Source organism: Hylobates moloch, unplaced genomic scaffold (assembly GCF_009828535.3).
Source record: "Hylobates moloch isolate HMO894 unplaced genomic scaffold, HMol_V3 SCAFFOLD_15, whole genome shotgun sequence".
Classification (NCBI taxonomy): domain Eukaryota; kingdom Metazoa; phylum Chordata; class Mammalia; order Primates; family Hylobatidae; genus Hylobates; species Hylobates moloch.
Window position 1 is genome coordinate 40,318,545 of NW_026652290.1, and position 144,179 is coordinate 40,462,723.

Sequence of the window (144,179 nt, forward strand, 5' to 3'; positions counted from 1 at the left end):
AAGTGAATTTAGCAAGGCCACAGGATACAAGGTTAATTTGAAATTTAATTGTATCTGCATATACCAGCAACAAATAATTGAAAAATAAAATCAAAATGTAGTAATTTAAAAGTACATAGCATAGCCTAAAAATATTAAAATGCTGAGTGATAAAGTTAGTGAAAGATGTACAAAAAAATCTACATTAAAGAATATAAGACATTAATTACTAAGTTAAATTAAATACCTCAATAATGGGGAAATATACCATGTTCATTAATCGGAAGACTCATGGTTTATAAGATGCAATTTCCCCCCACCCAAATGGGATTTGCCACAGATTCACAACAATACTAATCAAGACTCCAGTGGATATTTTTTATGGAAACTATATGCTTATTTTGAAATTCATATGGAAATGCAAAAGGCCAGAGACAGTCATAATCATCTTAAAAAAAAAAAAGTTGGCCGGGCATGGTGGCTCATGCCTGTAATCCCAGCACTTTGGGAGGCAGAGATGGGCGAATCATGGGGTCAGGAGATCGAGACCATCCTGGCTAACACGGTGAAACCTTGTCTCTACTAAAAAATACAAAAAATTAGCTGGGCATAGTGGCGGCTGCCTGTAGTCCCAGCTACTGGGGAGGCTGAGGCAGGAGAATGGCGTGAACCCAGGAGGCAGAGCTTGCAGTGAGCCGAGATCGCACAACTGCACCCCAGCCTGGGCGACAGAGAGAGACTCCATCTCAAAAAAAAAAAAAAAAAAAAAAGTTTGAGGACTTACATTTCTGGATTTAAAGATTTGCTATAAAGATACAGAAATCAAGACCATGATATTGACAGTAAGGATAGACAATAATTTAATGCAGCAGAAGAGAGGGTTTTGGTATAGACTCATACATATATAGTTAGTGGTTTTTGACATAGTCACCAAGAACTACCTATTCTATGTTGACTACGTCAGTGTGGAATCTGTAATGCTGGACTTAGAAATTCAAAGCTACCGAGCTGTGGCAGCCCCAGCCAAACTGAGAGTACTGGACAATTGGAGGTGTGAAAATATATCTTAGTGGCAAAGAATAATATCTTTACATGGTATGGATAGGGGGTAAGGAGCCAAGAAAATCCTGGGTTTTTAGAGTTGGTTGAACTTAAGGCTCCTACCCACCTCCGTGGACCACATCTTTCATGGGAAGTGGTTCTATAATTCCCCTGGACACAAGAAATTACTTCCATTGCACTTTAGATTGGAGAACACTTTTTAAAAAAATGACAGTGTACCAATGATCAGCATTATTAAAGGCTAAAGGAAGTTTGAAAAACGGTCATATTTTGTTTGGAAATAATTATAGCAAATAACATTTGTTGAGCAATTACTATAGACAAGCATGTCCTACATGCTTTTTAAGCACTATAAATTCCCCAGCAATGATATGACCATCATTACCATTTTAGAGATGAGAAAACGAAGGTCATTTTCCCAATGTCATAAAACTGGTTAATGTAAGAACAATTGGATATAAAAACCCAGGTAGAGTCCGGGCACAGTGGCTCACACCTGTAATCCCAGGACTTTGGGAGGCCGAGGCGGGCGGATCACCTGAGGTCGGGAGTTTGACACCAGACTGACCAACATGGAGCAACCCCGTCTCTACTAAAAATACAAAATTAGCCGGCGTGATGGCTAACGCCTGTTATCCCAGTTACTCAGGAGGCAGAGGCAGGAGAATTGCTTCAACCCGGGAGGCGGAGGCTGCAGTGAGCAAAGATCACGCCATCGCACTCCAGCCTGGGCAACAAGAGTGAAAGTCCGTCTGAAAAAAATAAAAATAAAAATAAAAAAAACCCAGGTAGTCAGACTTCATAGCCCACACTCTTTTTTTTTTTTTTTTATTATACTTTAGGTTTTAGGGTACATGTGCACAATGTGCAGGTTTGTTACATATGTATCCATGTGCCATGTTGATTTCCTGCACCCATTAGCTCGTCATTTAGCATTAGGTATATCTCCTAATGCTGTCCCCGGCCCCCCCACCCCCCACCCCACAACAGTACCCGGAATGTGATGTTCCCCTTCCTGTGTCCATGAGTTCTCATTGTTCAATTCACACTCTTAAAGACTAGTCTATATTTGCCTCTCCAAAAGCAAACACTTTCACACCTCCTCTTGGCATTTATTTCTCCATGTTTGATCTTTGTGATTCTAGTTACATTTCCTTAAGATAAGCTCATGCAGCCTTATGGTATACATGTACTTGAGGAAGCGCTCACAAAATTCTGTTCAAATCCGCTCTGTTAATTTATACTTTGCAGAGGGTGTATGTAATTGGATTATTTGCAATATAATGAGATACAATCTCTCTAAACATCACATTAATATCATTAATATTAAACACCATTCTCACTTTCTTTCCGTCCTCCTTTAACAAACACTTTCCCAGCTTGTACTCAACCTTCATGCTTTCTTTGTTCCCACAGTCTGTGCAGAGATGGATTGCTACATTTTCTGAGTGTAATTTCTGAGTCATATTTATCTTTATCATTTCTCAGTTTCTTTGTCCTCTTTTGTATGATATATTGAAGTTTCAGAGAAACTCTTGCTCATGTCCTTATCTTACACCAAACTAGGCATTCTCTCAGAAAACATAAAAAACTCTTATATTTAGCCAGCATTGGTGGAGTGAGAACTTGAAATGTGTAACTCCTTTAGCTAAGCATATTTAACGTAAAATTGAAAATTATTTTGCTACATACCACATAATGCTAGCGTCTGCTATGTGTTATGTATAATACTAGCCTTTAAAGGAGCAAAGATGAGTACAACTTGGTAATTACTCTCAAGCAGCTAATGATTTGATGGGAGACTTGCTAATGGACCCTTGTATGTTCCATGGATTTAGAGGAATGCTAGAGAAGGAAACTCAGCCAGAGGAAAAATGGCCCTAACTGAGGCCCTGGAAGTGCAGGAACCATGTCTCCATATATGATGGTTTAATGAATTGGCCATTTGTAAAAGCAATAAATAGCAGTGGAATGTCTACCATGTGGCAGACATTGTTTTAGGGTCTCTAAGTATAATTTTTAAAAATCAGGACAATTTATGAAGTGGATATAATTATTATTGTCCCCATTTTATAGATAAGGAGACTGAAGCACTGAGAAGCAGAGTAATTTGCTCAGCATCACCCAGCTGGTAAAAGGTGAAACCATGCTTCAAATACAAACATTACAATGGCAGAATATGCATTTTTAACACCAAAATCACATGTCTCCACTAACTGGGTAGTCTCAGGCAAGTTATCAAAAGTCATGCAACAGTACTTATTTTACTTCAAAATAATGGCTACTTTTGATTAAGTGCTACCATATTTCAAGCACTTTTTTAGACCCTAGAGAAAACAATAGTAAACATTGCAATTGTTGGTGTGCAGAATGGTAAGCCACATATCAAGAAGCTAACTAGATGCTGCTTTTTAATTTTTAATCCATTCAATATATATCTACTAAATATTTTTTATGGTTTAGAAAATGCTTAGGGTAGGGCAGGCAGAAATGGCTGTGAACATGATACTCCTAGTTCTCCTGAAGCTTACTTGTTAACAGAAAAATTAACAAATTATACCTAGATAAATAAATAGACTAAGGTTACCTATCATGGTCCATTCTGCTTTTTTACAACTATCATCATATTGTAATTTTTTCGATATTGCAAAGATGTTATAGATCCCTTTGATAGATAGATAGATAGACAGATAGATAATGATAGATAGATAGATAGATAGATAGATAGATAGATAGATAGATAGATAGATAAATAGATAGATAGATTAGATAGATAGATAGCATCTTTTGAAAAACTTTTTGATATTGGAGCAAATTCCCATGTGATATGGTTTGACTGTGTCCCCACCCAACTCTCATCTTGAATTATAGTTCCCATAATCCCCATGTGTCCTGGGAGGGACCCAGTGGGAGGTAATTGAATCATGAGGTGGTTGCCTTCATGCTGTTCTCATGATAGTGAGTTCTTACAAGATCTGATAGTTTCATAAGGGGCTTTCCCTACCCTTTGCTTATACTTCTCCTTGCTGCCACCATATGAAGAAGGACACGTTTACTTCCCCTTCCACTATGAGTATAAGTCTCCTGAGGCTTCCCCAGTCCTGTGGAACTGTGAGTCAAAAATTAAACCTCTTTTCTTTATAAATTACCCAGTCTCAGGTATGTCTTTATTAGCAGTGTGAGAATGGAGTAATACCCCGTGCTGTTATGTATACCTTACTACATCATAGAGAGAGCTCAATCTGTACCTCTTTCAGCAGTAATACAGGTGGACTTGGTCTCCCCCCATCAGCTACACTAGCATGGGATTTGAGTTCAGAGAGTGCAAGGGGAGGAAGTTGGTTCTGTAGAATTTCTATTTGCTGGTAAGAGTGGTGGTTAGGTGCCTGTCTTTTGGGGGTTGTAAAGTCAAGGCAGTGATATAAAAGTGGCATCAATGCTAAGGGTGGTGAGATTGCAGTAGAGTTCCTGACATCTAGGGCCTGCTGTCTGTGATGGCAGCAGAAAGAACAGCAGCAGTAGTTTCTTTAACAGGCCATCTCTGTGGCAGTTGCAGGCATTTTTTTCTGGACATTTAACCCCAAGCCCGCATTTCTGCTTCTTTCCCAATGATACTATGAGCTACTGGATATCGAATAATAACTTCCCTATAAACTAGATAGTGAATTCTGTTGTTAGCACCCGAGATCCTTATGTTACTCAGTAATTGTTACCAGGGGTGGGTGCAAGCAGCAGGTCCTCATTGAAATAAGAAGGTGATATTACTTATCTGACCTGGTTGAAAACAGAAAAAAAATAGGATTAGAAGAGAGGATTCTGGTAGCCAGTTCATGTAATGCTGAAATAATTTCTTAAGTTATCATCAGTGCTCACCTTGAATTAAGTGTCATTAGAGATAAGGTTTTGAAGGAGATAGTGTATGCTGCCTTAAGACAGTGGGAAGGGCATGAGGAACATAGCACTATGGTGACTGCTCCTAACTGTGCTGACAGTGTCAAGAAAGACAAGTCCCAATACTTCAAATTTTCCTCTGAATGCAATATAGCCACAGGATCAGAGAAGTTTCTATGATTCTCCCAAGAGAATGTTTGGGAACTACAGACCTATAGAACTAATGTGGCTGAAAATCATACTCCTTGATCATATGAGTTGCTTAATTACAATATAGGTTGAATTCCCAGCTCACAAAATCTCTTATGTGCATCCATAGTCACTACCCAGGAAAGAATGAGATGCAGTGCATTTGAGTGGGTACATTAAGGAATATTTGAGTCACTCAAAATACCCCAAATTTTAAAACTCCACTAACCCTCCCAGACAGAAGAAGCGTTCCTTCCACCCTGCATGATGAATGCCTGCCTTATTGAAGACCTTAAAATGACCTCAGTAGGGAAGCTACTTTGCAATGTAAAGTCATCCCTCTCACTACAGGTCCTTATCACATCCTAGCATGCCCAGGGGCCAATTTCAGGAGGAAAAGATTTACTCTTTAAAATAACTGTAAGATATTCTCTAGTTTATATTGATCAAGCAAGGGAAGTATTTGTGGCAATGAATTAACAGGGCTCCAGACCAGGGAGAGATAAATATAATTTTAGATCAAGATAACTTTGATACTTACCAGACATTCCAGATTTAATGTGCATTTTTGGGTGGTAGGAAACACTCTATTTGCTTATTTTGTTGGCTGAAACCTGAACTCAGTGGTAGTCTACACTAAATGAAGTACAGAGGCCAGAAACTCATTGTTAACATATAACAGGATTCCAAAGACATGAAAAATGGTGAATGTATCTGCATTATTTTTTTCTCCATCATAGCTCTGTCCCTCAAAGAAGACTCTGAAGTTCCTCTTTTCACCATGATAAGAGGAACACTGGCATCTGTGACAATGCTGTAGTGGTTTTTCCCCATAGGCCATTGGGTGCATTTGGGAGATACCGCTATTGAGATGGGCTCCCAAATTTCAGTGGAAGATAGACTCTTGATATGGCAGAGACCAAGTAGCAGTACTCAGTAACTGTAGACAAGGTAATTGTTGCTACTGTGATCATCAAGTTGATTCGTGTGATTATGAGAATGGTCTCATCTTCAGGGATCTTCAGCAGGCATTGATTGATCACTAGGTTTCCAGAACTGAAATAGCTAGGAAACTTAATAATATCCTTCTCAATCCCCTGAAACTCTGGGACTGTAGCCAGAGGTCTGACTTAAACCACCACAGTAGATTCATGACCATTCACTATTTCTCAGATTTAAGTCAGTTCACAAATCCTGTGCCTCTTGAATAAAGGGGAGCCCAGGTCCTCTTGAGCATCTTATAATAACATTAAAATGACCTGCATTAAGCTTCCTACCCAATATTTCCCCGATTTACTTGCAGATATTTTACATATAATTGTGTCCAAGGAAAAGAAAAAAATCCAGGTGCTTGGGAAATATTAGACATTGGTTCAAGGTAACTTCATTTCTACAAATCTAACATTTCACTCTGGAGCGTGAGTCTAAATAGGGGCTTATAGATGAAGCAACACCGGGAATTTGTGCCTACCTTTAACTATTGATGACTCACTGGACCTATGAATCCATTTGTGGTTAATGTTTTAGATGCTGAATGTATAATCAAGACCTAGCAATTGGCTCCCTGACTCATCTAATGGGGACCATTATTTCATTAAGACCAAGTAGAACTCTCTGGAGCTTCTCTTACTAAACAAAATAGGAAGCCAAAGGTATTACCACATTCCTAGGGGAATCACACAAATCAGTGCTACTTTCAGAGATTTCAAAGATGCAAGAAGGGTGATTTCTACCACCTCCACACTTGACTGTTTAGGCTGTGCAGAAGACTTCTGGAGGTGGTGAGGGCTGCGGTCCCCCAGTAATACCCCCTTAAGACTGAGACACAGCTATCAGGAATGCTGCCTGCTAAAGGTTTGAGGCCTATTCCCTCCTCAGAAATGCCCTTAGCTGAAGAGAGTGGCCTGGCCTAAAGTTAAGACCCTTCCCCAGGGCAGCCTACATCTAATGATGGGTCCTCATTAGAGTTAAAGGCTTGACTTCTTTGCCTGAGTTCAGGTCATCTCTGAAGGGTCCCCACACCATCAGAGCTCCCTGGGGGTTTGGCAACGAACTTTGTTGCCATTCTATCACAGTTAACTCTCTCCCTCTGCCCAATCCCCATCACACACAGGTGTTCCTGGGCATGCTCCCTGTAAAAATCCCTGCATGCTGCTCAGAGTCTATTTCCCAAGGAACCAGACCCAAGTCAATTGGTGCCCAAATTGGCCATAGGAATCAAATTCAAAATGAGATTTTGCAGCTAGGTCACCTACAAATTGGCCATGAGGACCCCATATCTGATGGTAGGTAGAATATATAGCCTCTGGTATGCTGTTATTGTGTAGTTATTAAATTTTCACTGGTCATATACTGGGATTGAATGCCAGCAGGAGGAGATACACAGGCAGGTGAAATAACTAAGGTGTTTGAGAGGCTTGGGGAAGTACAAATTTTATGGAAAATGGAATTGGATGGCTGCTGCTGAATACCATGAATGCACTAGGAAGAGGTGGTGAAATGCTGATGGTGATTAATTACCAGTTTAATCCTAGATATGAAGCCAGAGGCCTCCTTGAAAGCAGATAAAGAGACTATTTCAAGATATTTGTAGTAGGAAAAGAAACTATATGGAGTTTATGGCAAGCTTGTGTAGAAGACTCACAAAATCAATGTCTAAAATTCTGGAGTAAGGCCATGCCAAAAAGAGTAAAATGTTTTAAAAACAGCTGTTGGCATGCTACTGGGATTCTGTAGCATCTGACATGGGACATCAAGTGATCGTGCTTTCAAATCGCCTCTCATAATCTGAGTCTGTTAGACACCCCCGTCACTGAGCCGTAAGTTTAGTCAGGCCAACCAACAAACAATAATATCAAATTGGCAGTTCTGGGATCAGGCATGAGCAGGGCCAAAGAGCACAAGTGAACTGCACAACCAGGTGGCCTGGACCCTGTTCCACTAGGTCCCTGCTCTACAGTCTAGGGGTAGAAAAGACTTCCCATCTTTGCTAGCCCAAGGGTATTTTGTTATTCCTTGTTGACATTCCTAACTTTGTCTTCATCTTTCTGAATAGATTATTCACTAAATAATTATTAATTATCAATACATAGGGTTGCATGGTTTTATGATAGAACTCTGAAACTATGGGAAAGAATAAATTGCTTTAGATTTGTGACCTACAGAAACCTAACTGGCTAGGACAATCCTTATATTTTCATTGAATGGATCACACTTTCTCTAACACATGTGTGTATTACTAAGGCATCAATATTTCTTGCTATTCCCTTGTAACCTAGGCCTGTCAGCAAGTCATGGAATAGTATGTCCTATGGGATGATAAAATAAAGCCCTTGTAGTCTAATTTACAGAACAGAACTTAAGAGGATACATCCTAAAACAAAATGGTGAAAGTGCAGTTGAGCCTTGAACAACATAGGTTTGAACTGTAGGTATGTGGTAAATTCATTAAATATAGATACTAGTCTATTTCATCATTTTCTACCATAAAATATACATGAATCTATTGTAAAAAGTTAAAGTGTATCAAAACTTATGCATACAAACACAAACTATACATGGTGCCATTTGCAGTTGAGAGAAACACAAACAAACGTAAAGATGCAGTATGAAATCATAACTGCATAAAATCAACTGTAGTACAAAATGCACTATTATTATAATTTCATAGTCACCTCCTGTTGCTATTGCAGTGAGCTCAAATATTGTGAATATCTGCTTAAAATGCAATGTGATGCTGATCATGTCCATGTGAGCAGTTCATTTCTCCAGTAAATTGTGTATCAGGTTCTCTCGTGCTTCTCTTGTATTTTTCATTGTGTTTAGTGCGATATTGTAAACCTTTAATAACACCATGGGACCCATATGAAGTGCCACTAGTGATGCTGGAAGTCCTCCCAAGAAGCAGAGAAAAGTCATGACATTACAAGAAAAAACTGAATTGCTTGATACTTTGCATGAATGAAGGTCTGCATCTGCGGTTGACCGTCATTTCAGGCAGATGGTTCATCTTGCAGACAAATGATGAGATCAATAAATATAGTATAGAACTATAAATGTGCTTTATTTTCCTTATGATCTTTAAACATTTTCTTTAACTTCCTTTATTGTAAGAATATATTATGAAATACATATAACATGCAAAATGTATGTTAACTGACTGTTAATGTTATAGGTAAGGCTTCCAATCAACAGTAAGCCATTAGTGAAGATTTTGGAAGTCAAAAGTTATACACAGATTTTTTCACTCCACAGGGGTTTGGAGGATTCAGTGCCCCTGACCCCCACGTTGTTCAAGAATTAATGGAATTAGTAATACCTCTTCTAAATTAAAGAAAACTACTGTTGGTGTTCCCTGCTTATTGAAATAGAGGGGGAAACACATTTTCTAGTTCAATAGCTGCCTACTAAGTGCCAGGAGTTATATTAATTTATTCTAGTAAATTTACCAAATCTGGAAAAATCTGGTCAGATTCTCCAATGGAAAAAAAAATCTTTAATGCAGAAATTTGTGTGCAGAAAGTTTATTTGAGAATGATATTAGCAACACTTATGAAGCTCTAAGGGAAGGGATTTAGAGCAAAGGAAGACGTTATGCTGTAATGTACTGCAACATAGACTCAACTCATTCCACAGAATATTCTAAATCAGAACCATTCAGAAATGTCCTGAAGTGAGGCAGGAAGAATGGCCCTTTTTCTCTTCATATGGATAAGTTACTGGATCTAGTCTGCTCCCATGAAGGAGGAGAGAACTTCGCAATGCAATTCTCTGCACCTGAGGGCAATCTCTGGGGAAGACTTAGCTGTTGACAGGCAATGCTTTTGGAAGCTGGGAGAGTGGATATCAAAATCCTGAAAGAGAACCTAGGTGGTTCACTACAGGGTCCAGTATACTCCACTCTTTACACCACGTGACTCCACTTGTTTTGTAAAAGTTGACACTATCTGGGAACAGCTCTGAAGGAAACTTACAAGAGGAAGAATAATGGGACAAACTGTGGTCCTCACATCTGCAGCTGGTCTTGGGGTTGCAATGAACCATGCTCATTTCCCTACTGTATTAAGCCTTCTAGATTCCTCTCATCATCATCCATCGCTTCTGGTTATCTAGGTGGTTTTTCTGGTGGGGTAGTTTAGACCCATATCCCTGAGGGCTTTCAGTCACTGCTCACTTTGCCCTTCAAAGGCTGTGGCTGCTGCATGTGATCATTTACCACAAAATTGGCCAAGAAATTGTCCTTTTATTTCAGCCTGAGAGACTCCCATTAACATTTCTTGTATGGCAGGTTTACTAATGATGAATTTTTCCAGTTTTGTTTTACTGAGAATGTCTTATTTTCTCCTTCATTTCTCAAGGATAATTTTGATGGCTATAGAATTCTTGCTTGATAGTCTTTCTTTTGGCATTTTCTTTTTTTAGACGGAGTTTTGCTCTTGTTGCCCAGGCTGGAGTGCAATAGCACAATCTCGGGTCAACTGCAACCTCCCGGGTTCAAGTGATTCTCCTGCCTCAGCCTCCTGAGTAGCTGGAATTACAGGCATGTGCCACCACACCAAGCTAATTTTGTATTTTTAGTAGAGATGGGGTTTCTCCATGTTGGTCAGGCTGGTCTCAAACTCCTGACCTCAGGTGATCCACCTGCCTCGGCCTCCCAAATTGCTGGGATTACAGGCATGAGCCACCATGCCCAGCCTCTTTTGACACTTTTAATATGTCATGTTACTGCCTTCTGGACTCTGGTTTCTAATGGGAAATCATCTGTTAATCTTACCAAGGCTCCCATGTCTACAATGGGTCATTTTTTCCCTGCTGTTTCTAAGATTCTCTGTCTTTGTGTTTTAACAGTTTGACTATGATGTGTCTGGGTGTGGATCTTTTCTAATTTGTCCAACTTTGAGATATGTGAGCTTATTTAAAATGTAGATTAATGTTTTCACCAGGATTTGGAAGTTCTCAGACATTATTTATTTAAATTATTTTTCTCTCTCCTTTCCTTGGTTTCCCATTATGCGTATATTGGTATGTGTCCCACAGGTGTCTGAGGGTTTGTTCATTTTTCTTCATTTTTTCTTACTGTTAATGAGACTGGACAATCTCTGGTGACTTATCTGCATGTTTGTTGTTTCTTCTGAAAGCTCAAATCTGCTACTCGCCCTCTCTAGTGCATTTTTCATTTCATTTATTATACCTTTTAGCTTCAGAATTTCTATTTCATTCTTATTTTAAAATAACCTCTGTTGCTTTATTGACATTTTGTATTCAATGGAATAACATTACCATACTTTATTTAATTCTTTAGGCTTGGTTTTCTTTACTTTTTGAGCATATTTCTAACAGCTGATTTAAAGTCTTTGCCTAATAAGACTTTAGATGAAGTCTTAGTAAGCATTGCTGCTGACATGCTGCTGACAAAGCATTGCTGCCAACAAGAAAACCAATTTTATAGCAAAAGAAGTAATGCAATACACTGAAACTGATAGAATTCACTGATTTTACCATATACCCCACTACTCAGAAGTAAATAGTGTAATAGTCAACTGAAGGCTCAGTTATGAATGAAGCCAGCTGGGAGGAACTGCCTTGTGAATTTGGATTACAATCCTAACAGGATGTGATGTGTAGGCTGAACTAGTCACTAATATGTGATTCCATGTTTATTGTAACCCAAATACATGGGTCCAGGAATCAAGGATAGAAGTGAGATTGGCTCTTGTCACTATTACACCCAATGAAAATATTTTGCATATACTATTAGTATACTTGAAAATATTTTTTTCTTTCTGATCTCATGACTCTGGCTATTTTTGACTCGTTAATCTTTGTTCAAGTTAAGGATGAAACTGGGTCACATGAGAACCAGTGACATTGATAGGAATGATTAGTTGTGGCTCTTTTGTGTTATGGAAGGATTATACAGTGTTGATGTTGAGTGGTTGGGAGAGGGAGGGTTGGCACCATTTTTCATTTTTATGGCAGCTCACTATCCTTTGAATATTTCCATATTTGGGATATATGGTGATTATGGAGGTGCTGTGCTCAGATACCATTTTAAGAAAACTTGCTATGGGGAACATGGATCATTGACTGCCTCCAGCTGCTATACCTTGGGATCTAGCTTGGTGTTCACACCAGGCCGTACTTTCTCTGAACTGCTCTCAGCCAATGAGTGAGCACAGGAAGGCTATTTTAAACAGCCGCTCCTGTTCAATGGTGAATTTCTTTTAGGGGCATCTTAGGCTTAGGAATTTCCCCCAACACACACACACACATACACACACACACACACACAAACACCAGCTTAAACTTTCTCAGAACTGTGCTGCTATCTGAGTTTATCCCAGCCCAAACCTTTCTTTCCTCTCTCCCTTCATAGGTGTGAATCCTGCATTGTGGTCTGGATTTTCTCCCTGTCTACACTCATTACCCATTTATCCCTCAGAATGTTTCTCCCAGTAAATCTCATGCATGCCTAACTTCATCTGGGAATCTTCTCTTGGAGACCCTAGAGTAGCATATGAAAATTCCAGGAGAGCTGTTTTCCCAATAAAATAGTCAAAACACAATTTTGACTACTAGACTGTGGGCATATGACCTAAGTTCCAACAAGCAGGCATAGCTGACTAAGACTGTTTCAGATGGGAGCAGTTTGAGCAAGAGACTCATCAAGGTGATAATAGTAGCAGACTGTCTGGCTTTTTGAGTTTGCAAAATCAACTGTCTGAGTCAGAAGTGGCATGGTAAGTGGAATGGCAAGGAAGAGTAGTAATTGCAGTAAGGTCAGTTTTCTTCCTTTTAATGCTTGGTGACATCAGTAGTGGTAGCAGCAACAGCAATTTCTTCATCAAGTGTTAGTACGTTGCCTGGTTTTATACATTTTTCCTGAAAACTTAATTTCCAGTATAATTTGACAGTTCTCTCAAAAGCCTCCATAAGTTCTTCAACATCTATTAGTAAATTCCTTTTTCTGATTAAACTGAAAAATTGTATTTGTATTTGCAATTAAGAGCCTTGGCTACTAAGACAATCTTCATAATTTTGTCAACGAATGAGTTTAATGGTAAGAAGTTCCTTTCCTGGTGGTAATTTTTACTAACATACTTTTCCATTCCAATAGGGATTGCAAGTCAACAATTTTTGACATACACCCTGGCTTCAAGGATGGATCTTCAACTGTTTGACTACTGGTTATGATTCCTATTACATATTAAAATATTATACTGTTGAAAATATTTTTACTTGATAACCTTGATGAGTTTACCATAAACTAATGTCAGTTTGTAGCCATGTAGCCTCAGAAACCAGAGTTAGCATATTGAGAATGAACCAATATCTTAGAAGCAGATGACACATGAATTGATGGCTTAAAACATAAGGTGTTTGTTTAAAATGAGGACTGTCATGGGCATCCAAATATGCAACATCTCCATGACAGTGGCTCATCTCCCTGTGATAAGGTCCAATATGGTGGGCTATTGGTCAGTCCATTTCCTTTTTTATTCATCCTTATACTAAGGGTAATTTATGGAGTCCCAGTTTTATGGGGGGAAAGATCTGTTAACTCATGATGAAATGAGAGTATAAGGCCATTAAAAATAAGTTAGATTCACCTGACTTATCAAATATCTTTCAGATGACAGCTGCTTTCATTGCTCTTCTTACATCTCTGGATGCACCCTTTTTTTTTTTTGAGACGGAGTCTCGCTCTGTCACCCAGGCTGGAGTGCAGTGGCTCCATCTCGGCTCACTGCAAGCTCTGCCTCCCAGGTTCACGCCATTCTCCTGCCTCAGCCTCCTGAGTAGATGGGACTACAGGAGCCCACCACCATGCCCGGCTAATTTTTTAGATTTTTAATAGAGACGGGGTTTCACCGTGTTAGCCAGGGCGGTCTCGATCTCCTGACCTCGTGATCCGCCCACCTCAGCCTCCCAAAGTGCTGGGATTACAGACGTGAGCCACCGTGCCCGGCCTGGATGCACACTTTTATTTAGGTTGTGGCCCAAGTATTTTGCATTTTTTTAAATCAACAATGCTTTTTAGAAGCTTACAAAATGTGTAATTTCATAGTTTAAGTAATTTTCAATGGGAAAGTACCTCAAATACCATATTTTCATAGTTAAGTATTATAAATGCACCATGAATTGATTTTTATGTATAATGAAATGTGGCAATCCAATTTTTTTCCCAATGGATAGCCAGTTGTCTCATCATTTCTTGATTAATCCCCAGAGATGTGCAGTCTATTCAATTACCAAAAAGTATGTTTCCATATATGTGTGAGTCTATTTATGGAGTCTTTTCTCTATGGTCTTTGTAGCTATCCTTTCCCAATACTATGCTGTCTTAATTACTGTAGATTTATAAAAAGACTTGAGCTCTGATTTAATTAGTCTCCCAAATCTTCTTCTGAAGTGCCTTGTCTATTTTTGAGATTTTTACATAAATTTAAAATTTTATGTAATTTAAAAAATTAAATAAAAATTTTAAGATTTTAAATTTTACATAAATTTAAAACTTATCTTCACAAGTATCATATTAAACCTGTGGATATTTCTATTGAAATTTCATTAAACATGTAATCCCACTTAGGGAAACTAATATGTTATTTATACTAATTAGATATATTAATTAATTCTTTATTATATTGAGTCTTCTTATCCATCTTCTGTCTTGAATTGGGTCTTCATTAATATCTTCCAAAAAAGTTGTATAATTTTCTCTAAAATGACTGGTTACCATTTCTTAGTGGAAAAAAGTTCAATAATACCAAGAAATGGTACAAATGTAATGGAAGGACACTAAAACCCTTTTCCTTTGTTACTTGGCATTATCTTCTGAATTTTACTATTCAGATACTCTATGATTCAGCAATTGTATTTTTAGGAACTTTTCTTAGAGAACATTGGATTTTTAAAATATAGAATAGACAAATTCTAGTATATTCTCACAATGAAATTTTGTGCAACAGTAAAATATGAAGGAACTCTATAGCTAACTGCAACAATAGAGATGAATCTTAGAAACAATATATACTGAAGAATGTCAGTTTCAAAATATTACACGTGGCTTAACGTCATTTTTCTAAAGTCTGAAAATGAACAAAATGGAACAATATGTCCTATAGGAAGGAACACATCTATATAAAACCATAAACATAGAATAATAAATGTGAGATTTAGAATATTGGTGATGCATGAATACATGATAGTTGAGGTATTTTCCCACTGAAAATTACTTAAACTATGAAATTACACATTTTGTTAGCTTCCAAAAGAAAGAAAAATGAGATAGAGAAAGAACATGTTCATTGACATAGGAATTGTTCTAGTCCTTCGACTAGGTTGTAGGCTCATGTGTGTTTATTTTAGTGTCTTGATCAGTAATATACACATGGTTCCATATATTATTCTTATGTATCAAATGTTATATACCACACAAAGAGCAATTCTTTTATTACTTCAGTCTTCAAAATTTTGTTAATTCTCTGGTCAATCTTAGTTAATCTTTATGAAATGTGCTAACAGATTTTTGTTTCAACTTGATCTTCAAAATATTATTATTATTTTTAGTGACAAATATTGAAATATTTACATATAAATTTATGTATTGTCTGAAAATTCGCATCAAAATAATTTGGTGAATGTGGTAGCAAGTATGGGTATAGCTGAAATTAAGATTGGCCATGAGTTAACATTTATTGAAGCTAGGGATGGATATAGAAGTACTCATTATCATCATCTTGTTACTTTTGTATATGTCAAAATTTCCCATATTAGAAAGTGTTTCTTTAATCCCAACAACCACAAAAGAAATAATAACCATAGAAAAAACATAGATCAATTCAAGCTAAGTAATGCAGATGGGAGCTTTTGTGACCATGAGAGGACAACTATACACAGGCAGGCAGATCACCAGCTCCCTGTGCATTGACAGATCACCAGCCCCACATGCTCTTAGGTCACCAACTCTGTATATACTCATGCAGATAGCTGGATCCATGAGTACTCAGATAGGTCACCAGCCTGCGTGCTTTTGTTGAAACTTATAGGAAATACCACCACCCCAGAAAATTCTACTTCTTCTGGCAAAGGGGATAAGCTTCATCCAGACTATTGCCTACTGTTGAATTTTGCATCTCATTCAAATGTTTTCTCCTGTGCATTCAGGCAGCACACCAAGCCAATGGCATTGATTCCATTTAAGTGTCCATTATGGGTTGCCTTATACCAAAGAGCTTAATTATGTTATTTGTGTTTTGTCTTGAAAGATATAAAAGACAACCAGGACAACATTGATTCAGTTTTGTCAATGCTGTCAACAATAGCTCTCTCTCACTAGGAACTGTGGGGGAAATTGTCCATGCCTATCTTCCTTTCCTGTTCCATACCTAATCCCAACAGGGCCATGAGGTACACACAGAACTCTCCTTCAAGGAAGATCTCAGAGTTCTGTGAACAAGTTACACAAAGAAAATATTGTTAGTGCCTTCATTTCTCCCTCCCTCTGCCTCTCTCTCTTTCTCTTTCTCTCTTATACACACACACACACACGCACACACACAGTCACACACACACAGACATCCTAGAGACACAGAGGGAAGGGTAGCAATTTTTAAAAAATTAGTGTTCAATAGATTCCTTGCTTGGGGTTTTACATAAATTTTATTTTTTAACATCAGAGGTAACATTATTGTCACCATTTTATAAATCAATAAAATAAATAAAGGTTCAAAGAGCTATGGTAACTTGTCTAAGGTCCCATAGTCTAATGAGTTCTATTACCAATACATCAAAACAAACAATCTGAACAACAAAAAGGAAAAACTTTTCAGTTGACTTTAGACAGCTTTGCAAAAGTCGGGCATATCTTAGAAGCAAACATAAATACATAATACAATTCATGGAGTAAAAATGGTATTTAAATAGACAACTTAAACGAACTGAATCCCACGGTATTTGTTGATACAGTTAGTAATAACAAAATGAAGGCCACTGATGATCTTATTCTTAAGAAATGGTTGGATCAGTATATTAAGTGGATTATTTAAGGGTTGAATGTATTGAAAGCACAAAGGAGTCAAGTTTGAATGAGATGCAAAATTGAGCACTAGGCAATAATCCAGATGAGGCTCACCCCTTTGCCAGAGGAACTGGCCCTTTCTGGGTGGTAGCATTTCCCATCAGTTTTTATAAAAGTAAAATTTAAGTTCACAACATTAAGGTATCAAAAGATTTCACTTTCTCTGATTTCTAGATTAACTTTAATCTGCTCCAAACACTGTCATTTTAGTCTTTCATTTTCTATGAATTATTTTGTTGTCTTTCAGCCAATTATAACTCTGAAAATTATAGAAAACTGTTGGCATTGGAAGTAATTCTTGTTCATAGACATGAAAATGGTTCTATCAGGTGGAGAGACAATTTTTTATTTCCCCTCCCATCGTGCAAAAAGCTTGTTTTGCATCTATTTGTAAGTTAATTTTAGCATTCCCGATTGTCTATAAATGGTATTTTGAATTTGCCTTCAAACTGCTTGAAACATCATATTGGTTTTCTCAATTAATGAGTTGAATATGATCTTTGACAAGTCTTCATCTTCTATTTGAGAGTCATGATTTTATCTTTTTTAAAAAATATATTTTCACAGGATCTAGACAGTCTGACTCCATAGCCCACACCTGTCAAAGATTATTTGCTTGACCAAACATTAGGCAGAGGCTGAACCTTCTCCTAGGCCTGTTTGTGTACTTCCTTATAAAATCTGTTTTAGAAAAGAACCCTGCTAAGTCAGTTTAGCAAGAAACACCACCCCAACCCCCACCATGTCTGATTACCCTCAATATCTCACTGGGGTCTTTTCCTTCACCATCCCCCAGGTGATGACTGATTACCCTGGCCTGTCTTCAGCAAGAGTACTATTAGGTTGGTTTGGCCAGAATCCCCCTTACCCTTGATGTTTCCTCTTAGTAATTTCCCATTCAATTACTCCCACTCTGCCAGTGCTATAATCAGAGTGGACCCAATCTCTGTTTCTCACAGCAAAATCTCATTGCAGTGGTCTCTATATCTATCTTGATGCTCCCAAATGAAGTCTTCCTTACTGTGCCTTAACAAGTGTAATTGAATAATTTTTTCTTTAACACACCTTTAACTACAAAACTATCTAAAACCATCAATATGGTAATAGCTAACATGTATTGTGCACTAAACTGTATGTCAAACACTCCGCTAATGCTTGGAAGGGTTAAGCAAATTGTCTAAGTAAGGTTTTACAAAACCGCAAAAAAGCATTCAAATTCAGGTCTGTTTTACTCTTGTACTCCAGCTCTTAACCACTTGTACTTCCTCTTTAAGTTCTTTCATAGGCACAAAAATGTTTCTGGTTGCTCAAAACAGAAAGAGGGCTCCATACTTCAGAGTTTACTAAACTCTTGACCTCATCCAAGTCTCACAACCACTTCATGAGTTAGATGGAGTAGATGTCGTTATCCCCAGTTCAGTGACATGGAACCGACTTCTTTGGTCAATATCACACAACTGCTAAGTAATAGAGCTAATACTCCACCCTGCACCTGCTGATTCAGAAATATTGCCTTGTTGAAGGAAGAGGCTATAGGGTTGTCCCCAGACAGGTGAGGCTAATGCCTATTGGAAAGACATCTACTGCAAGGTAAACTACATTTACTGTAATCCTGGAGATAGTTCAGAAGGCTGGAAGAACTGACCCTGTAGTGCTAAACCAAGGTTTAACCATTGCTCTAAGATATTTAGATCTTAGGACTTAACAGGACTCATTAATGAAGCAACATTTTCCCAGAGCTTTCTTTATGTCTGGCATCCAAAGCATTTATAGTCTTATAGAGAACACTGGACAGGACTCTAAGCCTTGCAAATAATTTATCAAATGTAAAATTATCTTCCTATGTGTGGAAGTTTCCTGAGCCTCCCTTAAATATCAAAAAAAGCTTAGTGTTGTGATTTAATCACGATAGTACCTTTTCTCCTCCAATAAATTCACCCTACTTCCTCAAGTCATTATGAAACTAAACCTCCTGTGAGGTACCCCAAAATGTCTTATTTTCTGTTCATTCTGCCTGGAAGAATTTAATTGTCAAATGCACCATAGATGTAGTTTACTTTTCAAATTTTCATTTTCATTCTTACAATATTTGTCCAAGGTTTTTTTTTTTTTTTTTTACCAGAGAGCTGCCTGAAACTGCATGTGTTGTGGAGTGAAAGTGCAGACATTCCAGCTGTATTGTCTAAAATCAGAACTTGAAATTCAGCTCCAGGGATGTGGGTGGGGTAGGGCAAGCATTGTTTGCTAAACCCTGTGTTGGGCTGGGCTGTACTGCCCGGCTCTGTGTGACTTTCCATGGGCGTGTCCTTGGGTGAGGACCTGTCCTTTTGTCCTCTCCTTTTAAGAATATCCTTTTTTGGAGGACAAAACATTTATCCGCCTTTCTGACTGGTTGTTTTTTTAACTTCATTTAGAAATTTAGTGATATCCACCCACTGCACCTCCCACCCCGACCCCCCATCTACACAACCCCTTTTAAAGATGGCACAGTTAGATAATAGAGCTGCCTCCTGAACCAGATCCAGGACAAGCACGAACTCAAAACAAGGGCCGCCTTCACGGGTGAAATAGTACACCAGTGAAACCCAGGGTCGGAGTTTCACTCACTCTTAGTTACTCAGAAAAATTGCTGTAAGAAAACAAAATAAATGAAACACTATGGGTCCTTCCTTCCTTTTAGACTGGCTCAGGGCCATGGTGCTAGGCGACCCCTTATTTTAAAAGTTTCTAACTGGCCCAATTTCTAGTATTTTCACTAGTTCAAAGATAAAATCCAATGAAAACAAAAATATTGAATAAAAATAATTTAATTCAAGCATAACTCATAGCCTCACTTCACTATATTTATCCAAAGACACAGACTCCTGAATGAATGATTTGGTCACATCCTCTGTGAGCATGAATTAGCACTTCAGCATCAAGTAAAACGGAAAGGATCCTTGGAGCTGTGACAGCAGCAGTTAAACAAGACCTAAATTTTACCTGGTTTGGTAAAGTAACCTTTAAAATTCAAATGATGGTGGCAAAAAGCATATCCTTTTTTTCAGTGTATTCTCTACAACAGTTATGAGGGTAACTACAGCTTAGTGGATAGAGTTAGTGCATTGGAGTCAGACTGCTCTAAATGATAGTGCCACTTACTAGCTGTATGTCCTTTGTGATAACTTAACTGAGCCTCAATTTCCTCTTCTGTACTCAGTTTCCGCTTCTGTAGTGGGGAGGATAAACATAATAACTACTCTATAAGATTGCTATCAGAATTAAATTTTTAAAGTGTGTATATAGAGTATTTAGTAAAATTATGAGCATATAGTATAGGTTCAATTATTGACAAAGTACTTGCCAAGAATATAAGTTCTTTGCAAACATTATATGAATGCTTCAATAGTTGAAGTCAGCCAGGCGTGGTGTATCCCACTTTGGGAGGCCGAGGCGGGTGGATCACGAGGTCAGGAGATCAAGACCATTGTGGCTAACACGGTGAAACCCTGTCCCTACTAAAAATACAAAAAATTGGCCAGGTGTGGTGGTGGGCGCCTGTAGTCCCAGCTACTCAGGAGGCTGAGGCAGGAGAATGGCGTGAACCTGGGAGGTGGAGCTTGCAGTGAGCCGAGATGGAGCCACTGCACTCCAGCCTGGGTGACAGAGCGAGACTCCATTTCACAAAATAAATAAATAAATAAATAAATAAATAATAAAAAAATTGAAGTCATTCTCCTTATCTCCTCCCATTTTCTTCAGTGGAAATGTTGGTTTATGTGTCCATTTTAAGTAAACAACATAGTTCATGTTTCGACGTTGCCAAGAACTGTGGACATTGTCTGGCCAGGGACTCATTTGGGAACCATGAAAAAGTTCTTTGGAAACAACATATAATTGAAATTCAAAAAGAAACTCAATTAAAATCAGACCAGAACATTTTTATAAGTCCTCAAAAACAAAAACATAATGACTCAAGTTAGCAATCTTGCTTATCATCTAATTTTTACATCATTCATTAAGTTTATAAAAACAAATTTGCAAAACAACAACAGTTTTCACTGTATTTACATGTCCACTTTAAAGCAAAGTTCTTTTTTGGCAAGATGGAGCTTCTGTTTTTTCCTATTGGATCTTTCCCAAGCAAGAAAGAATTTTGTGCAGATCTGAGTCGCTTATTAAATTCCCAATTCTGCTCAAAGAGGAAATTTAGGTCAGTGATTATGAGCCAAGACAGACCTGGTGTCTAAGGTCTTCCTTAAAATTAGGGAGAACTTGGACCTGTTACTTAATCTCTCTAAACTCATTTCCCTTCATTTCAGATGTACTGAAACTAGTATGTAAAGCATTTTAATAGTGCCTGGCACATGGTAAGCACGCTAAAAATGCTGGCTATCACTACTCTATTCAAGATTGATTTCTTAGAACACAGAGCAAATACCTTGATTTTAGGACCACCTATTTCAATTTGAGATCTGTATTACTAAAGAAACAGTTTTAGTTCAGTCCACAACATGATTTTTAGTTAATTTGTTGAATAAACCCCAACATGAGGAAAACTAGGCAATGGAAATTGTGTTTCTAGCCTGCCATACTTACTTGGGTACCCCTGGCTTGGAAGCTCATTAGAGCCTCAGAAAGAAAAAGAATTTATTAAATCAATTATTGCTCACAGATGAAAGGGCACATCACTTGCTAATTACAGCAGTGGCTAGCACTGATGCAGGCATCTCTTTTATTCTCCTTAGCTTATGGCCCCATTAGCAATTAACAGTGACTGATGTCCTGAAAGGAAGCGTTCTGTCTGCCCTGCTGGATTTTCTCAGGAGGAATTAGAAATGAGATACTTGACAGAGTTTAGCCAGAAAAAAGAAAAATTTAAAACTGCAAGAAACCACCTGTTTTATTTGTGGGTAAAATATACTTGCAAAAACCTTAAACAACATCAACACGCTCATTGACTTCATTTATTAAGAAAATTTTACTTTGCCTAATTTTGGAACATTATGAAATGTACCCAGAAACTATTTTGTTCCATACTAAAAGTGCTTAAACACTTATCTCTTTAGTTAATATTCACAAGTTAAAAGAATCACTTTTTTGGAGGGAAGGTCTCTTATAGAAATGAAATTCCAAACTGAGGAATTAAACTCCATTGAGTTTTTTCTCAACAAAGAGGTTTCCCTTTTCCTCACTGTGTGCCCATCACAGTATACAGAAGCAATGCCATGGTCTCTCTGGGAGTGAATCAAGATTAGAACTGTACACCAGGGTATCTGTATGAAAAGCAAGCAAACAAACAAATAAAAAAGCAATATTGCTGATATTTGCGGTAATGACCTAAAAACAATCAAGATGAAGTTGTGTTTTGGTTGAAAGATGTGACTCCATATTCAGGCCTCATCTTTGGTCTGCTCTTGACTGATAGATGCTGGGTAGAGATGTGTCCAGGTAGAGCTGGGATCAAGGTGGTGATGTTCTCTATTTCTGTCACATCTTCTCCCTAGCTCCCTCAAATATCCTTTCTTCTGCCAATCTAGCTACCTTTCAGAAGTCTCAGTATCAATTATTTACACCTCGTCACATAATTAAAACAGTGTATGTCCTCTTTCATAAGCATATGTACTTTAGCCTAAATAATTATAGCTAATAGTGATCAAACTCTTCTATTAAAAAAACTAAGCTTAGAATTTTACATGTATTATTTCATTTAATCCTCACAATCATTCTATGAGGTAGATAAAATTATCCCATTTTATCCATTGATAAATTTCAGCTTAAGTATGATAATTAATTTCCCCGAAGTCTCACAGCTACAAGTGGTCTGATTTCATAGCCTGGGCTTTGAAATAACTATATTATTGAAAATCTGAATGATCATAGTGGCAGGCGTCTTGACAGGTGAGGCCGTATTCACAGGGCTTCTCTGCAAGCTGAAATCAACATTCCAGGCTGAAGACTTTAATTCTGCCTTAGTAGTCACCTCTTATACAGGAAAAGTAATCTTATCGTGAAATTCGGGTAGTAATTCCAGCTCTGCCTCCCATGACCCTTCAACTTTTTCAGAGAAGCACAGTATAGAGCCTTTGTGAGAGAAAGAAAAGAATAAAGGAAAGGTAATAGTGTCCAGAATCTCATTCTCTACTTTGTCACAGAGGATTCCCTTATAGGGCAATGTTTCTGTTCTAGCAGGTAGGTTAAAGACAGGAGAGGTACCCATGGCATCATGTCAGACTTGAGGAGGATGAATAAGAACATTTACCATATCCCAAACACCAGAAATGTGTGGAAAATCTTTAAAGTGGAAGGCTACTATGTAGGAAAAATAAAAGGAAATGATACTTTACTCAACTTCAGAAATTCACTGAAACCCAAGACCCGCCAGGCTAATAATATAAGTAGGTTTTGGAAAGTTAAAGACAAATAAAACAAAACAAAAACTCTCAGAGGAAAATTAGGATTGTGTGTGTTGTGCATGATTCTTTTTAGGTTGAAAATAAAAGGACAAATTCTTTGGGCCCATTATCAGAGAATGTTTGACTGCTTAGTGGACCAGAAGCCAGGCTCAAAATAGGAAACTTAATGCAATTTAATTTCCTTTCAGACGGAAGTAGAGAAGAAGCACCAGGTGTCCTTGACACTCAAGAGAATATCCCCTCTGCTGCACTGCTGGATGCCTCTTGGAAAAACTCATCATGTGAAATTCATAACCAGAGCATTCCTGGGCTAGCTGCTGTACACTCAACCAATCTCTAAAGTGCAGTGTCCTTCCAGAGAGTATGTAGGGAAGATCAGATCACACTGCATTTTCAGACAATAGTGGATGATGAAATAGAGAGGCCATTTTTGCTGTGAGCTCTCCATGTCTGACAGAGCCACCAGCATCACAGCATCATGGGGGGCCCTCAACTTGCCACGAGTTTTAAAAAGTAGCTTCAGGGTCTCTTTCCAGGCTTGAACAGCCATGCCTGTCTGTGTAGATGAACAAATGCCCTTGGGGAAAACAACTCCATTATGACCTCTACCAACTAAAGGGTAAAGTTCTACTCTACTAAGTCATACCACGCCTCACCTTAATGGTACCAGCATCTCAGAGTAAAACAGGAGAGTTTAGATAGAGTCCACTGATTCTTAGACCTTGCTGGCTGCTCTGGGAAGGGGACTTTGCAATGGATTTGTGTTGTTGTATGGATAGAGTCTAGTAAGGGATGTGGGGACGCTTCAGGTCTCAAGAGTTCATTTTCTTGATGGCACTGGAAAGGTTAATTCTGATGACTTCTCTCTGCTGCTATATCTCCATCTATAGTCCAAGGATAATGGCTCACTGCCTTTCTTTCATGGGGCACAGTTTTTTTCTGTTGTTGTTGGTTGCTTGTTTCTTTAAACAAAGAGAACAAAATCTGGCTGGGTGAAGTGGCTCATGCCTATAATCCCAGTACTTTGGGAGGCCAAGGTAGGCAGATCACTTGAGGTCAGGAGTTGGAGACAAGCTGCGCCAATATGGTGAAACCTCATCTCTACTAAAAACACCAAAATTAGCCGGGCATGGTGGTATGCACCTGTAGTCCCAGCTACTTGGGAGGCTGAGGCAGAAGAATTGCTGGAACCTGGGAGGCAGGGGTTGCAGTGAGCAGAGATCATGCCACTGCACTCCAGCCTGGGTGACATAAAACAAACAAACAAACAGACAACAAAAACAAAAATAAAACAAAGCAAACAAAAAAAAAAAAACAAGGACAAAACCAAAGATTCCTGAGTTTTATGTGTGCTTCTATCCCTTTAGCCTGATTGCTGTTATTTGATAGTGCATAATTTTTATTAAAATCAAGATATTTAAACAATTTAGAAGCAGCTTTATATTTCAGGTTCAGAAGGAGAAAGACAAATGGGCTTCTTTGATGACATTTCTACCACTGCAGCAGGAAAATGAGTTCAAGTCGTTAAAAAAAGATACATTCAGGAGAAAGCACATGTCTTTAGTCAGTAACTAGCACCCATGGGTTATACTAGAAGACAAGCAAGCATCCTTCAAGGAAAAACAAACTCTGAGTTGGCATCAGAGACCATCTCAAGACCTCATTTTTATCATCTACAAAATAAAAATGCCTGACAACACCTTTTCTAATGTCCATTACAGCTCTAAAATGCTACTGTCAGTTTAACATTTATAACCTACCGTGCATGAGGCACTATGATAACCGATAACAGAAAAAGATGAAAAAAAGCCAAAAAATGCAAAATAGGTAAAGGGGTGAGATACAAAACACAACAGATAAATGGACAAAATTTAAAATGAACAAACTGTCCTCCCTGTCCTTCAGCCCACTGACCACCAGAACAGACCTACGTGTGCATGCATAGACATAATTCACAGAAAACGTACATAGCATATCCGAAGGGATGTGGGGGCACCAAGGGAGAAGGTAAAGGCTGGTCTAGGGAGCAGTATGCCCTTGATCATGGCCTTTAAAGACATATAAGATTAAATCAGCTGAGGATGGTACAGATGCCAAAAACAGTGACGGCAAAAGGGTATTTTGTTAGTTGCATATCGTAGGTTAGTTATTTGGCCCAATAAAAATGCTTGATAAATGTTTGTTAACCTACTAGTGGCCAGAAGAAGAGGGAAGGTGGAAGAGAAGACAAAAAGCAAGGAAAGATGAAGTGATCTAGTAAAATTGAAGAGCTGGAGTTTGAGATTCAAGGTCAAATTCGGAGATAGTGGGGATGGAAAATGAAATTGAAAAATAGTTTTATACCCTAGGGTAAAATGTCACACCCTACAAATGCACCCCTTATAAATACTTGTTGTTAACATCATTGCCATTTAGCTTTGTTTGTGCCTGTTTTGTTTCTAATATTCAATTTTAAAATAAATATTTCAATTATGAAATAGACTGTAAACCCATTGTTCACAGATTAATCCTACAGTATGTATCACATCTATCATTGCTAATGATTAAATAAAGCAAATTCATAACAACATAATTATTGATAAAACATAATTATTGCATATTATGTTTTATCAATAATATGCAATATTAAACATAAAACATAATTATTGCATATTAAATATGAAATCAAAATCAAATTAGTTTCAGTTTGGAGGGAGGACAATCCGACCGTGAACTCACCATGCAACCTTGGACTACATGTCCTTGTCTGTAAACACAAGGGGCTCAGTCAGGTGACTTCAAAGTCTCTTCTAGTTCTAATTTGATTATAAGTTGCATATGCATATCGGCAATGTGAATTACTGACCAATCATACTTGTATTTCAATATATGTCTTGGATCCAATGCTCTTGATGGAAAGTTCTTAGGAATTCTTAGTGACTAATTCTTGGGGTGATTAACTTCTCTCACTCACAGGGAATTCATCTAAAGCTACCCCACACTAAGTACATGGCAGAGCATGCAAGTTTGCTCCTAGTCCTTGGAAAAAATCTTCCTGCTGCTTATAGATCCATGTTTAATAGCTTCAACATGGCAAACTCAATAGCTCTCTTCTGAATTCCAGAAATCCTCCTTTCACAGTTATAGGAAGACAGACTCTTGAGAAACACCAAAACAATCTTGTGGACAATAACACTATTTTTTTTGGAGCAAAGGACTGTGGGACCTGTGATGGTCCCCACCATGTCCACGGTCAGCTGTCCACCTTGACCGAATCTCGACCAAAGAGGCCTTGCCCTCACTCTCCCCTCCAGACTCACCCTCCTCATCCACTGCATGAAACAGAGGTTTGGGTCTTAAGGCCACCCTCCTTACTCCACCCAAGTACTCTTCTTGGCTTATGTTTCTTTGATAACCAAAGCTGAATGCCTTCCTTCCTCTGTGTAGGCTCTTCATCGGGATTATTTCTTGTGCCTCTTGCTTCTGAAGTGACCCTGTCCGAGAGAGTGAGCTGAACATGATGGATGGGGATCCTGGATCACTGCTGTCATCATCTAGGAAAACATCATGGCAAGAAGGGGAAAGAACAAGACTTAAGATCAGAGTTAAGACTTAATATCCACATGGCAGGAACTCAGAGTGAAGTAAAGCTCTTCCTGAGGTTTCAGCTCTACACTGAACTTTCTTATCAGCACAGTTTTTCCTTCTCGAGGACACTGCCCCAAGCAGATGGGAGGACAGAAGCTATAAGTGCAGTGTCATAAATAAATAGAAATGCATGCAAAATGGTGTATCAAGCCAGTCTCCCCAGGTAAATAAGGTAGTGTCTTTTTACAGAATCAGATCAGTTGGCCATAGACGTAACCCATGGGACACAAAGATGCTTGGTCTTGGTCTTGTCCAAAGCCAATGCTACACACAAGATTATGTGGTGCAGCCATCTGAAAGTGGTTGCTTTTATCTTGGTCTGCTTTTTAATCAGTGGTTACCAGAAAGCATTACATCTGAGTTCCAATCCTTTGATACAGAAAAAGTCAATCCTGGAGAAAGGAGGACAGAAGGGAGACACAGCAGAGACCAGGGCGTGACCAGATGCTCTCCTTTCAGATGACTAAGCAGGTGACAGACTGTGACTGGCACTTGATGGGAACTTCCCTTTCCTGATAATTTACTATATGCCTGTCACTGTGCTAATCCTTTTACATATATCATGCCATTGAATCCTCATAGCGGCCCTTTCAGGTGAGTAAAGTTATGAATCTCACAGGTAAAGTGGCTGAGGTTTCACAAGGTTAAGCAATGCTCAATATCATAAGCTGGTGAATATGGGACCAGAGTTTGAGCAGAGCCTACCCAGCTTCAAATCTACTTCTTACCATCAGGTCTCCTTGCTGTGTCCTTGGTGTATCCACGTGTAAGAGGGAGGGCTACCTCCTGAGAGGGGAGCCAGCAGCTGTCTATGCAATGTCCCCTCTTGGATTCTCTTCCAGACCCCTAACCCATGCCTAGGACATTGCCTTGTCCCCACTTCAATGTGCACACATCTTCAAAGGAATATTTCTCACATACTCTCACTTCCTCAAAGTCTTAGCCTTATAAATTTATTTTCCCTTTAAAAATTCTCCTAAAAATTTAGGTATTTTCTAGAAAATATTAGCCAGGCGTGGTGGTGGGCGCCTGTAGTCCCAGCTACTCGGGAGGCTGAGGCAGGAGAATGGCGTGAACCTGGGAGGCAGAGCTTGCAGTGAGCTGAGATGGAGCCACTGCACTCCAGCCTGGGCAACAGAGCAAGACTCCATCTCAAAAAAAAGAAAAAAAAAAGAATTTAGGTATTTTCAGACATTTATATTTAAATCTGAAAGCCCTGTTCTTTCTCTCATTCTCCTTCCTAACAAAACAAAACAAAAACTCCATATCTAGAATGAATATACCCAAAGATTTACACTTGAAAAAATGCATTTAGAATGTGGGATACCTGAAAATCTTAAAATATCCTGCTCAATAATGTTTTTCTAAAATGTGACCAGATTATACTAAGAAGCTAACTTGGAAAATGGGCAAGGGAGACCAACTTCTTTAAATAAAGAAAACATTAATTAATATATCTGCATATCTGTCCATTTTTTTTCCCTGACTCTCCTTTAACATGTGCTCTACAACAGGGCTTGGGACCAGTCCCTCTGGATCCTTGGTGCTTGAAGCACTAGCTAAGGAAACCATAGCCTGGAGGCTTCTGCCCCCAAACCTTGTTCTTTCACTCCAACCTTTCCTGTTGAGTGCTCCATCAGTGGACAGACCCTGGTCACTGTCTCAGTTTCCTGACCACCCTCTGGGTTATTGTACAGTGGACTCCAAGCTCTAGGAAGAGGCATGGGTATGTGACTTGCAAAGTTTCACTCGGCTTAGAGCTGCCCAAAATTGAAGGAAGAAGTTTGCTGGAAAGCAGAAGGCAGAAAAAGGAAGAGTGAGGACTGTGTTTTGTCCTTTTCGCATAACTCTCCTCCACATGGGCACCCAGGCAGTGCAGTTCCAGGCAGAGCAGTGGATATTTTGGCAACAAAATCTGAGTATGTGTTCTTTTACTTCCCACCTGACCAACAGCCTTAACTTCTGGACATGGGCACCCTGGCATGAAAGGAGAAATAAGGAAAGTGCTTCTGCTCAGCACAGGGCGGGCCCCAACACACAGAGAGTGAACTACCTGATGCAGGATACACTGTTCAGACACTCAGACTCGGAGTGCAACCCTCCCTGCCTCCACATTTTTTAAACTTGTGGTAAAATATACATAACAAAAAATTGACCATTTTAACCATTTTTTTCATCTAACTATAAATAAGTGTACAGTTCATTGCATGAAGTGCATTCACATTGTCATGTTACCATCGCCACCATTTATCTGCAGAGCTTTTTCATCTGCCTTGAGGCACATGGATTCTAAGCAGCCTCAGGTCATATAAGAGGTTTCCAGTCAAGACCTCCCTACTTATAACACCAAGTGAGCCCTAAAGGCAAAAGAGCCCTGGAAGAGCATGTGAAGTTCCCCAAACCAGCATGGAGCTCCAAGACATCCAGAACAAGAAAAGTCCTGACCCTGGAGGGCAAGGGGAGAGCTAGGAAGGGAAGCATTCTCCAAGTTTCAGGTGGGTTAGCCAGGGGCTGCTTGCCTGCAGAACATGACTCTCCACTGTCTCCCCTAGATCCCCTCCAGCCATTCTCTTGGTGCAGAAAGACTTTCGGTTTGGAGAGAAGGATTCCAATGATCAATTGTGCTTGGCTACACGTTGAGGACTATGTCAGCCTTATCCTAATCATTATTATAATCCTTTTTCAATGTGTCATGGCTTATTATTTTTCATAAATAATAACCACAGAAATTACAAATTATTCACAGTAGAGTTAATTCCAAGCAAGCCAGAAATGAGTCTGCATAAATAGGCATAAGTTTCCATGACAAATAAGAACAAGTATATAAAATCCTGCAGACATACGACCCATAACATATTGCAGAGCAATGATTTCCCATCTTTAAAACTTATTAAAGAAAACTGCTAACATAAGTGCTATTTCATTACTTTTCCCTCAGATTTCTAGTTTAACCACTGCCTTTGTTCACCTAGATGAAACTTAGAACCAGTCGAGTATATTTGAAAGAAAAGAAATCATTGGGACTAACAGTTCATTCCAAGTCTGAAGTAATTCATGTAGAACTGACATAGTGAAGCGTTGTCTTTCTTTCCAAGGACATCTGTATTTACCCATGTCAAGGCTTCTTTAAGTCCCTAAGTAGTAATAGTAATAGTGACTAATATTTCTTGCACATCTACTTGGTTCCAGACTCTGTTCTAGCATCTTTGTGTACCTGTTCATATGTGTATCCTGCATGTATGAGACTGGCTTCACATCAGGACAATACAATTGCATATGGAGGGAATCAATATCATCCTCTTTATAGACCAGAAATGACAGTGTGAAGAAGTAGAATTTTATTTTTCCTTCATATATATCCTGTCTATTTTTTCCTGGCATTTTATGGCTTTGACTGAAAGTGTGACTGAGATATCCTTTAGTGAGGACATCCATTAAAAGGCTAGGATCCTGTGACCTATTTATTAGTCTAGTGAATAATGTATGTATGTTTCCAAATGTTAAACAACTCTCAAATTCTGGAATAAACCCCACTTTGCAAGGTGTATTGTACTTTTAATGTTCTGCTGTATTTTGTTTATAATGCTTATTTAAGATTTGTTCATTAGTGTTCAAATGAATCTGCTCCATGGTCATCTCCTGCTACCATAGGCATGCAGTATTGATGCTCATCTCTTAAGAAATAGCTGTCCTCCAGGCGTGGTGTCTCACACCTATAATCCTAGCATGTTAGGAGGCGAGGCAGGAGGATCCCTTGTGCCCGGGAGTTACAGATCAGCCTGGGCAACATAGGGAGACCCTGTCCCTTTTTAATATTTTTTCTAAAAAAAATTAAATTAAAAAAAGAAAGAAAGAACCGTGACACTTTCTTGTTTTCTCACTCAAATAACAAAAATAGTGCCAGGTTATTTGTACCAGGAAGATTGTTTAAAAAAATTAAACTATCGGCCAGACTCGGTGGCTCACACCTGTAATCCCAGCACTTTGGGAGGCTGAGGCAGGGGGATCACCTGAGGTCAGGAGTTCAAGACTAGCCTGGCCAACATGGTGAAACCCCGTCTCTACTGAAAATACAAAAATTGGCCAGGTGTGGTGGCACATGCCTGTAATTCCAGCTACTCGGGAGGCTGAGCCAGGAGAATCGCTTGAACTCAAGAGGCAGAGGTTGCAGTGAGCCGAGGTCGCTCCACTGCATTCCAGCCGGGGTGACAGAGAGACTCATCTCAAAAAAATAAAAAAATCATTGGAAACATATAGGAGAGAAAATGGATGATATCCTTGTTATATAGGGTTCTTCAAATTCATCTCAAGAAAATCAACAACCAAATAGAAAAAAAAAAAAAAAAACAAAACAAAAAACGAGCAAAGGAAAGAAGAGAAAACTTCACCCCAAGAAATATCATTGTTTCCAAAATGTGAAAGAAGTTCAACTTCACTAAAAATCAAAGAGATTCATATGAAAATTAAATCTGGCATATAAATTTTATGCTACCATATCACAGATTACTCAGAAGTTTGACAACAGCCCAGTGATATTAGGAAAAGATCATTCTTACAGACTGTTGTTGTGAGGGCAAATTAGTGATATAATCTTTTTAGATGGTGTTTTGACAATATATATAAAAATTTAAATCTATATGAATTTGACCTCAAAATTTTACTTCCAGGAAAATATACTAAGGGAATAATTGCTTATTTGTGAAAATATCAATCACAAGTGGTCCAGAGTCCTTAATATGTATCATTGTTTATATTTATTAAAAGTTGATAATACCTTAAGTATTTACTAATTAGGAATTAGCTTAATAAGCTTTGGTACATGCATATAATTATTATTAACTCATTAAAAATGAGTATTAGATCCACATCTATTGACATGGAAACCTACGTACAACATTTGTTCAGTGAACTAGGCAATTTATAAAGATTGCAAAACGATGACTATACTTTGCTTTTATGTATAATACGATGCAATGTTTTTGTGATTTTTTTGTGGAGGGAGGTGTCAGTACGGGTAGTGTGGGATCAGGCAGGTATAGGAAGAATTCTAGAAGGGTGCTCACCAAAACATTCTATGGTGATTATACCTTGGCATTAGGGTTGCGAATGCTTTTAACTTTCTTTTTTATGCTTTTCTCTACTGAATGATTTTGATTTTGTATCAAGTATGTTTTTAAATCAGAAAAAAAAGTTTCATTTTGAGGTAATTACATATACTCCTTAAAGATTAAATACTAAAATCCTTTATGTTTAGTTTACCCTCATTTCTAACATGATTTTCACACTTAAAAATTAGGAAAATAAAAATAGATAACATGGCATATTACATATATTATGTCACCTTTTGCTAATAGCAAATCATTTTATACACATATAAAAATAATAACTTTGCTTTTATTAGAATAATAAAGTTTCAATAATTCTAAGAATTCCACTTAATAATTAAATATTAAATGGAAAACATCTAATCAGTAAATCTGGTGAAATCATTTTAGTGAAATTAAACCAGCTTTGGAGAACTCTGCTCATATTTAAATAGTGGGTGAATATTAGAACTTCAGTGAAACACCCCTTTCACATTTCTTCAAGATGAGATCAAATTATGACCCTTGGGCTCTATCTGGCCTACTTCCTCTTTGTGTATGGCCTGTCAGCTACAAATGGTTAGTACATTTTTAAGGGGCTGAAAAAAATTAAAAGAAGATAATATTTCATGACAAGTAAAAATTATATGAAATTCAAATTTCAGTGTTCATAAACAAAGTTCCGAGTTTCATCTATAAAAGAAGTCGTTTTCTTCTTTTTCTTATCATATAAGTAACCTACATAATGTTCTTAATGTTGCCTCTTGGCCCACACCCCCAGATATTTACCACCTGACTCTACAGAAAAGCAGTAGAGCAGCCAGGTGTGCAGCTTACCTGAGAACCCAGCAGCCCTTGTGTCTCTTCCCGCAGACTGAGGATTCCCGTAGGGGAAGGAGAGGTAGCGGATATTCTTGGTGCCAGCCTGTGGGTAGCAAGTAGAAAGAAAAAGGAGAATAAGCTGTCTCAATTAGGAGCTGCACATGGCAAATAAAGGGAAGGGCCAGACACTGTGGCTCACACCTGTAATCCCAGCACTTTGGGAGGCAGAAGAGGGCGGACCACCTGAGGTCAGGAGTTCAAGACCAGCCTGGCTAACATGGTGAAACCTTGTCTCTACTAAAAATATGAAAATTAGCAGAGCGTGGTGACAGGTGCCTGTAATCCCAGCTACTCAGGAGGCTGAGGCAGGAGAATCGCATGAACCCAGGAGGCAGAGGTTGTAGTGAGCTGAGATCGCACCACTCACTGCACTCCAGTCTGGGTGACAGAGCGAGACTCCGTCTCAAAACTAATAAAATAAAATAAGGGGAAGAACACAGACCTGCTCTGTGGCATCTTGTTTGGATTACTGGCTTTTAGTTTTTTTGTTTTGAGAAGGCAGAACACGCCAGTCTCCAATATGTATTTCCTTTCCCTCTCATGATAAAATAGACCATTAGCAACCTTTGAAAGTTACTCTCATATCCCCACTGAGGTTAGGTTTGAGATTAGGGTCTGCTTCTCACCCAGCCTCCATCCAAATTGCCAGTAAGACTGGTTTTTTGTGGCCTCCAATGGGAAGATTGCAGAAACACAGTGGCTGATGTGAACGTGAGCCCAGGAGTCTTGGTAACAACCAATCCTTTCCTATACCTTCTTGGGAGAGAAGTAAGCATCCTGGGGTCAGAGGGTCTGGTCCAGACCCAGACCCCATGGTGACCAGGTACTGACCATGAGGACTGAAGGGCATGGTCAGTACCTGGTCACCATAAGGTCTGGATCTGGACTCACAGCACATTAAGTGCGTTGCAGTCCCTGACCCACCGTGGAGGGAAGCACCCTATGGGCAGATGCCTTGGGGCCCTGAACCCAGAGAAAAAGTTTGCTCTGGTGTCCTGCACTCTTGCTTTAGTATCTGTCAGGTAACAAGGTGGGGTTTTGTTTGTTTAAACATCGGTGGTCATGCATGTGAGATCCTGTATAGGAACAGGCTCAGCAGGTGACAAACATTTGCAGCCTGAAGTAATGTCCCCAGTCCCCAGCCCCAATGTACCGGCTTTCCCCAGGGCAGGCTGTGGCCTTTCCTCATGCTCTCCCTTAAGGTGTTCTGGCGGCGGATCAGAATCTCTTTAGCCTGCTTCTCACTTGTTTGGGGTTTGAGGTTGTATTTGTTGTAGGACAGGGTCTGCAGAGAAAATGGAATGTCAAATACGTAAGGACTCCTCCATACAACTTTCAGCCAAGGAAGCTATGGAAACATCAGGAACCTAAGACCAGGAGAACAGGTGAGCACCTTGGAGGTCAACGAACAACAAGCCTCAGCCCCAAGAAGAAAAGTCTATGACTCCAGGTCACTGCTCTCAGGGCGGACCTGTAGCTGGAGCCTCTGCCTCCTGCTCTAATCCTTACAGAGGTCCTTCTCTTAGTTACCCACAGACTTGGCCTGCCCCATACATACACTTTCCTTTCCAGGTCATGTTTTTGATGCCAGACCAGTGAATTTAATAAGAAAGGAAAATATCAAAACTAAACTACTTTGGGAATTTCCATAGAGTTGTTGTTTTTTAATTTTGCCAATTAAGAATACACACACACACACACACACACACACACAATTTCTATCACCATTATCATCAATTCAGAAAGTCTCTTAACCAAAGTCACAGGAAGAACATAATTTGAGATTTGAAAAAATAGTCCTTCAAATTGAATCAATTTAGCTTTATGAGAATTTCTTCCTTGTCCCTTACCTCAGACCAGTGGAACTTGTCATGGACCCTAGGCCAACATTAGTCAGTCCTCAGAGAGATGTTTGCAAAATGCTGAACTGAAATTTCTTCTCCCTCTTGGTGCTCACTAAAGGTCCACCCGCAAATGCTCAGTTTGCCAGGGTTCAGTAGGTGACACACTGCGTGCACTGATAAACCACAAAGTCCTGGTGGATGACAAGATTGGGACAGCAGGGGCTCTCCCTCCCAAGTGATGGTTGCTGTGATAGGGGTAGTCAGTTTCACTTCAATAGAGAAAATGCTCCATGTGCCAGGTGTTGTGGAAGGCACAGGATTAAATAAGTGTGTAAATTAGAATTACAGTCTTCAAAAGGCTTACAGTTTCCTGGAGAAGTCAAACCAATAGGGATAAGATGCTATGCGTGCAGCTAAGTGATAAGATTCTGGGATCATCAGGGGGTCGTACAGTACAGGCAAAAGGCACTTCATCCAGTCTTGGATGGGAAAGGTTCAGTGTACTGAGATAAGTCTTGAAAGATGAGTGAGTGTTATCCTGGGAACAAATTCCAGGAAGAGAAAACACATGAGCTAAGACATCAGCTGGTAACCACCTTGGAGGTGAGAGGTCAGAGGATGTGCTGTAAAGGAGCCAGAAATGAGTCTGTTACCACAAAAGAATGGGGTGCTTCATTCAAAATGCGTGAGAGGTGAGACTGGAGGGGCATGGAGGGGCTGGGGCCAGGCCACAGGCAGCCTGCCAAGGAGTAGAGGCTCCGTTTTTCAGGTCATGTGCTTTTTAGGAGGGTGCACACGCTCCAAAACGTGCCACAAGATGCCCCACAGGGTGAGAAAGAAAATACTGATACTTCTATTTCTATTGATTTTTATCCAAACAAATACAAAACAGATTAAGCTCTATTAGTACTTAATATAATAATTTATAACGGGCCCTCACTCAGTCCATACATGAGACGGTCAAGTCAACAAGGGATTGATAATGGCATCCTCATCGGTTTCACCGGCTTGCAGTTCATTGTTTGTGTTTCAGTATATGTGCATCCAGTTAAGCAGATTTGTGGTTTCCATTAGCTATTAACTAAAGTAACCCTCACAAAATAGATAATTGTATAAAAATAGTGCAGTAAAGAAGGTGTAAACTGGACTGCCAAGGTGGCTCACACCTGTAATCCCAGCACTTCAGGGGGCCAAGACAAGTGGATCACTGAGCCCAGGAGTTTGAGACCAACCTGAGCAATGTGACTAAACCCTATCTCTATAAAAAATACAAAAAAAAAAAAAAAAAATAGCTGGGTGTGGCGGTGTGAACCTGCGGTCCTAGCTACTCAGGAAGCTGAAGTGGGAGAGTCGCTTGAGTCTAGAAGGTCAAAGCCACAGTCAGCCATGATCATGCCACCGCACTCTAGCCTGGGTGACAGAGTGAGAGTGACAACTGTCTCCAAGGGAAAATGAAAAGATTGCATAAACTGAAGGCCAAGGGAACAGTGTGGGAATGGTAAATCCAACTTTCTCCTTCTCCCAATGGGAGCTCTTTAATGTCCACTTTTGGCAAATTAACAGATCTGACAAGAATTTGCCCCAAAAAGTTGAATTTTGAAGACATTCTGAAATATGAATTCTTGTCTATCATTAGTAATGATACACCTCAACCTATGTGCATTTTATACATTGAAATATTAAAAAATGGTAACATGACACTGTCGTGAAAAATAACACAAGAATTAGGAATATAGAGACAAACTTTTACAATTGTTTATCAATTTTAAAATCATGCAAAACTGAATTCAGTGTGTGTGTGTGTGTGTGTGTGTGTGTTTGTCTACATACAATGTATTGCTAGTAGGATTTCCTACACCTAGACTTGGGAGGAGGCTGCACTTTGTAAGGAACACTTGGACATTTGGCTTCCTATTTCACCTCCCATAACCTCCCGTGACCAACATGCTTCTCTATTTTGCCTATCTGCAGGGAGTATAGAAGACTCTATGCATACAATGTCCATGCAAGTGTCTTCCCTCCTCTCCCTCCATTTCTGCGTTATAGAGGAGCTTGCATTTCCCACTGGACCTTGAGCCCTAAAGGAGAATGAACTTTGTCTTATTCAGTGCAGTGTTCCTGATGCCCGGCACATTCTAGATGTGTATTAACTACTTGCTGAAGGAAACTGAAATTGATCTCTTCCTTTGAAAGTATGTAGAAATTCTGAGAGTGATCTGATTATCCAGGCTACTCGGGAATCACCCATCAATCTGTGACCTATTCTGGAGGTCTGGGCTGAAGTCAGTTTCTTCTCTTGTAAGTTTAGTGACAGTGTTTCTCAATCTCCATCCCCACTGTGTTTCAGAGAGCTTCCTCTGTGGTTGTCCTACCGGAAACCTCCAGAGGTGAGTCCCTTAAGTTTTCCAGCCATGAAGATTCTGTCCTGGGTGTACTGAGTCGAAGGACTTCAAATAGAATTGGCTGGAGTCCTCCTAGGAGCAACAGACCCAGCAGGGCCAGCTCAGTTTTGGATCAACTGTGCATTAGGGTCGCCCAGAGTCAAACTCTGCCTTCATCCTGGTCCTGCCCTGAGGTAAATCCTAATGCCCAAGATGGCCTCTTTCAAGATGTGAACAGTGAGAAATGCCCTGGCTACCAGGCCTGCATCTATCACCCAGGCTAGAGAGTGCAGGATAGCTAATGTACACCCTTTGTGACATTCCTCAAAAATGTAGATTGTCTGCTAGAAACAGAGTAAATGTATAATTGTCCTGAGTTGCATTTTCAGGTAGACTTTTCCTTCAAGAGATCAAGAGGACCGTGGTGGAAGAGAGAATTCTTATGACCTTTGTAAAGCTGAGTAAGGAAAGGAAGACGGGAAGGGGTAGGACTGGTGAGTTTGACTTACGGAGTAAGCAAAGTAGAGTCAAAAAGCCACTTCATAGGCTTGTAACTGTCCTATGTTTATCAATTGTGTTCTCCCTATTTGGCTCCCAAGGTCGTCAGCAATAAACTTTTTAAAGGGAAAGAGGGCTTTGTGCTTTAATTTGAGGGCAATGAGGAAGGGAGGTGCTGTATAGCTTAGAAAGTAGAACTCTGGAAAGCAGAATGAGTAGGATACTTATTAAAAGAGACGAAAGGATGCTATCTTGGAAACTGCATCCAAGAAGAAAAGAAAGGATGAGCAGTTGACCTTATTTTAGACTGGATTAGAGTCCTAGGTTCTCCATCTCCGTTTCTAGACCTTTCCCTAAACTTGGCCTTCATCCACATAGGGAAAAGGCTGAGTACCGGGTACCCTATGGGCTCTGGCTCTCACTAAGCTAGCCACATTCTTCAAGCCAGGAAGTTGTTATCTATTATTTATCTAAGGCAGGATGTGATAGTCTTACTGAAACAGTTTCACTTGGAATGATTTGAAAGCTGTGGAATTTACTCTAAGCACACTACCATTAGTGCTGACCTGTATTCCTCCAGCTGGTGCAGAGCCTTTCACTGACACATTCCTCTTAATCATCGACCTTTGAGTTGAAACAGGAGACCAGAAAACATTCACTTTCATTGGATTATATAAGTCCAGAGTCATGAAAAGAGCACTGGGTGGGTGGGTAGAAGACCTGTGTTCTTAACCTGGATTTGTTTTGTAACCTTGAACAAGTCAGATAACCAACTCCACTGACCTCAGCATCTTCTCTTTGAAACTGGGGAGCTTTGCCTAGGTGATTTTGTTTTAGTTTCATTAAGACCATAATCAATGACACAGTCACAAAACCAAAGGCCCTCAAAATGAATTCATTTCTAATCACACCCACGTATTAGGATTAAAATGGACGATCAAATCCTCAAACTTGAAAAAACTTCTCATTATATGACTTCGTTAGATGACTAATTAGATGGAATATTATTTAACTAAGTCAAAGTTTCAGAAAGATTCATCCACTGTCCTCAGAAATCTTCTTAGTATGCACTTTGGACCAGGTCCCAAGGACTGGTAGAGATTTCATACCTAGTTCCAAAATTGAGAAATAAGATGTCTCCTTTTATTCTGGCATTTATTCGTTATAAATTATAGTTTCAATATTGTAACCTAAACTATCTCAACTCTCTCATCTTTACTGTAGTCAATGCAATTGGGACAACTGCACTGTGAACAGCATCCTGGTGCCATCTTTGTTCTGTGGTGTGGTGGATGAGCTTCTCTGCAGAGAGACCTGCTAGTTCTGGAAAGCACCAGGCTGCAGGGCTAGGGCAGCCTGCCCCCTAGAGACGGTAACTAGATTTGCAGTTCTTTTTATGCCACAGGTGCCAATTTTGCAGCAGAAACATGACAATTAACTTTCTATTCTCCAAACTAAGCAGAGAGAAAATATTCAGCAAGAGACCACCTTACAGTGGGTGACGTGAACATCAGGAGACTCCTGAAGGACTGTTTTCAAGGACAGACAATGGGGACAACACAGGTGGCTCATACACACCCTTTGCCGAACTTGGTACATGTTGGATGTCAGAATGTCCCTTATGGACTCCACATCTTCAGGGGAAAGTCTTTTGATTCCTTGTATCCTCTGGGCCCTGGAATCATTATTGGAGAAGAGACAAGCATTATTCTTTTATTTGGCAAGAAGTGACACAAAAATATCAGTGGGCCTTGCTCTGTACTGAGGGGAATCCTAAGTCCCAGAATCCTACATGTAATTTTTCCTATTGTTTTAGTAAGATGATTTGATGTCAGAACATATGTCTTGACTTCAGGTTTTGAAAATACAGTTCCTTTGCCTATAGCTTATATATGGTAATTATTCCAACCCATTTTTTTAAAAAGGTCTAAAGTGGTAACAAGTTATTTTTTTCCTCGAAATCTGTTATGAACTGAAGTGCTTGTACAATACAATAAAAATCAGTTGTTAGAAAATGACACCATACCATGCAATCCAAATATTTTACCATTAAATGCAACAGAAAAAAAATGATTCAGTCAAAGACAAACTCTTTGCTAGTTTTGTACTTACCTATCTCATTGAGGACAGGTGACAAACAATTCACAGATTAATACCATCTATACACCATATTTTGATTAGCATTTATCTAATAAGAGTATTAGTTTCATGAGTACATTTATATTGGAATTGTAGCTGTAGGGATTTTATCTTTGGTTAGGAAATAATTGAAGGAACCAAAATCACATTTTACAAGGGCAATTAGACCATTTATACCCTGAGAGCCAGCCCAGCTCTAAGATATTGTACACTGTGACCCCTTCCCACCTCTGGAAGGGATTAAAAACCGGGTTATGCCTGTGCCCAGGTTAGCAGTCAATGCACAATTGTCCTCTGGGGATTATAAAGTCCTGACATTGCTAGGGGAAGAATTATCATGTGACAAATGTATTTGATTACACTCTAGTGGCAGTAATTTTTAAAAACTTTGTATTACATGAATAATATATATATTCCATGTGGAACATAAGAACAAAAAGGAGAAAACTAAAAATAATTAACTCCCTTTTTAATACTATCACCTTCCTTAACATCTTGATATAAACCTTAGTGGGTTTGTTTGTTCGTCTGTTTGTTTCTAGCCTCAGCTCTTTTGAATTTTGAATGCATAAGGGCACTGAAGCCTTTGATATCTGCTTGCATATGCTCTTAAGATAATTGGCTACAAACATGCGTATTTATTAGTCTTAATACAGGCCACCTTTTAAGTATTTTTCAAAACATTAGTAGCAATACAGCCATAAATAGTGAAGACATTTTAAAAGTAATGTAGTTTTGATAAAAGATATTAAAGGACTTGGATACCGAATATCACAGCAAGCCTGGATTTTGTTTAGCAATGCTATCTGTAGACTGACTAATGTCCTCTCTATAAACTGATTGAAATCTGTTTCCATATCGTAAAGCTGCAAATGCCACCTCTATTGATATACAGTTACCACCCTTGGTGATCTAAACATTATTATCAGGGCATTTAAACCTAACTGTTTAAATGTCCTTTGAATAACATTTATTCTGATTTAGATATGCCCACACACTTTCACAATCTGAACACATTCCTTTAATGTGGTGAATGTGCTGTACTGCTAAGCAGAAACAACAGCTAGTCAAATAGTTCCATTTTTGTGTTCATTATGAAACAACCTAATAGGAAAAACCATTGATAAAGGAAATGGTAAAGTTACACTTGATATAGCAGTAGCTCTAACTTGGCACTCTTCCCAGTTTGTAATTGACCACTTTGGGGAGGACGAACTTAGTTAAAGTCCATTCAAGCTCTGGTTGGAATGGGTGCTCCAGGTATCCCAAAGGCATTTCCCTTCATGGAGCCACACTGAGAAGCCGCAGCTATAGAATTATGCAGCTATCATTCTACAGCTATAGAATTGACTCACTTGGGCAAGCTGATACCTGGAGTTTTCTTCATGCCACTTCATTAGCAAAATCGTCCCTGAAATACTCACAGCACAAGCACAGGAGATACAGCTTTAGAAAAACTGAATGAGTGATCATTTCTATATCAAGTCAACTTATAAACCAAAAGACTCTTGTCACTGGACCATTCATTCATTATCCTTAAAGGAGATCTTCATCACCTTAAATAAAAGTTCTGCAATAATTTCAATCAAACTGGAAAAATCTGAACCTAAGTATACTGAATACAACATTCATCTCTCCCATAACTCTTCTTACTTATCTTTTATATTGATACATAATAGTTGTACATAGTTTTGCGGTATATGTGATAATTTGATACATTCGTATAATCAAATTAAGGTAATTGGGATATCCATCACCTTACATTTTTATCTTTTCTTTATGTTAGAAACATTCAAATCATTCTCTTCTAGCTATTTTGAAATGTACAGTTAGTGTTAACTATAGTTACCCTACAATCCTATTAACCACCAGAGCTTATTTCTTCCCTCTAAGTGTATATTTGTTCTCATCAATCAATCCTCAATCTTTTTCTCTTTTGGTCGGTTGCTATAATAATGTAAAAAGAAGCTTCAATTCTACTATAACATCTAGTAGAATACACATATCATAGTATGAACTTCCAAAATATCAAATATGGTTTGCGAATTTATTTAGAAGAACACATCTTTTTTTAAGCAGCTAAGATGTGAAGTCTGTAGGAAAAGTGGGCTCAGAGGACAGGAAAACTTGCCTGTGGTGCACACAGTGGAACCCACCAGCAGCCCTGTGTGCAGCTGCTTAGCATGTTTTTACAGAGATCACCAAGATGAACAACATTTGGAATGAGTGATGAGTGGCTGAGATTATGCTGCTCCTCAAAATGCAGTGTTCCATTGTGGAAGTGAAAAATGGCATCAGAACCTGCATCTTCACTACAGTGAAGTTACTTTAGGCCTCTTTAAAAGAAATGACACATTAAAATTATCTGGGAGTTTTAAAATACGTTTTGAAGTTGCATGGTTGTTATGTTTGTTATGCCTATAAATATATAAATATTTTATATTTTAATATCACTTTAATCAAAAAATGTTTAAAGCTTCAACACTTTTAATCAGCTTGAGTCTCTATCTCTGATAATTTCTAACAGCTTACTACTCACTGGTGAGATGAGCTGCTTCATATTTGAGATAGTAATCAAAGTGAATATTCTACTTATTCATAGGATTGTTTTGAGTTTCAAATAAGGTAATGTATGTAAAAGCAATGGGATTCCAAAAAATCAACATCATCCAAACTGTGCAAATAGACAACCATAGTGGCAGTGTTCTCCTGAAGGTCATAGAATTTGAAAATCTAAACCTTTTGTAGAACAATTGCTTGAACTTCTAAAGAGAAAAATACCTGTGCATTTTGTTGTTATCATCTCATACAGAATAATAAAAAGCGAGCTGAGTACACACTTCTTTTTCCTATTATTGTATGAAGGTTTGTTTGGTAAGAAATTAGCTGCTTTGATCTCAGGAGAGGAATTCCTTTTTGCTTGACGTCCTACAGATTTCTGATGAGATCAAATAAAGGCAATTTAAATACTAAGTATGTATTAAATATCAACTTTAAAAAATCGCTCCCACCCTAGTTAACTAACTGCTTGGGGTGTACGAGGAAAAAAAATTTATCTCGTACCTATAAGGTTCTCTCACTAATCTTAAATTCATTTCTAAAGAAATAATTGACTTAACCGGCAGGCCCCCACTCCAAATAAAACTGGTTTAAAGATTGCCTTGAGATCCGAAATTAAGGCAAATGCTTATGACTGATGCAATGTAATACAAAAATTCAAAATATGCTTTGCCACCTGGCAGACTGATTCTCATTTGAGATAAGCACCCATACCTTCCTAAACCAAGTGCTCACATAAGTAAGCAAAGCAATTAAGGAAGTTTCTAATGGTCTAAACTGCATTAATCAGCATTCATCCTTCAGTGAGCAGGTCAAAGGCAAGGAGCCCAGGTGAGGTGCACCTCTCATAGACTTGCATAACTCTCTATTCTTTATGATTATGTTTGTGTGGCCTTTTTTGTTAACGTCATGACCCTACCAGATTATGGTGTCCATGAGGGCAAGGCCTGTGTCCACTTCACGATGCCTGGCACATAGGAGGTGTCTTAACAGACAGGATTGGATCAAAGGTGTCAAATGCAAGGGGGTTGCAAAGAACTCAGTTAACTAAGGTAAGTCAGATTTAAATGCAATATTTTTAGAAATAAAGGTCAATGCAAAAAAATTATTGATGAGTATAATATCAACATTTTAAATAATAGAGGATCAATATGCCTGATGTTTCCTTTGCCTGGGGCTCCACTATGATGCAGCAGAGCACTGCCAGTATATATTTGTCAACACTTTTCCATTTTAATATCAGAAGTTTCCTTAAAGCCATGTGATGAGCAGGCATCAAAACAAACCAACAACCCCAACCCACCACCCTCAAAGAAAAGTCACTAAGAAATAAGGCAGAAAGCTTTGTATTATACTGAGATATCCTCAGGGATTATCTCAGTATAATACAAAGCTTTCTGCCTTATTTCTTAGTGACTTTTAGTTAGGATTCTTCCCAGGCCATGTAAGAAATGCAAGGGTGTTTCTGATTTATTAGCAGGCAAGGGATGAAGGTGTTATCTCAGAAATAACACTCAGGCAACAGTGACAATTTTATTGCTACCTATTCTTAGCTCTTCTTCCAACTTCCTTTTTAAATGTGAAGACATAATTGAAGCATATGATCAAGTGTTTTTACCTGCTGAAGACAACAGGATGGAGGGACTCATGTTCCTTATCCTAAATATATGTTGTGATTAATTTTCCCAATAAACCATTTGTTGGAGAAAAACTGGGCATCTTTGGGAAATTAATGAATTCTTTTGACATTGAAGGGGCTCTCATTAAATGTCAGAGTTAAAACAGCTTTAAGAAGTATTTAGCCAGCTCTTGGGAAAAGTGGCTACCAGAGGCTCTACCACGTTGCATAGAAAATCATCTTGTAATGATGGGTTTGTATTCCAGTATCACCCCTCCCTATGTCCTGCTTCCACAACTCCCTGTTCCCCAGGAATCCAGGCAACTCCCTGCTTCTACTCCAAGCTGGTCTCACATAGACTCAAGGCAAATTTCACAATCTCATGTAGACCCTAGCCTTAGATGCAATTACAAACACAACTTTCTCTTTACATAGACCACCAATGACCACACCTCTTGCTATCATCACTCCTTCCCAAATCCAAGTTATCATCTCAGAAAGTTAACTCATCTCTCATGTAAAAGAGGAAGAGAAATGGCTTATGGGAAGAAACACAATGGTAGGAAGGACAGAATCACATGCACAGGGGTCATGTCAGGAGGAAAATGAGACAGTCTTGTAAAATATGCTGCAATTCTACACATTCACTTGCCCTTCCCTCCCAAAGAAAGATGTCATACAACTCTAAGGAAGCAACATTTGCTAGAAAGTAATTTTCAGAAACTAGGTAAAATATGTGAGCTTGGGCCAAGCCATAAAAATGCCAAGACTTAGATTACATATTTTAAAAATAATTTCTTATTTATATTTCTGCCTTTTTACTCCTCGTGTACCTTTAAATGAGGCAATCAGTCAGTGCCCCTTGGAATTCTGACAGCGAAAGTTTAGAACAAAGAACAGATATGACTCACTGATGGGGTATGGAGAAAGCTGTAGAGCTCAGTATCCCAGTCTCCACCATCTCGATGGCTTGTTTCAGTTCCAGCTTCTTGTACAAAGAAACAATGCTTGATTTGGGTAAGTTCTTTCTGATGAGGATTTTCCGTAAGTATCTGTGATCAAACTTCTTAAACCTAAAAATGAAAACCAACATTTTGGAAACCTTGAACGTCTGTATGTGTTACGTAAGTATGCGTTTCTCTTAAAACAAACTACTTATTACTTAACTTTATTCTTAAGAAACATCAGGACAGTGCCTGGAAGTCGCAGCATTTGAACACATTTTTTAAAAAATTCATAGTATTTATGCATTTTTTAAAATAAAAAAAAGAATGGCCTACTGGCCTGAATACATTGAAAATCAGCTAAACAAAAGGAAGGGACAAGCTGCAATCAGGGCAAAAAGTGTGCATAAGTGAAGCGCGGGGGAGGCCCAGCCCAGCTCAGCTCCAATTGTAAGAGAAGAAATGAGGGGGCTGAAGCTTTTGAACAAGTGTTCCATTCTAATAGCGCATAACAGCGGCAGCTGCACTTACAGTAATACTGGCCTATTCAACCAGAACCCAATAACTTTAAATGGCCCGGTAGTTACAGTAGTTTTGCCCCATTATGCTGCAGATCATTTTGAATCCTACCAATTAAGGGGAAGAAAAAAACCCTACATATGTCCCAGTAGCCTGAATGATGGAGATTCTGAATAGGCGAGACCTCTGGCCAGCCCATTCGACTGAGCTGCGCTATGCATATGGTGCCTTCAGAGTCAGCCTTTTGTTTGGAGTTGGAATTTTCAACACTTTCAATCACTTTACATTCAAAGAGTAGTTTGCCCGCCTGCTTTATTTTCCAGAGGGGCACATAGCTTTCCGGGCTGCTGGTTTATTCTCTGGCAATTGGTTTCCTGGTTCGTGAGGTGCGCAGGCTCTGTCAGCTAAGCCCCTCCAGGGTTAGGGGCTGGCTTCCTGAACTTTGTTGTCCGAGCTCGGCTCAGACCAGGCCTCCTCTTATTCCAACTGGGTCGATCTTCTGTCTTCTAGGTTTCTGCCCTCATGAGAAGCCACGGTTCCTGTGTATTCTCAGCCCACGGTAATCACCTCCCCAACCGTAACAACCTCCCTGACTTTCTTCTCACTGAGCTCGCCTTGACCTTGTCCTGTTCAACTCCAGAGGCTGCCCTCATTCTTCCCATACTGGATGCTTTGTGTCTCCTGAGGTGCTGGGTCCTCCCTCTGTGCCCTCCACACCCTGACCCGCTCCTGCTTCCCTGCCAGCCTGCCTGACCACTTCTCAATCTCCTTCCGCACTTTCTTTTCCTTGCCTGCGCCACGAGAGGGAGAGCTTCTCAGAGCCCCATCCTCAGTGAGCTTCCAGCTACTCACTGATAACTCCAGCCGCAACCTCCCTCCTGAACTGGAAACTAAGTCCAGTGAAACAGTACATTCTGAAAGGTGAGATATGGTGGAGAAGAGGGATTTGGGCATTTTAAAAAAGAATTACTATATTTGAGAATCTTAAAGATCTTCCACCATGGCCTCCCCAACAATGGAGTAATCCCTTGCCAGGATTCCTAAGGAGGCACCAAACTCCCTTTCTAAACTCCATTTCCAAGCTGGCCATTCCGTGGTAGAGCTGATCTTATCATTGGGAACCTCGTCCTTGTTTTTAACTTAAATACTACTTTTCTAATTTCTACCCATTAGCTGTACTAGTTCTCTCTGAAACAACCTACACAAGTCTACTGCATCTTCCACCTGAAAATTCTTCGTTTTCCAGGCTTAGCATGCCCTGGAATTTCAACTGCTTCCTGTAGGGGATGGCTCTGGAGCACTTTATCTTCTTGGTCTCCATTCCCTGAATTCTCTCTGGTTTTATGCCCAGCTTCCAATGGAACCTTTAGAAGTTACCCATGCCACACGCATCGTTTGTCAGGGAGTGAAACCCTCAGCCTCCTTACTTGTCTCTCACTTGGTAGTGACTCCAGTGCCCACACACATCTTCGATTCCAGCCTTTAAGTGATCCATCAGCTGCCAAACAAACACAAGAAAATGATTGCTGGAGAAACGCGAACTCTGAAAGACACACAGAACGACTAAGACACTTTAAAAAACAAAGGAGGCTTTAATTTTCTGGAGCCTATCTGACTTTCTATCACTGTGTTCATGTAATAAAATATTTGAAGTCTTTCATAGTAATTTCAACTTTGTTTTGCGGTTTAAAGACTCTGTAGATAAGTTTCTTGATAATTCACATAATACATAAAGAAAACAGGGCACCAGGCATTCGCTTTGGATAATACTTTTCTAGAATGATCTAGGAAATTTCTCATTACTGAAATCATTTGGAGGATAATTAATAATAATAAAATATATCATATTTAAGATACTAAATAATTGTAATAACTTACTTTTAATTTCATTGAAAAAGAAAAGAACACAATGTTATCCAGTCAAATAATTCCTGGAAATATAATTCTATATTCTACTATAACATAGAATAACAAAATACCTATATTCCTCATTTTAACATGCTTGTTTGATCTAAGTACTTACATTTCACCACTCAAGCAAATTATATTGCATTTGTTTTATCCAAAATTGTTTATGGAAATTTAGGAAAAAGTGCAAATCTTCAAAATAATTATGAAATTATTCTCCAAATATTTTAAATTTGAAATTATTGAAGTCTATACTGGCTTCTGAATTTTGTTTTGAAAAACAGATTCAAATATGAAATTAATTATTAAATAATTGATTCACTACCTTCTACCAAAAATTATAACATTTTTGAGGAAAAGAAAAATAAATGAGAGAAGAGTGAAATATCCAAGTTCCATGTACTTAGGTGGATTATGTAATTTGTCAAAATAATAAATCATGGGAGATAAAGATAGATGTTAAGGAGTTACATGTTTTAAAACAGTTACTACTTATCCTTATCTGTTAATTATTTTCAAATGGCCTTCAAAATTTTTCATTAGGATTTCCTGGAATTTAAATAACCAAATTTACTAGGTCACTTTGACCACGAACTTTAGGGTAGATTTTGGAAGACTTCATTATTCATCAGTTTCTCTAGTATTAAATGGTGAACTCTCAGGGATAGAGGAAACCTAAAATTTTTCAGGTTCAACTATCTCCTCAAAGCTTGAATCTCATGTACAGCAACTATGCCACATGTTCCCAATTACTGGTTAGACACATCTACTTCAGCTTCGGGTATGCCAATCAGGAAATTATTGTCAGAATGCTCTTTCATTAACTGAGTTGAAGTCTCCACCTATAACCCTTCAGACATTAGTTCTCATTTCTATTCCTTGGAGCTGTACACAGTGGTATCCCTTCAATGTTGTGCCGAACTTAAACAAACAAGTAGAAACCATGCCCAATGTCATATTCATCTTTGCCTGACTGGGATGTTTTCACTAAAATCTGCCACTCAGCCATGTTTGCAAAAGAAGTAACACCCTTTGCCCCTCCTATATTCAAAAAGGGCAGAGGACCCCATATTTCATTGGAACAGTGATTTTAGAAACAAACAGGACAGTTTTGAACTGTGATAGTATTTTGAGATATCAATTTAGACAGGCAAGTCCCCGGTTATTCAATCAAACAGTACCCTAGATGTTGCTGTAAATGTATTTTATAGATCTGATTAAAGTCCATAATCAGTTGTCTTAAATAAGGGAGATGACCCCAGATAATCTGGGTGGGCCTGATTCAGTTGAAAGGTCTTAAGAACAGGCCCGAGGCTTCCCTGATGAAGAAAAAATCCTACTCGTAGACAGCAGCTTTGGCTCATGCCTGAGGGTTCCAGCCTGCTCTTCTGGATGGCCTGTCCCCTGGATTTTGGGCTTTCCTAGCCAGCCCCAACACTAGTGAAAAACAATTCCTTACAATAAATCTCTTCATATATCTACCTATATCTATATCTATATCTATATCTGTATCTATATCTGTATCTGTATCTGTATCTGTATGTGTATCTATATCTATCTATATCCATCCATCCTACTGGCTTTGCTTCTCTGTTGAACCCTGATGGAAACACCACCAGCTTGGACAAAAAAGGTGGACAAAATCAAAGAAAGATATCAGACCCTCACAATTCTATAAGCAAGGAATAGACTGATAAAATTACTCAGCTGCAAATTTATGCTACCTTTATAAAAAAAAAAAAAAAAGGAAGTATGATTCAGAGGGTGAAATTGAGAATCCAGAGGGTGGAACAAAGAGTTGCAAGAGATTAGGGGATTCCCAGCCCTTGAAACCAAATAGAGCTTGCCCAGGAAACATTGAAGTTTGCTTAGTATCAATGACTCCTTTTTTTTATTCCATTATCTCCATAGTTTTTTGAAAGGCAATGGTTATAACTGTTATTCAATGAGTGTCCTACCATATATTTTAAGAGCAGATAACTTGTTTCTTGAGTTTCACAAATTCGTAGATGAAGAGAAACTGAGCCTCAGAATGGATTATACCCAGAGCCTCACTGAGCCCTGCTCTAGATAATGGAGATATTGAGATTTGCGATTTTTGAACTGATAAGATTCAGATGATATTTTGGATTTTGAATTGATGATGCAGTATATTGAGACTTTTGGGGTGTTGGGATAGAAGGAAGGTATTTTGCATGTGGAACAGATATGAATCTTTGGGAGACAGAGGGCAGACTGTGGTAGGGAGAACAATGACCTTGTAAAGATATCCATGTCTTAATCCCCAGAGCTTGTGAATATGGTAGTTTAGTTTAAAGGAGGATTAAGTGGCAGATGGACTTAGGGTTGCTAATCAGCTGATCTTAAGCTGGAGACAGTCTCCTGAACTATCCATGTGGATGCGGTGAGATCATAAAGCTCCTTCAATGTGGAAGAGGGAGGCAGAAGTATCATTGTTGGAGGGATGCAGCCATTGCGGGCTCTGGAGATGGAAGGGGCCCTGGGCCAAGGAAAGCAGGCAGCCTCTGGAAGCTGCGGGAGGTGAGGAAACAGATTCTCCCCAGGGCCTCCAGAAAGGAGCACAGCCCTGCAACACCTGGATTTTGAACTTCTGACCTCCAGAACTATAAGACAATAGATCTGCATTGTTTTAAGCACTAAGTTTGTGGCAACTTCCTACAGCAGCCATAGGAAACTTATACAGTCACTCTTTGTACAGTGGGGGAGGAAAGAGGAAGTCTAGTGATGTGTGCACACGTCTCATGGTGACAAAGGGGAAACGTCTTATTAATTTATTAATTGTGACTATGAGGTAACTTACACGAATATGAAGCTCTTCATTGATGGATTCTTTTTTATTGGTTTTTTTAACATCCAGGTACCTGACCAGAGGGCCAACTGTGATTCCCTATATCAGAAATAATAAAATAAAGGGTTTTGTTGTAATGAAGACTGTCGCTAGAGAGAGCAAATTTATTAACAAAACTATTAGAATGTCCAATCTATATGTTTTTGTACTAGCTATTACAGAATAAATCCTCCAGTGTTCATTTCAGTTTTTCATTCCTTTAAGTACTGCAATAAAAATAGATATATTGCCTGTATTTTAATATAGGAATTTGGTTTCACCCATTAAAATAATCTTTCATTAGTTCATCAAGAGCTAACTCCAACTAAAACAAAAACTTGTGCTACCTAGTACTAATTAGAATCTCATTTTCAGAAATGTAGAGTAGAGTGACTATTAGTCACCTGTTACTCAGGAATCTTTTGATTAATATGTTGTATTGATTAAAAGGCAATATATTTTAGAAGTTAAAGGATGGTCACAAACATGATCTAGAAATCTCCAGAAATTTAGTTTGGGTATTGAGCACAGATCTGAAAATCAGATAAAATGCCTTTATTTGTATTTTACTAATTTACTATATTGTCCTGAAATAATCTATTTATTTTAAATATAAGGGAAACCTACTTACCTGAATAAATACAGTAAAGTATATAACTACTAGAGTAGCAGTGACAAACATTTTCTTCCTAGGAAAAAGAGACAGAGGAAGCAAAAATGCAAGTGAAAAACTTCCAGCTCCTCGAACACCACTGTAGAAAATGATGCACTGGTCCTTGATGGAGAAGGGGAAAGTCCGAAACTGGTTACTGATATAGAAGAGAGCAAATACGCCTAGAAAGGGGAAAATATGTATTAGAGCAGAGGATCATGAACGAGCAGAGATACAGAGCTAGCGAACTGAGGTTGTGTGCACATGCCCTGCAAACAATGCAGCCTAATTCCATCATACATCCATGATTACCTATCCCAGGTAGAATATCTTTTATGGCTTCTCACTTTGTTAGTTGTGAGACAGTAGCACTTCAAGTGGGAATCTTTGCTACAGTTTATTGGCATGTGTTGTGTGTATGTGTCTGTATTTATGTGTTTAAATTAATAAAATCTTGATTTGTTTAATGTAAGGTATATATTTTCTAATCTATATTCATAATTTTTGTCCCGCTTTCCAAAACTAGTCAAAGCAAAGATATTGTTGAGTGGGTGGGGGGGATAAATGCATTCTTATCATCTCATATTCTCATTGGGTATCCAAAGGAGTTCTGTAATTTAAAAATGAGAGGGGTCCTCTTAGAGACTGTGGTCTCTACAGTCAAATCCCTTATCGTTGGCTTGTCCCTCTTGAGGTTCAATGCAAACAAGGAAGGAAGTTGGCAAGGGTTAGGGGGTGAGTGGGCACTTCTTACTGCCAGTGAGCTTCTTAAACAGCAGGTTTAGGGTGGAAGAGCTTGCTTGAAACATAGAGGAGTTTTCTACCACATTGGTTTTCATCCCCATGCGGTTCACATAACCTAGGTAGCACCAATGCAGTGGTGCCTGCTAGGAAAGGTCCTTTCATTAAAGCTCTGATGAATCAAAGAAGAGTTTCACTTAGTGGAATAAAACTCTTCACATCCTCATGTGCGTCTCATCACACAGACTTGCCAGCAAGCATTCTTTGATAATAGGCACATGGATAGTGCAAAAGATAAGCAAATTTACTTTTTAAAATATTGTTGTGTTTGTCCTGGTTCCTCTCCATGCCAGACATGTGACCTGGAGCGAGGTTCTTAACCATTTCATATCCTCAGACTCCTCATCTGCTTGATGGGGTAGCCATAGTTTTTCTCTCAGAACGTGAACGTAAGGATTAAATAAATTTAACATCCATAAATAACATAAGATGCAGCCTTTTACGTAACAAGTCTTCACGAGTGTGAACTACTATTAGTTATGATGAGTCAGGGTGGGAAGAGAACAGGCTATAAGGGGGAGAACCGTATTCTAACACCTGGCTCTGTCAATTGCTGTGATGTGGCCAATTTTGTCACGTTTTGGTGGTTTTTCCATCAATTTCCTCAACTATAAGAGTATGGGGTTGAGCTGGATCGTGAAGGATTAACAATGACGAGGTTCCTACAATATAAATCCTCTCCTAGGTAGTTTCTTTTCTTGTTGGCTGGGCTAAAGCTCTGTAATTTTACTTCTCTTGGCATTAGCTCTACTCCCCTGTAGACTCCCAAAGTATTAGAACTGAAAGGGAACTAAGAAATTTGTTCAAATCCATCCTTCTGTGGTTGAAGAAGACGATTTTGAGCAGTTAAATGTCTGTCCAAGATCAAACAGCTAGTTCGTAATAAGGCCAGTGATAATGATTTGAGATAACAAACTTGTATCACAGCTTCCTCTATTCTCCCCCAAGGAGCCAGCAAACATATATATTCAGAGTTACCTATAGATATTTTAATATTTCTGTATTCTTGTTAATCTCCTCTAGAGCCTGCAACCCATCCTAAATGAACTCGGAATTAGTATGTTCAAGATAAGTTCTCAACCATTTCGCCTAATTTCTCTTTGAGTAATTGGCTTGAAAATATTGGTCAAAGTCATTTAACATAACGCTTCAAATATTAGTCAAGTCACTTAAAAATAGACTTGCTTTTAATCAAAAGGCAACACATATATTGTAGTTCAGTGATTGATGTTCTTTTCTAGCTCCTGAAACATAAATGTACAAGATAAATCATCAGCCACTAGTTCTCATTTTAAAAGATTAGTTACATTTTACAGGTGTGATGCCAGTTACACTCTAAAGTTGTTCTTACTAATTAATACAAAGCTCTTTTAAAAATATTCACTTCCTGATTTTTTCGTTTGCTATACATCACACATTCATGCACTCAACACTCAAATAAAACCATCTATACTATTTAGGGGGATGTTTTCTATCAGTATTTGTCTTCCGTAGAATACAATTTGTGAGATCTCACTTATCCTATAGTGAAAGTGTAAATAAATGCCCACAGTTTATAATCCGTATCTGATTTAAGGTGCAAGAGGATACAAATCTGCAAAGAAGTGAAGCGCAAGGGATATGTTGGTCTTAGGAACCAAAAACATTGGTGCAACTCCAAATAAAAAGTAACAAACATATATTTTTCCATTGACTGAATTATGTTTAAATAGGTAGATGTGAAAGTTCTTTCTTCAATTAAAAACTATTCCTTGCCCCAGCCTTGCTTCAGTGCAGAACATTATCAACCACTAATTACTTTGAGCTGACTGAGGGAACAAACAGAAAACATTTCTGCTCACGACCAGGTGCCTAGTCTACCCTAACCGGTAAAACCAGTTAACATCTACTCAGTCCTCTAGTTTTAACATTGCGGAAGGGAATAAGAGAACTGAAAATGCAGCAGGACCAGAGACTCTGGAGCCCTGCTCTCTCTTACTGATGGCTCTCCAGATTTGGCAGAAGGCCAGGGTGAAGCAGATGAAGGCCCAGTTCCACTCGTGATTCTTGCCCACAGTGGACACACCCATGAAGATGAAGATCAAGGTCTCGCTGACGCTGCTCAGCATCTTCATGAAGTACTTGATGGTCGTATATGATGTCTGAGACACGTTTTCTTCGACGTACTTTTTCATTGTTACTGCACAGGCTGTGATTCTATAAAAGGAGCAGAGTCTCAGAGAAAATCCATGAGGTTTTCCCCCTCCACAAAATGCCCTCCCCACAGGCAATGCCACAGATGCGTGAAGCCCGTGTTGATGCAGGAATATCTCCCTTATTCCCCTCTGTGGCTGCAGATTTTCCACAGATTTTCTTTCTCCCTCTTTTCCCTCCCTAAGAGATCTTTACAAGGTAAAGCTGAATGTGATGGGAAGGTGGGCGTGGCACGGTGAAATAAAAGGACACGTAATTCCCATGGGCACACCCAATGCAGAATGCTTCTCTCTTGCCCTCTTCATGAAGAGTTTGTCAGTCCCAACTCACACTCTCTACTTTACTCTGCCTTAAACCAGAATAACAGAATAATTCAGCAAGGTTCTCATTTCCTCCAATCCAACCATAAATGATCAAAACTTCTAAGACAATGCAAGGTTCTTTTTTATTGGCTTTATTTCAAATATTTCTGTTCTAGAGTCATTAAGCAAGTATGGGAAAGAGAAAGAAACTTGCCTTGTCTTAGAAGTTTTGAGCATTTTCCAGGTGGGAAAGTGACAGATGCCTAGAGTTTACACTATCACATTTAATTGAAAGAGATATTTCTCTACAATAAAATTAAATGTATCTGCCTGAATAGCTGGAAAGAAAGATAATGCTGTACAGAAAACAACATCATCAGATATAATAAGCCAAGCTGAGAAGCCTCATTCAAAGATAACATCTCAAGGATACAAGGACATAAGGATAAGCATTTCAAAAATATTTTCATTAGAGCAAAGAAATGTAGATTTCTAGTCTTATCCCATCTGCCTAGTTTCATCCCACACTGAAGAGCCATGGCTGCGTGATGTGGTTTGAGGGGCACAGCAGAAGGCAGAGCCCAGGAATGTCTGTCCCTCGTGCATGCCTTTCTTCAACTTTAAAATTAACTTTTCCACTTTGGGAGGCCAAGGCGGGCAGATCACGAGGTCAGGAGATCGAGACCATCCTGGCTAACACGGTGAAAACTCGTCTCCACTAAAAATATGAAAAAATTAGCCAGGCGTGGTGGTGGTCACCTGTAATCCCAGCTACTCAGGAGGCTGAGGCAGGAGAATGCCATGAACCCAGGAGGCGGAGTTTGCAGTGAGCCTAGATTGCACCACTGCACTCCAGCCTGGGCGACAGAATGAGACTCTGTCTCAAAAAAAAAAAAAACATTTCAAGGAAAAAAACACACTACTGAGATGAGAACTCAACGTTGAAGTTTCCCCAGATCTTCTCTGTACCGGCTTTCCTGAGCCTTCTAAATTGACATGATAATTGCTATGCTTTCCTCCTCAGGCAAATCACAAGAAGAAGATGAAGGCAGACATTGGAGAGAACGTTGGTTTGACAAAGAACCTGAATCAGGTTTTATAAAAGTTTAGAAGCTCCTAAATACTGCAACATGTTGGAGGGTTAGCGTCATTAGTCATGTCTTTCCCAGATGCCTGGTTCACATGATGTGGTCCTAAACTTTCTTTCTATTACTATGTGACTTGATCCTTGGTTTGTACTCACGCCAGGATGCCAGAGAGATAGAGGGTTTCAGCAGCTAAGTAAGACAAATAGCTGAACATGAAGACGATGAGTGGCTCAATTGCAGAGATATTCTGAGTGAAACGTGTGATAAACGCAGAAATAAATCCAAAAACGATGCCAAACAATACCCCTCCAAGCCCCACAATGATGAATCGGGCACATCCAGCCAAAATGTCGACAGGTTCTATGTCTTCAAATTTATGCATCTTTGTAAAGGCAATTAACATATTGTATAAGACCTAGGCAAAAAAGAGAGTAAACAAATATGAATTATGAATAGAAACTAGGAATACTTTGCATGCAGATTCTCAGCTTTGTGTCTAGTTAAGTAATACACAAAAATAAATTACACAACAAAATTACTAAGATGACTGCCTTTTAACTGTATTCCCAAAAATTTAGATGTATTCAGTTTCACTGAATAAAAAGTGTAATACTCACAACTTCCAATCACTGAGCACCTACTACTTGCCTGTCTCTTTGCTAAGCTTTCAGTGGCAGTTAATTTATTGCCTCTGAACTCCAAATGTACCCTTCCATTTGTGTTCTATAATAGACAATGGAATTCCTTTAAGCATTTTTTTCTTTAAAGTGAGCACCTAGTTAAGTTCTGTCCGTAAAGGGCCTAGAAGGGACATTCAGGTGCAGGCGGAAGGGCCTTCCTGCAGTTTTTCTGGGGCCTGTGGGGAGAGTCAGCCACGTGGGTGTGAGGAACTCCAGCGGATCCTGCCTGAACCACAGGCCCTGAAAGTGATCCCTCTGCAACCCTGCCGCTTCCGCCTGCTGATAACCTGTCTGCAAAAAGCCCCAGCATGACCCATGTGCCACATGTCTGTGGCCCAGGGCTCCACCCGAGCGGCCTGCCCTCTGAGAGCCTTCTCCCCGTCCTCCCATGCAGCCTGCTCCTCTGAAGATTCTCTCCCATCTCCCAAGTGCAGGTTCCCACTGCAGCCCCGGATTGCTGACTGATGTCTGGCCCTGCCTGCCTTCCGGAGGGTGGTCGATTGTTTGCCCAGCAACTCCAGACCAGCTCCAGTCTGGCTAAAGCAGCCAACTTCTCTGCTACCCAGTGGCCAGTCCACACCTCCTCCAGTAAGAGGTGAACCCTTCCCAAGCGTGTCCTTCCTTGGGGGCCCTCCCTCAGCCCTAGGGTACACAGAGTTTCCTTATATCTTATAGTTATGCCTTTATTATAGTTCATACATTTTATAATGCATTCACATTTTTTATTTAACCTATCATGTGGAGTATCTTACCTGATTGCACCTAGACCGTTATACCCTCCATACACATCATTTCGCCGAATCCCCCAAACGACTCTAGCCTATGTGACACACACTCTGAATTTTCCTATTATTTCTCTATTTATTTCAACATTTATTTTGAAGCTGCGGGGATCTACTTATCACTATTTCATGCCCCTCCACAGCCCAGAACTATGATCTAGCTCCTGAAAAGTGGCAGCAGGTGTGCAGGTAATGAGACATAGAGAAGAGCTGAACAAAGATCTCTGCAGAAAATGAAGACCTTTGGGAATATCAGCCCCTGAAGAGTCCTGCGAAATCACAGTATATGCCTCTTAGCATCTATCTACACCAGGAAAAATGCAAAAAATCAGAGCAGAGGACGGAAGCTAAAACTCAAGGGAATCGTGGCCATGATGGTATTCTGCGTGCTGCAGAAGCACAGATGGACTGCATGGACCTTCTAGAACTGATGATGCCCCCTCACCTTCACAGTTGGCTCTCATTGCCCCTCTGGTTGTGGCCCCTCATGCTGCACCCTGCCGGGCTCGCCCAGGCCTTCTGCTTGACTCTGATCTCTCCAAGATGGGAATCAAATTCCTTATGGAGACACTTAGTGTCTCTACTGAGTAACAATCAGTGTCACCACTGATCTGGGGTGTGGCCTGACAGCCCTTGGGTTCTGGCTTTGGCTTCATCCTCAGGACTCACCAGAACCGCACACTGCATTGTGTGCACACTGACCCCTTGCTGTGGTCTGCAGCCTGCAGGAAGCCATTCCTCCCCCAGCCCCTTTCCTAGCTAGTTCTGGCCCCTCCAGGTCCTCTGTAAGCCCGACCTCTGCTGATTCCCCATAACATCACCTTCTTGATAAAAGATTGTTGTTTTTGGCTGGGCGTGGTGGCTCATGCCTGTAATCCCAGCACTTTGGGAGGCCGAGGTGGGTGGGTCACCTAAAGTCAGAAGTTCGAGACCAGCCTTGCCAACGTGGTGAAACCCCGTCTCTATTAAAAATTCAAAAAATTAGGTTCATGCCTGTAATCCTAGCACTTTTGGAGGCTGAGGTGGGCAGATTGCCTGAGCTCAGGAGTTCGAGACCAGGCTGGGCAGCATGGTGAAACCCTATCTCTACTAAAATACAAAAAATTAGCCAGCAATGGTGGCATGTACCTGTAGTCGCAGCTACTTAGGAGACTGAGGCAGGAGAATTGCTTGAACCCAGGAAGTGGAGGTTGCAGTAAGCTGAGACCTCACCACTGTACTCCAGCCTGGGTGACAGAGTGAGACTCCATCTCTTAAAAAAAAAAAAAAAAAATTAGCCAGGCGTGGTGGCAGATGCCTGTAATCCCAGCTACTCAGGAGACTGAGGCAGGAGAATCACTTGAACCCAGGAGGCGGAGGTTGCAGTGAGCTGAGATTGCACCATTGCACTCCAACCTGTGTGACAAAAGCGAAACTCTATCTTATTTAAAAAAAAAAAAAAAAAAAGAGATTGTTGCTTTTCCACAGAGAGGTTAGCAGTAAATGATTGATCATGTGCAAAGTTGTCCCTAGGCTGCTGTCTTGGTTTGTTCATAATCGCGAACAGTCAGAGTGCATTGATGACAAAGGCCTTCTCCTTGCTCTCCCTTCTAAAGAATGCCTCATGTTTGTTTGAGGGAGGCTGTCCTCTAGGGACAGATAGAAGCAAAAGCAGCAGGAGGTTATGGGATGGACATATGTATGCTGCAGTCACCATGTAACTGTACACTTTTTGCTGCTCCCTTATGTGCAGATATCAAACATCATGCAGAGTGGCTCTGGGCTTGGGAATGTGAGCTGGCAGTGAGGCTCATGCCTCGAAGTAGCTCAGGTGCCATCAATCCTCATCTAGGATGTTTCTTTGCAATGCACTTTGTTGACCGGGGAGGGCACACCAGGAGGTTGCACAGTGGCCCTCTGCTAATGAGTTTTTTGTCCACGAGCACCTCTACAATAAGGCTCTGTCACCTTGACTCTTACATGACTCTCCTAGGGATGCTGTGACAAAGTACCACAAGCTAGGTGGCTCAAATTAACAAAACTGTATCCTCTTACTGTTGTGGAGACTAAAAGTCTGGGCTTGAGATGTCGGCAGTGCTATGCGCCCTCTGAAGGCATTAGGGGAGGGCCTTTCCTTGCCTCTTATGAGCTTCTTCTGGTGACTGCCGGCAGTCCTCACCATTCCTAGGTTTGTGAGGGCATCACTACAGTCCCTGCCTGCATCTTCACCTGGTCTTCTCTGTGTGTCTCCTCTGTGTCATATCACCTTCTTATAAGGACACCAGGCATTGGATTAGGGCCCACTATAGTCCAGTGTGAGCTCACCTTCAATAAGGATAACTGTAAAGACACTGTTTCCAATTAGGATCCTATCCTGAGATTCCAGGTGAGCATGGATTTTTGAGGGGACACTATTCCATCCAGTACAGCTTTTATAAACAAAATGACCCTACCATGAAATTAACTTGTATTACAGACTAGAAGTTTTCATTATAAATCTCTCAGAGCACAGATAATTTTATTTTGAATTTTACAAGGTCTTAAACTCTGGCTTATTCCCCAAATGGTTCGATCATGTTTCTTAAGAGAGCCCAGGATGCAGGTTTTGAGTGTATGAATTAGTGCTCACTGTTCAATGTAATAAGTAACCAGTAGCCAATAAGCATGGTTAGATAAGGGAATGTGGGCAGAAGGTTATAATAGGCTTGGCTTCTTCCCTCAAAGATAAGTTTCTAGTGTATTTTCTGGGAGGAGAGGAAGCTGGGGAAGATGAAGAAGAATCAGAAAGCTTGGTGCCAATGGGTCCAAGCAAGTACACACACAACATACAGATACACGTAATAGACACACACAACAGACACACAACAGACACACAAGCAACAGACACATGCAACAGACACACAGACACACACACACACCATGAACATTGTGAATTTCTCGTATTAGGAAAAGAATTACTTAAAAAGAGAAAGACTTGCAGAAATCTTAAACTGAATTTGGTTAAGAATAAACATGAAAAAGTGTAGAAATTGTCCAGAAGCAAAAGAACAAAGGGAAACCCCCACAAATGTCCCACAATCCCTCCTAGAGAAAACTACTACAGATATGTATTTTCTAATTCTATCTATCTGGCTATCTATCTATCCATCTATATATCATCTATCCATCTGCTGTCTATCATCCATCTCTCTATCTGGGGCAGTCAGAGCCCCTCAGATCTCTAACTGCAGGGATTCCCATCTGCCACTCTCAGCTAAGGCCTGAGCTTGGCAGGGACACTGAGATAGGCCCCTTCCTGGAAGGCAAAGGACTCCTTGGATACGTGTTTTAGCCTGCAGGTTCCTGATGAGCTTAATAAACTCTCTAAGAAATGCAGCAAAGACAGTCCCATCCAGCTTCTGTCCTTCCCTCTCTCCTTCCCCTGGAATCACTCTGCACTGTGACCTGAGGGCTCTCCCATCCCCCTGGGCTTCTTCCTCATTTTGCCTCACAGGAGTTTCTCTAGTAAAACTCTTGTACATTTAATGCACTCTGAGTGTCTGATCCATGAAGGACCTGGACAACATCTATCGATGTGTTTGTGTATCAGTCACACTTTACAAAACTGTTAAAATCCTGGTCTATTTTATTTAAACAAGCTGAAGCCATGCTTTAAGAAAACCTGGGCTGAGTATTTGAAAAAAAAATGTGATGTATGATTTTGAATGAATCCAAAAGAATCTTAGTGGTTGTGTCTTGACTCGGTGAGTTTGTTTAATCCAATTTCACTTTCTGCCACATATGGGTCTGAGAAGGCCTGAGCATTGCACTGTTGGAGTTGAGCTCACACTGAAAGGAGTGAAGCCACAGTGAGGAGTCGCACACTCCCCACAATCCCAGAAAAGGAAAGTCTGAATGAGGTTAAGTGGAACCTGACTGTTTATTTGACTCTCAAATCCAAAGGAAACTCAGAGAATATGACCGAGACTCAAAGATTTGAATATTGTTGCCACAAACTAAAACTCTTTTACATAGCTTGTTAGTTTATTAGTAGCTACCCAGACTGTCCTAATGGCCTGGGAAAGTCAACTGGGCCAGCCTTGTCTCTGGACACCAGTGTGCCCTGCCAGGAAGATGCCATGGCAGTTTCAGAAGCTAAAGTAGTACATATAATTAAGAAGACTGCATTTACAATCACAATCCTTACTACTGCACGAAAAACAGTTCTTATCTTTCAAATTACCAGGCTCTGGGTAACATTATAGTTGCAAAAGATTTTCTTTGGGTTGATTTCAAGTCACAATAATGTGTGTGTACCTTTTATACACTGAAGGGAAAAGTTCAGCCAATGCTAAATCTCAAACATGTCCACAGCCCCATGGAGAAAAAGGTTAGATTTTTCCTCTTCACTCATTGTCTCAGCAAACAGTCCTTCTGCGTTACCTTTAACAGATTCTCCAAGCCTTCCAACATTATAATAATGATGATCCTTTAGCTGATGCCACTGTAAAAGTTTGCAAAGCCCTTTTAACACACAGAGACTCACACAATGACTAAAAACATTAGTCCTTCGACCAGGGCTCAGCAGAGGTGAAGAGTCAATTCCAAATGTGCTGACATTTTTTTTCTTGTTAACTTTATTGAGGAAAGACTTACATATGATAAACTCTATCTAAAGTGAATGAATTCTAGGCATTGTAGATACTCATAAGGCCATCGCCATAGTCAAGATATAGAACAATCCCAAGAACCCTGAAAGGTTCCTCATTCATTTGAAGTCCATCCTTCTCTCCGACCCCGGCCCCAGGAAATCTCTAATTTATTATTGTCACAATAGATTAATTTACATTTTATATAGTTTGAATAATAAATTATGAACTCTTTTTTTCTGGCTTATTTAACTCAGCATGATGTTTTTGAGTTACCCAAGTTGTTGCAGATATTAGCGGTCCTTTCCTTTTTATACCTGAGTAGTATTCCACTATCTGGTTATGGCATATTTTCTTCATTTATTTACCTATTTACCTGTTAATGAGTATTTGTCCACTCCCAACTCCCCAGTTTTTGGCTGTTTGAATGTTGCTGCTGTGTTCAAGTACAAGCCTTTTTTGTAGACCTATGTTGTCATTTCTCTTGCGTATATACCTAGGAGTACAATGGCTAGGTAGTATGGTAGACACGTGAAAGTTTTAAGAAACTGCCAAATTGTTTTTCAAAGTCATCATATTAGGCCAGGCACGGTGGCTCATGCCTGTAATCCCAGCAATTTGGGAGGCCGAGGCAGGTGGATCACTTGAGGCCAGGAGTTGAAGACCAGCCTGGCTAACATGGTGAAACCCTGTCTCTACTAAAAATACAAAAATTAGCTGGGTGTGACAGCATGTGCCTGTAATTCCAGCTACTCAGGAGGCTGAGACGTGACAATCCCTTGAATCTGGGAGATGGAGATTGCGGTGAGCAGGTGAGCAGAGATATGCCACTGCACTCCAGCCTGGGCAACACAGCGAGACTCTCTCTCAAAAATAGAATAAAAACAAAACAAAGTCATCATATCATTTTACATACCCACCTGTGGAGCCTAAAGCAACCTCATCTTGGATGCTAATCCACCATGTTGATTTCTGATTAATCCCAGTTCTGGGAATGCCTCTAAGATTTCTGTTTTATCTACTGTTCTTTTTGTAAAAGCACATACTATAAATTGTGCCCCTGATTTACAGTAAGTAAAGTAAGTAGAGTAAGCTCAAACAACTTTGCCCATAAATTCTGCCCATAGACAGATTTATACAACATTCTTGCCTTTCCCTACAATTGTCCTACACATTCCTTCTCTATGGTATATAAGCCCCGGGTCTGGGAACTAAAGGCACGGTGCTCCACCATATTGTGTCACCACTGCTGAAGACAAAAGCATAGCTTCTGTTCCTGTCTCTGCTAAATGTTTATTTCTAAAAAACTAAGTATATCCATCCCTTTTTTCTGCCTCTCAGCTTCCTTGGACTTTCAGGTAGATTTGGACAAACCCTATCTACTGCAGAACACCACCAAAAATGTATGAGATTCCCAGTTGCTCCATATCCTTGGCAACACTTGATATTGTCAGTTTTTTAAATTCTAGTCATTGAATGGATGGGTGGCATTTCACTGTGATTTAATTTGCATTTCCCTGATTACTATGTTGTGCATATTTTCATGTGCTTACTGGCCATGAATATGTCATCTTTTATTGTGTATCTGTTCAAATCTTTTTTTTATTTTTAATTGAGCTGTTTATAGCCTTATTGAGAACTAAAATTATTTAAAATTATTTCCATATTCTCTATGTCTTTTGTGAAATGCATGTATAGTGAATGTTTTCTTTCATATGTAGCTTGCTTTTTTGATTGTGCATTTTGAAGAGCATTTTTTTCTTTGATAAAATCCAATTCATTGCTTTTTCTTTTTTGTGTGTGTTTTACTTTGTGCTTTTCCTGTCTTTTGACTACTCCAAGGTCAAAAAGTCTTTGTTTCTATAGTCATAAAGATTATACTTCCATGTTTTCTTCCAGGAAATTTATAATTATACCTTTTCCATTTTATCTATGATACATCTTGTGTTAATTTTTAAATATGGCTTGAGGTTAGGGGTGATTTTCATGTTTTCCACATGGATACCAGATTTTTTCAGTACCATTTGTTGAACAGACTTTGCCTTCCATTGAATTGCCTTAGTTCTTTTGCCAAAAATTAATTGACAGTGTATATGTAAGTCTATTTCTAAACTCTCCAGTCTCTTTCATAGTCTATATCTCTATTCTTTAATTAATATTGTCATTTGTGTATAATTATTATAATTATCATGGCATTATAGTAAGTCATCAAATAAGTCTTTTAGCTTTGTTCTTTAGTTTTAAACATTGTTTCATGTAGTCTAGGTCATTCACATTTCCAAACAGATTTTTAGAATCAGCTTTGTCAATTTCTACTAAAATGTTTTCTGGGATTTTGATTGGCTTTTATTGAATCTATAGATCAAATAGGAGAAAACTGATATCTTAAAAATGTTTACTCTTCCATTAATGAATATGACATTATTTAGGTCTTCTAATTCTGGTCAGCAATGTTCTATAATATTCAACGAAAGGATCTAGCATATCTTTGTTAAATTCACTTCAAAGTATTTCTGTTTTGGGAGTACTTTTAAATGTTATTTAAAAGATATCTAAAATGTTATTTTCTTTCCTGAACCATGAAACATCTAGAAGTTTGTTTTTTAATTTCCAAATATTAAGAATTTCCTAGATATTTTAAATATATTTTTAATTCTTTTGTGTACAAAAAATATACTCTGTATGGTATCAAGGCTTCTAAAGTTATTGAGGCTTGTTTAGTTGTCAAATGTATGGCCATTTTTATTAAGCACACCATAAGCACTTGAAAATGATGTTGAGTATCCAGTAGTTGGGCATAATATTCTATGAATAGGAATTAGGGCAAGGTGTTTGATAATATTCAGATTCTCCATGCCTTGCTGATATTTTACTTAATTTTAGTATCATTTCCTAAGAGAAAGGTATCAGAATCTCCTACTAAAATTATGGAATTGTCATTTTCTGCCTTTCAATTTTTCAGTTTTTAATTCATGTATTTTGTTGCACTAATATTAGGTGGATATATATGTACAATTTTTAGGCATTCTTGACTAGTCAGCTTTTTTATTATGATAGATCCTTCTCTATCTTTGTAATATTTTCTATCTTTATATCTTTTAACTGATATTAACGTAGCCAAATCAACATTCTTATGCTTATTGTTTGCTTGGTTTATCTTTTTGCATCCATTTACTTTCACCTTATTTATGTCTTTATAATTAAATTGCATTTCTTATAAATAGAATATATTTGAGCCCTGCTTTATAATCAGTTCTGTTAATCTCTGGCTTTTGATTGGAGCGTTTAGTCCATTAACAGTTAATGTAATATTGTTATGGTTAGATTTAGATCTACCATATTACTATATTTTTTTTCTTTTCCCTTTCACTCCTGGTCTATTGTCTTTTCCTGCATTCATTTTTATTTACTGAATACTTTTTAGAATTCTATTTTAATTTTGTCTATTGACCAAATTTTTTGCATCATGTTTAGTGACGCTCTACAGTAACATCCTTAACTTTGTACAGTATACTTTTGACTAACATTATACCACTTCATATAAAATAAAGAAACCTTATAGCCATGTCAGTTCATTAAATGTACTGACTTTTAACTGTCCTTAAGAACCAAAGTAAGAAGGCTCTTTGTAGTCATAATATTAAATCGTATGGATTCATTTGACACTGATAGCTGAGGCCCTAATCATAATTAATTGCATTTTTTTGTGACCACCAACCCTCATAGTCATGATAGTTATGGTCCCCACCATGCACATGGATCCCTGTAGGACATAGCATCTGAGGAAGGGGTAGTCTTGTTTGACTACATTACTTTTAACAGGGGACTTTCCACTCAAGGGTGAGAGTAGACAGACCCTCAAGAAGTCTATCTATAGACTGGGGTCTGGGAAGTAGTCTGAGGTGAAACCCTCTGCCCAGATTGCAGCTATGGTAACTGTTTTTTTCTGTCACAAACATAACTGATTTGGAATGAATGACTAGAGAAATACAATGAGATAGATTAGGGGACAATGAGGGACCATGAACAACTATGAGTTGTGGGACAGAAAAACTGAAAAATAGAAACTAAGAGAAGGGAAAGGATAATTGAGTGGATGATATGGAAGCTAACTGGAGTGGTGATATGGTTTGACTGTGTCCCCACCCAAATCTCATCTTGAATTGTAGTTCCCATAATCCCTATGTGTTAGGGGAGTGACATGGTGGGAGGTAATTGAATCATGGGGATGGTTACCTCCATGCTGTCTTCATGATAGTGAGTGAGTTCTCACAAGGTCTGGTGGTTTTATAAAGGGCAGTTTCTTGTATGTGCTGTCTTGCCTGCCACCATGTAAGACGTGCCTTTGCTCCTCCTTTGCCTTCTGCCATAATTGTGAGGCCTCCCCAGTCATGTGGAACTGTGAGTCAATTAAACCTCTTTCTCTTTATAAATTACCCAGTCTTGGGTATTTCTTCATAGCAGCATGAAAATGGACTAATACAGTAAATTGGTACAGGTAGAGTGGGGTACTGCTATAAGGATACCCAAAAATGTGAAAGTGACTTTGGAACTGGGTAACAGGCAGAGTTTGGAACAATTTGGAGGGCTCAGAAGAAGACAAGAAAGATTGGAACTTCCAAGAGACTTGGAAGGCTCAGAAGACAGGAAGCTGTGAGAAAGTTTGAAACTTCCTAGAGACTTGTTGAATGGCTTTGGCCAAAATGCTGATAGTGATAAGGACAACAAAGTCCAGGCTGAGGTGGTCTCCGATGGAGATGAAAAACTTATTGGGAACTGTAATAAAGGTAACTCTTTTTATGTTTTAGCAGAAACTGGCAGCATTTTGCCCCTGCTTTAGAAATCTGTGGAACTTTGAACTTCAAAGAGATGATTTACAGTACCTGGCAGAAGAAATTTCTAATAGGCAAAGCATCCAAGAGGAAGCAGAGCATACAAGTTTGGAAAATTTGCAGCCTGACTATGAGGTAAAAAAGAAAAAAACATTTTCTGGGGAGAAATTCAAGCCTGCAGCAGAAATTTGCACAAGTAATGAGGAACCGAATGTTAATCACCAAGACAATAGGGAAAATGTCTCCAGGGTCTCCAGGAAATATCAGAGACCTTCACAGCAGTCCCTCCCATCACATGGCTGGAGGCCTAGGAGGGAAAAAATGGTTTCCTGGACTGAGGCCAGGGCCCCCCTGCTCTATGCAGCCTTAGGACATGGTGCGGTGTGTCTCAGCTGCTTCAGCTCCAGCTGTGGCTAAAAGGGGCCAAAATACTGCTCAGGTCATTGCTTCAGAGGGTGTAAGCTCCAAGCTTTGGCAGCTTACACAGGGTGTTGGGCCTGTGGGCGCACAGAAGTCAAGAATTTGAGGTTTGGGAACCTCTGATTAGATTTCATAGACTGTATGGTAATGCCTGGATGTCCAGGCTGAAGTTTTCTACGGGGCAGGGCCCTTATGGAGAACTTCAGCTAGGACAGTGCAGAAGGAAAATGTGGAGTTGGAACCCCCAGACAGACTCCCCATTTGGGTGCTGCCTAGTGGGGCTGTGAGAAGAAGGCCAGATGCCTCCAGACCCCAGAATGGCAGTCCACTGACAGCTTGTACCTGGAAAAGCCACAGACCCTCAAAACCAGCCCATGAAAGCAGCCGGGGTGGTGGGGGAGGTGGGAGCTGTAACCTGCAAAGCCACAGGGGCAGAGCTGCCCAAGACCATGGGAAGCTACTTGCATTAGCATGACCTGGATGTGAGACATGGAATCAAAGGAAATCATTTTGGAGATTTAAGATTTGACTGTCCTTCTGGATTTTGGACTTGCATGGGGCCTGCAGCCCCTTCATTTTGGCCAATTTCTCCCATTTGGAACAGGTGTATTTACCCAATGCCTTTACCCCCACTGTATCTAGGAAGGAAATAACTTGCTTTTGATTTTACAAGGTCATAGGTGGAAGGGACTTGCCTTGTCTCAGATAAGACTTTGGACTGTGGACTTCTGAGTTAATGCTGAAATGAGTTAAGACGTTGGGGAACTATTGGGAAGGCATGATTGGTTTTGAAATGTGAGGACATGAGATTTGGGAGGGGACAGCAGTAAAACAATATGATTTGGCTGTGTTCCCACCCAAATCTCATCTTGAATTGTAGCTCCCATAATCCCTACTTGTCATGGGAGGGACCCAGTGGGAGGTAATTGAATCATAGGGTGGGTTTTTCTCATGCTGTTCTCGTGATAATGAATAAGTCTCATAAGACCTGATGGTTTTATAAAGGGCAGTTCCCCTGCACATGCTCTCTTGCCTGCTACCATGTAAAATGTGCCTTTGCTCCTGCTTCGCCTTCCGCCATGATTGTGAAGCCTCCTCAACCATGTGATACTTGAGTCCATGAAACCTCTTTTTCTTCATAAATTACCCAGTCTCGGGTATTCATTAATAGAAAAAAAAAAAAAAAAAAAATGCATTAATACAAATGGGAAGAGAAATAAAAAAATTCAATTGAAAAGCAGCAGAGTGTGAGTGAGTGACCAAATGCATCCCTGATGAGGCTCTGAAATGACAATGTAATAGCTATTAGTACTGCTTATCCAATATTTCTTTCCCTTCTAGGAACATTGTAGGGTGTCACTTCTAGTCTCTTTGAGGTTGGTTGTCACCATGTGTTTACGCCTGGCCAACTTTTGAGTTTGAGAGTTTTTGTTTGTTTTTTTCTCAAGAAAGAATGACAAGAGAGAGCTTCAAATAGAAGAGATATATGTCATTTCCAGAATGGAGCATTTGCTTGCTGAGGTGAGACCCTCCAGAAATCTCTCTTTCCTCCAGCACAGTGACCAGCAATGTTCAATATGGTAAACTGCCCTATCAGCTAAAGACCTTGAGTAACCATTAAGAAGGGGGAGACCTGTTGGCTAGCAAAAGGCAAATAGTACAAGCAAGAAATAAATCTTTGTTGTTTTTGGCTATTTAGGTTTGGAGAGATACTTATTACACAGCATAATCAAGTTCATCCTGATGGTAAAAGATCTGTGAACTCTTGCTTCTGAAATTCCTAAAAGCAGCTTGGTTCTAGATGAACCTTTGTGACACTTCATCATAAAGCACTTATTATTCCTGGGTTCCTGAGGGGTCAGCTATGGGTTGAATCATGCCCCCCTCTCCAAATTTGTATGTTGAAGTTTAACTGCCAGTACCTGATAACGTGACTGCATATAGAGACAGCATCTTTCAAGAGGTCATTAAGTTAAAATGAGATCATAAGGGTGGGGCCTTAATCCAATATAATTGGTGTCCTTATAAGAAAATGAAGAGATACTAGGGAGGGTCACACAGAGGAAAGTCCACATAAGGACAAAGCTAAGAAGGTAGCTGCCTGCAAGTCAAGGAATGAGGCCTCAACAGAAACCAACCCTGCCCACATCTTGGTCTTGGACTTCCAACCTCCATAATATGAAAGAATAAAAGTCTGTTGTTTCAGCCCCCCAATCTCCACTATTTTATTACAGCAGCCCTAGCGGGGTCTTCCTCATTGCCTTGCATACCTTTATAATTAATCTTCACTGCTTGAGCTTGCCATAACTCAGTTTCTTAAAACAAAAAGCCTAATTACTGACCCTTTATTTGTTTTACTGTCAAGTTAAAAAAAAGAAAAACATTGGAAGTTAAGAGTCACAACATAATACAATAAAAATGATCTTTCCTGCATGCCAGATAATGGAAAAATGCAAAGAATATCATAAAGACCTGTAGTCAGCAACCTGACTCAAAAAATTAAATGATGAACCCAGTTCATTTTCTAGCTTGTATTAAGGAGCTCTGGCATAGTAAACTCTGTCATGGGCAGTTTTTTGGCAACCACCTACTCTGACTCTCCGACCACAAAAGGAAACCCACTAAGAAGACCAGCAATTAACTAGCAAGCTCGCATAACAATGTAAAAGGCAGAAGAGAGGAAGCTCTTTCACCTTACTCCTAAATGAGGGGAAAAAAAGACCTGAAGCCCAGGATAGGGAAGTAAAACAAGGTGTTCATCCATGTTCATGGGGTTGAGATCTCTGGACATTCGTTCTTTCCAAGTTCAGTGAACGGAGGCCAAGCTGGTGAACTGAATAGATGTCAGAACATGTAATGAGGATGAGAGAAAAGTATGTGTATCAATAAATCCTGTTTATTGACCTAGTGCACAGCAATGACATTTCTTTAAGGAATTCTTTTTCAATTTAAAAAGTTTGAAACTCTTCCGAACTTGAAGAAAGATGGAGGATTGCCATAGTTCATAGCTGCAATTATCACCTACTTGCCAATGACTTCCAAACATGCATCTTGTTTAAGCTCTGGCCCAGGATCTAGATTTTCATTTCTGTAACTGCTGAACAATTTCTTTCAATTGCCTGTAGGTTTCTAAGACTCAACAATTAAAAACCAACCTAATACTATCATCCACCTCCACCAACACCTGTTCCTCACCCATGGTGCCATCCAAGAACCCGCCTGAGTCTACCACCCCTTAGTCTATGCAAATCCCTCTCCTCCTTCACTCCCCACATCAATTTGAAGCAAATGACTTTAGGACTATCTTTCACCATCTAGTGTCAGTTCACCTGCATGATACAAAAGGTAGTTTAAAAGCCACTTAACTTCAAAACTCTTTTAGCCATAAAAGCAAGCGTCAGTTGTAACTGATAGATTTAAACTCACTAAAGACTAGCTCTGTAATTTGCTTTTTCTGAGAGGGAGATTGCTCTGGCTTAGTGGAACAAGCAGTGTCTGACCCTAAGTAATAGCTCAGTAATATTTTTTGATAAATGAATGGATGGATGGACGGAGGATTAGAACTCAGGGGACCTCTGGCTCCACCAGACACGACTGAACTTAATTGTTAACATAAAGGAATTAGATTTCAGGCTGGGCGCAGTGGCTCATGCCTGTAATCCCAGCACTTTGGGAGGCCGAGGTGGGCGGATCACGAGGTCAGGAGATCGAGACCATCCTGATTAACATGGTGAAACCCCGTCTTTACTAAAAATACAAAAAATTAGCTGGGCATGGTGGCGGGCGCCTGTAGTCCCAGCTACTCGGGAGGCTGAGGCAGAAGAATGGTGTGAACCTGGGAGGCGGAGCTTGCTGTGAGCCGAGATTGCGCCACTGCACTCCAGCCTGGGTGACAGAGCGAGACTCCCTCTCAAAAAAAAAAAAAAGGAGTTAGATTTCACGGTCTCTCAGCTCTCTCAGTGGTATTAACCTATTACTCACCAACAACCAAAGCTGGTCCTGGGGGGTAAGGAGGAAAGTATGGATTACCCCAGCCTGGAGGCAGGGTTAATGGCTTCCTCCCTCACCCATCACCTGGATCTAGTGCTCCCATCCAGGCCTGTGTAACAGGTTCTGCTGGATGTCATCCATTTATGCAACCATGGAGGAAGCTATAAGGAAACTATTTGTCAGCCAGCACCTCCCAAACAGCCAACTCATGGGGTTTTACACGTGACACCAGGCATGTTTTTTTTTTCCCACTGGAGCCCAACACATCCACAGACCCTTAAGGATGCATGAACGGGTGTTGTTGGGGGTGGGACAGCTGTTGAAAACCACAGGACTAGGAAAGTCCCCAGGCTGTGCTTGAAGCTCTATGCTTTTCTCTCAAGTCAGGAATTTCTATTAATGTGTTATGCAACCTCCTAGGAATTCTCTGTGGCTAGAAAGCGTTCTAATAAAACACAGAACAAGCAGGTCCATGGTTAAAAGGAATAATTTACAAACAAAAAGAAATAAGTCATGTGTTCATAGCTGCGGCTCCTCAAAGGCAGGAGAGGAAGCTTGTTTGCTTTTGCATCCCAGGCACTCGGCAAGGCTGGCAGGAGAGAACTTCTCCCATGCTCTTTTCTGCACTCTTTCTGATTACTCCCTAAAAAGCTAAAGAGACATTGCTTTTCTCCCTGTTTCTCTTCCAAATCCGTGTCCATAGCTGCTCAACCCCACCTCCTGACAAAGAAAAGACAACTTGATAACCAGAGAGGCTTTTTCTTTTTTCTTGTGCCTGTGACCTGAAGTGAGTTCTAATTACTCCTAGGTAGCTCACAGTGTAGTCTAGTTGAAAGCCAATTTGTACAATTCAAACTTCAACCATTCTGTTTATTTAGCCAGAAGAAAATGAACCAAACAAGTGTTTGATGAATCAAATGGGAGGCATTGCAGTGAAATAATACAGTGCCCGTCCAGCCCTGTCCTGCTTTAGCATGCCTCCCAAGGATTAGCCCACACCCTTCAGGCTGCTCCTTAAAGGGCGAGTCTGCGGCTTAGACTCCACAACTGCAGGAAGTAAAGGGGTTGCCTGTTGTGGAAGGTTAGGAGTCAGATTTGGTGAACCTCTGCCCCCTGCAACACTCTCCTTCATTTACTGAGACCTGCACTGACATGCTCCTCACTTCTCCCAGGTCCTCCCACCTCCCCAGCCAAGTCCAAGCTCTTCATCACAAGCCATAGTGGTTGCTGCATCTCTCTCTCTCTGTTTCTCTCTCGCTCGGTTTACTTCTCCCTGTGCCTGTGACACAAACACACACACACACACACACACCAGCTGTGAGCTGAGAAGTTCACCATGAAAACCTCCAAATATTTTGGCTGAAAGTGCATGCCTGAAGGCAAATGCCTGAATCCTTTGGGACCCATGTCTGGGCTAGGTGGGCACCAGACTCCTGCCCTTCCCAACAGAAGGTCAGAAGCAGCCCCAGGGGAGAGCCTCACAGATAAGGTACTTGCTGAGACTTTGCAGGTTGTGGAATTCACTCCCAGGCACCCAAAGCCAAACAATCAAGGCTGCATGGCCCTTTCTGCCTGAAGTTTAGGCGTAATCTCCATTTTTATGCCTGACAGACACCTGGCAGATGGTTGTTCTTGTGTGGACCCAACTCTGGCACACAGGAAGGGCAAGGGGACATTTGCGTATCACCTGCCCTGAGCCAGGCATCCAGAGTCTCATTTCACAACATCCTCACAATCACCCTTTGGAGTCAGATTAATCATTCTCATCTTACATATGTGGAAACTGAGGCACAAAAGGATTGGGTCCCAAGATCATGCAACTTGTAGGCCCATGTCCCCCATACACAGTGAGCTCCCTATATTCTTGGCCAGAGGAAACTGTCTCCTGGTAAAGCTATCTCCTCTTGGCTCCCATCCTTGGAATCAGAATAAAATGGAAGGAAATATAAAGAAGACAAGGAAAAGATGCCTACTCTCCCCTCAAGATTCTGTTCAAGTGCACATATAGCTCTTCTCTAGGAAAAGCTGAGACTGCAATGTTCAGATAGACAGACACGACGATGTGGCATCATTAGGGTGTCAGGAGAGCTCTGTGGCTCAAACGTACTCATGCAGGTGGACTTGGAGGAATAACACCAATCACAGGGGCTCACTCTGTGCCACGTGCTATTTTAAATGCTTTACGTGTATCAATTCATTTTAACTCTCCATCAACCCTATCTCCATATTACAGAAAGGAAACTGCGGCCCAGAGAGGGTAAGTGATTCACCGAAGTCACTCAGCTTGCAAGGAGTGGAGTCAGGACCTGCAATGAAGCATATAGCTTCCCATCCATGCTTTTGGCTATGCTTTACTACGTCTTGAATAAGAAGTAATAGAGTAAGGGTCCCTTTTGAGGCAGGAAAATATAAAGCAGGAAGAATCATGAAAGAAAATTTGCCCTCAAATGAATAGGCTGGATACGTGGTTCCCCTCATGTGCCCTGTGGCCAGGACAGTGGGGGTGCAGGACACGTGCATGACAAGGTGTGGGGAAGGAGAGATAGGACCCTGGGACTCTTCCCTCTGCCCATGCCTGCCCCTGATTTTATCCCACCCTTAGCGTTTAGGTTCAGGAAGCAACTCTGAAGTTTGGTGGTGACAGTTAATTTGAGGAAAATCACCCCAGTTTGCTCCCTCTTGGGGGCTTGAGGAAAGAGGGCTTCAGTCACTGGAAACAGAGACCTGGGCAGCAGGCCAGCCCCAGGGCCAACACATCCCCTGCCCACCTCTCCTAGTCCCCACTGCTTGCCGCCTCATCATTATTCACTCTTCCCGCTGCATTCCTTCTTCCACCAGAGCCCTTGACTCAGCCCCTCTGCAATGCTCCATTCTAGATGCTGAGTCCTGTGACTGCAGGAGGGAATAGCATGCAGAGAAATTAAGAGAGCCAACAGGCAACTAGCCAGCAAAGTTATGTTGCTACAGGGACAGACAGATGAGAAGAGAAGAGGGCAAAGGAATTCTAGCATGAGGGATCAGGAGATATAGGATCTAATGCTAGCAGCAAGAATCCACAATAAATAGAGGGCAAATGGCAAACTGCATGAAAGGTCAATGGTCTTTGATAGAAACTGTTGCCACTGATTGCCTCACCCAAAGGGAATTGCTGGCTGGGCAAAGCAGTGAGTATGACTTTTTACTCTGTCTCTGGGATACTGAGCTGCATAGAATAAACTCTAGTGAATGAATAGATAAATGACTTCTATGATAATCTGTGTCTTTATAACAAAAATGACAGTGAAGAAACTTAGGCACGTGGTGATCTGCTAAGTCACCCAAGAGGCCTGAAGGACCGAGAAGGGTCAGTACAGAGATGTGGACCTAGACAGTCTGTGTCCAGGGGGTCTCTGTCCTTAACCACTGTGTACTATCGCCACTTCATTAAGGTGCCATGAGGCTTAAATAAGGAAAACAGCATGAAGCACCCATCAAGGTGACTGGCCCAGTGCTCAGAACATTTCGCTCCGCTTCCCCTCCCACTATCCTCCTAGAAAGTGGCATCCAGAGCCAGGAGGATGTCACCAGAGGAGGGGGCAAGAGTAGGAGGGGAGAGAGGGATGAGGAAAAGGGGAAGTACCAGGTGGCAGTCAAGAGCAGAGACACCCTGGAGTCAGGCTGCTTGGGCTTGGGTTCCAGCCTCAGCCCTGGCCTGTCTGGGCCTTTGACCTCTCTGATGAGGTAGAGGAGATAAGGAGCTGGGGGTGATAGAAAGCTTGGTGGCCTCACTTTGTTACTTATCCAGCAAGCTGATCCAAGAAAACGAGGGCAGATTATAAATCTAAGAAAAATCCGCCCTCCCATCTGTGAGGTGGTGCCATATTTAAAATCAGCTGCTTGTTCAGAATGAGCCAACCACTAAACAGTGTCCTGGAGCTGCTTCAGTACAAAGTCATGGCCAGCATTCATTGAGTGTGTACTCCAGGCTGGGCATTCACTCTGCTAAGAGCTGAATATAAATTTTCCAGTGATCCTATGAGCTGAAGAATGTCATTATCCCAATTTTACAGCAAGAGGAGGCACAACAGGATTAGAATGTTGCCTCGAGCCACACTGTTTTGCAGAAAGAACACTGGCTTCACTCACTGGACTTCAGCCCAGTCTCCTCATCGGTAGCAAGTGGGTTCTCTCTTGTCCCTCCCAGTTCCATGAGTGGAAAATTCAAAAGATAAGGAAAAAAGGAAAAAGTTTGGGAGGAGGGAGAGCTGTGCACACCCGTGTCTGCTCTGTCATTGTTCAGGCAGTGTGTCCTTGTGCAGTTTATTTTAACCCCCTTTGCCTTATTGTCTTTTTTTTTTTTTTTTTTTTTTTTTTTTGAGACGGAGTCTCGCTCTGTCGCCCAGGCTGGAGTGCAGTGGCGCAATCTCGGCTCACTGCAAGCTCCGCCTCCCGGGTTCACGCCATTCTCCTGCCTCAGCCTCTCCGAGTAGCTGGGACTACAGGCGCCCGCCACCACGCCCGGCTAAATTTTTTGTATTTTTTAGTAGAGATGGGGTTTCACCGTGGTCTCAATCTCCTGACCTCGTGGTCCGCCCGCCTCGGCCTCCCAAAGTGCTGGGATTACAAGCGTGAGCCACCGCGCCCGGCCGCCTTATTGTCTTCATTCATGAAGTAAGGGCCCTCGGTCATGCCTCTTAGTAAAAGCAAAAGATTTAATAAAACACTAATAAATGCAAAAGTGACATAGTAGATGCACCTGTCTTCCTGCTGTGATTTTGGCCATGAGATTTAATTAGGGATATTGTTTATGCAATTTTAGAAATGTTCTTTTTTTAAAATAAAAAATTGTATATATTTAAGCTGTACAACATGATGTTAATATATATGCTAATATGTTAATATATAAATATATATTAGATATTTTTCTGTATATTATATATGTATATATATGTGTATGTGTGTGTATATTGTGTGTATTATATATATGTATATATGTATGCTGTACATGGTGAGATAGTTACTAAGGTCAAGCTAATTCTTGTATCCATCCTCTCACGTTATAACCATTTGTGTATGGTGGTGGGTGAGGACACTAAAGCTATCTGGGTTTTGTCTCCCTCCTTTTGCCTACCATTAAGCGCATGTGTGTTCTGGTGATTAGTGTCATAACCTAAAATATTCAGCAAGATGGAGAAAAAAGTGGGACAAGAGATCTGGAGAATCAGATTCATCAATATTTCGACTGTTGGGAGCAACCTCTTCTCTTTGGTGGGAAGGCAACTCTTTCGTGGATGAAGATCTGCAGCGTTGTCACATGTAACCCACAATCACAGGCCACCTTCTGGATGACTCAGCCTCCTTGCCGAAAAGGCATGCTTGTGACTGCTTCCCCCAAGAAGGCTTCTTCCTCAATGAAAGGGTGAGGTCGAGGCCCTTAGCTCAAAATACAACTGGACAGCAGCAAGTACCCGTTCCTTTTCAGCAGTGTTCTAAATATGGCCCTGGGGCTTCTCTGGTTTCACTTAGGGACCCAGCAGTGCCAGTGCACACTTAATACTCACTGTGCTGTGGGTGACCACAGAGTGGCCCAAGATTGACGTGTGGACAACTCCACGGAGCCAACACAACAGCAGCTCTGCCCAGCAGAGGTCACAACAGTGTCCTCAGCAGATACTCCGGTCGCTTGAAAATTATAATTTTATCCTGAAATGATCATTCTTATAAATGTCTCCCCCAAGCAATTAAACTTTGGGGAAGTCAAACACATGTTGCTAACAAAGAAACCCCAACCAGAAACCGAGCCGGAGTTGGCTCTCCATGTGAAATCTAGAGACAACTCAGGAGGAAGTCAAATGCTTTCCTTGGTAATTGATAAAGACTCTTCCTTGGCAATAACTTTTGTAGATTATATCTGAGTTTTTGATGAATAAAGAATATGCTGTGAACATTAAAGAGATGGTATTTATCTAGTAGTATCTTGACCTCTGTAATAATTTATGAAGGAGAGGTTGAATAATTACTTCAGAATGGACTTCCAAGGGGTGTCCCTGGTCTTGTCACAGATGAACACGCTCTGGGACATTGTCAGTAGTGTGGGTGAGAGTAACCAAATAACCTCCAAAAAACTTGGATCTGAGTGAAAGAAGGTTATCTCTGGGAGATGAACTAGGAAATGGACATATCATGGGTCAGGGGGGCTACCTTAAGAGATGGAATGGATTCCCAGACAAGGACACTTACTCATTTGTAACAAAACTGAAAGTATGACAGTATTTATAGAAGGAATGGGTTGGGGAAAGGGGATCTCAGAGACTAATCCAGTGTGGTCTGGGGAGATGGATATGGTCCTTGTTCTAGGTGTATCATCACTTTATATCAACATATATCAGCTTCTCTCAACCTAAAGGCAGTAAATCCATAGTTCTCAAACTTCAGCAGTCATCTGAGGTTTTAATAACACAGGTTTCTAGGCTCAACTCCCAGACAGTCTGGGTCAGAGGGTGTGAAATGGGACTGGAGATCTGAAGACTCATCAGTCCCACCAGTGTGATGCTGAAACACACGGCCTGAGGACCAGACACTGCGAAATGAAATCCCTGAATCCTATGACAGTCTGGAGTCCAGGCTCCCCGGGCAGCTTCCTGACAATGTGGCTTTTTGTGAAGCTTGCCCACAAGGGTAGAATGCACCAGCCTGAAGATTCTAGTGCCTTGCCTCAAAAGTTAGGGATTCTCGTTATGAACAAGTGATTTGACATCTGGCTTCATGTATGGGCCTCCTTCACTCAGGAAATCCGTAGGTATAGCTCAGATTACTTATCAAAGGGGACTTTTCCTCTCTGTACTATTTTTGCATAAAGTTTTTTTTAAAAAAAGATCTTGCTTGCCAAATGAATTAGTAAATTGTAAATGGGAAAAAAATTAAAAACAGAATGTTTGCATGTCTTTTGGTTAGACACAATCTCTGGAAGCAAAATATTAAACCAAGGAGCAAAAAAGAGTCATTAGTAGGTTTCACTATATAAAAGTTTAGAACTTCTATAGGGTAAAAGATACCATAATCTAAAAAAATTTAAATAATAGAATGGAAGAAAATATTTGGTCTTTATGGGACATTGAAAAGTTTAAAGGTAAGGTAATTTAATGGATTTCTATAAATCTTTTTTTAAGCAAGTGGTCCCAAAGAAAAATGAGCAAGACGCAACATTTGCATATAAAAATTGGGATATGACATACTAAAAAAAAGTATTCACTGTTGATCTGAAATTTAAATTTAACTTGGTGTCCTGTATTTTTTTAAGTTTGTCAACCCTGAAAGGACATGAGCTTTCAATGTACAGCATGTGACGGAGTCATGATTTGCAGTTGCTGAAAAGTTGCTTAATATTATCATGCAAATTAAAACAAACATGAGAAATCCTTTTTGCTCATGACATTAGAAAACATTAAGGAAACAATGTCCCTTGTCAAAGATATAAGAAAATACGGGTGCAATACACTGTCTAAGGAAGTATAAGCTGATAAAGGCTTTCTGGAAAATCTTGACAGCTGTGGTCCAGGGCCTGGAATTAAGGTTTGATATCAGGTACTGCCTCGATATTTGGCAAAATTATCAGCGCCTCAGCTGGTCTACATGCAAGTTTCCCTCCCCACTCCGATCCCTGGATAAGGTGCCCCCAGCCAAACCACCCTCCTTATCAAGGGTAGCAGGCACAGTTCCTGCTTCTTCCTGAGTAGAAGGTCTTAGGTCCCTGCCAACCTGCAAAATTATTCCAACAACTCGATCACCTCCTCCTGTGAGAACCAGGGAGCACCTCACCCTCTTGTTACTACAAAGCCTGCCTCCCACAGCTCCTGGTTGTTCATTCTGTTCCCAAGTGCAGCCTCTGTGTGGCCCTGCAGGGCATGTGGCATCCTCCTCCCCTTAGGTAAGTACAGGTGACTGATAAACTGTTGTCAGTCTCATCTGCCCAGTGTTGGGTGTCATGTGTTTGGCCATCTATAACCTTAGAGTAAGAATCTCTTATTTACCAAGGAGGCAGATAGGACTGATTAAAACAGCAGCACATTTTAAATTGTTAAATGTACATACTGTTTAAACTGGAAATTTCACTTCTAATAAAATACCGTATAAAACACGAATGCAAAGAGAGAGGCATGCAGAAAAAAGAATATTCAATATGTATTTCAACACTGCTTGTAAGAATGAAATATTGGAAACAACCTGAATGACCCATTCATCAGGAAACTGTTAAATAAGTTACTGTAACTGAATCTATGAAATACTACACAATAGCTGAAAAGACATAGAAAGAGGGCCAGACACGGTTGCAGTGAGCCGAGGTTGCATCATTGCACTCCAGCCTGGGCAACGAGAGTGAAACTCCACCTCAAAAAAAAAAAGAAAAAAAAAAAACAAGACACGGAAAGACTTGTTATATCTAAGCAATACATAAAATCCACCCACTTTATATTAAAAAATACAGATCACACACACATAGATGATAAAAGATTTGCAAAAATGTTATATATGCATATAACAAAGACAGGAGGGAAAAGGCCAAGCTGATAAAAGTGGTTCCCTCTTGCATAGAGGAGGAGGTGAGGGCAAGCAGAAGCTTTTGTGTTTCATGCTGTATAGTTTTGTACTGTCTGATTCTTACAGTGAAAATGTATTCTAGTATTACTTATGTGCTGTGATAGAAATTTAAAAATAAGAGGCCAGGCATGATGGCTCACGCCTGTAATCCCAGCACTTTGGGAGGCCGAGGCGGGCGGATCACGAGGTCAGGAGATCGAGACCACGGTGAAACCCCGTCTCTACTAAAAATACAAAAAATTAGCCGGGCGTGGTGGCGGGCGCCTGTAGTCCCAGCTCCTCGGAGAGGCTGAGGCAGGAGAATGGCGTGAACCCGGGAGGCGGAGCTTGCAGTGAGCCGAGATCGCGCCACTGCACTCCAGCCTGAAAGACAGAGCGAGACTCCGTCTCAAAAAAAAATAATAAGAAGAAGAAAAGTATATAAAAGTATGTATAAAAGTCTTCTTGTCTAACAACTGAAGGTTGTAGTAATTAATGAAACTGAGAAACGGGACTGGCTAGTTCTCAATATTCCAGCACCCCCAGCCTACAGACATCCCCTGAGCCTTAATGCTGGGTGTTGCTCAAGCCTGTACGTCCTTCTCAGTTCCCCACCAGAAAGACTCATAAGCAAAATCGCCTCATACCTTTTTCCATATAAGTCCTGCAACTGAGTGATACAAAAACAAACACATTTTCACAAATCTGTTGTCATCTCTTCCCTGACCCTTATCTTTTATTTAACCTAATCTAATGTGGTATGTTAAAAACAAAACAAAAATGCATATAAAGGGAATGAGAGTGAGGTCTGATGATGGAGAGAGAATAAAAACATCAGTTTCTGCTTTAGCTGTCGTGAAACCCCAGAAGGGCCATTAGCAACGTTTCTGTTTGCTAAGTGAAAAAGTACATTTAATTCAAGAATGATACGTGCGCTCTCCTTTTCCACTCTTTAAAGAAACTAGTTGGTTTGTGAATGAAAAGCAGTGTGAGTGAACCGTTATGTAGGCAATGCAGATCCCAAGGAAATTCACCAGAACTCAGACCACACCGCATGGGCTGAAGCTCATCCCTGTCCTGCTGCCCTGAGCCACACTGGAGCCCTCTCCAAAGCCTCCGGTCCCCAGCCCCACCCCGAACCCTCATCTCCCCCGGCAGCCGGGCGGGCACATGGCATCTCACCACAGTAATGCCATCATTGAGCAGGGCCTCCCCAAAGATCATCATGTAGAGCTGCTCGTTCACACGCGCTTCCTCAAAAACGGCCAGCACGGCCACGGGGTCCACGGCAGAGATCAGGCTGCCGAACAGCAGGTTCTGCAACAGGTTGACGTCTTCCAGGCCAAAGGCCTTCACCTGGCAGATGAAGTAGAGGGAGAGGCCAATGCCCAAGGCGTTGATCAGGGCCCCCAGTACTGCCCACCACAGGATGGAGCCAATGTTCTCAAAGAAGGGCCGGGTGGGCATGAAGTAGCCGCCCTCCAGAACGATGGGCGGCAGGAGATACAGGAAGTAGATGCTGGAGTCCATAACCGGAGGCGATTTGTGGTCGGTGCCGAAGATGATGCCGCCCACCAGCGCCCCCACCAGGATGAGGAGGCAGCTCTCTGGCATCAGGCCCGGCAGCCTGTGGTAGAGGTGGAAGCCTGCGGAACAGCGGAGAGCACAGTTAGGTGTTTGCAAACTAAACGGTCTGGGTGTACCTGAGGTCTTTTAAAGTCAAGCAGACAGGACCATGTACAAGCTGGCTGGCATCTCAGCCTCAGCGTCCCATCTGTAGCAGGAACTGGTAGTGTCATGAGGGTCGCCAATAAGATCAGTAGGTAACATGCCCAGCTCAGTGCAGGTCACAGAATCACTCAGCCAGCTGCCCCCTCTCCCATCCTCATTCCTGCTTTCCAATCTTACAGGGACCTGCGAGGGTGCATGAGGGAAAACGAGAAACGAGGGTGAAACTTTTGCACTCATGCAAGCCCAGCTTTCAAGCTCATGCAGAATCTATCATAGTCACCAAAACCTCAGTTTGTTCCAAACTTATCTGACCTCATTTCCCTCTTCACCAAACACATACACAAAAATTAAAAGTCCTTTATTTTGTCTCCTGTGTTTAACCAATGACATTGCTATCTGGTCAGCCACTGAAGAGGGAAATCAGGTCGCATTCTCATGAGTGACCCTTCATGCAATCCGCTCTGTATTTATTTCTTATGTCATGACTCTCATTTGCTGCACCTAAAATCTATCCCCTCCTCTCCATTTCTTTGGCCACTGCCTTTATTTAGGATCTCCCCATTTCTCATCCTAATGATTGCATTGTCTTCTTGACCTCCAATCTCACCACACTCTACTGCCAGATGATTTTTCTACACCATGGGTCTCTGATTGTCTCAATTCCCACCTAAGATTCTGAAGGCACACAAAGCAACTTCTGGATTGTAAACCAAGGGTATTAGTTGTGCAAAGACTATGTTAAGTACCGCCAGGTGGAAGACCAAAGAGGTAGACAACTGCAATTCTCACTATTGATAAAGTTTTAGAAACAAGACATGAACAAATAAGATGACATGTAAGTATATAATGAAGGGTATATTGAACGTATCAACAAACATGGTGAGAGATCAGAGCTCAGCAGATCACCACGGGGCTCTCTCCAAGTCTGTCTCCCATACACTCTGCACTATCTTTACATAGCCTGCATTCAGCCAAAGGGCCTTGTCACTCTGCAGGCCTCTTTCTTGTCTTCTCATTCTATTGTCACTGCTTGGATTGTCCTTTTCCTTGGTCCCTTTAAGTCCTGCTCATCCTTTGAGGCTTAGCTTTCCCTAGCTTCTTCCTGAGTTCATATCTCCCTCTGAATTATAATAATAAAACATTTTATCTGACTCTGTCTAGTAACAATAATCCCTGTCTACTATTTTTTGTGCATGATTCATGTCTCCTACTAATGTGGAAACTCCCCAGACTAGGGCAGAATGATTTACATCTTCATATCTCCCCAAATGCTTAGCATAGTATCTTGTCCACAACAGCTGGCCTATTTGCTGAAAACATGTGTAAGTGTATAAATGAATGAATAAACAGTTAAATGTTTATCAGAGAAGTTTTTTCATGAGAAGAAATTCAACAAGTTGTTGGAGAATGACGAGGATTTTCATATTTGGGTAACAGATTGGGAAAGATTTTAGGTGGGGAGGACATCAAGACTGAAAGAAGAGAGGAAGAAATGGCCTAGCCAGCTATCTTTGACATTCATTGAGGGGATTCACCTGGCTGGAGCAACCTTTGAATTGGGAAAAGTGTCAGGAGAAGACTTGAAAAATGATTTTCAAACAAATAATGGAAGACCTTGAATTCAAACCTAAGGAAGGCGGTGGACTTCCAGCCACAGGCCATGGGGAGCCAGCAAATGTCTCCTTGGGAATTGTTAGATTCACCCATTCAAAGATGATATGAACTTCCCTGACCATGGCTTTGCACTTCTCCATTCACTATAAGTAAGCAAGTAAACACAACAGGGTATAATTATCACCAAGGAATATCATGCCCACTTTCATTTGGCTTCAGGGTCACTGTAAGCACCTCTTCTGGAGGAATGAACTCATCGTTTTCTAATCACTGCTTATTTCTGCATTTCCTCTTCCCCCTTTTTATTTTACTTCTTTCTTCTTCTCCTCCTATTTCTCCTCCTCCTTCATCTTCTCTTTGTCCAGCTCCTGCTGCTCCTTCTTACTCTCTTCCTCTTTCTCCTTCTTTTTTCCTTCTTCTCCTTCTCCTTATCCACCTCCTCCTTCTTCTCTTTCTCCTTACCCTTTTCCTTCTCCTTCTTCTTCAGTTAGTGCTTATTTTGACCAAACTTAGCTTTTTTTAATATATAAAGGAGGTGGAAGAATCCATAGCGTGATTTTCTCAGGCCCTGTGGCTCCCCAGTTTGGCCCTGCTTCCAGGAATCCAGTTTCCTGAAATGGATCCAACATTTACCTGCCTTAAGCCAAGCTGCTCTCTACACAGTTGCAGCAGGAAGAGGCCACACATCCATAAGTAGGGACCTGTAAAGGGAAATGCTACATGCCTTTCACATTTTAAAACTTCTCCTTTTCATGATGGACAATAGAGTCAATCACTTAAAATTTACAGTTTCAATCCTTAGAGCTTCAATGGACACAAATATTAAAAGTCCTGTCTGAAAGTCAAAGAACTCCCTACAATTATGTTCTTCCCAAAGATTCAAGGAACATTCATCTGTGACGTTCTAAGATGCGGAACTGAAGTAGAAGATAAACCACAAAGTCTGAGGTGGCTTTGTATTATCTTTGTTCTACATTATCTTTGTTTTATAAGTGTGTAGTTGGGTGTTTTTTTAAAAAGGATTGGGGTAGAGTTTTGATGTTTTTCTGTCAGAGTATCTACGGGCAGTAAGTACTAAGTTAACCTATCTTCCCCATTAGGCCAAGTCCCTTGAGGTCAGGGACCATGTCCATTTCCACATATTTCATGAGTGCTCGGAAAATGTACCTTGATAGAATGAAGAATAAAAGGATGAATCATAATAATGATTATTAATTTTATTCTGATTCGTTTTATAATATAATTTTTAAAAACCCATATGAATTTCTTAAGTGTTAAAATTATAAATCATCATCATCATTATTATTTTGGCCCTAGTGAACAAGCCCTTATACATAAAACTACCAGCCCAGTACTTGGCATGTAGTATATATTCAATAAATATGGCCCTTTTATCTCCTCACTCCTCATGTCCATATGGAATATAAAAATAATCTAAATTCTTGAAGACTAGTAAATATGAAATTGTACTTGAATAAGCATGTCCTGATAGCCTACTCTTTTTTTCTAAAGTATGTTAAATTACATCATGAAAATCAAGAACATTTAAACCAACAGTTCTATGAATAATCATATTTTCACAGTGCTCTTCGTTCCTAGACAGAATGAATCTGGGTGCATACAATGCCTCTACAAAACAAGCTAGGTTTTACACAAATATAAAACCAAGACAAAATGCACCCTTTCTGCATTTAGATGTTTATTGATAGACAGAGCAACAACCAGTCAGTGACAGGACGAGTTTCCTGGTACTCAGATCGACTTGAGCCATTTCAGTGAAGAGGAAGCCAGGTTGTGGAGTGGGGAGCAGGGAACACAGAGTCTCTAGCATATTGTCTTAAAAGGAAAACTCAAGTACCAAGTAAGATCACCTTGAACACAATCCGTGTCCATATGATTTCACAAAAGATGTTAGACTGCTCTGAACTGAGAATGTTATCCATTTGGAAAGTCATTTTTACTTGAATACCTCTTAAAAATATAGTCAGACCCTTTGTGTAACTTAATCACTAAGCAAATTTCACAAGACTTCTTCAAACTAACAATTCCTATTTAATATTCACACTTTACTAGCTCAAAATGAATAGCAACTATAAAGGAGAGTCTAAAAGGGACACCTATACCAGTGTCCCCAACACCCATGGGGAGGGAGCTAAGTGAATAGCCAAAGCACACAGAAGGTAACTGCCAGACCTCAAGGCTCAACCCGCATTACACACCCATCCTAGAGAAAATATACACATATACATAAATAAGAATTCAAATGTTTCATTGATTCTATCTCAATAAGGCAATCTACATACTCAAATAATAAGAAATTTACAGCTAAGGCAAAGGAGATGTTGTGCTTAGCATTTGAGATAATTTATTAATTTTCCACTTTAGAATAAGCTGGTTTTAAAGAGACAAGGGGGTGTAGTTAGGGATTAAATAGTCACAGAGTATAGTCACCTCTTTGGTTTTTGACACAAAGATCCCTTGACTGGAATTTAATCTATTAACTTCAATTCACTTTATTTCACAAAGGAAACTAGAGGTGCCTCACTGGTCCCACTTGGCTTAGGTGTAAACTAATATTTTACTGACAGATATAATCTTATATACCCTGACATCCCATCACTGAGTGATAGGAGTTGCCTATGGTTTTCTTGTTTTTTGCTTTCTGTCAATTTGCAAGAAGCACATGCTACTTTTAAAGAATAAACAATGAGGTCATTGATGAAGCCCACAATTACATAGCCAAGAATATTTTACAGAAGAAACATTATGTGCTTCCTGAAAATTCCACCTTGCATCATGCCCAGGTCTATGTGCTTTATTCTCTATATTTTTAAAGCATAGAATTTGAGCGTTTTGCATGTCAACAATGTCACATGGTGGTCACCCTGAAATGAGAAGAAACCAACACAGCCCAGTTCCCAGAAGTATGCTCTCAAATTTCAAAGCGCAATCTCAAAGTATTAAATAGCTTAGTAAAATGCAGTTATAACTTTCCCTTGACTGAAGGGAAGAGAATTTTTAATGTAATAGCAGTAACAGTTAAAAATCCTCTTAGCCCATTATCTATAAGGCATTTTCACATTCACTATCTTATGTAAAAAAATAACTCGCCAAACCAGGTGTTTAAGGACTTACCTATTTTTGCAAGGGATGCTAGAAGTATCCAGAGAGTGACCTCGTAAGGAATTTGCACATAGTCATAATCCAGTTCAAAAACAGATATCCCTTCATCTGGCTCTGAGCTAGCGGCAGCAAACCAAGCGTTAGGTGCATACTGAGCAGTGGAATTTGCAGATTCATTCAAATCAGAAGATGCTTCAGAACACTCAAGAGCCACTAGCAGTAGCAAAGAATTCCAAGGACTGAAAGTCATGAACATCTGCAGAGCCATTCTTGTGGGCTTCTCCTACCTACACCCCTGTGTGGATGTGTGCCACACATCTGAAGTCAGGGAGGCTTCTAGAGAGTGACTGCACCCACCTGGGTCAAAAGTAATATAGGTACAGTCCGTGGGTCCTCCCAAGAAGATTCCGAGTGTGTTATTGAGCTCTGCATGTAGACACTTTCTAATCTTCTTTAAATCATTTTTGTTCAGGCAACTCAGCTTCCAACTCAAACGCAGTTATTCAATAGACTTGTTAAAGTCCATGGAGTTACCTGGAGGACCTCCATCCAATCATGACTTGAGCAATTTGTGAAAGGAAGAAAAATCTCTTCACCTAAAGGCATTTCCTCATTTCACTGCATACTGGCTTTGTCTTGTGGGTGAAAATTTAAAAGGATACTGTAGTGCTCATTCCACAGATCACTGGAGTCCTTCTAATGAGGAAAGGAAACCTTCCCTCTCTATCAGATCCCAAGAAGGAGCTACCCGATCTGCACCTGTTCCTTCTCTCCTCCCCCTGTCCTCTCATTTGTTTTGAATGACCAAGGCTTCAGGTAGCTCTTGAACTGCACTTATTATTTGCTCTGATTTGACTTTTGTAATGAAATCCTTTCTCTGAGTGTGCTCTGGAGGTCACACTGCTGACACCTAGTGGGCACCTGCAATACAACACCCTTGACATGTTCAGCTATGAACATTAAGGTGACCATGAAATTATCTAAACCAGGACACTTTGGGGAATGAATAATAATAATGATTATTATGCAAAGCTATAGGCACAAACCAGAATTGTCCAGCAAACTGTCTCATATGGTCTCTATACATGAGGAAGAAGGAGGATAAGAAGGAGGTGGTAACAACAAGGATGGTAGCAAACACTGAAACTTTTGCATGTTACCAGACTCCATGAGCAGTCATTCATAGAAGGAATGAAGTTCCAGATCTCTATGAACTTTACACTATAATTTTTAAAAAACAGGAAGCCAAAGAACAAGTTCCATAAATACACCTACAGACCTGGATTTGTAAAACTCCATGGCACATCCAGATTTTCCATTTAAAAAACATTTGTTGTTGTTGAAAAGAAGCAGCATCATAAAGTGTTGATGAAAAAATTTTGAGATAATTTTTATGAGCCTACTTCTCGTTCTTCTACTTGTGGCCAGGAGACCTTGGTGAAGTTAATTACCTTTCAGAAATTCCTTATCTGAAACGGGGAGGAAAATCTCTGCCCCATTGAGTAGCTAGGAACATTAAATGAGATAAAGCAAATAAAGAATTTGGCATATAGTTGACAGTTAAATATTAGTTTTCATTTTAAATTACATTTCTTATTCTTTTAGGATAAGATACAACACTTTGGCAATGATTACTGATACTCAGTAAAAAATGAGAATAATACATCATCCATATACTACCCCAACATCTCTTTTACATCAAACTGCAAGATGCTTTGTGTTTTGTTTTTTCTTAGTTCATATTAGTGAGTGCAGGGGATTTCCCCCCAACCAGCACACACATACACACACACACACACTCTCAGCTAACATCACTGGGAAATTGAGAAAGGAATGGTTGAGAAGGGCTAACACCTAGATGCAAATTCATAGTGAGGCAATAGAATTAAAAGTTCACATATGAATATTTTTTCTTTTTCCTTCAGTTTGACTCCAGGATAGACTAGATTCAGTCACTGAAATGAGACTATCAGGTGGACTACAAGAAGGGTACCCATATTGAGTCAATTATTTTTTCTCAAAGAATATATGAATATCCTTTAATAGAAAGCTGCTTTATAATAGGTGTTTTATTTTTATTTACGTTTTATTGTACTTTTTTTTCAAAAAAGAAATGAGGGAGCAAGTCTCACATAGTGCCTTGTGGAAAGACCAAAACTAAGAATCAAGACTTATGTATTCAGACATTAGTTATCTGATTGGCTTTGGAAAATTACCTGTTTAAGCCTTAGTTTTCTCATCTATAAAATAAAGATGCTGTCTATACCTAGTAACCCTTTCCTGCTCTAAAATTCCAAATTTTGTGAGTATATGGCAACCCGTTTAGCCTTATGATCACCTGATGGCTGATAGTCCAGTCCCTCTCAGAGTAAGAATGTCAATCTTTGGAGGATGGTAGGAGAACAACTTGAGCTCTGCAACAGCTACTAACTCGTGGTCCAGGTTAAGATGTAGCAGCCCACTTCATCAACCATTGGCATCACTTCCACTCATGCAATACTTTCATACCGATGTCCAAACATTCTTTCTAAAATGATTTCTTAGTATAAGGTCCCCAGAAAGTGTATGTGAGACAAAGCTTCCATGAGAGGTGCAAACTAAGGGCAGCAAAAGCGAGGGGAAAGGGGGAAGAAGGGAGAAGCTCTTCCAGAACGACAGCATGAGAAGCACCATAGAATTCCTAGTGAAACAACTATAACTGGTGAGATCATTAAAAATCAAAAAGAACCATCCAGTCTCTGGAAATTGTCCTAAGAGCAGACAGAAATCGAAAAAAATCTTCTAAATATTGGTAAGACCTGAAGACATGGCCTGTTTTCTCTACCCAACCCTCAGCTCAATGTGAGAAAAACTCTATTCTGGATGAATGCAGCCAAGAGGATGGGGCTGCCTCTAATCCCAGATCCCAGTTTAGGACTACAGTTTCTACCCAGAAAAGTCAGGTTGTCAGCACACGTAACCAAACTCTGCGCTACCCCAATCCTAGCAATATATTGAACAGACTCTATTGCAGGCGAGTGTAACTGAATCAACCCCATAAACAGCAAATTAGGAATACTGGACCCTGATAACTCTCAACTTATTCATAAAACTGAGTTTTTACAAGAGTGGAAATAAACCAAGATGACCAGTGGCTACTGCCCCAGTCCAGCATCCCACTCACACATCAGGGGTATCACTCCAAGAGAAGTAGATTACTATCTCTGTCCCCATCTCCACAGTAGTGGAACAGAGGTTCTGCCAAGGAGAGGAGACAGGCTATAGAACAGAGAACTCTATAGCTAACTCTAAGTAGACTAACTTTATTTGGAACAAAATATAGAGATGTTCAAGCCTAAGGGCACTGTCAAAAACAATGAAGATTTAGGTTGTGAGCAAGGAAGAAAAGCTAGTAGCTCCATGATTGCAATAAGTTAAAGAGTAGACCAACTAGAAGTTTAACAGAAGAACCAGAAAAAGAGATGGCTGAAAAGAGCTCTCCTGAGGCTATAACATGTCTCAAAGACTGGTCTCAAAGATTACCCTGCAAAGGAGCCTGACTTTAATTGGATCAGACTGTGGAGTAATTTATAAACCAAGGCATTGTTGAAAACAATAGGCCATTTCAGCCAGCAGTTACTGGAGGCTAACAGTTGAGTGTGATGTCAATAGATACAACAGACCAGCTAGAAGCTTAATAGATCAGTGAAAGAAAGTCAGAGAAGCCTGCTAAAACCATTGTTATTCTGGGGGAAGGGAGAAAGGGCTTAGGGGTATTGTAACCATGCCCCAGGCTTCACTGGCTGAGGATGAGTACAAAAAGCTGCACAGGGAAATAGACTTTGCTGATATAGTCCAGCCAAGCCACTAAACAAACAGCAAACAATTAAGCAACAACAAGCCCTGGAGTTGGGGGAGGGGGAGAAAGCAGCATCAAGAATTGCTGCAAGATATCATCTAAAATATCCAGTTTTTAGGCAGAAAAAAATTATGGACTACATACTGTCTATAGAAGTCATATTTTAGTTTCAAAGATACCAGTAGGTTGAAAGTAAAAAAAAAAATGAGAAAAGAGATATTACAGAAACACTATGCTAAGAGAGCTTGAGTGGCTTTACACTGACAAAATAGGCTTTAAAATAATAAATGTTACTAGAGATAAAGATGGACATTTAAGAAAAAGAAAACTGTCACTCTATCAAGAAGATGTAACAATTCAAACTTATGTATACAAAGTGGGATTTATCTAAGGAAGGCAAGGTTGGTTTAATATTTAAAAATTATTTCATGTAACAGGCATATCAATAGAATTAAGGCAAAACCACATGACCACTTCAACAGACTGAGAAAAGCATTTGACAAAATCAACAACCTTTTATTTTAAAAACACTCCACAGGTCAGGAATGGAAGGAAACTTCTTCAACATGACAATGCACACCCAACATCATACTTAAAAGGAAAAGACTAAATACATTTCCCTGAAAGAACAGGAACAAGGCAAGGAGATACACTCTTGCCACTTCCATTCAATATTCTACTAGAGCTGCTTTTAGGCAGGGCATTTAGACATTGAAAAGAAATAAAAGGCATTCAGATTGGAAGGAAAAAAAGTCCAACTATTTCCACTTGCATCATCTTTTAAATAGATTACACTAAAATATTTAAATAAAATATCCTGAATAATTGACTAAAAACTATTAGATACAATAAATGAGTTCAACAAGCTTGTAGGATATGAGATCAATATGCAAAAACAAATTGTGTTTTATAGTGACAATGAATAAAACAAAATGGAATTAAGAAAACAATGCCATTTATAATAGCAACAAAAAATACAATTTTTAGGAATAAGTTTATCAAAAAAGTGTCACACTTGTATTCTAAAATAATTGTTGAGCGTAGTTAAAGAAGATCTAAATAAATGGAAAGATATCTCTGTTCATGCATCAGAAGACTTAATATTGTTATGTAGGTGACAGTCTCAAAAATGAACTATCTACAAAAAACTTAAACTTACAGGACAAAAAACAAACAACCCCATCAAAAAGTGGGCAAAGGATATGAACAAACACTTCTCAAAAGAAGACATTTATGCAGCCAACAGACATAAGAAAAAATGCTCATCATCACTGGTAATTAAAGAAATGCAAACCAAAACCACAACAAGATACATCTCATGCCAGTAAGAATGGCGATCATGAAAAAGTCAGGAAACAGCAGATGCTGGAGAAGATGTGGAGAAATAGGAATGCTTTTACACTGTTGGTGGGAGTGTAAATTAGTTCAACCATTGTGGAAGACAATGTGGCGATTCCTCAAGGCTCTAGAACTAGAAATACCATTTGACCCAGCAATGCCATTACTGGGTATATACCCAAAGGTTTATAAATCATTCTACTATAAAGACACATGCACGTATATGTTTATTGTGGCACTATTGACAACGGCAAAGACTTGGAACCAACCCAAATGTCCACCAATAATAGACTGGATAAAGAAAACGTGGCACATATACACCATGGAATACTATGTAGCCATAAAAAAGGATGAGTTGATATCCTTTGCAGGGACATGGATGAAGCTGGAAACCATCATTCTCAGCAACCTATCACAAGAATAGAAAATCAAACACCACATGTTCTCACTCATACATGGGAGTTGAACAATGAGAACATATGGACATAGGGAGGGGAGCATCACACACCGGGGCCTGTCGGGGGTGGGGGACTAGGGGAGGTATAACATTAGGAGAAATACCTAGTGTAGTTGATGGTTTGATGGGTGCAGCAAACCACCATGGCACGTGTATACCTATGTAACAAACCTGCATGATCTGCACATGTACTCCAGAACTTAAACTACAATCATAATTTAAAAAGAACTACAGATTCAACACTATCTCTACCAAAATGGTGTTTTTTTTCCTTTTTCAGAAATTGACAAGCTCGTCCTGAAATTCATAAGGAATATGTACAAATTTATTAAAAGAAGATCAAATTTAGAAAATTGATACTTCCCAAATTCAAAACTTACTACAAAACTAGAATAATCAAAATAATGAGATTCTGGCATAAGAATGGACATAGAGAGCAATAGAACAGGATAGATAGTCCAGAAATCCTTTTCCCTTATGGTCAATTGATTTCTGACAAGTGTGTCAGAACAATTCTATATATAAAAAATACCCTTTTCAACAAATGGTGCTGGAAAACCTGATGTCCCCTTACAAAAGAATGAAGATCAAATTAATAAAAATTAATATAATTAATTAAATGAGTTATTATCCATAGGGTGCTACAATAGTTTCTGGCACGTAGCAAACACTAAGTAATAAAAAGCAGGGAGAGGATGAAATGGAAATGAGCAGGACTTCCATTCGTTCAGATGATGTGCAGAATGTGCTGTCATCTATCCTGGGAGTAACAGGAGTGAAAAAGATGCCTCAGGAAGAGGATGTGATATTAAAATAACACACTTGTGTTGTGCAGGTTTCTCTGACTAGAAAGAGGATGCAGACATTTATGAAGGGTCAGGGCAATTGATAAGAGGGAGCCTTATAGTTGGAGCCTCATAGTTAATTGAAACCAAATTCATCTTGATATGTCTACATGGTAATATGATCCAAATAATAATTATCAGTTCATTTAATTTCTCAGAAAAGATCCATTCACAGGTACACCAGAGTATCGCAGGGTGCTGTGCACTTTCGTGTTTATACTTGTGATGGTGAAGGGAAAATATAAACAGTTTTCATTTGCAAAGCAGAGAGTTAAAAGTACCATCCTGGAATTTTAGGTCAGCAGCAAGCTATTGGATACCTGACAGTTTTGATCTAATTATTCAGATAACTATATTGGTTGTAGAAACTTGACCTTCTCTGACCTGCCTTCCTGACCCCTTTTTGGTGCCAGTCCCAAGAATCCCTGTGGTTCTTGTCATCTGTTCATAGAAACCCGCTCACACATAGAGCCCAGTGGCAGGGAAGGAACAGCCAGACATCCTCTCCCCAGTGGACGCCTTATAATCTAGGTTGCTATATCCTGTCTTCCTTCATGGGACTAATTGAGGGTGGTATACATGGCAAGAGAATCTCCCATCCCCCAGGGTTTCAGCTGTGCATAGCCAGAAGAGGAGCTTAGGGAACGTTCTTCTCTTTTTACCCTCAGTTTTCTAGAGGCAACTTTTGTTTTAGAGAAGCTCCAAAGGAAAAAAAAAAAAAGCAGAACTGACACCATATTTTACACATGATGAATTAGAAAGTCATCTCTGTCCAGGAATAGTTTTCAACAAAATAATCAGCACACCTTTTCTTCCTTCTCATAATGTGTGGTCATAGTTGACTTTACCAGAAAGTATTTGTGTAGCACTCTGAGACTAAAGTATCTGTTGCTTGCCCCTGAATTCTTGATACTTTGTCATGGCTCAAATTTATATTCTTTTTTAGGAAGAAGAATGAAAAAGAGTAGTGATAGAGAATTGGTCAATGCTGTCCAGAAAGATGATTTGCTTTCCAAGACCATAGCTAGCAATTAAGCTGGATGGCCTGGATCAAGTTCTGGTATATCATACCCCTAAATTGAAAGCCTACATCTTAAGCTGGAGAGAAGTCAAAAGCTATGACCCTGCTTTCAGGACAGAAAGCTGAGCCCTGTCTCTGCTCCCCAAAGTCAAACTTCCACTGCTCAGATTGAAACAGAGGGGGCTGGTAAAGGTAAAATCAAGTCCAGGAGACCCCCCCAATATGGAAGGAGAGGGTAAATACTACAGTGTAGTGTGGGTGGATGGGGTGGGCATGAATGTAAGCTTTGTAATAAGACAGATCTTCACACCAAAGTTAATGTCAGATTCTTACAGTTCTACTATGACAGCTTCCCTAAGGGAATACAAACTTTGCAAGGGGGAAAAATTTGAAGCTATGTGAACTTGGGCACGTCTTAAACCTCTTTCAGTCTCAGCTATTTTATCCACGATGATTATGATGATGATGATGATGATGATGCCTATTCTAAAGATGTTTGAGGATTAGGTGACATGACACATAACAGAAAGAAAAATGCTTAATACAGAATTGATACTAGATTAGTATTAGATTCATTTCATTTCAGAGTGATTATAAACTCCACATAGGTAGAAGTCTAATATCCTTTAGTATCCTATAATACTTCCTAATAAGTTACTTGTCCACAAAACATCCTAAATTTATTGGATGGTGGAAATAAGACAGACAGGTGGTTAAAAATGAAATGTGTCATTCTTCTCTATTTACCCACATTGTCACCAGTCACTACTGTTTAGAGAATGAGCCACAGGGCTAGTTGAACCCAGTCTAAAATGGCTGAGCTAGCAATTATATCTTCCCTAATCTTTGCTCTTCATTCCAAGGGCTGATCCCCTCCCACTTCCACCCCACTCAACCCATCACCCATCACCACAAACACCTATGTTAGGAATACCTAGTAGGTCTGTTTTCCCTCTTTTCTTTCTTTCCTCAACTAAATTCCTATTCCCTTAGGGGGGACCATGACACTGGATTTCGAGGAACACTGATTCTCATTAAGGTAGGTGGATAACATGTACTGACATTGGGAAGACGCTGCTTTTGTTAGCAGAAGGATTGCTGATAGATATTCAGGCAGTTTAGATAAATGGACATGGCAAACATAAGCCAGTGAGATGTGGGCGATACTGTGGACCAGAGGAGACTGCAGTTTTCTCCTTTACTCAGTCTTCGAGTACATGCATGAGTGTGGAGGAAGCCAGCTGAACTTTATTAACAATTAGTCTTTAAAGAACCAACTCGCATGCCAGTGACCACTGCCAACTCCCATTTTCTATGATTAGTCCAGGTAAATCTATTCCTCCTTCAAGGCTTCTGCCTGCTTCATATCATCTCCAGCATCACACACTCAGGTAAGCTTGGGAACTGTATTAATTTGCTCAGGCTGTTATAACAAATTACCACAGACTGGGTGGCTTAAACAACAAAAATTTATTTTCTCATGATTCTGGAAGCTGGGAAGTCCAAGATCAAGGTGGTAGCTGATTAGGTTTCTGGTGAGGCCTCTGTTTCTGACTTGTAGATGGCTGCCTTCTTGCTATGTCCTCATGTGGCCTTTTTTCTGTGCAAGCTAGTTTGAGAAAGAGAGAATCTCTGGTGTTTCTTCCTGCAAGGACAATAATCCTTTGGGTCCAGGGTACTACCCTTGTTACCTCATTAACTTTACCTCCTAAAGACCCTATCACCAAAATCAGTCACACTGGAGGTTAGGGGGTAGGGCTTCAACATGTGCATTTTAGGGGGACACAATTCAGTCCATAGAAGAAATCTTTAGGAGAGCTTTCCATTGCCTGGCTCTGGCTCCCTGTGATGAAACTAGTTGTGACCTGTAAAAGAATTTGTTCTCTTTGTTGTCTCAATTGGCAGAACCTGAGTTTTCTTCAGTACTCTATTAAAACAGAAAAGTGTATCTGCCAATATCCCTGGTACAGGACGCTTCCACAGCTAGCTTTTAACTTCTGAAATCTGTTCTCTGTTACAAGACAGAGTTTATGTCCCCTAAAGATATAAAACTCATGATTATCAGCCTTTAGCAAAGGGAGGGTTTTTGATAAAGCACTAGAGAGACTCTCCAAAGATCCATCTGTATTAAATCATTGAAATGAACTGCTTATCCCAGAAAGCTCTGCTGCAGAACTGATCCTGTAGCTACCAGCTGGGTGGCCACTGAAGCAGAGGCCAGGAAGCATTTTTATACCTAACCAATCTGCCAAGGGTGCCTCAGAAGGAGAGAGCAAGATTCTAAACCTCCGCATTTAGTTTCCCCCAGTGCCTTAAGTTGAGGCCAAGATAAATATCTCCACCTCTTTAACATGGGCTAGCAATACCACGCTGTCCCCAGATACTTCCCTGCCAGTCTGAACTTCCGTAACTGGTAAGACATCCTTCCCTTTGCTTGAATACTTCACTTCTCCATCACCTTCATGACACATAGATGAAAGCACGCTCCTGAACAAAAAAAAAAAAAACAAAAAAACAAACCCTAAGATTGATAAGAGACAATTAGTGAACAGTGGGCAAAGAAGGCCTGGGAAACACATGTGTGGTTCCAGAAATTTATGAGGCTAGAAGTAGGGGGCCGGGTAATAGGCTCTTGTCAACTAGTAGGCAGGAGCTATCCATGGGGTATTTGCCGGGTGCTCAGAAGTAAAGGAAGCTGAAAGTCTCTTGGGTCAGGTGGGAGTGGTGGCTCATGCCTGTAATCTAAGCACTTTGGGAGGCCAAAGTGAGAGGATCCCTTGAGCCCGGGAGTTTGATACCACTGCTAGTAACAAAAACTAACAATAACAATTTTAATAAGCAGGGCATGGTGGTGTACACCTGTAGTCCCAGCTAGTCCCAGCTCCTCGGAGGGGTGCTTGGGGGGATTGCTTGAGCCCAGGAGGTTGGGGCTACAGTGAGCCATGGTTGACCTGCTGCACTCCAACCTGGACAACAGAGTGAGACCCTGTCTTAAAAAAAAAAAAAGTCTTTTACAGAGAGGTCATGTTTTGATAATTGAACCAACTTGTGTGGGATTATGCCATTTTGTAGGCAAATGAATTTGTGCACATGGTTCTTGGCCCAAAGTCATTACTGGAACTACTCAGGTAAGAAGGTTTCTAATCAGAGTCAGGATGTTTTCTGTGTGAGCAACAAAGATGGGCTTCTGAGGCATAGGACAGCAGGGGCAGGGGCAAAATTTAGGAGCCCAGACATTGGCTCTGCCTCCTCCAGACTCAAGGGTGTGGCCTAACCAGTGCTAAGTTTTGTTCAAGAACCAAGAACACCCAGGGTTCGTAAGCCCCTCATACAAAAGTCACAGACTGTTCACAATTTTATGTGAAATAGTGATATAAGCCCTGAGGATCAAGACTGGTAGGGTACCCAGAATGAGGCTATTTTGGCACCTTTGATAGGAATCTCATGGCATGGATAAAGTGATGGATCTGTAGGAGATCAAATGACCAAGAACATCTTTGCAAGCTACACTGCATGTGCTCCTCCCACAGCAGCCAGCCCTATTCTACTGAGTTTAGTGTCTGTGTATGTTGTTGGATGAGGACCAGTGATGTTGGTTGGGTACATGTGATTGTAATTGATCATACCAATTAAACCCACTTGCCATAAGGTACCTACACTTGTGCACTCACAGTGAATCCCATTTTACTGAGAAATATGCTAAATGATGGGATTGCAGTGTATTCTGTTCCCTTTGAGAAATGTCTATATTGTACCTCCCTGGCAAAAGGGAAGAGACATTTAGTTAATTTTAAGAGAGAAAATCAGAAAGACTTGGAAAAGCATTGAAGGTGGCCTGCCGCAGTGGCTCACGCCTGTAATCCCAGCCCTTTGGGAGCTGAGGTGGGTGGATCATGAGGTCAGGAGTTCGAGACCAGCTTGACCAACATGGTGAAACCCCGTCTCTACTAAAAATACAAAAATTAACTGGGCGTGGTGGCGTGCGTCTATAATCCCAGCTACTCAGGAGGCTGAGGCAGGAGAATCGCTTGAACCTGAGAGGCAGAGGTTGCAGTGAGCCAAGATCGCACCACTGCACTTCAGCCTGGGGAACGGAGTGAGACTCTGTCTCAAAAAAAAAACAAAAAAAACTGTTGGTAAGAGCGCCTACTGGAATAAGTTGTCAATACCTGTTGTGCAAGTCTAGGAGTGGGGTGGGAAGGATTCTTCATTAGGATCTTGACTTGTGTGGTGCTACACAAAGAGCTCAGTTCAGTTCAGCAATGATTGCCTGAACTGCCTTGTCACAGGCACATAGCGCAGAATCAAAAGGCAAGAAGGAGGAATTATGTGGGGAAATGAGACAGAACAACACAGAGGGAAATCAGGATGCTGTCCGCCAAAAGAGAACTGTTTCAGTGTGAATTTCTTAACTCTGAAAATCATGACAGTTTCAGATGAGAAAACCCTCAGAACACTCTGAGACATTAAGGAAGAGAACAGAAAAGACTCAACTATTTTTGTCAGTTAGGACACTTTAAACTCCACAGCAATAATAAATCATCTAGAAACTTCAGTGGCTGAACACAGGTAGTTTACTATGTACCCACCTTATAGTTCAATGTGGATAAGGAACACCTTTATCATGTGGCCATGCCAGCTCAAGCATGTAGCCTTCAAGGTCACAATGGGCAAGACAGAGTGTGCAAAAGTTATATCTGCATTGCTGCAGTCTAGAAATCACCCTCTCACATCCACTCTACTTCTAGAAAATATTAGTCACATAACCCAAACCAACTACAAAGAAGGCTGGGAAAAATGGCTGTGTGTTCAGAAAAACAAAACGATTTTGGTGAACACGTAACATTTTCTCTGTCACATCGCTGCAATTAGCTCTAGTTAAAGTACAATTGCATACACGACCATCCATCCATAACTGATCAGTGGAAGCAAATGAGACCTTAAAAAATGTAGTGAGGCAATGGTGGGAGAAGAGCAACACCATTTTCTGTAGATATCTTAGTAAATTCAGCCTGTTCAATTATCCAGCTACAGATGTGGGGCTTATGGAAAACTCCTAGACGTGAAATGAACCAGAGTACAAAGGTAAGAAAAGCCAGTAAGTGATATTTAACTGTGCCAAGTTCTGGTCAGAGACTTTCCTGTATATAGTTGGCTTTTTAAAGGGCACAGAAACTTACCTGGGGGTGGTACAATCAGAGGTTAAATGGGACCTTTTTCAGTTGACCTTGAATTTTGGCAAAGGTGACAAATTTAAGGACTTAGAGTGACAAGTGGCCTCTCGGTTCAAACAGAGATGTTAAACAAAACCCCTGCAGGACTTGCTAAGGACAGCCAAACTGGTCCAGCACTCACATCCCCAGAGACCTATGTAAAAGACCCTACAGCCCCCCAATTAGAGAGTTCCAAGGTCACAACTCATAGGTGTGAGGCTTGTCCGCCAGCGGGGAAGACTGACATTTCACTTCTGCTGAAGGTGTGCAGAGCTGAGTTCTCATCCCCACAGAATCTATGTAATTGGAATGTAGACAAGTAAAAAAATCTTGAAAGAGTTTATAATGTTTTCTTCGGGTTTCAAAAATCAGACTGGTGCGTGATCCTCAGCAGGATATCATTGACAGTGGGAGATCAGCAGGAACAAATGCAGTTGGAGAGCAAGGAAAGAGAGGGAAGCCCGGGAGCAATGGTGGGGAAAGTGGGCATCCAATTCCCCATGAACCAGGTGAATGCTGTGCAGAATAACCAGGTTAGAGTCACATTGGAAGAATGGACCATTAGGGGCTTTACTGCATGGGGCAGAAGACGAGGTGGAGCCAGAGAAGGTATCACCTTCATCAGGTGCACCAGGAGCAGTGGACGTCTTGGTAGGGTTAGGGAGAATGGGTTTACATTTTTATTTTTAAATTAACATACGATAAAATTAGCTTGTTTGATTTACAGTTGTGTGCATTTAAATACAGATGTAAATTCACATAATCATCAAGACAATCAGGTTACATGCTCTTTCTTTGAGACCCACCCTCCTCCATCCCTAACTCCTGAAAACCAGTAATCTGTTCTGTCACTGTTTTGACTTTTTGAAAATGTCGTAGAAATGGAATCATGTAACCTTTAGAGATTAGCTTTTTCTACCCAGCATACTGCATTGAGATTCATCCAAGCTGGTGCATGTCTCAGTGGTGAATTCCTTTGTATTGCTGAGAAGCATTTCATGGTTTGCATGTACAACTATTTGTTAATTAATTCACCTTGTACCATTATCAATTTATCACCAGTTATCAATGTATTACCTCACAACTTTTAACTCACCATTCAGTACCTGCTCTGTGTAATGGATTGAATTTTTGAAGCATTCATCCTATACAGTGAGCACAGTATTCACCTCTTTGGTTCAGGGAGTTGGACAAGCATTACAGGAGGGTCCATCTGGTTCCAGCTGCTGTGTTCTGTGTTTTTTTTTTTTTCTCACTTGTGCTGCACCATCAGGCAGCGTGTGTGTGTGTGTAGACATCTGTTGGTGCTCTGCACTAGCTATATCCTGAGGAAGCTGTCACTCAGCGACCTGGCAGTACTAGCTTAGGCCAGGTGACCACCTCCCAATATCTTCCTGATGTGGATACTGTGTACTCCAAGCCGCATGCCCACAGTGGCGTTCCAAATGCCCTGTGTACCCCCATATCAACTACAGCTCGCCTGCATCCTGAGGCAGTCATGACCTGGCCATGCTGCATGTCCACCCACCAGCCATGGCTTGACTGCACCTGACAGGTTTGCTTCCAGCTTTCCCAGCAACTGTGAAGTAGCTCTGACCCAGGCAAGTAAGAGACCTTCCTTGCCATTCAGTGGGCTACACCACACTTCTTCTAGTGATGTCTGAACCCCAGTCTCGGAGAGGGGACCACCTGCAACTTCGTCTTTCTACTATCTCTCAGCCCTGAGATATTCTTTGGAGTTCTATTCATGTCCTTATAATCAGTCTCTCATCATAGCCAAATAATCATTTATAGCATAATATCCCTTTTTAAATTACTACGTGATTTCTGTCTTTTGATTGGACTTTAGCTGACACATACTGGTTGAAGGTCCTTGAGTTTTTCTAGGTATTAGTGATTATGAGTAGAGCCACAATAAACATTTGTGTATTGGATTTTGTGTGAATGTAAATTTTTATTTCTCTGGGGTAAATATCTGCAAGTAGGATGTTTTGGGCATCTAGTAAGGAAGTCACAGTATAAGGACTTGTTAAATTGTTTTGTATGGTGGCTGCACTATTTTGCACTCTCACCAGTAGTATATGAGAGTTCTAGTTTCCCTACATTGTCACCATTTTGTGTTGTTAGGTTTCTTTTCTTTTTCTCTATGTGCCCCATGGTGTGTGTGTGTGTGTGTGTGTGTGTGTGTGTGTGTGTGTGTGTGTGTTTTCTCCTTGTGGCTTTAATTTCCATTTTCCTAGTGGATGGTGATGTTGCACATCTTTTCGTGTGCCTATTTGCCATCTGTCTAACCTGTTTAGCAAAATGTCTATTCAAGTTTTTGCTCCTTTTTTAATTGGTAGCTACTTGTTATTATTGAGTTTAGAGAGATCTTTATAAATTCTCAGCACAAGTCCTTTGTTGGACTTGTGACTTTGAAATAATTTTTGTCAATTTAAAGCTTGTATTTTTTTTTCATCCTTTTGGCAGTGGTTTTCTCAGAAAAAAGTGGTTTTAATATTGTTAAATTCCAACTTTTTTTTCTCTATGGATCATGCTTTTGGTGTTACATCTAAGAACTCTTTTTCTAATCCCAGGTCATGTTTTCTTCTAATAGTTTTGTAGATGTAGGTTTCACATTGAGATCTATGGCCTATTACTAGTTAATTTTATATAAACTGTGAGCATCATCTTATCGCATATGTATGTCCAATTGATGCAACACCATTTGTTTAAAACTCTATTCTTTATTGAATTGCCTTGGAAAATTTGTCAAAACCAATAGGCCATATTTGTGTGAATCTATTTCTAGACTTTCTGCTCAGTTCCATTGATCTATTACTTTGTTAATATCACATCATTTTGGTGGCTGTAACTTTTTATTGATTCATAAAATTGTGTAGCATGACTCCTCCAACTTTATTTTCTTTTACAAATAGCTTTGGTTTTTCTAGTTTATTCGCTTTCCCATGTATATTTTAGAATTAGTTTGCCTATAATCTACAAAAAATTCTGCTGGAATATTGGTTGGAATTGTGTTAAACCTCTTAATCAATGTAAAGGGGATTGTTGATTTGACAATATGTTGAATCTTTATATCACCAAACATGCTATGCTTCTCTCTTTATTTAATTGTTCTTTAATTTTGCTCATAAGTATTTCATAGTTTTCAGCTGACAGAACATCCACACATTCTGTTGATTTATACCTAAGTCTCCCTCCGTCCCTCCCTCCCTCCCTCCCTCTCTCTCTCTCTTTCTTCTTTCTTTCTTTCTTTCTTTCTTTCTTTCTTTCTTTCTTTCTTTCTTTCTTTCTTTCCTTCCCTATCCTTCTTTCTTTCCTTCCTTCCTTCCTTCCTTCCTTTCCTCTTTCTTTTTTGAACTATTATAAATGATAATGTCTGTAACATCTGCTTTTCAATTGTTTCTTAATAGGGATAGAAATACATTTGATCTTTACATTGTTAATCTTGTATCCTAAGAACTTGCTAAACTCACTTATCTGTTCTAAGAATATTTTTGTAGCTTTCTTGGATATTCTACATAGAAAAATACTTTTCAGAAAAAAAGGAGAGATTGTTTCTTTCTTTCCAAACTGCATGCATGTTATTTCTTTTCCTTGTCTTATTGCACTGGTGAAAACTTTCATACAAAGTTGTATAGGATTCTGCAAGTAAGTATCCTTGCCTTGCTTCCCATCTTATAGAGAAAACATACATACAGTCTTTCACCATTTAGTATGATTTTTTCATCTATAGTTTGTTTATTGTTGTTTTTGGAGCCCTTTATCATGATGGGAAGATTCCCTTCTATGCCTAGTTTGCTGAGAGCTTTTATGATGAGTCCATGGTGAATTTTGTCAAATATATTTTTGGAATTGGTTGATATGATCATGTGTTTGTTCTTCCTTAGACTGTTAATATAAAGAATTACACTGAAATATTTTAAAGTGTTAAGCCAGCCCTGAACACCCAGGATAAGCTCCACTTGGTTATGATGCATTATTCTATTTATATATTGCTAGGTTCAATTTGCTAATATTTTCTTGAATATTTTTGTGTTGATGTTCATGAAGAATGTTGGTCTATAGTTTTCTTATAATTTTTTGTTTGGTTTTGGTATTAGAAAAATTCTAGACTCATAATAACTTGAATAACTTAGGAAATGTTCCTTCTTCTGTTTTCTGAAAAAAATTGTGTAGGATTCACATTTTTTTTTCTTTTAAATGTTTGATAGAATTAGGCAGTGAAACCATCGGGGTCTGAAGATTTTATTTTTGGAAATTTAATAATAGGAATTAATTTTTTTAATAGTTATGACCAATTAGGTTATTTATTTCATGTTGGATGAGTATTTTTAGCTTGTGGTTTTTGAGCATTTATCCATTTCATTTAGGTTGTCAAATACGTATTTATACAGCATCCATAACATTTCCTTATTCGTTTCAGATGTGCAGGATCTGTACTGATATCTCTTATCTCACCACTAATGTTGGTAATTTGTGTCTTCCTTCTTCTTCTTCTTTTTTTTTTTTTTTTGGTCAGTCTTGCTAGGAGTTTTTCAATTTTATTGATGCTCTCAAAGAACCAGGTTCCTGTAGTATTGATTTTCTTTATTGTTTTATGTTATTCAATGGCAGTGGTTTCTGCTCTTAAATTTATTATGTTTTTCTGCTTCCTAAGGTGGAAGTTTAGATTATTGATTTATATATTTTCCTTTTCTAACTTAAGTATGTAATATTATATACTTGCCCTTAAGCATGGCTTCAGTCTCATCTTGCAAATTTTGATATGTTGCATTTTCATTTCTATTCATTTGAAAATATCATTTCATTTGCTTTGAGACTTCCACTTGTATCCATAGATTATTGAGAAATGTGTCACTTAGTTTCCAAATGTTTTGAGATTTTTCCCACCGTCTTTCTGTTAATAATCTCTCATCTGAATTCATTATAAATCCATTATAAATACAGAACATAACTTTGTATAATTTCAATTTTTAAATTCTGTTATTGTTTGTTTTACAATCTAGGATATGGTATATCTTAGCACATGGTTGGTGTGTACATCAAAAGATTGTGTATTCTGCAATTATTGGGTGGATCATTCTATAAATGTCAAGTACATCTAGAAAACAACAATTAAGTAGTGTTGTTCTATATTCTTCTTATTTTTTTTTTTGAGACGGAGTCTCACTCTGTCACCCAGGCTGGAGTGCAATGACGCTATGCGGCTCACTGCAACCTCCGCTTCCTGGGTTCAAGTGATTCTCCTGCCTCAGCCTCCTGAGTAGTTGGGATTACAAGCACGCACCACCATGCCCAGCTGATTTTTTGCATTTTTATTTTTAGTAGAGACAGGGTTTCACCATGCTGGTCAGGCTGATCTCGAGCTCTTGACCTCGTGATCCGCCCAACTTGGCCTCCCAAAGTGCTGGGATTACAGGCATGAGCCACCACGTCCGGCCTATATTCTTGATAAATTTCTGTTTACTATTTTATCAATACTTGAGAATAATATTCAAGTCTCCAACTACAGTTGTGGATTTGTCTATTTCTTCTTTTAGTTCTGTCAGTTTTGGTTCATGTATTTTGAAGCACTGCTGTTAGGTGCATACACATTTAATTAAGACTGTTATGTCCTGTTGGTAAATTTGTCCTTTTATCATAATGTAATATCTGTTTTTCTCTCTGGTAATTTTCTTTGCTCCAAAGTCTCCTTTAGCTGATGTATTATAGGCACTCCAGGGCCTGACGTGGTGGCTCATACCTACAATCCCAGCACTTAGGGAGGCAAAGGCAGGCAGATCACTTGAGCTCAGCTTGCAAAAGACAATGTGCTGAGAATGCAAGACAATGATCAAGATTTCACTAATTTTAAAGACAGCAAATTAGCTGAATCTGGTTCTGATCAAGTCAAATCTGATAAAAGGTTTACTGAAGATGATTTTAAATAAATTTATAAAAGTTTATTCTAATAATCTCTGTCTTTTAATTATTGTGTTTAGACATTTTACACTTAATGTAATTATTATGATGTTTGGATTTACATCTACCATTTTGTTATTTGATTTCTATTTATCTTCTTAGTTTTTGTTCCTCTGTTTTTCTCTTCCCTTCTTTTGGATTATTTAAACATCTTGATTATTCCATCAAAACATTTTTATTGTGGAAAAAATACTCAACATGGGGCCTATCCTCTTAATCAATTTTACGTGTACAATACATTATTGTTGACTATAGGCATAATGTTGTGCAGCAGACATCTAGTGCTTTTTCATTTCACGTATCTGATAATTTATGCCTATTTATCAATCACTTCCTATTTTCCCCAGCCTCCAGCCACCATTTTAGTCTTTGATTTTATGCATTTGACTATTTTAGATACCTCACATAAATGAAATTATGCAGTATTTGTCTTTCCGTGTCCAGCTTATTTCACATAGCATACCATCCTCAAGGTCCGCCCATACTGTGACCTGTTGCAGAAATTCCTTCTTTTTACAGGCTGAATAGTATTTCTATGTCCATCATGTTTTAACAATATTTGATGTTTTGTTTGTTTGTGTTAACGGTTACTCAATTGAATAAAATATTACACACAATTTTCACATTCTACTCAGAATCAATAGTGTGCCACTTCAAGTGGGAAATAGACACCTTACCATCATCTAGGCCCCTTACCTGCCCTCCTTTATGTTGCATTACGTCTACCGATATTGAAAATCCTACCAGAAAATGTCATAATTTTGCTTTTAACAAGTTACATCCTGATGTTTTAAATATTATACAATTCTGGATCTTGTTGAAATCTTATGTATTATGTTATTTCTGCTTCAACAGGCAATTAACCCAGTGGGATTAAGGCTCCAAACTAAGCCTGTGGTTTCAATTTCAGTTTTGTTTCACTGCCTTTCAGTTCTATTTGGACCTACTTCATATTTGTACCTTTCAGTGGCCAGTCTGGAACTCAGAAAGTGATCTCTCCTATAGCTCAGTTCTCGAAGTTTATGGTATTCCCTTTAGGATCAGATTCATACATGCACAGCTTGGGAATGAGTCGAAAGGTTTATAAACAATTTTACGGGTTCAGTTTCCTGAGCTCCTTTCTGCCTGTTCTCTCCTCCTCTGTGCAGTTCTCTGGCCAAAGCATTGAGGCTTTATTTACCTCACTCTGCAGTGCACTTCCTACGACTGCTTATATCCACCTCACGAAAAGGTAAGAGGATAAAGAAAGAATAAAACATCAACAGAGGTTTGCCACACCCTATTGGGACTACAGGTCCTCATATCAAGGTGGACAATTCTCCTTCCTCGAGATTTAGGCTCTCGAGGGCCGCTAATGCCACTATTTTTGGTGGTGTCACTGCTGCTGCCACAGGATTGCTTAGAGAGTGGGCAGTGAAAGAAAATGAAAGGGAAAATATGGGAGGGCTAGGAAACGCTTTCTCAGTCTTCAAGCCAGAACTAGAGTGCTTCTTCTGAAGCTTTTTCTATTATCACTGATGTCTACTTCTGGGTTTCAGACTGTACTGAGTCTAAGTCAGAAGAGACTGGTGACAAATTATGAGACTTTGAATTATTGTCTTCCCCAACCTGTCTGCTTCTATTTACTTTTCAGAATACTGAAATTGATTTTTGATGCATTTTTATCCAGACTTTATAGCTGCACTAGGAGGAAGAGACAAGATGGTGTTGTTTACTCCATCTTACCTAGAATTTTAACCTAGAAATGATACAGGTGTTAAATGTAGGTATTAAAACCCAAAAAGGACCAGGAAAGCTATGAGAACTGCTTGGGCTATCATAGAAGGGTCAGTAAGGAGTACTCTATGATGAGTGTTAGAGGTAGGGTTACCATCATCCAAGGTAGGAAACTTTTTCAGAGTGAAAGAGAGTACTATAATAATTATACTTGGACAATAGGTACAACCAGGAACTAGAACATATGGACACCTCAGAAGTTGTGACAGGGAAATAATACTCTTTTCTAATTATATTCCACTGAGTCCAAATGTTCTATTGCCATCAGTGTCCTATACATAGAAAATTTGTTTTGGTTGTCTGCTTTGTTGTGGTTAATTGACATGTAAGAAATATAAATAGCCCCCTGTCCCGAATGCTACTTTGTTATGTTCAGTGTACCTAGCAGCCTGGAAAGAGTGTATTCTGTAAATACTACAGCTGGCTATTTCTCCTTTTGTGTGTGTACTAACCTGAAGCTCGATTTGATTTTCCGTGAAGCTAAGGTCAAAACGCTGGACCTCTGGATAGCTTGGTTCTAGCATTATCTATCTTAGGATAAACTGAACAAACTAACCAAAAGAAGTCTGAGTCTTAAATCTCAGAGAGTGGCTGGCAGGAAGGCCAGGGATCCTGGCCATCACCAAAGCACAATGGCACAGTGACAATATGGGCTCCTCTTCACTGAGACCCTGCAATGATCCTTCCCACAAGAAACTTCCTCCAAGAATAATTTATACCCTTTAACTCATCGTTAACTTTATCACTGAAATTTCCAACAAGGATGTTGCTTGGTGCCAAAGCCACAGTGGTTTTTATGATGTGGGTGCCTCTGTGAATAAAAAGCTGAAGAGTGTTTCACACAGGCCCCAAGACGACCATGACTTTTAGCCACTCTGAACTTGGATCACATCCAGACTGGTGGGTGTGACATATTGCATGTGAATGAGTCCAGACATTGCTTTTATTTATTGCTCAGATGATAAATCATTTTATTCCTTCAGAGAAGACAGAGTATAAGAACTTGATATTCACACGTGAGTGGAACACTATTTTAACTGCAGGTTAAACTCTGGTAAAAGAAACACACTTATGAGGAGAAAATTGGCCTCATCTATCAGAAACAGTTTCACGGCCCTGCAGCCCATCACCTTATTACTTAGGAGGACTTAAAGGGAGATGCCCAGATCAGAAGCACACAGGATTGCCAGCCTCAGCAGAAGGTTCAGGCTACAGCTCTGTTCACATTCCATTCTTGCTGCCGTTTAACCAGTGTATATCCTTATTCCCCAGACTCTTAGCTGCACTGCTGACTCTGGCCACTGTCTCTCTGCTTTGTATGTCACTGCAAGTCCATTCCTTGTCTCTTCATTGGCCTGATCATTTTGGTCCAGTTGGTCTGTACTTCCAGGGGCGCAGGGTAAGGAGTTACACTTTTATACCTAACACAAAGATCTCTGGCCGACATCACAAGGAGGAGCTGAAATTAACCCTACTCTTCTTTCCAAGCCTATATCCTGGCACAGACTGCATCTGCCCCTCCCAAAAAAAGGGATTCTTCCTCTAGTTCATCCACCCAGTGTGGGCACTTCACATAAGGACACAGTAGAAACCAACCCTAGCCCTGTCTATTCTGGGTCCTGTTAGTCTTTACCTTTTATGCTCACTTTCTGTGCTCCAGAGTCGTTGGCTGACCATGGAGTATGAATTGTCTTCTTTACAGAAATTCTGCAGGCAGAGTTTAAATCACTTGTTTCTAAGGCCAGGCATGGTGGCTCATGCCTGTAATCCCAGCACTTTGGGAGGCAGAGGTGGGCGGATCTCCTGAAGTCAGGAGTTCGAGACCAGCCTGGCCAACATGGTGAAACCCCGTCTCTACTAAAAATACAAAAATTACCTGGGCATGTTAGTTCGTGCATGTAATCCCAGTTACAAGGGAGGCTGAGGCCAGAGAATTGCTTGAACCCAGGGGGCGGAGGTTGCAGTGAGCCAATAACATGCATTCCAGCCTGGGCGACAGAATGAGACTCTGTCTCAATAAAAAAAAAATCACTCGTTTCTAATAAAATAATATTTATTTGATTGCAAGCATACATAAAGTCATATGTACAATACATGGTAGACATGACAGTCCCTAGCCATAAGGCAGAAGTAGCTGTATTTTCTTATTCTGCTCAGACCACTGGGAAATCTTAGGGGTGTTGTGTATTGAAAGTACCCAAGGTCTAGAGAATTCATTCGCCCTCTGTCCAGTCCAGGAAATCAAAGGCTCTAAACCACAGTCTCAATCCCATTCCATTGTCCATCAGGCTTGCTCGGTGCTGGCAGGAGACTATGAATTTCCTATCAGCCTGAACACACACACACACAGAGCTGTGAGTTCTGTCCAGCAACATCTGTATCCCAGGGACTGGACGGGAGGGGGCTCCAGGGCTCATTTCACCATCCCTTAGGCTAGGAGCTCCTCCCAGTGGTTTCTGTTCTACTGAGTCCTTTCCACTGAAAAATCCTAGAGGTAATTCTGAGATGGTTCCACGTGAATCCCTGAGAGTTTTTCACCGGCATGTGGTAGCGCATTTTGGTCCAGAACCTAGAATTGGGAGGAACTGATTTTAAGCCTCTCCACGTAACTGTGGGCAAAACCCTGAGAGCTTTTTTCACAAGATGAGGTAGAGACTCTGGCTCTTGGAAGTAACAGAACTTAATTAAAATGAGTTTCAGTGTTTGATCATCCAAGGCAAGATTCACCGCTGCTTGTAATTCAAAGATACTGGGTCCATTGACATAGTTGGGGCTCAAGATAAATATTCCTCTTCTGCTTCTCTTAATAATGCTCACAATGTCTTCTGCATACACTGGAAATAAAACATTTGATTATTTGCGATTGATATTGTTAAACCTTGAGTCAGAGAGGTCCTTGCAATGGATTCTCTTACATAAGGAGGAAGGGAGACATGTTTACTCTACCACTTACATTGTATCAGCTCTATTGCCAGTTGGAGATACGCTCCAGTGTCTAGTGACTCTCACCTTTACATTCCCTGCTTTGTGTTCAGTCTCCCCAGATTGGCAATTCCTCTAGGAATAAAGCTAACTGGAACTAGGTAAGCTGGGATAATGGGAGCCATGGAACATCCCAGGCTCCTTGATGGGGGTATCTAAGGAGGAGGAGGCCAGCAGGACAGGCTGAGATCTGGACCTCTCAGGGTGTCCAGGGCTTGGCCCAGGCCTGAGAAGCCTGCTTGACCCAGTGCTGAGTGAGCTTTGTGGAAGGCAGAGTCCCAGAAATCAGAGGGGCCACTAAATTGGGGTGACCCAGTAGTTCACTTCGCAGCCTTCAGCTGCGAAGCCAGGAGAGGTATCTTTGTTTTAGAAGGACTGCCTAGGGCCCCATATCATTGTTTTCTTCTGCTGATGGATCTGTTTGATAATGGAACACATCTCTGGAACATATAGTTTCTGTGTTGTTGCCCAAGATGTTCTAATCTCATGTAATCTCCCAGATCTATATTCCAAAACAAATAATGACAAAAAAGACTTGGAGATTGAATTAAACTGCCCTTTTTGCACTGCAGTTTTTCTTGACATGTTGGACTTACCTCCTCCTGGAGCCACATCTCTTTCAAGCAAACACAAGGTATATCCATATTTGTTTTCTAAAACATCAGGAAATAGGCTCAGGGCCAAGTGTTCTTCACTCAGGGATGAAGTGGCCTCACTTGGAAAAGAGCTCCGTTTTGCATAGGATACGAAAGCATCAAAATCCTTTTTATCTGAAGAATAGGAAAATTTATAAAAACATAAGTCATTTACTTTTTTTTACTATCATGGTACACATACATATGCTTGAATCATATGGTAAATGAATAAGAAATAATATTTGGGATCATGACTAAATTGATTTTAAAAATTCATTTCAAAATCATACCACTGAGTGGTATTGATTGTTCACCCCAAATTGAATTCTAATTTATGAAGCACTCTTGCATTTTTACTGATTTTAGGTCAAACGGCTGAGGCATTCTTTGATCAAATCACATGAACTCAGGAGTTTCTCTGAGCCTTCTTTGCACCTGCAGTGTTTCTGTCTCATTAGTCACACATCAAACAGGAGTCTGCCCCATCCAACATGATGATATCCAGTAAGCAAAGTACTGCTAACACAACCCAGCACATTGTATCCAAGGAGAAAAAGTACTTCCTCGGAGAGTTGACGACCCATACGCTGATATGTGAATCCCCATATGTAAAATAAAGACAATCATAACTCCTGGGCAGGCTGTTTTAAGGGTTTCATGAGATAATGTATATGAATTTCTTGGTGCCTGGCTCATAGGAGGCACAAGATAAATGTCCATTCCCCTCTATTCTAGATGGAAAACTATATATATATATAACTTGCTATAGGATATTTTCAAGGTCTCATATGCCTCTGTTGACTATATTATAAAATAATGATTTATATAATATGTAAAATAATATAGTCAACAGAGGCATATGAGACCTTGGAAATATCGTGTATTTTCCTATGCATACTTCATAAATGCATATGATTACTGAGACTAAGGAACTCATTGGAAGAAGTAGAAAATCCCGACACTTAACTCACAGGCTTTGGAATGGGATACATCAGATTTGTATTCCAGCAATTTCCACAATCCCTCTCAAAGTATTTTTACAAAACCGTAAACAATAGCCCTGATTGCTGATGCTATTTAGTAGTACACCATGTTCAAGGTAAACCTAAAAAGATGCCTCAGTGGATGGAAGTACCAGGTACCAAAAAGGAAGGTCCCAGAGTCAATAGAGGAGGATGTAAAAGAGCTGAGGTTGGGAAACTAACCTATGAAGCACCTCACTGCTCATGTAGGAAGGACAAGACTTGTGGGGCATGGCTGGCAGGTAGGTGCTGTGTTGTTTAAATGTGTAACACACCATAGTTGCCTCTATTTCTTCCATATCATGTGAAATCCCAGCAAACTAAAATTTTTCTATAACATGGAAACTACATTTATTTAGTCATAAAATTAGAGAGTGGAGTATTAGATGATCTCTGAGGTCTTCCAGAATTCTAACATTCTGCATCTCTAAAATTTTGGTTACTTAGCATTAACTTCAAAGCAGTCATTTTGCTAAAAAGTGTTAGGTTGGCCAACAGAGGGCACTGCATCCCTGTGCTTGAAAACTGGATTCTGCCTCCAGATCTGATCACTAAAACATTGTCTTTGCAAAGTAGAAAAAGAAAGGACACAAGTAAATGTTTCCCCACTGACTGACTCTTCTATGCCAGCTCCAGAATCGTAAGGTAAATAGCATTTTAAGACATTGATTACATAATTTGCTTCATTCAAAAAAGTTATTAAAATAAATCTTAAAAACATTTGGCTTAAGGATTTCTGGTATGTATTCTCAATAGTTAGTTTAAAGAAAGATGTGACTGATGCATTTCTTTCTTTCTTTTTTTTGAGGCAGAGACTTGCTCTGTCACCCAGGCTGGAGTGCAGTGGCATGATCTTGGCTCACTGCAACCTCCACCTCCCAGGTTCAAGTGATTCTCCTGCCTCAGCCTCCCGAGTAGCTGGGATTACAGGTGCCTGCCACCAAGCCTGGCTACATTTTGTATTTTTGGTAAGGATGGGGTTGCACCGTGTTGGCCAGGCTGATCTCAAACTCCAGACTTCAAGTGATCTGCCCGGCTGGACCTCCCAAAGTGCTGGGATGACAGATGTGAGCCACTGCTCCGGGCCACTTTTTTTTTTTTCTTTTTCTTTCTTTTTTTTTTTTTTTTTTGAGATAGGGTGTAGCTCTGCCACCCAGGCTGGAGTGCAGTGATATAATCATGGCTCACTGCATCCTTGACCTCCTGGGCTCAGGTGATTCTCCCACCTCAGCCTCCTAAGTAGCTGGAACTACAGGGCGGCACCATCACGCCTAGCTAACTTTAAAAAATTTCTTGTAGAAGCAAGTTTCACCATGGTGCCCAGGCTGGTCTCGAACTCCTGAGCTCAAGCATTCCTCCCACTTTGGCCTCCCAAAGTGCTGGGATTACAGGTGTGAGCCACCACAACCAGCCTCCCATGCCAGTCTTTATTCACCCTTTCTTCCCCTAGGGATCTGACAACTCCTCACTGAATTCCTAGTTTGGGAAAGCACTGGAGTTTGGAGGGGCCTCTCAGTAAGGTAAATAATTATCCCTGAAATCCAGCAAAAAGGGATTCTGTTTTTTCCAAGCAACAGAGTCATTTATTAAAACTGCAAACCTTCTAATCTTAGAGATTTCCAGGACTAGAAAAAAACATAAGCAATGCTTCTATTCCAAAGAAGCAAACATCAATGAACATGATTATCCTGCCTGAAATACTGACAGGTGCTTCATTAACAGTAATAACACTTGCATTTTATAGGACTTCTCACTTTTGGGGGCATTCCCACCATCTTAAAACCCTCATTTTACAGATGAGGTTAACTGAGGTAACAGCTCGTGAGATCCCTTAAACCAGACAACCTGTGCCCAAATCCCAAGCTCTAATGCCTTCCAGTAGTTCAATTGTAGGCACATGACTTCCTGTCTCTCTACCTGGCTGGTAGAATTGCTGTGACCATTAAAGTAGCTAACATGCATGGCAGGCATACACTCTAATCCTCAAGAAACAGCCATAGCCTGGCACACGCTGAGCATTTACCGTGTGCTGGGCACCATTCTAAATACTTAACGTGGCTGGGCACGGTGGCTCACGCCTGTAATCCCAGCACTTTGGGAGGCCAAGGCAGACAGATCATTTGAGGTCAGGAGTTCGACACCAGCCTGGCCAACATGGTGAAACCCAGCAGTCTCTACTAAAAAACACAAACAATAGCTGGGTGTGGTAGAGCATGCCTGTAATCCTGGCTACTCAGGAGGCTGAGGTAGGAGAATTGCTTGAACCTAGGAGGCGGAGATTGCAGTGAGCTGAGATGGCACCACCGCACTCCAGCCTGGGAGACAGAGCAAGACTCCATCTCAAAATAAATAAATACATAAATACATAAATAAATGAATACTAAATGTGTCTTAAGAATACATCAATGAGCCCTCACAGCATCCTTTGCAATTGGTGCTATGACAATCCTGTTTTATAGATGAGGAAACAAAGGCACAGAGATGTTCACTCATTTGCCCTATTGCTTTAGGTTGGTTATAGAGGGATTATTTTTAAGTCCAACATGTTTCACAATAGCATTGCCTACAAGATTCCTGGCAACTGGAATGAAAAAAATAATTGTTTCTCCAGCCTTCCTCAGTGTGAGGTCACTAGACCTGGAGGAAGGCCTCAAAACCTCAGGGGCATGACTTTATCCAGTGGGGACATTTCTTTCTTCAGCTCCCCCTGCCCTGGCTGGCAGGGGACGTTTGAAATTCTTTTCTAAGGTAACTCTGAGGAAACAAAGCCAAGGGGTAGTGATGGTATTTTCTGTTGTCCTGCTCCAAGTCAATTCCGAAAGGAAAAGTCAGAGGGCTGCATGTGGAGGTAAACTTACCCCCAAGCGTCTCGTCCTTGCTCTGGTAGGTCCGGTACAGCAGCACTATTTCAATCCAGTGCCTGTAGAGGAGGGCACACGCCGCCAGCACAGCCACCAGGGTCCCGATGGTGCCAAGCAGGATGTACAGGAGCACCACTGTGGAGACAGGGCCAGTATGAAGAGACAGAGGCAGCGGGATTGGACCAAGACCGTGTTCAGGCCAGCACTATGGCCCACCCGGCACCTTTTCCGGCTCTATTATTTTATCAAAATCATTGCCACTAGCAGCAGTTTTTGTGAATCTGGAAACCTCTTAAATCACACTATGGAATACTACTCAGCCATAAAAAAGAACGAAATAATGGCATCTGCAGCAACCTGGATGGAGTTGGAGACCATTATCCTTTTTTTTATTTTTGAGATGGAGTCTTTCTCTGTTGCCCAGGCTGGAGTGCAGTGGCACCATCTCGGCTCACTGCAAGCTCCGCCTCCCAGGTTCACGCCATTCTCCTGCCTCAGCCTCCCGAGTAGCTGGGACTACAGGCGCCCATCACCACGCCCGGCTAATTTTTTTTTGTATTTTTAGTAAAGACAGGGTTTCACCTTGTTAGCCAGAATGGTGGATACCATTATTCTACGTGAAGTAACTCAGGAACGAAAAACAAAACATTGTGTGTTTTCACTTATTAAGTGGGAGCTAAGCTATGAGGATGCAAAGGCATAATAATAATACAATGGACTTTAGAGACTGAGGGAGAAGGGTGGGAGGGGAGTGAGGGATAAAAGACTACACACTGGGTACAGTGTACACTGCTCAGGTGATGGGTATGCCAAAATCTCAAAAATCTAAAGATTTTAGATAAAGAATTTATCCATGTAACCAAAAACCACCTGTACCCCCAAAACCTATTAAAATAAAATTTTTAAAAATCACATTTTGAGAACTGTCTTACAATAAACACTAGAGAACCCAGGGAGATGGGCAGTTCCTGATGAGGGTGGCCTGGGAAACTTATCATATTCATTTTATTTTTTCCTCTTGTAAACTTCCACACAATCCATTTACATCTCTCTCATTGCATATTGTAAATTATTTTGTTGTATTATCATTCCTACTGCAGCCTAAATTTCCTGAGACCAGGAGTCCCATCTGTCTTACCTGACACGAGGGATCTGCTGCATACTCCCATGGGGGACAATCCCCTTCACAGAGCGTTTACTACAGGCCAGAACACACTGTGTCTTGTTTAAGCCTCAGAAACATTCAAACCTGCTTATAATTACAGTTCTCTATTAATTAAAGGAATGAGTGATATCAATTTCATCTCTGGGCGGGCATCTTTTTAAAGAAATTTAAATGCTATTCCTTACCTAGAATTTCTACTCCAGCTTTTTTTTTTTTAATATATCTGTGATATACACACACCATTTTGAACAATGAACAAGATTACTCCTTCTCTCTTCCATTCTCCATTCATCAGAACATGAATCCATCATGTCCTGTGGATTTGAAAGCCAGGAAAGAAAAATTGGAAAGGAGGCTAGGTCTTAGCACAATGCCTGCCACTCTGGGCATGCCCCATAGTATTGTAGAATGAATACATGAATGAATGAGTGCCTGAATGAGTTGCTTTTCCAACATGGCCTCCCGAACGCAGAGTATTACTTAAGAGAACTAGCTCTAAACCAGTAATATGCAGTTTACTAGTTGTGTGGCTTTGGTCAAGGTATTAAATGGGTTGACACCAGGAAAGTGCTTAAAACAATGTCTGTCATCTAGAAAATGTAATCGCTGTCACCATTATTACTATTCTTTAGGAAAACTCCTCCCCTCTCAAGTGAAAGCAGTTTCATGCCTCCTGGGCAACCTTCTGGGCTTACCTCCTCTCTTTTCTTTCAGTTGGACGGACTGGGTTGTGTTTCCAATGGAGTTCTGGACAAAGCAAACAAACTTCCTGCGAAGATCACGCTGAGTGACTTTTTCCAAGATGATATTACGCTCAATGATTTCATCCTTTAAAGTGGATTTAATACTGAGAAAGGAGAAAAAATACCACTCCATTCAGTAACATACATTGACACCCATTTGCAGCATTTGGAACAAGTATAAGCAGCCAACAGTTTGGCTTTTAGAGAACTGTGAGATCAATAGTATAAGATACCATGAGAATGTAAGATGGTCAAAAAGGGCTCATTCTTGACTCAATTATTGACTCTTCTAAGCATTCACGCTAAAACATTATTTACTTGTGAGACTCATCTGACCTTCCTTACTCTAAGAATTCCCCTTGAAAATAGATAATAACAATACCTTAAGAAAAATATTTAAAATGACCAACTCCTACTGAAGGTTTACTATGTATCAGTCCCTCTTCTGCACACCAAATATGGACTCTAATGTCCTCCATTCCTCACCTCCCAGGAACCCTAGAGTATAATAGGATCATAATGGCCTTGGCCAGTGACAAGGACAAGGCAAAGAAGGTGGGTGAGTAGCCCCAGCCACACCGCAGGGAATGGGCTGCCTGATTCCTGGGCTTATGCCATGCTGCTCCACCCAAGAAGTTGGGAGTCTTGGCATTTATTCGCAATTTGAGTTATCTGAAGTTACCAATCTACAATCCATCTTTGTGTTAAGAAATCTTGTGTATGTGAATGATGTTTTAGGCTGTGTTGCTCTGAGACCACGATGCCAGCTGCTATTCACTGAGTGCTTCCTACCTGTCACACATTGTGATAGGCATAACACCTCTGCTGTAACCACCCCTCCCAGTGAGCTTGCAAAGTGCAGGCTATTATCCATAGATTATCAATGGGTGATGGAGGCTCACAAGGGCTAAGGGTCATATTGCCACCAGATAGAAAATGGGTTTAAACTCAAGGGTGGGTGATGTCAAAGCATCTTGACTACACTCTCCTACTGTGAACTCTAATGCAATAACAGCTTAAGATGGGCCCCAATGACCTTCCTGATCTTAAAGGTTCTTACTAAATTTTATCGTTGTGACCAAAATCTGTTCTGTACTTTTTTTGTAATGATGTATACTTTTCAAAATGATATGGCATTTGCTTATTGATATCTATTAAGTATCAGAAGAAGGTACTTAATGCATAGACTCTTACTCTGGATCACATCTTCAAAAAATCAGGGAATGCATCCTTTAGAGACACGTCTGATTGGACATCACTGGATCCAGGCCCTTTGATCCTTCTGGGGACTGGAGATCAACTTTTTTTGTGATTGGATAGCTCCAAATATCTAGGGTTTTCTACCGGCCAAAATATCTCACCAGTAAATTCGAACCACTGATCCGGGTTCTGTGCTCCAAAGAGCAACAAACCAAGTCAAATTTCTCAAACAACGTAATAGCTCCCACGGATTTCAAGACAGAGAGCCCTCCTCTAAGCCTCTTTTTCGGGGTTAAGTTGCTTCAGGTATTCCTCACTTCACATATTTTTTGTCAGACTTCTTATTATGATGCCATTTCCCCTGGATGTTTTCCAGACTGTCCATTACCCCACACATCTGAATCCCTGGACCTGCCACACTCTCTGAACGGGTGGCACCGGTGAAAAGCAGAGTGAGGGTAAGCAGCATTTCCTCCCATTTCTTGGACGTATTACTTATCTCCAAGCAGTCTGGGTCAGTACATCTGTTTGCTCAATAGCTTGACTTTGAAAGCAGCCACGTCAAACTGTTTCTACAAATTGAGGTTTAAAGCAACTTAAATATTTCATTCAATGACCCTTTGCACTTTGCATTTCTGTACTTTTATTTTCACCACTAGTCGGTGCTCGTGGCTACACCATCAACTGTATGGTTCAGAGATTCTAAAGGTAAAAGTGTCTCTTCTGAATTGCAGAGAACAGAATAAGTTTTTTTCTTACCTTTTCGCCTCAGGTACTGAGACTTCCCACTCTAGGTCAGAATCTTTGATGTACCATTTTATGACAGGGTTAAAGACCCTTTCAAAGCCAAATCGTGCTTTGCAGCTAATAGTTAAAGGCTTTCCTGAAAATGAAGAGGCCACAGAAAACAAGAAGGAAGCTGGTGAGTACACTTTGTCCTATGCCTGGGAGGAAGACGTCGCCAGAAGCTGTTTCCTGATGCAGTCAGGTTTGCAGGTAGAATATGTGTGCCAGAAATAATGAAGCATGTACACAGCTCTCATTCAGAAATGCATAAAACCAGGTACATTTGTTCTATTGGGCAATCCTTCTATCTCAACCATATGACCATATGTTCTTAAAATGAAGATGAGCATGGTTATATCACTAAGCGTCCTTATGTGGATTGAGGGAGACACTAAGAAAAACTAAGAAAATGAGGAGTTTCTGAGATCAGCCCAGTCTTCTGCACTACTGTTGAAGTACAAGGTGTGTCCATAAAGAAAATATTACTATCCAATATTTGTTTATTAAGTAAAAATCATAAGGTTATTGTAGCACATGGTTTAAATAAAAAATCATTTTGATATTAAACAATTTTTCTGAACAATTCACTATGGATAGGCATGCATGGTATGAGACTAACTTTTTTCTACCCATTTTTTTCATGAGGAATATTCAGATATGCTGTGCCTCAAACTTAATATTTAACCATGAAATGATTAGGAGCTCCATTTGAAAACTCATCTTTGCACCTTAACATTTTTCCACTGGTAATACTTTATAATTAACTAATCCATATGTAACTTGACTATTTGAATAATCTAATTTTTTCCTCCTTCTTTCCTCCTTCCTTCCATTCCTGTGATGTTGAGCATATAGCTAGCGCTATTTCTAGAGTCAGAACACACCATTCCTGCCATCTAGTGATCTTATATCATAACATGTATTTTTACATTTCTTTCTAAAATAATAAATCTTTTAGTAGCATTTTAGAAAAATATTTATATTACTAAAAGAAAAACAGCATTTTATTTTTAATACAGCAATTCTTATTTGTCTGTGTAGAAAGACATAGATGTTATTGAAGTTGACAAAATAAAAGGATACCCACAGGGAAGTCAATTTCTCCTCAACCCCAAAGAAGACACTACTTTAGAATACAAATTGTTTGAGCAGGGGTTGTAGAATTCTACTACAATTCTCTTAAATGCCAGACTAAATGTCATATTCATAAGAGTTAATATTACTCGGGTTGGCAAATTTGTAGTCATAACTGATAGACCTAACCAACATATACGAAATCTGTTCCTGGGGGAAGTTAAGGAAGAATAAAATCTATTGATCAGGTTTTATGCTCCAGCCACTTAACATACATTGTCCCATTATTTCTCAATATAATTTTTTTTTCTTTGAGATGGAATCCCCCTCTGTCACCCAGGATGGAGTGCAATGGTACGATCTTGGCTCACTGTAATCTCTGCCTCCCAGGTTCAGGTGATTCTCCTGCCTCACCATCCTGAGTAGCTGGGATTACAGGCACCCACACCCACGCCTGGCTAATTTTTGTAGTTTTAGTAGAGATGGGGTTTCACCATGTTGGCCAGGCTGGTCTCAAACTCCTGACCTCAAGAGATCTACCCACCTCAGCCTCCCGAAGTGCTGGAATTACAGGCATGAGTCACCATGCCCAGCCTGCAATGTAATCTTTTAGGGTCAGTTTTATGATAGCTATTTGCGGATTTAAGTACTGAGGCTTAAAGGATGAAGTAACTGTGCAAGGTCACAAAACTAGTCAATGGCTGAGTTACGATTCACACCCAATTCTGTTTGACTGGAAATCCCAATGCTGTTTTCCTTCTATCACACTTAGACCTGCTCCCAGCAGCACAATTTCATTCAAAGGCGATGAGGCCCAGCTTACCAAGTTCTACTTCCAGTGTGCTCTCGACAGGATCCAAAATATCTGGTTTGAGTTTAGTGTCTCCCACTGAAAGATGAAAACAAAGATTATTATTTGCATTGAGAAGTCTGAAGGCCTGCTTGATGAAGATTTGGGTGCACAGCCACACTTTGATCTAAATGTCTTGGAGCTCTGTCTTCACATTTTACTAATTATCTGTAAGTTTAGGAATTCCGGTTTCCATGTGAAAAGCTTGCCCCCTAAAATGACTGCCACATTAGGTTGTGGGTGCTGGTAAAACATTAGTTGTTAATTGATCCATATCCACCTGCGTGCATTCTCTTTCACACTAATCCTGCCCCTTGCAGACCTGAGCTCTTATCCCTGTCTTTTCCCACAAGATTTCTTTGTGGTGCCATCTGGCTGAGTAATTGAACCAAAAGGAGAATCCACCCAAGAAACTGTGCAAGTCAAGCATATCCAAGTCCACCCGTCCATCCTTAAACTCATGGTTTATTTCAAAATAAAGAAGAGTCCAGTTCTTAATTAACAATTTTATCCATCAACATCTTGCCAAAAATATGCCTCCACTATCAAATATGCCTCCACTGTCAAATATGCCTCCACTGTCAAACTTCCTCCTGAAGGTGTGTCTTTTTCTGGATAAAGAAAAATTCAGGGTCTTTGCTGTTGACCTCATCTACTTTTACTTCTCAGAGACCTCCTTCTCCCCTTCGCACCATCTCAGTCCTGTATTTTTAACTTGTCTCTCTCTCCCTCTCTCTCTCTCTCTCTCTTTCTCTGGGCTTCTTCTCATCAGCATTTATTCATGCTCAGTCTCATCATCTTAAAAAAGAGAAAACACACCCTGCCTTATATCCCAGCCTCACTTACTCTCCTTTCTTCCCAGCCAAATTCTTGAGAGGCAGTTCTATGTGCTAATTCCCTCCATCTTTTCACCTCCTATGGAACCTGATTTCTGCCGCCATCTGTCCACTGAAACTGCTTTAGCCAAATTCACAAGTGCCACCTATGCACCTAAATCCACTGGGCATAATCAAATTTTTCATCTACTTTACCTCTTAGCAGCATTGGACACTGTCGGCCCTGCTCTCTTTGAAACCCTCTCTTCTTTTGATTCCATGTTCCCGTACTCTACTGCTTACCTTCAACCGCTATATTTGCTTCTCTGCCTATCCCTTCCTCTGTGTCTCTTTTAACTATTAGTCCTCTCCTAGTGTTCTTTCACTCCTCCTGATACCCCTGGGTAGTAAGTTTACTCTCTAGGCCTCTTCCCTATGAAAGGTCTTGGTGCCTGAGGTTATGTCTTTCCTACATCATCAATTTCACTTCCTTTGTTGCTCTTCTCTCCACCCTTCCACTGATATTCACTTGCTGATGTATGTTCCCATCCTCTTTGAGAATTGTCTTCCTCTTCTCTACCTCTTCAAGCATTCCCAGGTTTGGCTCTAGTCCCTTCTGTCTCTATGCCCACTTCCTAGGTGATCTCATTCAGTTCTTTGGCTTCAGATATTATGTAAAAATTGACCATCTTCACATTCACATCTCCAGCCCTAACTTCTCCAGACTGGCTTGTCCAAATACCTACTTGTCATCATGACTGGGATGACTAAAAGTCCTTTTAAGCCTAGTATTTAATCTCCTCTTCAAATGCTCTTTCCCTTCAGCTTTTTCAGTCTCCTTAAAGGGTACCACCATTCACTAACTTATCCAGGGCAGAAAACAAAAAACATCCTTGATTCTTCCCTTTCGCCTACCTTTTACGTAAAAACCATTATCATGCTCTGTTGACCTACAAGTCCAGCTACTTCTCGTCACCTCTGCTAGGTCTATTCACAGCACAAGCAGAGGCATGGTTTAACCATGAGTCAAGCCTGCTGCTCCACGACTGTGCCTGCTCTCATCCTCTGTATTGATGTGCTCTGTCAGCACATTCCCTCCTTGACCAGCTCAAAGGGTGGCTTGTATCCATGGCTCCTGCTTTCCCTCTTCCTTGCTCCTGAACACCAAATTCTTTAGATGTACCTCTTAAACATTTCCAAAGTCATCCACTTCTCTCCATTCCCTCTACCACTCCCTAGTTCAGATCCCTATCAGCAACTTCCTGCTTGACCACAGAACTTCCTAACTCTTCTCCCTGCCTCCATTCCTGCTCTTAAAAACCGACTTCCAACCCAGCAAGCAAGGTGATCTATCTTGAATACAAATTCAGTCGTGACATTCTCCCACTTAAAACCCTCAATGCCTCCCCATTGTTCCTTCATAAATTTTAACACTTATTAGATAATTAGATAATTTTAACATGTATTAGAGGAGTGTGATGTCAGTCTTGCTCCCAGATGCTCTCCTTCATCTCCTGGACATCAGCTCTGCTGCTTCCTCAGTCTGGAATGGAAGCTCCCCACCCTTACTGAGCTGGTGTGTCCTCATCCATCAGCTCTCACTTGGAGCAGGCTTCCCCAGGTTGGGTCTGGTGGGTCTCCATGTGCCCATAGTGCTCCTTTCTCTCGCTGCACTGTATTATGATAGCCTGCTTCATCTTCATCTTCTTCTCTAAATGGAAAGTTCTTGGAGGCCAGATAAAGCATCCAGGCACTCATTCTTGTAGCCTTAGCTCCAAGCCTGACACACATTACATGTTCAGTAAATATTTGTTTGGAAATGAATAAATGCGAGAATGAATGACTAAATGAGGAAGACAGGGATGACGACAGAGAGGGCTTGACTGAAATAGATGCGACAGATGTTGCAAGGTGTCCCTTGGGTGAGAGGAAGGCAGATTATGCCATTGAGAACTTGAGGGGCTAAGTGATGGCTGAGTAAAAGAACAATTACACATCACTTGGAGGGGAAAAGTGGTGCGAGTGGGGTATTCACATTCTAACTTCTCTTTCAAGGAGCAATCTAATAATATAAAATGAATCTTATTTATATAACATCTAATCTAAAGTAATATAAAGTAATTCTGAAGTGCTAGAGGGTGCAAGGGGCAGGAGAGTTTCACTTGGTCTTGGGGTGCTCTGTGTGGTTTGTATCTTGTAATAAAAGATTAATATCTTAACTAACAGCTACATCAACCACTCTGTTGCTCTTTGATATAAAGCATGAGTGACTGGCTCTCTTATGTTTTGACTTCTTAGGCCACATTTAAATTAATTCTAGCACGTAGTTGATTCAAGCTGATGCTTGCCGATCTAGTAAGAACGACCTAAGGGAAAGGTTAGGACAAAAATAGACAAGTTGTGGAAGAAAGCCAATGAACCAAAAAACATATAGCAAGATGTTCAACCTCATATTAGTCAGGGAAGTATACTATGGAGTAGAAAACAAACAAACAAAAACGAAGCTCCACTTAACACCAGTCATAAAGTCTGATAACACCAAGTATTACTTGGGAATAAAGGGCATTTAATGCTAATGGGGCTGTAAATTGGCAAACCAATAATTTAATATAATACCAAGTGTTTATGACACAAAACACATTTCATAACTCAAAACAATATTCTATTTTGTTAATAGATGCATACATATGTAGAAAAAGCATAAAAACACAAATGGAAATGATATAAATGACAAGATGCTACTATACTGCGGAAGCAAAGGCCTGGAAGAGAATGGGGTCATAGACCTCAAGTTGTCTTTGCAATATTTTGTTACTTTAAAGAAAAAATTATGATTTTAAGCATGTGGGAAATGGTAACACAGTTAAAACTGGTGATAGGTACCTGGATGTCACAATATTTCTGTGTGTGAAATGTTTAATACATTTTTAAAATTTATTACAAAAGCAAATCAGGGACATAGTCATGGACAATCCAACTTGTGAGAATTTGAACCTGTTTCGGAACTTAGCCTTCCTTGGGGGATGGCAACTTTGATGTTTGCCCACATGAAAGATTTTACATTATTGCAAGTACATGACTATCCTTTTCTTTCCCTAAGAGGAAAAACTTACTAAGCCAAAAGAAGATAATTTTAATTTGCCGCTCAGATCTCAAATCTTGAGATAAATATCTCACTTACCAATGGTTCTCACTTGAACAACAGCTCTGACTGTCCACGAACTCACAGTATTCGACTGAGTGTAATCACATACGTATGTGCCCTGGTGATAGTCATAAACTTCATCCACTACAATTCGGTTGCTCCTTTCCACAGAGAGGAGTTTTCCATTCTAATCCAAAAGATATTTTAAGCAGATAATTTTTGCCATAGAAAAACTTTATGAAATACATACCCAAAGAAAAATCTTACAAATTTGAACAGGGAGGAAGAAGGTCAATCTGAGATAAGGGTATCCCACAAGCTATGAAGACATTGTGTTCAAAAACTGTACTTGTAGATTTGAAACAAGAGGCATTTTCTAATACAATTGCATTATGTGTAGAGATGAGAGAGTCAAATCTCCAAACCTGATCAGCCCCTAAAGAGCTATTTAATATAGGACTTCCCAGAGCATGCGTGACTTGGAGCCCTGAGAGTATTCTGGAAGACCTGTAGTGTTCTAAGGGCTGAAACTGAAATGAATTTTTTAATGTGTGTGTGTGTATATATATATATATATACACACACACACACATATATACACATACACACACATATATATAACACATATTGTATATATTTACATATATAAACAGATACATACTTCTAAATAAAAACTCATGTATATTATACAAACAGGTTCTGGAACGTGAGTGGCTTTTTTCTCTTTCTGACAAAGCTGCTAAGTGAGAGCACTGAGAATCAACCTCATTTTTTTCTGGTTCTGAGTTTCATTTTCTGATTGAGGAATTTCCCTTCCACTTTGCCTGCCTACTAGTAGAAGCTGGGATTCCCCCACACCACATCCCTGGTGTGTTTCCTGTGGTCCAAGAAGGAATTTCCAGCAGGCTGGAAAGGAGACTAAGAGTGGGGGCAGACTGGCCAGAGAAGGGCAGCTGTGGGCAGGAAGCAAAACAAGGCCAAGAGGTGGTGGTATACAAGACTAAATATACACCAGGTGATCTCAAGAATCAGGAAATTTTCAAAAGGAAGTTTTAAAACATAGGGGGAAATTCAAAGGTAAAACTTCAGAGGACGCAGTGATAACATACAAAGATCAGAATTTGGGGGAGAGACATGTCATAAATCGCATGAGAATGTAATGGTGGGAGGACGCAGAGCCGTAACTAAGACCTCACCTAAGCCATAGGGGAGGATAGGGAATAATATATCTTTTTTACCCATAAAAAGGTAAGTGAGGCTTAGCATGTGTCATTAAGACTTTATGAAATGGGACTTAGAGGAAACATCAAAAAAAGAAATTAGGGAGAAGCAATTTATGCCAAGGATAATGGGAAACCCATTCTAATAATACAATTACAGATCATCCTCATAGGACAAAGAGAGGCTAATGCAGCTGCACAGGGAACTCTTGGTTTTGCTCATATGTGAAGCAGTCATGAGCAGAATATGGAAACAGGAACATCCGCCACTGTGAATATGGATGAATAATGTCCGTAAGTCTTCAAAAGAATGGAGGCATGAAAAAAAAAAATGAAGACACTGCAAAGGACTTTTAAAGGTATATGTGATGCAGGGAGAAGAACACAGTTATTCTTACTACTAGGGGCAGGTATTATAATATTATACTGCAATATTATTGATTTCTTATACTACAAGTCAGTACAGCTACTGAGCATCATGCACACTGTGTTATTCTATGGGAATGGTACTTCCTGGATTTGGGCAACACAGTGGAGCTCCTAGCTGGACTTCCACTACCTAGTCTGGGAGGACTCCAAAGACCTTCATTTCTTTCACTCTCCTCCCTGGCCTATTCTCCCTGGTGCATTTCAGGTTTTCATGTCCATTTTAATGTTCCTTATCATAGACTCATTGTGTCCAGGTCTGTATTCATTGCAGCTTTCCTGCTCGTAATTGAATTTACTACTACTATGTCATATATGTTGAGCCAGAAAAACACCAAATATGCTACTCATCTATTTTACACACACTCCCAGTCAAAGCTTTTAATCTTTCATTTTATTACATGAAAATATCTCTAGCATCTGCCACCTTCTTTCTGTTTCCACTTCTTTCTATCCTGTCCTGGATCAGGACTCACACTCGTAAAGTTCAAACACCTCAACAAGGTCCCCGTAACCATCATGAGCAACCCACAACCTTTGTTTCCATTCTAGTCCTAATTAAACCACTCAAGAGCTCTCAGCTCCCATCACAGTGAGCCATTCAGTGTGACCATTCACTGAATATACCCTTTGCTTTTCTGTTTCTGTTGTCTATGTTGCTCTTTCCTGTTAAGTGTAGTTGCAGTCTCTTGCCCCAGGTATCAACTAACAACATTCTATTGATAGATTTTTTTTAACTAATATTTATCTTTTAATGGGAATGGAGTATATTATGGAAATTATTGATAATGGGCTAGATGTCAATTTCTAGTGAAAGTCTTGAATTAATTATTTAACAGATGGTTTATGAACCCTTAGAAAAGGAAGTGATGGTTAATATCAGCCAGCTTGCATTTGCTAACAACAATCATATCAAGGTAATCTCATTGTTGCCCACAATTGAATAGACTACAGGTTCACAGGAGTACAGCAGACACAGAGTATCTTCACTATTGTGAGTCACTTGAAAACTATTCTCATGATCTCTCTGTTAAACCAAGGGTACATTGTGAGCTGAATGATCAGATATAGAGCATTCAAGTGCCCTTTTAGTTAATTAAGCAACACCCTTGCGTTGTGGATGAATGGATCATATATAACTAGAAGGATCAAACTGGAGTCAACAGCAGAGCACTCTGTCCCTGGTGCTAGCCTCGTTGGTAGTTTTAGCAGGGGCTTGAGGGAGAACATATCATGCTGATCTCATCTACATGTCTCACAAACCTGCGTGTGATGGCTAATATGTCAGCATTCAAAATCAGAATTCCAACCTCTTGACATGTAGAATGGACTAAAAACAACAAATTAGCATTTAACAGAAATATATATAAAATAATGAACATCAGTTACAAATCCTACTCTACAAACAAAAATAGAGAGAACTGGCTGATTTCAGTTTTTGTGAAAAGACTTGCCTGCCAACTCAGAATAAATCAACCATATAATGGGGCTGTCCCAAAGCTAAAACAATTGTGGGCTGTGGCAATATTCTGTTCTGAACAAGTAAGGAAATGCTTCCTCTGTTACAGTGTTGGTTAGGCGACATATAGATGATTGTTCTGAACAGGTGTTAGAAAGCTGCCCAGATCTTCAGAGTTCTGAAATGTTCATAGTGAGAATAATCAAATGGGCCAATGTTTCAACCCTGGAAACGGTTTTGAGAAATATAATCTAAATTATCTTCTTCCTATTTAGAAACACATTAAATTACCTTCTTCTCTATTTAAAAACACATTAATCTTTGGATCTAGCCAGTCTCACCATGCTCAGCAGTTCTCCACAGCACTAGGCCCACAGGATGCCAACAGGTGCCAGTTACAAGAACTAGGAAATGAGAAGAAGTATCAGGTATAGGTACAAAACTTCTTTGGGGTCGGCATGATGGCTCACAGCTGTAATCCCAGCACTTTGAGAGGCCAAGGCAGGTGGATCACCTGAGGTCAGGAGTTCGAGACCAGCCTGGCCAACATGGTGAAACCCCATCTCTGCTAAAAATACAAAAATTAGCTGGGTGTGGTGGCGCACACCTGTAATCCCAGCTACTCGGGAGGCTGAGGCAAGAGAATAGCTTGAATCTGGGAGGTGGAGGTTGCAATGAGCCACGATTGTGCCAGTGCACTCCAACCTAGGCGATAAAGGGAGAGATTCCATCTCAAAAAACAAACAGACTTCTTTGTGGTTGGCATGATGGCTCACACCTGTAATCCCAGGACTTTGGAAGGTCAAGGCAGGAGGATTGGTTGAAACCATGAATTTGAAACAAGCCTGAGCAACATAGTGAAACCCCTTCTCTACAAAAAAATTTTAAAATTAGCTGGGTGCAGTGGTGTGTGCCTGTGGTCCCAACTACTTGAGATGCTAAGGCTGGAGGATCGCTTGAGCCCAGAAGTTCAAGACTACAGTGAGTTGTGATTACACCACGCACCCCAACCTAGGTGGCAGAATGAGATCCTATCTCTAAAACAAACAAACAAACAAAAACCTTCTATGCAACACAGGGCTTAAAATCAACCCAGCAGCCATGTCAGAAGTGTGGCAAGAGAATGTGGCATGAGTGAGATTGTCTTAAACCACCAATGGAAATGTTATTCAAGGTGAAAGTCCTACTAATGGGAGGTCACAGCAATGTCGTCAAAACTCATATCTCGGTGCCCTAGGCCAGTACAGAAGAGACTTTCCTGCTGCCCTTGATTATAATTTTGACTTGTGTCAAGGATTTGCTTAGCTGAAGATCATAAAATGCTGTTACATTACATGTAACTATTATTTATTTAAGATGAAGTCTGTTTATGCTGAGGCTATTTTTTCATTACATTTTTAGAAATTAGAAAAATACATAGAAAAAGTTAGTAGAATAAATAAAAAATAACTCACTTTAATTCTGACTTTTTCAGTCGTTAAATATTTTAATTAATAATCTCCAAGCATGGTGACCCAGCCAGGCCCCTGCACTTTCCTGCAGCCTTCCCTGGGCCAGGAGGCAAGGGCAGGTCAGCAATTATCTGCAGAGGGAGCAGCTGGCCCCACCCAGGCCCAGAAGGTGCGTGGCAACCCAATCAAGCCTCAATGCTCTGCTTAAGGCTATCCCTGGCCCAGAGGTAAGATCAAGCCCACACACATCTTTGTAGCCTAGTTTCTCCCCCTGCCCATCCCAAATTGCTGAGCAGCAATCCCAGATAACTCACTTTGCCTCAGAGCCTAGCATGTTGCCCTGCCCAACTACACATTCTAACAACGGTATTTCTCGGCCAGATGTAGGGCATTTGGGTGCCCTTTTAGTTAATTAAGCAACTCCTTCATGTTGTGGGTGAATGGAAGACACAAGGGTATTGCTCTGTGACTGCCTCTGATCAGGCAAAGTTGCAGACTATTTGGGAAGACAGTCTGCAACTTTGCCTGATCAGAGGCAATCACAGAGCCCAGCCAGCAACTCAACCTGACCGTAGAGTTCAGAAAGTAGTCTCACTGGAACGCAAAGTACAGCAAGCAATTCCACTTGACCTCAGTGCACAGAAAACAGCCAAGCCTACCTAGAAAACTCAACACCAAAGTCTGCTTATCTGGGGTTGCTACCAACTTGCCCACCTGGAATCCCAAGCTAGACTACATAGTGAAGGTCTGCTACCGCCAAAGATCACCTACAAAGACCAAAAGAGGTGGCTGTTTCCTCAACTGCATAGGCACCAATGCAAGGACCAATGATTATGAAAAATCAAGGAAATATGACACCACCAAAAGAAACTAATAAAGGTATCATAATGAAATTGGAAGAAGTAAAGATCTAAGAAATGACTGACAAAACTTCAGAATAATCTTCTTAAAGTAGTTTAGGAAACTACAAGAAAATATGCACAAAAAATAAAATAAATTTTAAAAACAATTTTCAAACAAAATGAAAAGTTTAATGGAGAAATAAAAAAAAGTTTTAAATAGAAATCCTTCTCCTTGAAGTGTGGGTGTTTGAAGAATAAAGAAATCCTATAGATAAAGAATATAATACCTGAACTATAATTATCAACAGCAGATTTGATTAAGCAGAAGAAAGCATCAGTGATATCAAAGATGATGTTTGAAATTATCTAGTCAGAGGAGCAAAAAGAAAAAAGAATGAAAAGCCTTTTGGAAATTATGGGACACCTTCAAGAGAACTCAGATTCACATAATAGGAATTTTAGAAGATGGAAGAAAAAAGAAGTCAGAAAGCATATTTAAGGGAATACTGGCTGAAAATTTCCCAAATCTAGGGAAAGATGACATTCATGCATAGGAAACTCAGATGTTGCCAATCAAATTCAACCCAAAAGGGGTTTACCAAGATACATCATAATCAAATTATCAAAAATTCAAAGACAAAAAGAGAATATTGAAAGTAGCAAGAGATGAGAAACATATCATGTTCAACAAAGTCCCAGTATTGCTATCAGTGGATTTCTCAGCAGAAACACTATAGGCCAGGAGAGAGTGGGATGATATATTCAGTGTTGAAGGAAAAAAACCCAAACAAACTGCCAACCAAGCAAAGCTGTCCTTCAGAAATGAGAGGGAAATTAAAACTTTCCCAGACAAATGAAAACTAAAGGAGTTCATCACTACTTGGTCTACTTTTAAGAAATGCTAAAGGGAATTATTTAAACTGAAATGAATGCCTGCTAATTAATAACAAAAAATATGGCCAGGCGCGGTGGCTCACGCTTGTAATCCCAGCACTTTGGGAGGCCGAGGCAGGCGGATCATGAGATCAGGAGATCGAGACCACGGTGAAACCCCGTCTCTACTAAAAATACAAAAAAAATTAGCCCGGCGTGGTGGCGGGCACCTGTAGTCCCAGCTACTCGGAGAGGCTGAGGCAGGAGAATGTCGTGAACCCGGGAGGTGGAGCTTGCAGTGAGCCGAGATCGCGCCACTGCACTCCAGCCTGGGCGACAGAGCGAGACTCCGTCTCAAAAAAAAAAAAATAACAAAAAATATGAAAGTAAAAAATTCAATGGTAATAAGTAATACATAGTCATATTCATAATTTTCTAATAATGTAAGCGTGGTATATAAAGCAATGTATCATTACTATGAAGGTCAATAGACAAAACTAATAAAAACAACCCTAGCTGTAATTAATCATCAACAAATAGAAACTACAACAAATGTAAAATTTAACATCAAAACCATAAAAGGTGAGGGGAAGGAAATTAAAGTGTACTTTTTGTATATAAAGTTAAGCTGTTATTGGCTTAAATAGCCTGTTATAAACTGTTCTATGGAAGCCTCATGGTAACCACAACACAAAAATGTGTAGTAGTTGCACAAAATATGAATATAAAAGATTCAAAGCATAGCACCAAAGAAAGCCATCAAAACACAAAGGAAGATACTAACAGAGAAAAAAGTAACAAAAAAACCTACAAAACACACAGAAAATAAGTTACGAAATGGCAACAGCATGTGCATATCTACCAATAATTACCTTGAATGTAAATGGATTAATCAAACCATTTACAGTATGTCTCCAATCAAAAGACATTTAAAGGCTAAACGGGTTTTTAAAAATTCAGCCATATGTTGCCTTCAAGAGATTTACTAATAAGGACACATATAGACTAGAAGGGAAAGGATGAACAAAGATATTCCACACAAATGAAAACCAAGAGAGAGCAGGGATAGCTCTACCTATATCAGACAAAATAGACTTTCAGTAAAAAACTATAAAAAGAGACAAGAAAGATCATTGTATAATGATACAGAGTCCATTCACTAAGAGGATATAACAATTGTAGATACATAGACACCCAACATTAGAGCGCTTAAATACATAAGGCATTTATTAAATGAAGAAAGAGATAGACTACAATACAATAATAGTAAGAAACTCAATACCTTAATTTCAACCATGGACAGCTCATTTAAACAGAAAATAAACTTCAAAAATTGGCCTTGAATTACACTTTTGACCAAATGGACCTAACAGACATATACAGAACATTCTATCCAACAGCAGCAGAATACACATCCTTCTCAAGTACACATAGAACATTTTGCAGGAAGGATATGTTCAGCTACAAGCTAAGTCTTAACTTTAAGAAAATTGAAATCATATCAAGTGTCTTTTGGGCTACAAAGGCATAAAGGTAGAAATCTAAAAACAGAAAATATCTTGGAAGATATGCACATATGCAGAAATGAAACAAAATGCTCCTAAACAACCAATGGGATAAAGAAGAAATAAAAAGGAAGTTAAAAAATAACAAGACAAATAAAAGTCAAAACACAATGTACTAAAACATGTGGGATGCAGGAAAAGCAGTCCTGAGGGAAATTTATAGCAATGAATGTCTGCATTGAAACACAGGAAAGATTTCAAATAAACAATCTAATGATACACAGAAAGATTTAGAAAAAGGGTCATAAATTAAGCCCAAAGTTTGCAGAAGAAAGGAAATAACAAAGATAAAAGCAAAAATAAATGAAACAGAGATTAGAAAAACAGTAGGCAAAAATGAATAAAACTAAGAGTTGGTTTACTGAAAAAACTAAAAACAAAATCAACAAACTCTTAGCTAGACTAAGAAAAAAGAGAACACTCAAATAGATAAAATCAGAAATGAAAGAGGAGACATTACAACCAATATCACAAAAATACAAAGGATTATAAGAAACTACTATGAACAATTATATGCCAATAAAATGAATAATCTAAAAGAAAAAGATACATTCCTAGACACATTCAACCTACCAAGATTGGATCATAAAGAAATAGAAAATCTAAACAGACCAATAATGAATCAAGAGACTGAATCAGTAGTAAAGCTTCCAAGCTAATTTTATGAAGCAAGCATCACTCTGATACCAAAGCCAGAAAAGGCCAGTACAAGAAAATTACAGGCCCATATCCCTGAAAAATACAGATGCAAAAATCCACAGCAAAATGTTAGCAAACCAAATTCAACCATACATTAAAAGAATCACTCACCATGATCAACTGGGATTTATCCCTGGGATGCAAAGATGATTCAATATACATGAATCAATAAATATGATAGACTGCATTAAGAAAATGAAAGATAAAAACTGTATGACTATCTCAATCGATGCAGAAATATCGTTTGACAAAATTTAACACACTTCATGATAAAAACCCTCAACTAATTAAGTATAGAGGGACTGTACCTCAATACAATAAAGGCCATATATGACAAACCCATAGCTATACTCAATTGTGAAAAGTTGAAATCTTTTCCTGTAAGAACAGATTAACAAAACAAGAATGTGCACTCTTACTACCTCTTTTCATCATAGTACTGGAAGTCCTAGCCAGATCAATTAGGCAAGAGAAAGAAATAAAAAGCATTTTAGTAGAAAAACAAGTAAAATTGCCTTTATTTTTTGATGACATGATCTCATCTATAGACAACTCTAAAGACTCCACCAAAAAACTGTTAGAAGTGATAAATGAATTCAGTAAAATTGCAGGATGTAAAATCAACATATAAAAATCATAGTGTTTCCCTGCACTGATAATGAACTGTCTGCAGAAAAGGAAATTAAGTAAACAAGCCCACTTACCATAGGAACCAACATAGTAAAATAGTTGGATATAAATTTAACCAAGAAGGTAAAGGACCTATATACTGAAAATTATTTTAAAAAAACTAACAAAAGGAATGGAAGAAAACACAAATAAATATAAAAGTATCCTGTGTCCATAGACTGGAAGAATTAATATTGAGAAAATGTCCTTACTACTCAAAGTGATCTACATATTCAATGCAACCCTATCAAAATGTTGTTATTTTTACAGAAATACAAAAAACTACGCTTAAATTCATATGGAACCACAAAAGACCCCAAATAACCAAAACAATCTTGAGAAAAAGAACAAAGCTAGATGTTTCACACTCTCTGATTTCAAAATATATTGCAAAGCCATTTAAATCAAAACAGCATGGTACTGGCATAAAAACAGATACATCAACAAATGGAATATGATAGAAAGCCCAGAAGGAAACCCACACATTTATGGTCAATAGATTTAAAAAAAAAAAAGATGCCAAGAATACACAATGGGGAAAGGATTATCTCTCCAATAAATGGTGTTAGGAAAATCGGTTATCTACAGGGAGAAGAATGAAATTGTATCTCATAGCACATAGAATCCATCAATTCAAAATGGGTTAAAGAACGAAATATAAGACCTAAAGTTGTAAAACTTCTAAAGGAAAACAGGGGGAAAGCTCTACAGCACTGTTATGGGCCAATTTTTTTTTGAATATGACCCTGAAAGCACAGGCAACAAAAACAAAAATAGACAAATGATATAGCATAAAACTAAGAAGCTTCTGTGTAGCAAAGGAAACAATCAATGGAGTGAAGAGACTACCCACCAAATGGGGAAAATATTTACAAGCCATATATCTGATAAGGAGTTAATATCAAGAATACATAAGGAACTCAAACACTGCATTAGCAAGAAAACAAATATCCCATTTTAAAAATAGGCAAGACATCTGAAAAGATTTTTCTCAAAAGAAAGGATGCAAATGGCCAACAACTATATGAAAAAATGCTGAGTATCACTAATCATGATAGAAATACAAATTGAAAACACAATGACATATCACCTCACACTTGTTAGAGTGGCTTTTATCAAAAAAATTAATCTGTTGTACATTGTTGGTAGAAATGTAAATTAGTACAGCCATTATGAGAAACTCTATGAAGTCTCATCAGAAAAACTAAAAATAGAACTGCCATATGATTCAGCAATCCCACTTTTGGGTACATATCCAAAGAGATTGAAATCAATATGGCAAAGGGTTAACTACGCTCCTATGCTTACTGCAGCACTATTCACAATAGCCAAGATATGGAATCAACCTCAGTGTCCATCAACAGAGGAATGGACAAAGAAAATGTGATACATGTACACAATGAAATACTATTCAGCCTTTACAAAAGGAAATTCAATCATGTGGGACAACATGAATAAACTTGGAAACTATGCTAAGTGAAATAAGCCAGGCACAGAAAGACAAATGCTGCAAGATCTCACTCATATATAGGACCTTAAAAAGTTGAACTCATAGAAGTAGAGAGTAGAATGATGATTAGTAGAGGCTTGGTTGGTGGGGAGAAGAGGGTGAATGGGGAGATACTGGTCAAAGAGTACAAAGTTTCAGATAGATAGGAGGAATAAGTTTTCAGACATATTTCATAGCAGGATAACTATAGCCAATAATATTGTATTGCACATTTCAAAATAACTAAGAGAATAAGTTTCAAATGTCTGTCCACAAAAAAAAGTAAGCAAGGTGATGGATGTGTTAATTAGCTTGAGTTAATCACTCTACATTGTATACATATATCAAAACATCACGTCAATACTTTTTTTTGTATGTGGTATGAGATACAATTTCATTCTTCTCCCTATAGATAACCAGTTTTTCTAACACCATTTATTGGAGAGGTAATCCTTTCCCCATTGTGTGTTCTTGGCATCTTTTTTTTAAATCTATTGACCATTAAATGTATTGTATACATTTAATCTATTGTAAATGTATACAATTATGATTTGTTAATTAAAAATAACTTTAAAATAAAGAAGTTGAAAAAAAAATTTTTTAACAATCTGCAAGCCTGTTTTTAATTTGCCAATTAAAAATATTGTGGAATGCTCCAGAGACTCCAAGCCCAGGGATTTATTTCAGTTGTATACTCTGTATATCTGGTGGGTGTATCCCTGGTCAGCAGTTTCATCTGAATTCAATAAAGCCACGTTTTCATTCTCTCAGCCAGTGTCAGCTTCATCTATTCAGAGATGGGTCATAGGTATGACCCACCCACCACCTGAGAACCTGGGGGTTAGCATGAAGGAAAAAGGCATTAGGTGTTTTTTCCTGCCTAATGCCGTCACTTTTAGTGATGTACTACTGCCATAAGGTCTGTGATTTCCAGGTTACTATGTGACTGTATATGCATGTGTATGTGTGAGTGCACACACACATATGTGTAATTCACAAAACCAGGACCTGTCCAAATCTGTATCAGAGGTACAATTTTAATGACAGCCATTTTTCACCTATTCTTAGGGTAGCTGCCTGTTCACCATTAAACACATGTTGACGTTTGCAGTCAAAGCCCCAGGGAAGTGAAACAAAGCTTCCTTTTGTGAATGTCATACAGTTAGGGTTTAGTTTATAAAAGCAATATTTGAAGAGAGCTGACAACTATTATGCAACTTGTGCTCACCTGAAAAGTAAAAATTCATAGCTTTCACTTCAGGTGTATGATCATTGAAAAGCCAAACACATTTTCATCTGAAATAATGGGGACAATACTGCGTTACTGGCCTGAGAACAGCCCACCAAGACAACAAGACAGCTGCCATCTTGGATGGCAGATACTTTGAACCAAAGGAAGTTTTGTTCTTGAGAGAGAACTGAAAATAACGAACAAAACTATTGGCTCTTCTTACTAACCTCATTTTAGAGGTTATGAAATGAATGTTTCTGAAATTCGGGTTTTATTGAGACCAGCATTCTTTCGATGTCATATAAAAACACAAATGTGAGACCATACCCCATGCCGTTCGTCCGCCCTGTATATTTATTTCTGTAAAAGATGTGATAACATCTGTCCTCCTATTAGCCTGGAGTCTCAGGAATCAAGTAGGCAAATGTCTCCTCATACCATAGTAACTGTATCCCCAGGAGACTCTCATTCTTAAAATTCGGGATGCATTAAACCATTAGATAAACATAACTCATCTTTCTGACTTTAATCAGTAGCAATTTAGAATGATATTTTTATATTAACAAACACATATATTATGAGGTTGAATATAAAATTATGCATAATTTTGAAGACAAAGTATTGGACTTCAAATAGGTATTGCAATTGTAGGAAGCGATTTAGATTCTATTCCTGGATTCCACCACCCAAGAGTCAACTGACAGGGGGCTCTGTTGGAGGAGATGGTTAGGCAGCATTTCATCATCTGCTAGCACTTGGAAACACTATAAAACACGATGGAAATATGAAATGCTTTTGTTATGGGAATTCACGTACATGTGGTTCATAGCTCAAAGTCATTGTGAAACTTGCTCTTGTTCCCTTTTTCTCTTAGCACTGTACTCCTTTCCACCATCTCACCTGTGCAAGACATCTGTCACTCAGGCCCACCTTGGATTTGTCCTAACTGTCCTCCAAGAGCTGTCTTTTTGGGAATGTATTTCAGGCTCCTTTATCTTTCACAAACCCTTCAAGACTTGTGTATTGAGTGCTCCCTTCCCCTTTGCAATGCCTGTTGCTTTCCGAAGACAGTGAAAATGAGTAAACCTATCTTCCTACATTAGCAGATGTTAGTAGGTTTATGTCTAACCTCATGTGTAATATACTTGAATTTTAGAAGTTTCTCTGGTGTTGATCAAAAGGATGCCTCTAATAATTAGAATATCAAGCTCTGTGGCTTCCCAGGGGACATGATTATTTTAGAAAGTCAAATCTCCTGCAAAGGCACAGGGCCAGTTTTTGAAAAGCTGTATACCTCAGATTCTCAAACACGCTTTTCTGTGAAAAGCCCATGAACATGATACCATAAAAACAATGCTCTTATATTAATTTTAGAGAATTCACTCTTACCTTGTACCAGGTTACCTCCAGACTTTGTGCATCACTTTGGCAGCTGAGACTGGGGCAAGAAATAGAGCCAGTGCTCCCAAGAAGTAGGTCTTGCTTATGTGATGCGGAATTCTCACAGGATGCATTTGTCTGGGGCTTAACTTCTAAAATCATCTTGACACAACAGGCTACATCATAGGGGCTCCTAGGAAATTAACAAGATCCTGTGAACATAGATATTTTGTCTAGATAATAGAGGATTTGGAAATGTTTTCAGATAGAAATGCATTTGGAACATACTTAATCATCTTGGGTCTACAAATATATGACCCAGAATTATTCACCCTTGGGGTCAAAAAGTGAAGGGTACATTTGTCCTGAATGATGTGAGGATAGCTTTTCCTAATGTCCTCTAATGGATCTCCATTCGAAGGTTGTCGGCACCATTGGACATCAGATAGGTCCTTACTACCCGTGAAGGGGAGGGGCTCAGGGACTTGTGTTGGTGAGAGTCGATTTCTGTGGCAGAAATGTGATTTCTGTGGCTCTGGTAAATCACAAAATAAGACAAATTCCTCTTCACTCCTTGTAGAATATGTCCAAAGGAGTTTTTTTGTGGAACAACCTGAAAATCATAATAAACAAAACAACATGGAAACACATTAGAAAATGGAATTCTAGCTTATATTTACATCTAGTACTTGACTTAACAAGAGATTAAGCTTCCTTGTGTGTCTTTCTTCTTCACTGTCCATTTTGTAGGGGAAATGAAGTGCCTGTTCTAATTCCCTCCCAGTGGACTCCAGCATCACCAGCAGCAGCCCTGGTTTCCTGGAAAAGATGGTAGAACCCTGGCTCATCCCTCGTCAGCTGCTCTCACTGAACACTCAACTACAGTAACAGGGTACCTCAACAATGCTTGGTGTCAGCTGAAAGCTCTTCACCCCAATAATTCTCCTCTCAGTCCCTTTTTAACAGTAGGATGGAAAGGTTGTGTATTAATATATCACACTGCTGATATATCAGGTTATCCATCACTTTACGTTTGACCACAGACTCACAGTGCTAACATGAAAAGTGAAAACCCCTACCTGAAATATTAAATCCTTTAATTCTCTCTCCTGCGACAAGCCAAAGAAATATCCAGCCCAAATAGAGCATTGTTCTCCTATGTTCCTGTCATCACTCCAATAACTTCATTCCGTTGCCAGAGTAGAGTATTTTGAGATTCAGAACTCCGCCCTGAGTATCCCCTTCATTTCTGTAAATCAAGAAATGGGAAATGAAGAAATCAGAACCAGTGAACAAAGTGCAACTCACACAGGAAGCTTTGAAAGGGCAGGTCCTACCCAAACCAGCCTTCACTTGCCTATAACTTACGTGAGTATTTCCAATGGTGTGTAGCAACCTTTTCACTTGTGTCATTTCTTACTAATCATCTCAAGCTCCCTATATCCCTAAGCTCTATGCAGTGTGTTCTTGTAATGCGATTCTTCCCCTCATTAATCTTTTTTCTTTGATGTGCTCACCTAGCACATATATTTCCATGAGTAATTTGGAAAGAGTTATGTTTAACTTTTCCTGAAAAAATGACCAAAGTTGAATAAAAATGTCAGATTTTTCATGGTTAGGAAAGCTAGAGATATAGCTCCTATTGATAAAATTTGAGAATGTTTGCACATACTAGTCTGTACTATTAGAGAATAGAGGCCACCTGCCTCTCCCTTCCCCACATGCAAGAGGGAAAGTTGTCACTGGATGGCATCACTATCAACTCTTTCAAATATGAAAGGGGGAGCAGGTCCCCTCCAGAGAATCAGATCTGGGCTGTGTCCAAAGGACTTGTGTCCCCTCTGTTGATAAGGTAGTCACAGGACCTTTCAAACCACTTACTTGAAATATGGGGGGGATCCAGCTGGAGAATTCCAGGGCAGCAGTGTGGGGAGGGGTATGACTCGGAGCGGGGTCTGGGTTTCAGCAGCTGGAGGGAGCCTGGGGCATCTGTAACAAGCCTGGAGTGTTTCTGTTGTCCCACAGGGGAGGGCAGATGAATTTCCCTAAGGAACCTCAGCCTTTAAGAGTAGGCCAGGGCTAATGGAAAATAAAGAATGACAAACCTAAAAGGAATGCAAGGAGCAGAGCAGAGAGACCACCTTGGTAATCCAGACAGAGAAAGCTTGGAGGAGAGACTAGACATCAGTTTCAGAAGCTGCAGAGGAGTTGGGCATCAGAAGGACTAAAAAGCGTCCACCAAAGAGTCTTGGTTTGGTCACCAAAATCTCAGCATGTGCAGCTGGGGTGAGATAACGGAGTGCTTCAGGGTGGAGAGAGAGGAGTAGAGGGAATGTGAGGAAGAACCATGCCTTCTAGAGGCTGCATGATGCAGGAAGACAGGAGGAAGTGTTTGCTCATTTCTGGAGATGAGAGGGCTTTGGGCAGGATTCCACTTGGAGGGGAATGTGTCAGCAGGTCAGTGAGGACAAATACAAGTGAGAGTGAGGAGAGGGTGCATGGACTGCTTTCTCCCAGGAAGCCAGAAGAAGTGGGGTCCCTGATACCATGGAGAGATTAATCTTGGACAGGAGGCAGGTAGAACCATGCAGGTGAGAAGGAAAGTCTGTCCAGACCACTTTGTCCAGGTGGAACCAGAAAGTACAGGAAAGTACAGGATGCTACCACCTGGCTGCTGATGCTGACCTGGCTGTCTGCTGACAGCAAGGAGTGTTCATGGAAGAAAAAAAGGGGGTTCTGTGCAATGCGCCTTACAGAATGCCAGGGATAGGTGTTAAGGTCACTGCATTATCCCCATTGCTGACAACTGACAGTTGCTCTTACAAGGACTGCAATCAAGGAACAAGGCAGGATCAGCAACGGCCTTTAAAGATATGGTCTCCCCACTTGCCTTTCCCTTGTCCACAAAGTCTCCGGAAGAACAGTCTTCCACCTCCACCACCAGACACATCTTCCTAAGAAGCAAGCCTGAGTATTTCATTTCCATGCCCAAAACGTCACCAGCTCCCGCCACCCACGTGATGAAGCACAGATTCCAGAGCACCATGGACAAATGCTGTAGCGTTTAGCTGTCTCATGTCTTATCTGATTTCTTCCTCAGAGAGTCGTTCCCTGACCACCTGGATAAAGAAGCGCCTCTCTCCCTTCTTGCCAACAACCATCTCTCTTGCTACTCATTTTAAATGACTTTTGTCTTAGCACATATTATTGTCTGAAAATATCTTATTCCTAAAACTTCTCCCCAACTAGAATATAAGTTCCATCCTAGCAGGAACTGAGTTTGTCTTTCTGAGTCCTGCAGCCTCTCTGCAGGAATAGAGCCTAGCTAATAACAGGAGCTCAGTAGTGACTTGTTCAGGATTTAACCGTGCTGCAGTAGGTCAGTTGTTCCTTACACCTTGTCCTCCCACTAGATCGGGAGCTCCTGAAGAGCAGAGATCCCATTTCAGAAATCATATATCCTGATCCCAGGAGAGTGCCAAATGAATAATTAGTAATACATTCTGTGTTCTGAAAAAATGATAAACACTTCCAGAGCCATCAGAACAAACACATAGCAATCTATTATGGTGATTCACATACTGTGTGGCTCCAGTTAAGTCACTTAGGCTCTTTCTGGACTTCAGCTTTCTTACCTGCAAAATAAAATGTCCGGACTGTATCAGTAGTTCCTCCACCTTAGAATGAGGGAATCAGAATTTCTGATGTTTAAGCCAGGATATTTGTAATTTTAAAAGAAGCTCCCTGACTTGCAAATCATAAGATCAGATGATTGCTAAGATCATCCCAGCTCTACCATCCCGCAATTTATGTCTAAATGTCCAAGCCTATAGCAAATTAGTTACCATGATGCCCAGAAGTCTCCAGCCCTCAGGAATTTCCGCCAACCTTGAGATGACAGATACTGCCTACTGATGCACCCACCCACCCACTGGCCTCAGACCTCCGGCTACCTGGGGCTGATTGCAGGCTGCAGCTTTCACTCTGGGACAGTGTTTCTCAAATCATCTTGAGTATAAGAATCACCCGAAACACTTATTACAAATGCAGATTTTGGAGCTTCTTGAGGACTTATTAAATCAGATTCTCAAGGAGAAGAACAATGGCACCTACAGTATAAACAAGTGTCAGAGCCGCCATGCTCATCCGGGAGACATCTTTGGGAAGCCCTGCTCAGGGATAAGCATAGAGCTTGGGGAGGCGGGTCAGTTCTGAGTTACAGTAGCTGTTGCCAGCATTGTAGGCAACTGGCCAATGTGAGCCCAAGCCCATTCTGGAAGTCTCATTTATGTGGGACAACACACCCACACTGTGTGGCTTGCTTGTTAATATCTATCTTTTGAAGGCCGTCTAATGTCTAAGTGATGTCTTCCATGCTGCCATCACTAAAATGCTTCACTGAATTGGAAGGAGCCACCCAAATGCAGAGTACATCATTTATTGAGCACTGGGCAACTTAAGCCAAAGCAAGCTTCAGACTCTGCTTGTGGGAATAAAATAATGTGGCACTCATTTACTTTCTGTAAAGTGAAGCAGGGTGCTGTCCTTCTCGTATTACAGATGGACAACTAAGGCTCACATTGCTTGGAATGGCAGTGCCCATTCTCAATGATAATCACATACCTGATAAGTATTAGAAGGAGGATTCATATCCAGGTGTAGAGGGTCTCAAAGCTTCTGATTTCCCCATCACCATACGCTGTCCTTCACAGAAGGAATTGAGAGCCCAAAAGTGCTGGGAGAATCTACAGAATCTCTTCTTCAATTATTTTCCAGATGCATTTTTTGAGAATCACATCTTTTGTTAGAGGATGAAGATTTCTCTTTCAGTTGATCAAGTCTACACCTTCAGCTGTCTCTGGGAGAAATAATGAACCAAACTTTCCCCACAAAACTTTGTGGTGGGAAATGGGGAAGAGAGAAGAAAGCGCTGGAGAAAGCAGTGTCAACAGAGATCTGAGACCCAGGGAGAGAAACGTCACCATCAAAGTCAGACTTAAATCACTTTTCACAGAGAACACCTGCAGACAGAGATTTGGTCTCGTGTAATAGTGACAGTATTTAATTCAACTGATATCATTATGATTCCCAGATGCTCCGTGGTGGCTTTAGACCCCATTGTCTAGGGATAACAGAAAATGAAGCTGTACTGCCTGCCATCAAAGATGTTATAGTTAAGTTTAAATGGGCATTCAAATTTGGCAAACATCTTGAATCTCTCTGCTCTTAGCCCTTCCTGTAAAATGCTCAAAGCACTATAAACAGGTTAATTTTATAACCATCAGTTTTTTTAAGTGAAGACTCCATATATATGGAGATGTAAATTTTGTTATTAAATAACCCATTTGTTATTCTAAAATATTTCTTGAAAAGTAATTGTATTAGCAACTCGTTTTTTAAATTATTTAAGCTATTCTCCCAATTTATGTTTTCTGGTTAGGAAATCTAGTGAAAAAAAAGAAGTATTACTCTCTTACCTTTATTTCCTGCTCTTAAGACATAAAAAAAGAGGAAGGAACTTCAAGTCCTTATTTCAGTGACTGCCGGCTTTTGTATCTGAAGGAAAATATGTGAAAATATCCATTTTCAAAGGGTTCTAGTATATTTCTTCCTATCCAGAGAGATACCTAGAGAAGACACAGTAGCCATGTTACTCACACCAGCGCAAAAATAAAGGGTTATAACTGGAGGAAAAAGGAAAACCTTATTTTGTAAATGACCACTGACATTGTGAAATGGATGGTCATACAGAGGAAAATCAAATAAAGTACCTCTTTCTATAGGAAGTGCTCTGAAGAAGAAGCATCTCAAACTCTGACCAACCTCCTTGACGAGATAAAGTTTGTGGTTGGGTTTAGTTGAAAGAGTGAGTAAGCTGGTTTCCTTTACAGGAATTTCCTGTAAAGAATATTAACTCTCAACTCAATTTCTCAGCAGTGGGTTTTGGTTTTCTTCTTATAAAACTAACCTCCAAAAGTGTGACGTTTGAGATAAACACTAAAGCCTATATTGTGATTAACTTTCTAATTTTGAAAAAGAAAAATTACCTCTCCACCACCAACTTTATAAAGCAATAATTTATTAATACATAAAGGAAAATACATTTAAAGTCTAAAGTTACTTGGGTTTTTTTGTTCCTATTGAGAGACAGTTTCAGAATATAACATATAATTGAAAACTCCATTGTTCCTTTGATAGAGCAACTGAAACCGTTTAATACTTCAGATACTCTGAGACCACAATAGTTGTAACGAGTTTTGTCTAGAAACCATCTTGGTTAAGTCTAGATAACATCCTCCATCAAGAGTCTAGTATTCTAATAAAGGTAAGGCTGGCACAGCTGAGCACATCAAAGCTCCAGGCTGCTTCTACACATATATAGAGAATAACATGAAATGCAAATGAAAACTAAATTTACTTTGGTATGAAAGCAAAATAAGTGTTTACCTGAGGTGAGGGTAGGAGGATGCAAGAAGAATTAGTAACTGTAGACAGGAAGGAGCCCCAAAAATGTATCCACCACTGGTCATGAGTCTACCTAGGATTCCAAGAGGATGTGAGGGTTTGTTCCAAACCTATTCCAAGAGTGGTAACAAGGAACAGTGAAACAGACACTGCAGGCATGTGATGCTTCAGGCTTACAATGTCATGTGGCAACAGGCCCAGTAGTAAGAACAAAGGCAGGAGACCCAGGAAGTTTTGGAGAAATGAGGTTGAATGGATGAAAAAGGCTAATAATAAGGTGTTGTTTTGGTAAGTGTTCAATAACCATTGAATGGAACTATATTCAAGTGAATTGGGGTGTGGAAGCTGTCCTTGTGAAGATTCAGAGATCTTGATGCAGACCTCAAAACTGAATCTAAAGTTATTGTATAAGCCATGCTTGCATTGCTATAAAGAAATATCCGAGACTGGGTAATTTCTAAGAAAAGTGATTTAATTGGCTCATGGTTCTGCAGGCCGCACAGAAAGCAGAGTCGCATCTGTTCCTGGGGAAGCCTTAGGAAGCTTCCAATCACAGCAGAAGGCAAAAGGGGAGCAGTCACATCACATGGTGAAAGCAGGTGCGAGACAGGGGTGGATGCAACACACTTTTAAACTACCAGATCTCACTCACTATCATGTGGACAACACCAAGGGGATGGTGCTAAACCTTCATGAGAAACCTGACCCCATGATCAGATCACCTCCCACCACGCCCCACCTCCAACACTGGGAATTACAATTTAATGTGAGATTTGTGCAGGAACTAATATACAAACTATTTCAGTTATTTAGTTGTCTCCTAAAGTGCATTTGATCACTTTAATAGAGTTTGAACAGGGCTT

General features: G+C 39.9%; 2 protein-coding genes and 1 long non-coding RNA gene across 6 annotated transcripts; 1 reads left to right on the top strand and 2 right to left on the bottom strand.

Annotated features, from left to right (window-relative positions):
* Positions 1–26,769: 26,769 nt before the first annotated feature.
* On the bottom strand, positions 26,770–86,085 carry SLC9A4 (solute carrier family 9 member A4). Its single transcript, XM_032178152.1, has 12 exons — positions 85,830–86,085; positions 80,532–80,995; positions 55,638–55,897; positions 53,878–54,095; positions 51,078–51,280; positions 50,420–50,506; positions 47,118–47,188; positions 45,139–45,300; positions 39,490–39,586; positions 34,342–34,473; positions 33,144–33,231; positions 26,770–27,128 (listed from the first exon to the last, which is right to left on the bottom strand). The coding sequence occupies exons 1-12, from the start codon at positions 86,083–86,085 to the stop codon at positions 26,770–26,772; spliced, it is 2,397 nt and encodes a 798-aa protein (XP_032034043.1).
* Positions 45,134–47,293, top strand: LOC131381366 (uncharacterized). Of its 2 annotated transcripts, none has more exons than XR_009210063.1 (4): positions 45,134–45,244; positions 46,201–46,249; positions 46,494–46,611; positions 47,170–47,293. It is a non-coding gene; the product is annotated as an uncharacterized LOC131381366 (long non-coding RNA). The 2 variants fall into 2 exon arrangements; XR_009210062.1 differs by having other exon boundaries at positions 47,136–47,275.
* A 22,253-nt stretch (positions 86,086–108,338) lies between the features above and the next one.
* On the bottom strand, positions 108,339–142,684 carry IL18RAP (interleukin 18 receptor accessory protein). 3 transcript variants are annotated; one of them, XM_058429056.1, is made up of 12 exons: positions 142,623–142,684; positions 141,475–142,478; positions 137,931–138,100; positions 137,140–137,464; positions 136,861–137,044; positions 123,584–123,734; positions 119,561–119,626; positions 117,637–117,760; positions 115,630–115,781; positions 113,767–113,904; positions 109,848–110,021; positions 108,339–109,103 (listed from the first exon to the last, which is right to left on the bottom strand). In XM_058429056.1, exons 3-12 carry the CDS (start codon positions 137,998–138,000, stop codon positions 108,703–108,705), a joined length of 1,785 nt encoding a protein of 594 aa, XP_058285039.1. In that variant the 5' UTR covers positions 138,001–138,100; positions 141,475–142,478; positions 142,623–142,684; the 3' UTR covers positions 108,339–108,702. The 3 variants fall into 3 exon arrangements, with proteins under 3 accessions (XP_058285039.1, XP_032033809.1, XP_032033810.1); XM_032177918.2 differs by lacking the exons at positions 141,475–142,478; positions 142,623–142,684 and adding an exon at positions 138,733–139,681; XM_032177919.2 differs by lacking the exons at positions 137,931–138,100; positions 141,475–142,478; positions 142,623–142,684 and having other exon boundaries at positions 137,210–137,260.
* Between the last annotated feature and the right edge of the window lie 1,495 nt (positions 142,685–144,179).

What these genes read in the sequence shown, in the direction of transcription:
- SLC9A4 (XM_032178152.1), bottom strand. Translation starts at nt 86,085, where the DNA reads ATGGCTCTGCAGATGTTCATGACTTTCAGTCCTTGGAATTCTTTGCTA. An exon ending in CACTACCAAGTGAGAGACAA is followed by an intron (nt 45,301 to 47,117) that starts GTAAGGAGGCTG and finishes TTTCATTTTTAG; the next exon opens with GTTTAAGAAGTTTGATCACA. An exon ending in GCTTTCTCCATACCCCATCA is followed by an intron (nt 39,587 to 45,138) that starts GTGAGTCATATC and finishes TAATGATTCCAG; the next exon opens with GGCCCAGAGGATACAAGGAA.
- IL18RAP (XM_058429056.1), bottom strand. Translation starts at nt 138,000, where the DNA reads ATGCTCTATTTGGGCTGGATATTTCTTTGGCTTGTCGCAGGAGAGAGA. An exon ending in TCAGTACCTGAGGCGAAAAG is followed by an intron (nt 115,782 to 117,636) that starts GTAAGAAAAAAA and finishes CTCCTTTCTCAG; the next exon opens with TATTAAATCCACTTTAAAGG. An exon ending in ACTGAAAGAAAAGAGAGGAG is followed by an intron (nt 113,905 to 115,629) that starts GTAAGCCCAGAA and finishes CTGTCTCCACAG; the next exon opens with TGGTGCTCCTGTACATCCTG.